Here is a 144,179-nt window from a genome sequence, read left to right as displayed (position 1 = left end):
GAAATGAATTGCCATTTGATTCCAGTGGGATGTGACAGTATCCTGCGCTCCTGACAGTCAAACTGATCCCTTGCAGGCCTACTATTTCTCTTCTCCATCTCTGAAAGGCATCTAGGAGATACTGCCATTTTATAAAAATACTGGTCTGGACTGCACAGCAACCTGAGGAAGAAGAACAGCAGTTCTTCATTTCTAACACAATGAACCTGAAATTCTTTCCAAGGAAGTGCATTTGCAGACAATCTTACAAACAAGTTGTTTTACTTCTGCCTTAAGACAAGAATGCAAGTGATGCACACCTGGCAGCTAATCTCCATTACTGGCTTCCTTGTGCTCTGTGTTTCTTCCTTGCTTCCTTGTCTTCCTCTGCTGCTGTGTCTCTTTTTGAAACCAGACACTAGATTTTGCCCCATCTGCAGTGAGCATTAGAAATTCTCCTCACCTGATACGTGTTGTCAAGGCACACTGGGGCTACTTATGGGAACTAATTGCTTTTAGACGACAAACAGATTTTCCACATAAAATCTGCAGAAGATGCTAACAGTGGGGCTTATCAATGAACTGTGTGACATGCAACATCCTCAAAAATGACAAAGATAATACTGCATACGACTTCATTTCTGGCTGGAGGTCAGAAATGGGCTCTTAAAGAAACTCTTTTTTTAATTTTTACAGGATGAAGTTATGTTTCTCAGGAGACAGAATCAGCCTGATGATACCCCCGCAAAGGGACAGCACAATGAAGACACAACACCAAAAAAATTGTCCCAAGCAAGAAAAATCAAATGGTAAGAGAACCAGATCACCCATTCTAGTGAGTGTTGTCTAGTACAGCTTTTGCTGCACAGTTATTCTAGCATATGTAATTGTCCTCAATTATGTAAATCTGGTTACTTCATTTTCCTGAATCCAAGTTTCTCTGATGAACAGCAATTGCACTGCACCATGTTGTAAATGCACAGTCTGTGGTGTTGTAATCAGAAAGCTAGGGAGCTTGGCAAGCTTAAAGAATGGGGAAAATGATACAAAATCTTTCTCCTAAGCCATAGATTTGGAGCTAGTTGAGCCTTATGGTGACACTATGGGAGACTGCTACGCTGCTATCTAGCACAAAAGCAGAGAGGTCACTGGCTGATATGAAATGCTGATGTCTTGTTGGGATGCACTTGAAGCACATGTATATCCCAGGGTCTATTCTGTTTGAAGAAATGTTAATTCTATGTTTAAAAGAAATTTTCATTGGATTAACTAAATGGCTGTTCTTAAATGGCAGAATTCTGTGCAGTTTCTCTTAATTTGGAATACATCAGGTTCAGTAAATTTACACATAAAAACTAAACATCTTTATCTGATTTTCAAATAATATAAATGTACCTCATTGGTCTTTGCACAGATTTAACTGCATTGGTTTTTTTGCATCAATTTTATTTAAATCAATACGATTTGTGCAAGTAAAAGGATCCCTCTGTTGTTTCTGTTCAGGTAATAAAGTTCTTACTTTGTCTTAACAAACGACTGAGCCAGTTTTTGCAGCATGTAATACCTCCCTCACTGTTTCTGGAACTCCCGGTGTCCTCTGGGCTCCAGTCTGCCTTTACTAATCTTGTGTATGAGAAGGCACTGACAGATCTCTGGTTCCTTCAGAAATCTGTCTGTGCTGGACTTTTGTTGGAGCTACCCCCAAATCACTGCTCTGGTAGACCTTCACTATGGAGCTATCAAACAATCAGCACTCATAAATCCATAGTCAGATAGACTGAGATTATACAGAAGTGCAACTAATCTCACCTTTGCTTTGTTAAGTAACAGGCTTTGATAGGCCGAGGAGGAAGTACACAAAAACCTCTCTGTTGCTAGAAAATAAATACCTAGTTTTTTGATGATTAAAGTGTACTTGTGTTCTGTTGAGCACAAGCTGAAGTTGTTTTTCTAACTGAAGCTTAGATTTTAAATTCAAGCTGCCTTTTTCCTGGTTTGAGAGCTGTAATGATTTTGAAAATAGAATGTAGCATTCTTATTAGGGTGCAGGTGCCAGATTAACATTTCATTCTATTCTTTATGCTTTGAACAGTGCACGGCTAACAGTAAAAAAAAAAAAAAAAAAAAAAAAGAGCAGCTTTTTGGTCAGTATTCTCAGATGTCAATTGCCTGTGGACAAAATTCCTGCACGCAAACAGTACTCATACTGTGACCTAAAAGAAATGCATTTTCAAGGTAACTTTCATAAGTTTTAGATGCTTACAAATGTGTACTATATGGATAATACATTATGAAAACAGTAACTATTAAGATCTTTCTTACCTTTGAGTTGAAATACACTTGCAATGTATTTCATTTCCAGCATACCAAGGTAAAGTACATAGTATTCCTCCCAATTAATGCAATGAAGAGTTTTCACTGGCATTCTAATGTATATTTGAATAAAGAAAAGACCATCATAGGTAAAACTACTTTCTTCTTAATTTTGGGGTGTTACACTTGCAATTGTGTATTAGTAAATCAGTTCATAAAAGCTCAGAAATTTTTCAAAATCTGTCTGTTAATAATAGAAGAGATATAAAAGATAATTTTGAATGCGTATTTTGGGAGCAGATCTCTGGCAGGAGGAAACTGCTGATATTTATCTCTTTACCTTCTTTATGTAGGGTTGTTTTTTTCTGTTCAGGAATAATCTAATCAACTGATTCTGGCTTGCTGGAGTCACTGCAGCAATTTCATATCTGCACCTTGATGTATTTTGTATTTATTGGGATGAATCTAAAATACACAACAAACCTGTGATGTGCAAAGACCATTCCCTAGCAGTAGTTTCTTTCAGGGGCAGAGCGGTGCTTTCTGTTTCCATCAATGGGTTTGTAAAACCAAGCTACCTACAGAGATAAAGAACTTAGACTACTCCAAAGCTCTCTGATTCTGCTCTTGCACTGTTTTAATTCTAATATTCTACTGTAAAAGTTAGTGGTGCTGGTCCTAGTACATTGTAGCATAAAGGAGACTCCTGGCTCATTCTCTATAACAAAACTGGTATTACAGATGCAGATATGTCTAAAATTAGAAGTCTCAGGCTTGGCTTAATGAATGCTGAAGTTTGTTTGAATTTTCAGCTCACCATTGTATGCTCCTTTGACGCTGACGAAGTCTGCATTATCCCTCCTGTCCTCAGCACTCTGACATTAGCAAGCCTTTCACCTACTTGAACCTCATTTTAAACAGCTGTTTGTGCCTGGTTGATTTTTTTTTTCTACAGATCCCAAATGAATTGGTGCAGTTCTTTGCCTTCCAACTTGATTCCTCATGTCCTGAGCAATCCTGCAAAACTCTTACCTCTTCCTGGTTGTTTCAGGAAGGGTGACTTCTCCCATCTGCTACCTCCTGGATAAGGCTGCTTCCTCTCAAGGTATAGTCCCAAGGTATAGTCACTTCTTACAGCAAGAGAGCCCTCTGGTTATCTAATGGCTCCTTCAATTAAACTATTAAACCTTGTTATCAGAGTTGCTTCACAAAAATTCTTAGCACAATTTCCTTTTTATATAAATATATAGAGATGTACAATTTTAAAGAATTTAAAAATGAAGAAACTTGTCAACATCTTTTCATGTGGCTTTCTCTGATCTAAATCCTATGCTTCCTGTGACTACTGAAGCTATGTACTGCTCTCCATTACCTAGATCACAGATACCTCCCTGCCCAGTCTACAGGATAACCCACTGAGAGGTGACTGAGTTGAGCTAAAAATAATCTCAGTCTGGCAGCTTCTGCCTCTTTTACAAGCAGAGAAAGACAGGAAAATTAACCTGTTGCTCAGTCTGTCCCCTGATCATAAACTAAACCCACTCCGGACCCTAACAAGGTATAAAGCTTGTGAAATGCATTGCTATTTGTACTTTGTTTTGCAAGCTCTACATGCCAAATGAACTAAACTGAAATGGAGATCACTCGTCCCCCTGACAGGTTCAGAGTGAATGATCAGCATTCTGCTGTTTGCTTTGGAGTGAACTGTGTTTATAAGTGAGTAGTTGAGGTTTGAGCTATGCAGGAAAACAAGGCTTATGTCTCAGGAGGTAAGCAGGGTTCCCTATCAGCAAAGCATTTAATAATGCTAGATGACATCTGGGTGTGTTTTCATACTTATATATACATAAAAATTTGTGTGAACAAAGTTTAGAAAATACAGCAGACCACAGGAGATGCTTTTTTTTTTTAGGTGTATGACTGATTTCCTTTTCAAGAAACGAAAGGCAGTTGGACAGCATTTTCTATCAGATTGAGTCCACTCAAAGTGTGACATTCTAGAAATCATAATTGTATTTTGATCAAGATAAAATGCTTTGGTTTGGGTTTTGCTGGTCAAAATTCAAACTTTACATATTTCAGACCTCCAAGCTTCCCTCTGAGCCACCAAATCTTAAAATCATGGATAATCAAAGTCAAACACTTATAGACAAAAGATGAAGAATATCAACTACCATGCTGCTATGAAGTGAAATGTTGATTAACAAACAGAACACATGCGTATAAATTGCTTTTATGATCTAAATTAAGAAATTATCTTTCAACCTTTAAATGTGATATAATTTTTTGAGGAGTGCCCGCAGCACTGGATATGGACCCAGGAGGAAAGCCTCTGGATATGTTATTTTAGAGTTTAGCAGGTAGAAGAGAGTGGAAATCTAGCCTCTCACTGTTGGAAGAAAGAGCCTGAGTGGAGGATGTGATCTGGGAAATGAACACCAAAACTAGGAAGAAAATACTTCTTGGAAACAGGGATGCCAAAGCTGTTGCCGGCCAAGTCATCAACTTATTAGACATCCAGTTCTTGCTAAGCGTCACTGAGTTGTGTTATACTGATAACAGTAAGGAGAGGAGTGGCTAGTAACATGATTCACAAAGATAAAATATATTGCTGGTATACTAAAATCATGTATCACCCCAGAAATCTAGAAGCTTCTACAGAAATAAGCAACCTTTGCATACTCAAAAAAGCAGAGCTGGGAAACACTTTTGCTAGACCCCTGCAGTGACGCCTCATTGAGAACAGATATATCTGCCACACACAATCTTCCTTCTTCCCTCCTTTCTTGTGCATAGGGAAATTGAACAATAATAATATAGTTTCCAAAGCAGATCAATAATATCAGAGTATTCTATCCTTATTTTGGGATAGTATGCCCACGTGTGTAATTGCATAGTTTTACTTATACAATCCTTTGATTCATCTGGAATTATATCAGCCAACACTCCCCAGCTGGACAGGCCCATGGCAATGCATACTAATTGCAGAACCATACAATAATTAAAGGAGGAAGGAAGCTCTGAAAGTCAACTGGTTCACACCCTGCTTAAAGTCTAAGTAACTTCAAGATTATATTAAGTTGGTCTGGGCCCTGTCCAATTACAACGGAAATACCATGACCTGTCTGGATCGATCTCTGATTCCTGTGTTTGACCATCTCCATTGTGAAGACTTTTTAAAATACAATTAGTAATATATACCCATCATGTAATGAGCTTCTCTTCATACCTGCATTCAGGAATACATGCAGAAGCACCTGGAAGTGTGCTCTAACCAGGAATAACACAAAAGAAAGTGGACAGACCTTTCTTTGATAACCAAACCAGACAAGAGAGAACATATGATTTACCTGGATTTACCTGGACATAGTGCAGCTGTGCCATGAGCAGGATTTAAAACTGTAAGTGTCAGAAATTCATGTCAGGCTTCAGAAATAATCTTGTGATGTCTTAATAATCAGAAAGCTCATATCTTGGCTTCACCTTCACTGCCCTAAGAGATCTGAGTCTCCTGGTCACTATCAGGTTATGTTTGCAGGTTTTCAAAGAAGTAGAATGCTTCTCTCCCTTGTTTGTTTTTAAGCAAAACACCGTCTGCGAGTCAAAAAATATCCACTTAACTCCACAAGTTTAGGTTTATGAAAACAATTTCCTAAGACTAGGATCAAAATGGGATACTTAGCAATGACAGAGAAACAGCTGAATAAAGCCGGGAAACAGAAACAGAGGCAATTCCTTTTGCACTGTTAATGTTGTAAGTACAGGGCTTTCAAGAGAGCCAGACCTGTAAATCTTCCCTGTAGTTTTAAATAAGCCTTCTAGAGATGGAGCGTGTGACACCCCCAAGTCCTGGCAAATTCTTTTTATTCTAGGCCTGCTATACAAGGAGTATAGCAGAGGATAATCTGTGAGAAAAGCTTTATGAAAAAAAACCCAACCCTAAATAAAATTAAGTATACTAATCAGTTAGGATTTTACTATGGAAAATAGTTCTCAGTTTATCCCACAATTCTTCTATTGCCTTAATATGTAAATTCAGAAAAGGAATAAAATGAAGAAAATAATACCATAATATACTTAAGAAAATCTTTTAAGCAACCATAGGCTGCAAAGCATTGCTCTAGGTTCTCTTTGCATACAGACAACTAGGAACAGGTTTCCAGACTGCTGTGCTCAAAGGACCAGGTGCAATAAATTATTCTAGTTGCATTCATTCATTGAAGCCACATGGGTTTGCTCCTTATTTCTGAAAATCTTTTCCAGGCTTAGGTTTGAGAGCTACTGGTTTGTTCCCATTTCCCAGGGTGGAACAGTATGAGATGACAGGACTTGGCAGAGGTCACAGAATGAAAAGGAAATCCTGCCTTTCCTTTATCTGAAATGTCTGTTCTGTGGAGTAAGGTCTTGTACCTTGGTCTTCCACATGAGTCAGCCTGTCTTTCTGGCCCAGAGGGTATTTAATTTTCCACAGAAAATGAGCAGGTCCAAAGAAGAAAAATGTGAGTGAAATGACCTGGTTAGCTCACACACTAGAACACTCATGTGACTTGTAAAACACTGAAGTTTCACAGAAGTGAAACAGTGGCAGTGATGGATGCTATGGGTACACGAGCAGATGAGCAACCTTAAGACATGAAAGTTGTCAAATTGCATTGTGTCAGCCATCTAGGAAACAAAAAACTGTGCATCAGAAAGCGCGGTGAAGGGTAAGGCTTCTCTCTGGAAGGCAGGTAGCTGAGACACTGCCAAGCTTCCCCTGGCTTTTGTAAATGCAAATATGCTTTTGATGGGATGATGGTAAATGATTTTGGGGAGTCGTCATGGTAAAACCCTGAGAGAGCCGGCCTTGTTAAAGACATTCCCCTGGGCCTGGGAGCAGGCTGAGACGTGTGCCAGAGATGCATGTAACTGAAACTGGTGGTAAGTAGGGAGTTAAGTTTTGGTACTTAAAACCTGAATGAAAAAGCAAGATGATTTGTGTTGAGCGTAACATCAGGGCACTGAGTGTGCACTAAGAGATCTTACAGGCCCTGACCAGCCTCACCTGGGGCCTCCACCCACACACCCTGCCCATGGGCCCAGCACAGAGCTGCTCTCTGACCTTGACAGGGCCTTACCCTGCCTGGTTGTGGGCCCTGCCAGCTGACATCATAGAATCATAGAATGGTTAGAGTTGGAAGGGACCTTAAAGATCATCGAGTTCCACCCCCCCTGCCATGGGCAGGGACGCCTCCACTAGAGCAGGTTGCTCAAAGCCCCATCCAGCCTGGCCTTGAACACTTCCAGGGACGGGGCATCCACAACTTCCCTAGGCAACCTGTGCCAGTGCTTCACCACCCTCACAGTAAAGAATTTCCTCCTAATATCTAATCTAAATCTCCCCTCTTCCAATTTAAAACCATTACCCCTTGTTCTGTCACTACATTTCCTGACAAAGAGTCCCTCTCCGGCTCTCCTGTAGGCATCCTGGCCTGCACCACAGCCCCAGCCATCTCGGGCTGTGCCTGAGTGTGGGCCCTGCCGGCTGACATTCTGGCCTGCCCCATAGCCCCAGCCGTCCCAGGCTATGTCTGACCCTGGGAGCCACCCTGACCCCCACAGGTAGGCTCACACCTCAGGCTGAGGTGTCAGGAACTGCCCTGGGCTGGTCAGAGCTGGTTCCAGTCGGCTCAGGAGCTGGAGCAAGTCAGGGGGCTGGTGGTGTGCTGTCCCTGCTGACAGGAAGAGACTGGTACGTGAATGGAAGCCATGGTGGGCAGGACCATAATGTCTCACACCACCAGTCTCCTCAGAGGAGGAGATTCTCCAGGTTGAGATTGTTTTACTCATTACACAGATAAGCCCCTGCTATGGGGCTTATACAATCAGGGGATCATGCAGTAGTGTCACAGCAATTTTCCATTCGTGTTGGAGTCACTCTTCAGTTTCGTTTCCTGGGTCTGGTCAGATTTTGATCTACTGTGTTAGTTCAGGTGGTAGGGACATCAGTTGTTGAGCAAGAACCATGGCAGTGATTTCTTCCTTGAGTCCAAACTCCACCTTCACCACACCTGGTGTTTAAAAAAGGGAGCTTTGACATGCACCGTGACAGCATGGCCTGGCACGTAGCTGGCTGGAGTCCAGTATCTGCTCCTGTTTGTGGACCCGCTGAATTAGCTCTTCATCGCAAGCTGTTTCGCCTTCACATTTGTGCAAAGTTGTCAAACTGCTTTGATATCTGCAGATAAAATGAGTAAAATGAGAAAAGAATTATTGTTTCAGTTATCCCTCTAGATTTAATTGTTGGTATTAGGTTTGGGTAGGCCTGAAAATCATGGGTAGTTTTCAATGGTTAAGTCAAACAGCCAGCTGTCATAACCTTTGCCTTTTAATTAATTTCTTGAGAATAGATAAGATCGCCTCCAATCTTTTGCCATTCAGACCCAGTTCAATAAGATATTATCAATAAGATAATAACTTTTGGCAGGCCTGTGTTTTGCCCTGTTGATCCCAGTGAGCCTAGCCAAGGCTGCAAGTGCTTTTGAGCTTTCTTGGACTTTTTGCAGACTCCAGCCATGGGATGCTATGAAGCTGAGGATAAATCTCTTTAATGTTTCACAAACATTTTATGTTTCTGCACTCCTGCATATCTTTAGGCACAATCCTTTCTTCTTTTCCCTCTGAACTTCAGGGCTGAATTTCACCAATAAGTTTCTCTCTTTTATAGATTGAAGCAAAACCTATGGAGTCAAACACCCTGCATCATAACTGCAGACAGTAATGGAGGAAAGTCAATAATTTCTCTAGTCTACTTGTTTGATGCTATTCCTGCTCATTTTTGTCACCTCCGCTACCTCCAAAGGTCACCAGACACTGAAGAGCCTGCCTAAAATGAAACAAGGGTAAGGTTATAGGGAAGGGGGCATCAATTAGGGCCAGTCTGCACCAATGCCTGGATAATCCCAGTGCTGCAGATAATGGCCACTGTTGAACTGTGTTATCATCCTTTAATTAAAGACTTAACGCTGTAAAAGAGATGCGTAAGGATGTATCCAAAGAGACACCCTGCTTCTCTAGGTCTGACATCTAATATTTCTTTGCATGATCATTCACACACTGTAAATACCTGAATAAACATTGCAAGTATAGATACTTTTACCTGGTCCCTGCCTGACAGCCAGTAGAGTTTGAGTCTAATGCAATCCTCTAGCAAAGCCACATTCTATGAGCTATGCTAAATGTTTTTGTAAGAACAAGTTTTAATTTTTGAGGAGTTCCTTTTCCAGCTCTATTATTTGTTAAACCCCAGTGGGTAACTATAAACAAGGGGTTATCACAGTCTGGGTGTGTAGCTTAGGCTCAGTTCTTGGGCGTATGCTGTTTAATATTCTGAGCAATAATGTAGAAGACACCATAAAATCATGACTGACAAGGTGTGCAGGTGACACAGATTTATGGATATATTAGATAAGGAAGCGTACAGAACAGCGATATAGAGATCTGCAGTGCTTGTAATACGCACAGACATTCACTCATGGCAAATACACAGTTGTACTTCCCTTATCAAAATACAGGCTATAAAGAAGGTGACAGGGCAAAAGAAGTTTTCCAAAAGATTGGGTGTTCACAGTGTACAATCAGCCAAATTCAATATCATAAACTGATCTGAATTGAGGGGAATGCTGAGGCAGCTGTTAGAGCAATAGTCAGCTAAGCATTTTTGCTCATTTGGAGTACGTTACTTTAGTCTGGAGTCAGAGGTTCAAGAAACTTGCTGAAAATAATGAATTGATAATAGAAGAGAACAGGTAGAAGAAGATTAGAATACTGAAAAACATTGTCATCTTGGATAAGTAATATGTGAAGATGTCCTTAAAAGTCATAATGCCTACAGAGAATGAGGCCAAAGCGAAGGAACTAGAAAAGGTAGTTTTAAATTCTATCACTATGAAATTACTGCGTCTTGCATCCTATACATTGTATAAAGGTGTAAGGTTTCTTTGGTTTGTTTATCTTTGTTTGTTTTTTAAAAAGCAGTTCTGCATGGGGTGGAATAATTTTCTCGTGTGTCATAATTTCTACTCCTGTTAAAGTATGCTAAAAGGAGAAGTACTGCCTCGGGTTTGTAATGATACCTTAAAGTTATCAGTGATGTGGGGCTCATTATGTCTGCTGCCTCACAGCATTAACAGTGGCTTTTGTTAGTTCTTCACAACAAGAGGCTGTTTCAGGACTTGCAGATGATATATTTGCTCTGCCATTGCTTTTGCTGCTGCTTTCTAGGAACAGAACACAGCACTTTCTTCCACCTTCTGTGTACCTGAGCCATCCTGCCCTTCCCTTCACTCTGCCCCAGGCTGCTCTTTCCTGTCATCTTACCCGTTCCAGACTCCTCTCACAGACCCTGTCCTCACTTCTTGGACTTCTACGCCCACATGCATTTTTCTTGCTCTGTCCCCAGGATCTTTCTACCTCACCTGGTTCTGTCTTTGCAGTTTCTCCACAATCATATTTTCCAACTCCTGCCGCTTGCAATTTGGTTTTCTTTCCTGCTGCCACACTGGTCTCTGTTCCAATATACCTTTCATGGGGCTCTATGTCCAGATCTGAACTGGACACTGTTTTTCTCCTACTTGTCTGTGACCACTGGTATTGAGGCTGCAGCTTGACAGCGAAGAAGAAGCAGTATGCCAGATCTGGTTCCTCATAATTTACCTGTTTAATTCCTAGCAACACTTTGGTGCTGGCTAAATGAAGCTTTGCTCACATGCAGTTGGTCTGGAGCCTTCTGCATGTGCTTAATGCAGCCAGAATAGGAAATTCAGTTACAGGAATCTGGCCAAACTGTGTTCTAGCCAGAAGTCTGATTCTTCATGAAGTTGAACAGGCACGGTTTCAAAAAGCACAGTTTTGATCAACGCGATTCCCCCCAAGCAAATTCTAAGCCCCCTCTTTTTTTTTTTTTTTTTTTTTTTAAGAGGGAGAGTATTAGGCCTGTAATGAGGAAAAGTCACTAGAATTCTAAAATACAGACCAAACAATTATTGTCTCCTTCTGAGGGAATTTCTTTTAAATGACTAGTGTTCTGCTTGGAGTACACCAGGAAAACCAAACCTCATGCTCATAATACTATGGAAAATGTTGTCCCAAACTGTTTGGTTTGGCTGTATCATTAGTAACTGAAGACAGAAGCACAGTTCTACTTTTAATTGCTCAAATTCTCAAAAGAAAGTAGTTATTCTGACTGCCTCTGTTTCAAGACATTCAAGTGCTGAGCTCCTGATGGCCTCTGAAAACCAAGCTTCTTCAGGGTAATTTTAAACTGGGCAGGAGAAGCAAAGTGGCCTGATCACCTGATACTTTAAAATGGAAGGTGTTTAATTTCTACCAGGTATCTGTTGGTCTTTTAGGCAGTCTTTGACTAGGAACTACAAAAGGGTTCCTTTTAAATGCTTGTCTGTGCATAAAAATATTTTAACTCTTCCCAGTTAGCTGATATAATCTCTGGTACTTTGAAGACACTGAAAGATCCAAACTATTGTACCAGAAGTTTCAGCTCTGGAAGCTGTTCATAATCTAATTTTTTGAAATGACTCCTGTCGGTCAGGGCAACTACCACTATGGGATGAATCAGTGGTTGACTGAAAATCTCTGCATTGCACTGCATTGTGTAGATATGTCCTGAGTCATGTTCTTTAATTGCTTCAAATTGCAGCTGTAGAAAGTACAAAAATGAAAGGAATCCTCCACAGTAGCGTGACTACTTAAATGGTGTCCTTTGACATTGCATGACTGTGAGCATAGTGTAAATGAAAGCTTAGGAGTTGTCTGGTTCTCAGGTTAATGGAACAGAGTAGGTCAGGGACCAGGGAATGGAACAGGGGTCCTGTAGTCGTTCAAATTTGAAAGTGATGGATGGTTCGGTTTAGATGGCTTAAATATATTTCAACATTTCCAGGTATGTCAAGGTAGGCTCCTTAGTGTGGGAGCATCCCAAATAATTAATGCTTCCTGAAACCTGTGGGTAAAATCTAGTCTCAGTATGAAAGAGTGATACCCTGAGGTCCATGTGGAAGAAAGATGCTGTACAAAATATTCTTTAGGAATATAAAATGAATCTATAAAAGATCATCAAGCAAATTCCCTCAAATTTCTGAAAGGATTTTAAATTTCACGGAAAATTAACTTTTTCTCCAAGTTTGTTTTGTCATCTTGTTATATGAGGATTCTTTGTTTGACTTATGTGGTGGTGGATGACGCTGAACAATGAAATCTATTTATCTAATATTATTGCAGTGATTGCTCAAGAAGCATCACAGTTTTATTGCCCAGCTATTGCGACCAGGAAACTTTAATCTCCCTCAGACTAAAACAAGTTGACAGCGAAGTGATTTCAAGTAGATACTCCCCTCTGTCAACTCTTTAACTTTGAAATACATGCCCCTTTACTGGAGGCCAACTTGAAACCTTACCTTTAGTTAGATACCAGATAGAAGACTCGGGGTTAAATCCTGGTTCTTACAGTCTATTCACATAGATGATGATGGATGCTCTGGTGTACATCCAGATATTGACTTGGCCACACTAACTTTGATCCAAAGAAATTCAGAGGAACTGGGGGGTGGAGAGCCAAACTGGCTGTGTAGTCACCACAGTGATTCAGTCTGGAAGCAATCTGGCCATACTCAGCAGAGCACAGATCTGGTAAATTGGGATGAGAGGTGCAGTAGCTCAAGGCAATGTCATAGAGTGCTGCCCTTGCCTGTCCACATGGTGATTTTTAGCAACACCAAGCATTATCTGCTGGTTCAGGCCCCAGTGAACAGTTTGGAGGTATACCTGCTCTGTTGTCTGTCTATAGCATAGAGACAAACATCCTTTCTTTCTCTCATCTTCATCTTTTAAGAATGCAAGGTCTTTTGGGCGCTGCCCATCTGTCAAAGTACTTTTGTACTACACCTTTTCTGACGTGAAGCCTGATCTCAGCAGACAGACAGTCTGTGGGCAGCAATAAAGCCTTGTCTGACAAATGGAGTTTCGCTGCAGCCTGTCATGACTCAATAAAATGCACTGTTTTCCAGTTTCCTAGTGGTTTACTCACTGACTTTGGCCTAAGAAACCTTTAGGACCTGACCTGTTCTGCCTTACAGAGCTCCTCTCTGCCAATGTGTCATCGCAGCAGAGATAAAGCAGAGTGTCTCCACTAAACCTGCCCATTGGGGAGCCAAAAGAAATGCTATGTGCCCTGCCTTTGACCATCAAATCTTCCTTTTAGCCTGCCAAGATTGTGTAGATTGACAGGACAATGAACATGAATTATAGTTTGGGTGAGGCTTCTGTCTGAGGGTGGGGAAGAGCACATGTCATGGAGTGTGAAGAGCTTATTTTTGCAGTCAAATAAATGTTAATATAAAAGTTGGTTTTATCTTGTTCTACGAACATGAAAATGTCCAACTCACAAGATGATTCAATAAACAAAGCTTCACTGCTTATCAAGAAATTATGCCAACAGGGAAGGAGGAAATGGCAAAATTCACTGCCTGAAGGCGAGGAAGCACTACTCAGTGCTAGTAGCTGAAGGTGCTGCTGCTGCCAGCTTCCACAAATTCCTCTGCCCTGGAGATGACCCAAACCAGAAAGCAGGAATGGACAGCAGAAAGAGAACTCTTTCCTAAAGGAAGTGATGCCATATGAGGCAGGCAGGAACTGGTCGCTACTGTGGGGCAGGCAGCTGCAGCTCTGGTATGGGTATTTCCATTCTGACAACAGCATGTGTGGTGGGGCAGCTCTTGGCTGCCTGTATCTTTGCTGTAAGGATTCCTTATGGATGCCTCTGTGTAGCAACTTCTGAGAGCATTCTGCTGTCTATTCAGAAACTACAAACCTTGCCATATGGCTGCTATAGAATAAATCAAGGCACATATCGATTTTATTTCTGTTGTATGATGCTCACCACCCCACAGCACTTTTGCTTTTGCTTCATCCACAATATAACAAAAAGATCTAAAAGCCTTAGATCTTTGGGCTTCATTAAGTTGGTCTCTGTTCAGACAGGCTGGACATAAGATGTATGTTAAGCAAATCAGAAGGAATGTCTGAGTGCACCCAACTGAAACAGATTTGTTTTCCAAGTATAAAAGAAGTTTTATATCACTTCTGGCACATACATTTCAAAAGTGTTATACTGCAGGAACTCGTATTCTAAGGCTTCTTTGTAGCAGTAGTTAAAGGATTAAGGGCTGCTTGTTAGACTATATTTTTCTCTCAGAGAAAGTTGTAATCATAAGAAAGTGTGGGCTGTATAAGCCTTTGGCAGAGGATGCACGTGTGTAGTCAGGAAATCTCTCTCTTGGATCCCTAGTGCGAGATGTCAGCTCTTTCAAATAACCTCTGTTCTACAGCCTTCCAATTAATGACTCTTATGTAATTATGAGATTGTAAAAGCAAGCGACTATTTAAATATGGCATGTGACCATCCCAGCTTCAGCCAGGCCTGCTGAGGCTGCAGTACAGATGTATGATGGTGGACAGGATAAAAGGCCGGAGGGATTCATTCACCCACAGCAGAGAAATGGGGATGCACTGAGCCAGCAATCTCCTCTGCATCAGTAGGTGAAGTTTTACAGTATCAATGATGTGAAAGGGATTCGTGAACTCAGCCCATTTCCAACTAGGCTGTGGTCTCCCCACATCCCCCGACTTGGGGGGAATGTCAATGGGAATATCTGTTGAAAATGCTGAGAGGGACGGAAGAAGAAAGGCGTCCAAACTGTTGCCAGCCTGTAGCAGGCCAGCACATTTTCCAACAGCTCAAATCTGCATGAATACTCAGGGACCATTTGTGGGAGTCCATTCACCAGATATATGTAGCCATCACTTCTATTTGCCTCAGACTGCAACAAAGCACATCCCTTATCCTGAAAAGCGTGTTGTCATTTCTCCTTCTGCTTGTAATTTTAGACAAATAAAAGATTTTTACTTTCCACTGGAGCTCATTTAGCCAAGCTGCTTTCAATGTTCTAGTGCAGACTTGTTTGCCTCCATTACCTATGCTTTTAATGTAAGAAGGACTGGTGAAGTCTTTCCCACAGGACTTCCAGTAGCAATCAAATCTTGCTCAGTTGCACTGGGAGGTGGCGGTGTGTAATCCCTGCTGACTGGACTGGGACTAGCCGGACAGCAATGGGCAGGGGCTATGGGACTGCCTTGAGAACCAGCCAGCCCTGGAGTTCATATCCTCTGAAAGGCCACTCCCAGAGCAACAACAAAACCACAAACGTTCTTGTTGGACTTTAACATACCTCAATTCTTTCTGGTCCATAGGACACAGAGGACAACAATTTTTTCTTGTACAGGCAACACCCTTTCCCTCTGGATATTGCTACTTGTATCAGCCGGCAGCTCTCTAATCAGCCAGTGCCGTTGCTGGCAGTGGTGTCAATGGTGTTTGTCAGGCAGGTTTCTGGTTGTTGTCTGCCCATGTTTCCATTCAGGCTAAGACCCCACCTGTAAGGATTACTTCTGCCTTCATACATTTCCAGATTTGTGATCCTACCAGTGTGATCAGTTCTTAGCTCCTCCACACATTTCCAGTTCGTTATTTTACTTGTCTGATGAGTTCTTAGTATCGTAGTCCCAGAGTGAAATAACAACTGCTTTGTCTGAGATGTTATCATTACAATTTCCTGCTACACTTCAGCATTTATATTGTAAAAGGGATTTGTCTTTGATGTGGCTTGTGATCATTTGGGACCTATGTGGAAATGCCAGGGTCAGACCAACGGCTGAAGACATGGTAAACAGACTCAGTGAAGCAGCCTTTCTTCTTTTTGCCCTCCTCCACTGGCCCTTATCTCTAACATTTCACAGTTAGCTTGTTATGTTGAGAACTTTCAAGCTTTACAAACTAAATCACAATTGTGTTTATCCAGAAGCACAGAGTTATTAGTAAGCTACTATGGAGCTTCATCTTTGTACCTGTAATAATCACAGAATCACAGAATCACAGAATCTTAGTGGTTGGAAGGGACCTTTGAGATCATCGAGTCCAACCACATTAAAAAAAAAAAAAAAACACCACACAAACAAACAAAAAAACACAACACACAAAACCAAACAAACAACAACCCCCCCCAAAAAAAGAAAAAAAAAAAAAAAAAAAAAAAGCACCCACCAACTAAACCCCACACCCACAACCTCACATACAACACCCCACCACAAACCAACAATCCCAGGCACTAGAGCATGCCCTGAAGAGCCACGTCTACACGTTTCTTAAATACCTCCAGGGATGGTGACTCCACCACCTCCCTGGGCAGGCTGTTCCAGTGCTTGACCACTCTTTCAGCAAAGTAATTCTTCCTAATATCTAATCTAAACCTCCCTTGCCGCAGCTTCATACCATTTCCTCTGGTCCTGTCGTTATTCCCTTGGGAGAAGAGGCCAACCCCCGCCTCTCTACAGTTTCCTTTCAGGTAGTTGTAGAGGGCAATGAGGTCTCCCCTCAGCCTCCTCTTCTCCAAACTAAACATGCCCAGTTCCCTCAGCCTCTCCTCATAGGACTTGTTCTCCAGACCCTTCACCAGCTTGGTGGCTCTCCTCTGGACACGCTCCAGCACTTCAATGTCTTTCCTGTAGTGAGGGGCCCAAAACTGAACACAGTACTCGAGGTGAGGCCTCACCAGTGCCGAGTACAGAGGCACGATGACTTCCCTGCTCCTGCTGGCCACGCTATTCCTGATACAAGCCAGGATGCCGTTGGCCTTCTTGGCTGCCTGGGCACACTGCTGGCTCATGTTAAGCCGGCTGTCCACTAACACTCCCAGGTCCTTTTCTGCCAGGCAGCTTTCCAGCCACTCTTCCCCAAGCCTGTAGCGTTGCTTGGGGTTGTTGTGGCCGAAATGCAGAACCCGGCACTTGGCCTTATTAAACCTCATCCCATTGGCCTTGGCCCATTGGTCCAATCTGTCCAGGTCCCTCTGTAGAGCCTGCCGACCCTCAAGCAGATCAACACTCCCACCTAGCTTGGTGTCATCCGCAAACTTACTGAGGGTGCACTCAATCCCCTTATCTAAGATCATCAATGAAGATATTGAACAAGACTGGCCCCAAAACTGAGCCCTGAGGGACACCACTGATGACCGGCCGCCAACCAGATTTTGCTCCATTAATCACAACTCGCTGGGCATGGCCATCCAGCCAGTTTTTTATCCAGCGGAGGGTACACTTGTCTATGCCATGATTCTCCAGTTTCTCCAGGAGAATGCCGTGAGGGACGGTGTCGAAGGCCTTACCAAAGTCCAGGTAGACAACATCCACAGCCTTCCCCTCATTGAGAAAGCGGTCACATGGTCATAGAAAGAGATCAAGTTGGTCAGGCAGGACCTCCCTCTCATAAACCCATGCTGGCTGGCCCTGATCCCTTGGCTGCCCTGCACGTGCCTTGAGAGCTCACTCAGGATGATCCTCTCCATGATCTTTCCCGGTACTGAGGTCAGGCTGACAGGCCTGTAGTTTCCAGGATCCTCCTTCCGGCCCTTCTTGTAGATGGGCGTCACATTGGCCACCCTCCAGTCATCTGGCACCTCTCCTGTTGACCAGGATTGTTGATAAATAATGGAGAGAGGTTTGGTGAGCTCTCTTGCCAGCTCCCTCAGAACCTTTGGGTGAATGCCATCCGGCCCCATAGACTTATGCGTGTCCAGGTGCATAAGCAAATCATTAACTACTTCCTCCTGGATTACAGGGGAGTTGTTCTGTTCTCCATTCTTATCTTCCAGCCCAAGAAGCTGAACACCCTGGGGGTAGCTGGTCTGACTATTAAAGACAGAGGTAAAGAAGGCATTAAGTATCTCAGCCTTCTCCTCATCCTTGGTTGCAAGGTTTCCCCCCGCATGCAGTAAGGGATGGACATTCTCTGTCACTCTCTTTTTGTTGATGTATTTATAGAAACTTTTTTTGTTGTCCCTTATATTAATGGCCAGGTTGAGTTCTAGCTGGGCTTTTGCCTTCCTGATTTTTTCTCTGTATGACCTAACACAATCTCTGTACTCCTCCCGAGTTGCCTGTCCCCTCTTCCAAAGGTGGTAAACCTTCCTTTTTTCCTTAAGTCCCATCAAGAGCTCTTTGTTCATCCAGGCCGGCCATTTTCCCCGCCCTTTAATTTTGCGCCTCATGGGGACAGCCTGCTCCTGGGCCTTTAGGATTTCCCTCTTGAAGAGCATCCAGCCTTCCTGGGCTCCTTTGTGTCTCAGGACTACCTCCCACGGGACTCTCCCAACCAGGGTTCTGAACAGGTTAAAGTCTGCCCACCGGAAGTCCAAGATGGAGGTTTTGTTAATCCCCTTCCTTACCTCACTATGAATGGAAAACTTAACCATTTCATGATCACTAAGCCCAAGACTGTCTCCGACCTCCACGTCCCCAACTAGCCCTGCTTTATTTGTGAACAGTAGGTCTAGCAAGGCACCTCCCCTGGTAGGCTCACCTACCATTTGTGTCAGGAAGTTATCCTGACATAAGGGAGAGTGACATTTCTACCAGCTATAAAGTAAGCCTATTCAACCACAGCTGAATTTAATTTTAAATAATAAAAAATGAAAATGCACAAAAAATTAAGGACCCTTTATTAGAGCAAAACACATCTGAGCTCAGCCCCGTGATCAAAAAGTATTTTACTGGCTTTTTGTAAATTACAGGCTCCAAGATACAGCTTCCAGTACACCCCCTGAGATGCACAGACTACTCAGATGCATTCATGAGAAACAAACAGAGCACAGAAAATCTGAATGCAAATCAGACATAGCAGAGCAGATTGAATAGTGTCTCAGTCAAGACTTGTGGTTCATGCAAGGTGGAGTCTTTGTAGAATGCTGTGAAGAATTCAGGAGTAGGTTTTAGACACCCACTGCTAAAGCTTGGGAAGTCTAGGCTTGGTTTCCCAAGTCTCATTATTTCTCAGCAACAGAAAAAGAGCACAGACCTGGAGGCGGCCCCAAAGTGACCAAACCCAGTCTCTCTGCAATCACAGCAACTAGGCAACCGTTGAGATGCACAGGCCATGTCTGTTAGGAAACAGAAGACAAGGAATCACTCTTTCATCAAAGAGAAACCCCACTTGACTGGGTCTGTCTCCTCTAACTTGGGCACCAGCTGGGCTGTTAAGGGAATGCCATGGTACTTTGTTGTTAACTTTTGCCATGGGTACTAATTGGGAGGGGGGAGGGAGAAGCAATAGGAGAGGGCTTTTTCCTTGTCAGGGGGAAGATAAAAGCTCCCACAAGTGTATTTATTCCCACAAGTGTATTTTCAGTGTATGGAAGTGCTTATCTTCTGGTGAAAAATATTCCTTTTTTCATCAAAAGTCCACAAGTGAAATCCAGCATTCTGTACTTTGGCAATAGGATAAGGAGAGACCTGGTCACAGTTCTTCAGAGGAAAGGAAGAACCTTATTCATGGGAAATCTGAAAGGAATTTCTGCAGGAAAGTGAAGTGGTCTTATTCCTCAGCTCTACCAAATCACAGTGAGGTGGTTTCCAGCATTGTACAAGAAATAGGGAAATGCATACCAGGTTTAAAGTAGATTCGTCCCCATCTGTTCCCAACAGTCTCTACACAGAATCTGCTGTCACAAGGCATGACATCATGCAGTATACATTTATTTTTTCCCAGTAATATCCGATAGGAATTTGAAGTACAAATGGCTAATAATTCTAGTCACTGCTCTGGGAAAGAAGTGTGCTCATCCCAGAAGGGCTTATGTTCATTTTTCTTTCTCATGCTGGAATTTCCTAGAGAAGTAAATGACTTTGTATCTCTTACTCAGCAGCTGCTGGACAAACTGGAACAGACCCTGCTTGTCCTTCTGGAGTTGCTAAGGCAGGAGCTGCCACACTCAGGACCAGGAGCACAGTTTTGCCACGCAGAGCAGAGCACTAGTGCCTCCCAAAGCCACTGGTGCAAATGGCACCCAGAGAGGAGCCAGCACAAACTCCTTCACAGCAGTCCTGGTGCTGGTTGTGACCACAGCAAACACTGCAGGAGACTGAATGTTGAATTCCATGGATGGTGATCTTGCTGTTTAATCAGAAGCCAACCTGAGCTTTGAACACTGGAAAGGTAGCCCCAAACGGTAGAAATTAAAGATTCAAAATACCATTTGTCAGCATCAGTATAACTAAATAATAGGGAGGAATACAGTTCTGCGGGAGATGGCTTTGGCTTTCTGCCTGTCTCCTTGCTCCAAATCCCTGGCAGCAGGCTGGCTGGGCTTCTTGAAGTGGGATTCGATTATGGCCTGCCAGCCAGAGCCTCTGCTGCTCTGTTTGACTGCACAGTGTGAGTGTGTCAGGACAAGTTCACTGCAAGGGAAACTCCACTGAAGTCAAGAAAGTTGTACTAAGAACAAATCCAGCCCATCATTAGGCTTTTTTTCAGGGTTAATTAAGTGCCGATGCAAGCAGACGTAGTCCCCACTGTGGTTGGCAGGAGTCTTTTAAGAGACTCAGGCCTGCCTATTCTGTGCTGCCCTGCTTTAGGACCAGCCAAATCGTTTGGTGCTTCTTGCTACATGACATTTCTCTGCAGAGGGAGATATCATTAAGGACAAGCATCAGAAGTGCTCATAGCTGTGGAGAAAACTTCAGAAATCTGAGAGGAATGTATGTCGCTGATAAAATACTGTTTTCCTGGTACAGCAAACAGTGTGGGAAAGTAGTTTTGAGACATCCACATGCAGTTACCACAACCAAATTACTCCTGTTACTACCATAGAGGTGCTTTTGTCAGTTCTGTTTTGCCATTGATCATATTGCAGAAGCATCCAACTAATTTATTTATCTCATCATCCCAAATTGCCTTCTTTGGCAGTCTGGCTAGCAGTCTGGCTTCCCTTCTCACTGTTCCCACTGTCTCCAGCTGGGACAGCTTCTGCAGCCCCACGCTGAACTATCAACATGGAGATCAGAACACATGAAGCTGAATGTGTGGGGTAGAGTCTAGTGAAATCTGATTTTAAATAAATAAATAAATAAATAAATAAATAGCACAGACACTTCTCTGAACATTGCATCATTTGTGGTAACCATTTATAGAGGAGAAACCTCCAGTTTTCAAAGATATCTGCTACTAAGTTTTCAGGCCTCTCCATTGATCAGATATAGACATTAAAGGGCCTGGCTGCAAAATAGTTGCTCAAAGTATTCCATGAGGTCCTCAGCAACATCTCAGGTTTTTCGAGATTGACTTCCAGGATTATTTTCTAAGATTTTTTCCCCGATTTTCTTCTCTTCTGCAAAACACAGGCTGAGGTTGAATGTTCAGAAGAACTAACCTCACTGAAGGATCTCTGTCACCTAACATACACCAGCACAACTGCATTGCCTCCCCTGAGGCAGCAGAAACCAGCTCCAGGCAAATGTCTGGACAGGCGTGGTAGAAATGGGGATACCACTGGAATGGCATTTTTTGATTCCAGCAATAAATTTGGTATTAATGTTTTTAGTGACGGTGGCCATGACATTTTGCTGAAGATTAGTAGTGCAAGGGGAGGTTTCTGTCCTTTGGTAATAATAAACCTGAAGTATGGGTCACAAAACACACGAAAAAGCCCTTCCATTACCTGCTTCACGAACCCTAAGGGTTTTCTCATGCAAACACTGACTTGAAACCGTACCCACGGGCTGTACAAGCCTCTTGTTTACAAGCAAACTCACCCCTTGATACTAGTATCTCTGGAAGACAACTTCTGCAGTTACGTAGGGCTGTCACTGCAGTCATGCTATTCTACAGTCTTACATTTTCTTAAAGGGCAGAAATATAGGTAAGTATTAATTTGTAAACAGCATCGACAGAGATGGGAAAAAATCACTGATCTCTGTGTGTGTGAGTGACTGAGATTGTACATGCTGATGTGCAGTCTCTGGCATTTGGGATTTCTGAGAGAATGTTGTTAAAAAAGGATCTTATTATTCAAACTAACTGTTCCTTCAGAGAGCAGGGCAGGAGGGGGTGGGAGTGTTCTCTGAATGCAGGGAAATTCAGATGGTAAGTAACGTGTGATGGAGAGACTGCAAGTGGAACCCAGCCAGGTTTTGATTATGCCAGTTCAGATCAACACAAAAGAATCAGTGACCTGCTGGATTTAAATGGTCAGCTTTAGTGGCCTGATTCTACCTTTTATGTTAAACCCCATCAATGCTTCTTTTACGCCACTTTACAAGCCCTTTGCCTGATTGAGGCCATAGAGAGTGAGCCAAGTACGCACTGTGGCTCAGGAGACACAACGCTGCTGATGGCAGGGAAAACCCCCATGGCAGGGGGGTTGGAACTCGATGATCTTTAAGGTCCCTTCCAACTCTAACCATTCTATGATTCTATGATTCTAAACCCTGTCCACTCCTCCCAGTGCAGGATTTGGCCCTTGATGTCCGCATCTGTAGGACAGTCCTGGGAGCTGGCAGCTTCCAAAGATGTATGGATTCATGTATAAGCATCTCTCTTACCCATCTGCGGCTTCTTTTCTATTAACTTAAATGAAACTCTTTTCCATATTTATACATATGTTGATGTAAGTGAAAACAAGAAGTCTAGTAGAATAAAATTGTCATTTAAAAGGACTGTGTATTTAAATAAAGACAAGACATCTGGTCTTAGTGCCAGGGAAACTGAGACTCAAGAGGCTTAGGCCGAGTTCCTAATTCTGCTGGGCTCTATACAGAGACTGTGTTTTAACAATTTTCCTCTTACAGTCTGGTCTTGAACAAGACAGTGTTTCTAAGGCTGCTTTTATAAAATGAGATAAATGTATTAATTCACCTACTTTACTAAGTCCAGATTGTCTTATTCTCAATGAGATAGAGGAAACAAGTTAGGTGTAAGTTGTTTTACTAGCTAAGAGGGTTAGAGTGGCATGAATTTACATGCAGATTTATACATACGCATAAATACACACATATACAACTTCTGCTCACAGCACAGAAGGGAAGGATGTGGCATATGTGTATTTCCACAAATAAGGATGATGAAATTTTTTTAAGCTTTCCATAAATAAACTACAACTGGGAGCAAAGAAAAAAGCAGATTTTCATTATACAAAAGATTAATTTTCTAAATCTCTAAGGAGAATAAATGGAGTTGTTCTAGACATGGGAATGATTTTTTTTACTATTGTGCTTGCTATATTAAGTGTAGTTGGATCAGTATGATAGGCTGACTTGTAAATATATGTAGTTCTTGTCTGTGCTTTTCCACATCTAGTTATTTAGTACTGTGTGGTATTTTGAATGCAAATATATGGTGATAGCTATTGATGTTTAGTGATTGGTCTAAAAAACACTAGAAACTGTCTCTCCTGTATCTGAGTTACGGCTGAGCAGGTTAGAAGGATCCCCAGCTTACAAATGTCCCCTAAGTCCAGCAGGTCTCCCAGCAGCCTTGCTGTTCATGAAATCTGTCTTTGTCACAAGTAGCAAATCTTGGGCTATGGAATATCACAATCTCATTATGGGATGTCATCCCACAGCACAAATACATTATTCTCAGTGGATTTACAAATAGCGTAGCCAACATTGCCACCCAGACATGACCGATGTACTGGGTCCAGATTTACACTGAAACATGATTTACACTTGTCAGGACAGTGGCAAGAACAGGCTGCAGAGAAGACTAGAAATACTGTCAAGAGACTTTCTCCTTCATGGTTCCTTAGACACCATAATCCCTGTCCTGAAGCAAGGGGAGGGGGAGGGAAGAGGTCTCCCTTGCTCTTTCGATTACAGCTGGATGTATGGAATAATATTCTGCACAGTATTTCTGTTTGCAAGGCCTGAGCTGTGCCTTCCACCTGTGGGAGCAAAGCGTATTACCCCCACCAGTAAATAAGCCTTGTAATGTCCTTGTCAGCCCAGTTCATGGATACTGGAAATGTATCTTAGAGGGCTAGAGAAAATGGCTGTACCTATCCAAGTTGCGTTGACTTCAGTGCAAGTGGAGTAAGAATTGAAGGTGCACCCTTCAATGGCTCCACAGCAGCCCTAGAAGCACGTTTGTGTCTCCCATTTAATCTACCATTCCTTGCACCCACATCCAGTGACCTTCTGTCCAAAGGGCTCAGGCCATGCACGGAGGGCAGGGAGAGAAGTTTGTGCTGGTCAGTGCTGACTCCCTGCCCCCAGGCAGTTCCACCTTCACAAGCACATGCCCTTCTCCCAGGTTTTGCAGCAGTATGCAGTTCCCATTACCCAATTTACCAGCAGCAAAGCACTTCTAGTGCATAATTAGGGTACCCTTTCAGGCAGTTGTCAGTTTACTCATGGAGGCAGGCTATCCAGCATCCTAGTGAATGAGAAGCAAAATGCTAATAATAAAAATAATACTTTAAGAACAGGTTGATTTTATTTAATCCAAGAACTAGCCTCCCTAAGTAGGGGAAACATAATCGTCTGGGAATGAAGGTAAATCAAAATGAAACAGGGAAATCGGCTCCACCAGAGCCTAAAATAAATGTGAGCAGTACTCCAGGGTTCTGTGAGATGAGACAAATGAGAGAGGAAATGATTCACTTAGAGCTAGAGGAGTCCAGATATCATATTAACATAGAGGGGACAGCAGGAAAGGCCTTAGGGGATGTCTGCAGAGCTCCGTCACCCACAGAGCCAGCAGGGCTGATGGTACTCAATATCTTAGCAGCCTGTAAGGCCAGCAGGGACTCACTGTTTCTAGGGCACAGGGAGGAGACTTTCACTGTTTCTCAGTGGAGGAGGCAATCAGAACATCCTTGCACATGCATATGGGGCAAGAATGCGAGGTGCTGCTGGGAAGAGGACATACTCTGCTTTCTGGAGGTAGAAGAAGCAGTAAAGACTGCCCTGGGGGAGAAGGAAAGGAAAGGAACTTGGCTGGGATGTCAGCAGAATTTGGAGAGAGGAGTGCGAGTCGGAGAGCTCACCCTGCCATCTCGAATGAGACCTGGTCTCCAAAATAAGGTCACTCTTCAACTTTTTGCCTAAAGTTTTGACTGCTACGCATCCCTAAGACACAGTAGCCTTTCACATGAGCAGCACCGCAGTGCAGTGCTGAAGTGAGCTCTCCATCCAAATTCAAGGCCACCCTGGGTCAATGATCCTCTAGCCCAGCAAAATGGAAGCAAAGCAGAACAGAGCTGGCTTTTCTCCAACCAACAACTTACAACCTAATTTCCATTTCTCAACTATGGGCATTTTAAGCCCAAAGCCTTTCTGAGTAAAGTGTCTGTGAAAATCAGAGCCTTTCCAATCCAGAGAGTTTGTTTATAGCTCAGGTCTGCATGAGTCTAGTGCTTGAATTTACCATCTGTGAAATTTTAATGGGTGAGCTGTAGAAAGAAGAGAGTTCTGCATGGTTTTACAGCAAAATCATAGATTTATGTTTTAAATATGAGATATCCGCTGTGCAAAATCACAGTCAAGTACAAGATGAGTAAATGAAAAAGTGAAGAGAAAATGAAAATTACATGAAAAAAAATACATGCATGGAAGTGAAAATCTGTTGGCAGATTACAGTTGTGTTCCTGTGGTCGCCAGTGCAACTAGTTTGTCTCCTTGGATAGAAGTTAGTAAGCTAGATGATCACTTACCTCTTAGTTCCTGCTGGGGATAACTTTTTTTGCAAAGTTCCTGCTAGCACTGATTCAATCTAGGCTTTAAGTATAAAAAAAGGTGGAAGTGACTTTTGAAATGCTGAAGGAAAAATTATACAGAGGAGAAATTCATAGTGTGGCCTATGCAATGGCAATGTGATATCCATTTATTATGCATATCAGAAACTGCCTCTCCCTAAAACAGAGCAGGTTTGAATTCAGTGTATAATTACATTGTTTTTCTAACCCAGGGAAATGGGAAATCACATGCCCACATGGGAAATGAGCACCTCTAATAACAAGGCAGCTCCAGAAGCAGCACACAGACACTGCTATATCTCATTAAGTCATACTTGTGGGGGAAATTCCTACAATTAAATCCCTACAGCCAGTGTTGCAGCATCATTGATATGGGTCCTGGTGCAGAGAACAAAGTGGGGCCCCTGTTCAGCCAGTCACCAGCACTCAACGCCTCATTTGCCACCTTCCTAGGCCAGCACCCGGGCTGCTGTGCTGGGGGTCCTGCTGCTGTGTGCTTCATGGCTGCATCCTCCCATACAGCTTTCAAATTTATCCAGATTTTTTCCCTGGACAGATGAATAAAATTGCTTCTGAATGCAAAGATACACAAGATATAGCTGTGAATAACTGCTATGCTTGAGCCCAGTATTTCACTTCATTGCCTAATCAGTTGGAAAGAAGAAGAAGCCTTCTTGATGGCTGGGGGACTGAAATATCGATGCTTCTTTGCTGAATTCACACTTCACCATAGCCTGTCTCTGAGCCTTGGCACTTCTGCTCACCCAAAATGTACTAACATTTACCTTCTTAAATCCATTACTCTTTGGCTGTTCATGGGAGCAGCACCTCTTGAAATTCAGGTGATTTAAGTAGGTATCCAAGTATGAACTTCCTTTGATTTGGCTTCATGAAATGGTTCAGGGTTGCCCAGAGGGAGACACCCTGCTTTTGGGTTACCAGCACTTCCACCTGGGGTGAAGGAAGAATGGCTTCTCCACTTCCACTCTGCAATTTACCATGTTGCAGACTGCCTTTCAAAATCTCACTCACTTGTAGTCTCTGAGATCATACAGTACATCGTTACCAGAACAAGGGCAAAGACCCAGAACAGGGGAAGAGTCCTGTGAAACTGCTTGGCCATGAGGCTGTAGGAAATAGCTGCAACATTGCTGAAGGCTATTGGTTAGAGCCCAGTTTTCCTCTCCAAGCAACTCCAGTCTCATCTACATCCTGCCTGCACTCCTTTGCCAGGAGCTCCATGTATCCCCTTCTACTATGCTCTCTTGGTCATAACAACACTCTGTTACTTCATCCTGGGTTCTGCTTCATGAGAACCCATCCGTACCAGAGGGAAGTCAATGAATGGATTTACTTGAGGTGTCCAGTGGGTGTTAGATCAGCTCCAAAATGTATTGGTGGCTCTTCCTAAATAACATGTGTTTTAATTTTGCTGGGTAAGCTTTCCAAGTGTCTCCGCTTAAAGTTAGTCTTCTAAACCCTCTTTTCAGCATCTGGCTGAAGCCCCAGAGCCTTCTGAGAGCTTTAGCTGACTAACATTAGTGAACTGCAGCCATGTCTCCAAGATGACAAAATATACATTTTGTTTGGAGCAGAAAAATATTAGGCTAAATTTGTTTGCATCAGGAACAGAGTTTTGCTATGAAATTTTTTGTCTGTAGTACAAGGAAAGTTATATTTTATTTATGGTTAATAGACCTGTGAATAAATACATCATTAGTGCCCATAATCCCAACACTTACTTCTACTCTACAATAAAAGCAAAGCATTTCATGACAGTTAGAAATATAGCAAAGCAAATATTGGCCTTTTGAGACTCTGGAAATCTTCGTAGGTCTTTCACTCTGTGTGTGTGGGGGGGTTTTCACTAGCTGTGGCCAAAGCCTGGCTCTGTTTCTGTAGCTTCCAGTATTTGGCTTTGAGAAGAGATCAGAAAAATGGCTGCAGAGTTATCCAGCTTGGTCAAGGGTAATCTGACTTAAATATGGCGAGACTGCAGGACAATGCCTACCATGTCCCTGATACCCTGACTCTTACAAAGAAAGGTTTAGATAGATAGTTTAGATAGGTTGACAGATGATACAAATCTGAGATTTCTACAGGCCTTCCACATGAAGGGAAAAAAATAAAATACATTTGTGATTTTCACTTCTTTGAAAGTCTCCTTTCCTACAACACCAACAGGAATGTGATGCTGGGTGAGTGGGGGTGCAGGACTCTCCATCTGTCATGCTTGCCAATATTTCCTCATTTCTGTATTTCTTCACAGACTTATGCTTGTGTGAGAGCTCTCCGAGGCAGAGATCCTCCGTTTTAGGTTGGGTTTTTTAGTACAGCTCTTGTGCTACATCCTTTCAGATCTCATTATGGGGCAGGGTTTCATGCTCTGAAGATGTGGCAAAGGCAACGATTTAGGGAATTCTTATGCCCTACATCTCTCCACCTGTTTCATCAGTGCAGCTGTTTTTAGACCCATGCTAAGAACCAGAATAGGGAACTTGTCTGGCTTTATGAAGAAAAAAATGGCTAAAGAATGAAGCTGTATATTCACTGCTGGCCCACTAAGGAAAGTCTGAGGCCCTTGTACAAGTGAGGGAGTTCATTGCAGCAAGTGAATGGAAACCAGCAGTCGTACTGGGTTGAGTGTGGGAACCAGTATGGCTGCTAAATGCTTAATTTGCTGAAATGCAGTCTGGAAGCGATGCTTGGAACTCTTGTCTTCCTTCCAGTTTCTCTTTCACCCCATTAAAGTAATAAAACCTCCTATCACTTATTAGGAGGAGATGCTGGTTAGGAGAGAATGGGAGCACTGAACTGGTGCTCATTACCTGAATTGGCAGAGGTGCAAATCTGGGTCAACAGCGACTGGTCAGATCAGGTCAGGCCAGGCCAGGCCAGGGGTGCTGCAAGACTCTGCTTCAGTGCTCCACTTCGCTGCTCTGCTTCACAAGCACTGATCTACTTGCTTTTTTTTCATCTCATGCAGAGCACAGAGTGCAAAGGGACATGTGCTCTGATTCCTGTGATGAGCTGAAGTTGATAACTCCTAGTTTGCTTATCTGTGCAGCAGAGGAATCAGTCAGTTGAGGTAACACACTGACATGCATTTTGCCCCACAGCCTCTCCAGCTAGAGCTGTGAGAATGGCTTTTGTTCTGCCACAATGGAGAGGAGAATTCTCATGTATATTTTAAACAGTGTGCTGAAAGCTAGGACTGATCTTCCTTGCTAAATCCAGAGAAATTCTATTGAACTCAGTGAAAATTGCATCTGAAATCTCTCAGGGTGATAACAGAATCAGGTCTTGCAAACTCTCTGTTATGCCTATAGGGTTAATTGCCATTAGCAAATTAATTTTCATTTGCTTCTGTCTAAATGAGCCATGAGAATCCAGCCATCATTACAAATAAGTGTACTAAGACTGGTAGCATTGTCCTTTCCTGTCTAGTGCCTCTCTGCTGTCCTCAGTTGATTTGGACACAAGTGACATCAGTCGCTTCTGGAGTCATTGCAGCCAGGGTGAGTTGATGTGGCAGAAAAAGAAAATTGCAGGAGGACCTGACCCAGCAGAGAAGCAGGGAGACACTGCCATGAATCAGTCCAGGAGAGGACTGTGCACATCTGCAAATTGAATGGAAGAAAGGATGTGATTTTATGGTAACACTTGTAATGCTGTAAATGCATCTATAATCCAACGTGGACTAAAAATTTCAGCAGACTGTTGACGGAGGATGTGTGCATTTACCGCATGCCCTTACCTCACATAGAACTACAGAACATCTGATGGCTCCTGGGTATGAATATAATTGGCAGGTGCTCTTGTGTTGTCATCGTCTGCCTCAACATTATAGCTACAGTTCCATCCTATTCTTAATTTTGGTAACTGAGCAGGTACAAATTCTTGCATCTGTGAGGATTTGCACACATAAAATTATATTTTTAATTTGGAGGCCCCTTTTCACCCTCTGCTTTCACTGGAGAGTGCATAGTTGCTGACTATGTTCCTTTCTGGGGTGGGAGACCCTCAAGTAGACAGGTAAACAACTTCAAAACTTCTTTACTCTGGCAGGCTCACACAGATCTGCTTGAGGAAGCCACACTGCAGTGGAATGCCCCAATACAATGTAGGCTGGTTAGAAAAGGCAAGCTGATGTAATTAAAGAAACCTGCCAGCAAGAAAATGAGATTTAATTTACCCCTGACGTCTTCATTGTAGGGGGCTATATGGGGAGAACTGGTAACAGCTACCCAAATTTTACAGTAAATCATACTGGTGCTAGACAGACAACTGACTGGCTGACCCACCTTTTGGCTTTAATACACAGTCATCAGTGTCAACTCCCCAACATGCTGTGAGGCACAGTTTCTATTACAGCTTTCCTGCTGGAAATTGAGTAAATATACTTAAAACAAAGCAAACTAAAATGTCACAGTCCATTAACAATAACTGAGCAGAACTGAGAAAGGAAGAACAGGATAGCTCAAGGAGTCGGGAGCTAAATTACCTGCAGAGAGCATAAACACAAAGGGATACACAGATCAGAGAGTATCACAGGCACCAGCCACTGTGTATTACAGCCAAAATGCTGGTCAGCCATCCATCTATCCATCTCCATAACACCCCTGCATTATGGATCTGCCTATCTCTGCAGAGACACCCACCCACAATGTAGCAGGTGTCAATGATTCAATAACTTTTGCTTATAATATACCTGGGCTGGCCTGGCTGATGGCATGATTTATTGCAGCTTTATCCACAACATTTTGCAAACTGTTCCTGTTTTACTCTTTCATGAGCAGCTGTTAGAGTCTTTATTCTGCATCCTTAAAGTCTTCATTTTCTTCTCCTCTAGCAGCATGTTGTTTACATGCCCTGATTAGAGTAATCAAGGGAACTTGAGAAATAGCTATTTCATTCAGTTTGATTTTCAGCAGAAAGGTAGGCTCTTTCTTTAAACCTTGGACTAAAATTATAGAGGCTTCCTCAAATCTCCCTTTTCCCACAAAATGAAGAAATCAGTTTTGCCCAGCTCATGATGCTGTTTGAAGTCAGATTGTAGCTCCATATACATCAGTGGAAAACACAATGAATTGCTATCACATGGGGCTCACAGCCACTGTCTAGTTTCATCCACCTGCTTCATCTACTTTAGTTCAGGGCTCTGTGCTAAAGCAACAGAGAACCAGGCTATGAAGGGACAAAATCACAGTGGAGAGGAGGCGGGTACAACCACGTGCAGGCAAGGGACATGGACAAGGGATCAGGCTTGGCATCTTGCATGAATGAGGTAGGAAATTTCCTCCTTCGTTGCAACTTCTGTCCTACCCTTACTGCTAGCATTGCCTGCTGCCTTACTGTGTTTCACTAGTGGACAAGGTTGTCCCCTCCCCTCCAAATCACATCATATGACTTGAGCTGCCGCTGAAGGAGGACAGACATGGGCCAAACCAGTGCAGACCTGCACGGGGTCTGTGCCAGGCAGTGGAAGGTTTTCCTGTGCTAATGCCCCATGTTGTCAGCTGAGGACTTCATCTAACAAGGGGTTCCTTATTTTCCGGTGCCAGGAAGTAATGTGAAAAACCACAATTAAACCAAATACTTCTCTGAGATATTTTGTGCAAGCCAGCCTGGAGAGGACAACACTGTAATCTTTTTGGTGTTACTGTAACATATTGCCCATAAGGAATAACAAATACCGACTTCAAATTAACTGTGATACACACACTGAAAACTAAGTGGAGTGAATGAGGAGAGACCAGAGATAAAACAGGCTGCTCTCCAGATATTATTCTGCAAATTAAAGTGAGTGGATGGAAGATATACATCACAAAAATAATCTATTATGCTCAGTGTACTAGAGCAGAACTTTCACCCTTTTAAACTCTTATTAAAATGCAGCCGTTTTTGTTTCAAAGGATTAATATGTTGGCTCTAAAGAGAGAAGAAAAATGTGATTCATGGTGTGCTTGGAATTAGATATTGTTAATTGAAAATAACTCTAGGCACTTACACAGTGCTATTCAGCTCAAAATTTTGAAACTAGGTTTTTTGGGTTTTTTTTTGTGTGTATGAAATTCATTCATGTAAAGGGGCTGCTGAAAAACTTGTGTGCAGCAAAAATCTTGCCAAAAAGTACTGTGGGAGCTCTGGTATGCTTACACTGTGCACTAAGGCAAACATCAGCTTCAGGCAGAAGGCTTTTGAACATGTGGGGACTCACTGTCACATAGGAATAAAATACCTGTCCGTAAAAATAGCAGGGAATGATTTATGATGGTTTGGCTACAGCTGAATGGATATTTGTACAGCTAGCTAAAACAAGCCCCCTGGAAACTCTGGAAAAAATGTACTGGTGCAGTCTGACTTCTGTCACTCTGAACATGGAAAAATATTTATTGTGAAATGAGGACTTTGTAGCCATGTGGAAACTCCGTATCAAAATTAACGTAGAGAAGAAATTACTATTGGTGGTTGTTGGCCACAGTGGATTTTCTGATGCTTTGAATCCTCCAGTTTAGCAGGGGGGCTCAGAGCATCAAAAAGTTCACTGTGGTCAACAGCCACAGCAAGGTTCCCCAAAGGACTTCCACAAGAGCTCAAAGGTAGGCAAACTGTTACGGCACTTGATGAATTAGGGTCAGCAACACTCAACTTGCCTGCGTAGCAAACTACGTTTCTGCCTGGCAAGTGGGGAAGCAGGCCCACACGGCGGGGTGGCTTGCTTAAGGTCACAGAACAATTTAGTCTGGAGTAAAATGAAAAACCCTTGAGTCACGTCCTTTCCCCCACCCTCCCAGTGTCAAATGAAGAAGGAGCACCATTCATGAACTATGGTAATTTCACAAAGTATCAAGCAAAAGCCATTAAAATTAATAAAAGCAGAAACAGCTAATTCAGAGAGTGCTCTGTTCTTCTTTTGTCTCTGGAGTATTACAATGACATTCTGTAGCGGTGCTGTGAGGATTTACAGTTTACTTGCTTGTATAGTACTGCCATTGACATGTTGGAGCGAAGATTTAGCTTTGTAAGCCATTTGTTTCTGAACTCATTGCGACCTACTTTTAAGTTTGCTGCTAAGTGGCTGGGATTTAGAGTGGCTGGGACAGTGATGTAATCAAAGTCACACTTTGGTACATGGAGGCAAAATAGGTCGTTGGTATCAATGCTAGGCCAGGAAATTTTGCAATGCACCACCAGATTAAATAAATCACTCTGGAATAAAGATGAAGAGGGAACCACGCACTGAGAGGAAGGATCTGTTTGAAGTGGAGAAAAAACAGGAAGATGTTTTTCGTGTGGCTAATTGAAACAATAATTCCGGCAGGAAGACTTGTTACTGATGAGTGTATCCAGCACCTTTGAAAGCCCCCTGGGAAGCAGAGGTGATGAACATCTTTGATAAGCCATTTTCTGCAGGTTTCCACAGCCCTCCTTGCCCCTAATGACCTTCTTGTACCATCAGCTGGGGTCTGCCATCTACAGCTCCTGGAAATAGGCATAGCTTCCTTTCACACTGTGTCTGGGGGGCAGATAATGAGATAGGGAAAGATAGATACAAGAACCAACAAAGACCACTAAATCCAAAGTGCTGTATTCTGTACCCAGCTTTGGCTCTGGCTTCTCTGAGGAAGAACTAGCTGTAAGCTGCATGTAAAAGGTTAGTGATATTAAAACACTGGGCTCTGAAGAGACCCAGGAATGAGAAACGCCACACACAAGAAGCTATTACTGTTGTCATTTTACTGTGGGCAGTTCCCTGTCAGCCTCAAAGAGTGGTGGAGGAGAAGGGTGGAATGGAGGAGGCTGGAGGAAAAACCTTTAGGATGGGCAGAGAGGGCACCACCTGGAGTGGGCTTATGACAGGGCTATGGACAATTCTCTCATACGAGAAACCCAGGGAAGTAAATGAAAAAGCTCTTATAGTTGTCAGCAAGATCAGGATTTCACAGAGGTCTGACCTTCAGCTTTATGTAGTCCAAAGTATAGGTCACAGCCTCACAAGGGGAGTTCCAACAATGCATGGCACAGGAGTGATTTTTGCCTTTAAGCTCTTTGATATGTCACCATGGCTTTTATGACCTGTTCTTCTCTCATATGTGTGACCTCTTCCCAATGCTCTGCGGTGAGTTCCCCGCAGAGGTCATTAGTGCCTCTCCTAGGGCAGCAAACGTGGAGACAAGGCACAAAGAAAAATTTGGGTTTCACAGGAGCTCAGCACAACATTCTAGAAACATCATCTCTGCTTCCTGGACAAGATATAGGTAGGCACAGAGCTGAGTTGGTCCTCAGATGGCTTTCCAAGCACATGATAGGAAAAACACTAGCAGTGTTTCAATTAGCACTCTGCAGATCTTCAGACATGCCACAGTCCTCAGAGTTCTGAGTTCCCCACAACACTGAGCCTCCATGTGTTAATGGAGTGGGACCTGCTGCTGCGTGCAATGCCTCCGCAAAGCACACGTTCCCTGCCAGCCCAGAGGGAAGAAGCAGCAAAATCACTCAAGTTGTTTGGCTCTAGCAGAAGGTGGAATTTGATGTTCTGTTGTAAAAATCACAAACAGGGAGCCTAATTCTTGGCTCTCATTGTCTCCCAAAATTGTCTCCAAAAAAAGTAAATTTCCCACGGAAATGAAAGGAAATTTTATCTGAATAAACCTCCAGAATTTACTGGCTTTACTTTGCTTAAGTAACCAAGGAGAATTTAAACTGATCATTCATTTTCCCGTGGAAAAATCCCATGAACTGTAATAGAGGAGACCCTGAAAAGCTTTTATCTTAATTACTGCAGAAAATTACAGAGAATTAGATCCTTTCTAATGGTTTTCTGAATCATCCTTTGGGATTTGATAGCAGGAATATAATTCGCTATTGAATTGTATAGACTAGAGGAAAAACAATGCCTATAGAAAAGTGTTCACTATCTATTAATGTCTATAGGGCTTCCCTATAAAAGGTTTCTAAAAGCCTTTTATTTACAAATACTTCCAGGGGGGCTCTATTATGCTGTACACCTCTGTTTATAGTGCACACTCATTAGAGTAAGAAAAGCAAAACCGGACAGCAGAGAGCAGTGATCTGCTTTCTGGGAAAAAGGACAGCATGAAATCACAGGAGACCATCCTCATAACCCCACGAAAATGCATCACATAGCCAAGAAAAGCAGAAAAAAGCTAAGGTTTTGATCCTTGATGGAGTTCCTGCTGGCAGACCCTTGTTCCCACCTAAACTCTGCATCTCTAGGGAGCTGCAAAGAGCTTTACTTTGGATTACAGCTTCATAGACTAACACTGTAAATTGATAATGGAGTTTGATCATACCCTGGAAGCTTGCATGCAAGAAACTGTGAGTGCATGTGTAACGTAGCAATAACTGATCAATTCCTTCTTTTCTTTCTCTAGCTGAGCAGCTTGGTCTTTCAACGATAATTGCAGACCCCTCCTGAGCAGGCTGTGCTGTACGCAGCCTGGTTCTTTCTCACCTAGTATGCGTCACACTAACAGAGTAAGACTTCCCAAGCCCTGTTCTGCACCCTCCCTCCCACCTCACAGACACCAATACTGTCACACAACTATAAGGAGAACTGGGTCTTAGTTGTGCAGTCTTTTGCTACATGTCCAGTCTCGCAGTTAACATCAAGGTTATCTGTAATGATGGCAATTGGAGTCGACTTACGGCTGTCCAGTTCCTGATGTAAATCCTTCTATTCCCTCCTGACTCTGGGGAGTCTTTCTCTATAGCTATCACTTTTTCTGCTTGCTGAGGGTGCTCATGGCACTCATGCCCTCAGGTCACATCCTACTGTTACAGTCTCCTTAATGACACTGGTGCTGCAGGGTATGGGGCTTCTGATGAAGAGATGGTTCACAATGTCATTTCTTCAGCAAAGAAGTGACAGTGTGAGGAGTGCTGTACCAAGAGCTGAGCCCTGGTGCAAAGCTATCTATCTCCAGTGGCATCTGCCTTGCTTAAGCTTCTGAGGAATTCTTGTATTCAGAGCATGGTGGGCTGCTGTCACGCACTTGGTGTATTTAGGGGTGATGCTGGACTCCTCTTCCAAACAGCCTGTCAACAGGATTTAAGTAATGGCTATGCAATATGTGCTCTGGGACTTTTCCATTTCTGATGGGCATTTTTATTGCTTTTTCTGCTTATGCTAACTGCTTTTGCTCTGTTATAGAACCTTGAAGGAAAAGACCTTGCTGAGTGTAGTTGTATATGCTTTTCAACAGATTTGTTATTCCACCACCTGATGGGGGACGTGCTGAACAGTGCCTGACACAAGCGCTCTCTGCCAGAGTTCCCCTGAGTTTAAGCAGTACAGCTAAGGCTGCCGGATGCAAGTGCTTGCAGAGCTGAGAACAACAGAAGTCATAGCAAATGTCTAGGCATATACCCTCATTCACCTCTTGCAAGTTCACAGCAGGGAAAATGGAAGAAAGATGACAGCAGCAATGACAGGATTTGCCTGTGTCTGCAATAGAGCTGAGGAGGGAAAAGGAAATAGTGACTTTATGTGACTTTATGTGACTTTCTTCCCAGGTGACAACATGCCAAGCTTTCAGAACAGGAGTCACAGAGGGATTCTAGCATGAAAGGATATTGTGGCTTTTTTTTTGAGAAAAATTGAATTAGGAAAATATAACAAAGGTCCTTCCATGGCAGGTATCCCCCCATTGCATAGCCATGCATTGAAAGTCCACATGATAAACGGTGTTTGATAATCTCAGACTAAAGGATATTTTTCATTTCCCAGGGACCCATTTATATGTCAGGTGTTTGTTTGCCAGCTGCTAGCACAAAACACTTAACAGTAAATACAGATCATTCCAGCAAGCAGAAAACAGCATGCTCAATACTGGAAGTAGAAAACAAATTATTTTAGTTATTAGATTTATAAGTTGAACGAAAGCTAGGAAAACACAATCATGCATGTTGCAGTTCTGGCAAGTTCTGGCTCACTAGTATCTTTCTTTTGTGAAAAGCACAATTCCCTTGATTTTCCATAACTTCCCTCCCCTTCCCACCCGCCTCCCATTTTTTCATTATTTTTCATTTGCAATTGTCTGTCTTGGCAGACAGACAAGTCCTGTGTTCAGGATACAAACTCCTACTCCTTATTATAGACCACTAAAATGTTTGATCTGACACATTTGCAGTCTGTCACAAGCATTACAGGAGATTTTTTTTCATTATAGATTGTTGTTGCCTTTTGTTTATCCATCTCAAGTCTTCTCTTCCTCAGATATGAACCTATCTCCCTGCCAGAGTTGTGCTGAATGCTGCTTCTCAGCAACACAAAAAACATGCTCTTAAAAATTTCTCTGCAATGGCCAGGGGATGTCCCTTTTGCCATCAGATGCAGAAAGATTTTCAGTGAAGTAGGGCAGTTAAATACAGCACAGAGCTCAGGCCTCCTGGTTTTCATTTTATGTTAATGTATTTCTATAGAAAGACACTCAGAAAGCTCTTAGGTCTTCATGCTACTGAAAGGGAAATTGACATAGAAGTCAGTGGTTTGACAATCAGTTACAGATTGGGATGTTCTAACAGAAAACGCAATGTGGGGAAAGGCAGAGAAAAGGGACTATTTGCTTTCAACCTGTGTGGGGATTTTCGTGTGTAGACACTGCTACAGGGAAATGCAGCATTTCCTGCAGTCCTCCTTTTTTCCGCTGCTTTATCACAACTTGTAAGAAGTGTGTTCTTCAGGGACATAGGAGAGTCTGGGGGCTGGAGCCTTTCCTGTTTTCAAACTTAAAAAAGTATCCATCTTTTAGAGCTATGACCACTATCCAATGGTCTGGAGAACCGAATCACCTGTGAACTCAGTGTGGGATTTTAAATAACAAATGATGCTGGAACTGGTACATTATGAGGCTCCAAAGAAGTAGCAGGTATGTCTAAATCACAAGGATGGCTGCTATTTAAGAGAGTCTGCATGAAAAATGCCTTGTCGAAATCTTCTCAAGACCTGCAGGATGAGATGTGAGGGTTGAACTGCTGCTGGTAGCCACCTTGTGAGTGGAGGGTTGGCACAGGAGAAATGGTGTAATTGGTTTTTCTCACGCTAGATCTATACATCACTGCAGGCACAGACCTGCTGGTAACTTTTCTAAGCTCCTGGGTAGGAAAAGAGCTGCTGAGTGAGGTCTCTGAGTGTACAGTGAAATGAAACAGAATTGTTAATGACCAGTTCTTCATTATGTTTATATCTGATTTCCAGTACAATAGGGCCCTGATTCTCATTTGTGGCTTTTGATATTACAGTAATACAAGTAATTAGCTACAAATGAACAACAGCAATGAGTGTGGTCAAGCCATATATAATGCACGTAGATGTGTAAGGGAGCGTGTCTTGCTGTTTGTATTCTCCAGTCTGCCCTACCAGAATTAACTTCTTTATTATATATGGAACCAACCCCAACACCAAAGCTGTATCCTCTCCGTGTAGGGGGGATTTGCACATAGATGAGGGACTTCATGTTCTGGCAATATCCCTGTACCAGAACATTAGCTGCAGTGCAGCACTGCAACGCGCAACACTGCTCAGATCTGAAACCAAATTTTACTACTTGAGATAATCCCAATTTAAAAATAAAACTAATGAGAGAATATTGACATAAGCCCAGGAAATGAGGAGCAGAAATATTTCTAAACATTGCTTACAGAGGCCCTGAGCCAACCTACTTAAAGACTCTGAAGTTTATCAGATATCAGATCAACTTCAAAGGTGTCTGTGTACAATCTAATTACACTTAACAATGAGATAACCAGATCACCAGTATCCAGTATATTTAAAAAAAAAAAAAAAAAAGGACACTGAGGCAAGAATAGCAAATGATCTGGCTGGGGTCTTTCACTAGGTAGTGTCTGAAGCTGGTTTAGAATCCAGAGTCTGCTTTTTAGAACCTTACTTCAAAAACCTTGGTGGATATAGGACCTAGATGTATTTCTAACTTGGGATGTGCACCAAGCATCTGTTATTCTTTTAGAAAATGTTTTAAGCATCCTGGGTATGGGTACTTTGAGGCTGGCTATGACAGATGCAATGCCATTGTTTCAAAAAATTTTAATGAGCACAGCTCCACTGCCATGTGGACGGCTCGATGCTGTGTTCTGCTGACAGGATGTAGGAGATCACAACTCTTCACAGGGGGAGGCATTCATTTTTTTTAATCTGGAGGAAAAGTTTAAGTCTGTCAAGGAGGCAACACATCCCTTTTTAAAACTGTCTCAAGACTGTGGTGTGTGCTGGGTGCTATTGATCTGTCATAATCCTTTGCATAAGGAAATTGTGCCTGTAAATCACCTGGATTTTTATTTACAGACACTAACTTAGACAAAGTCCCTGGTGACTGGAGGGGGAACGCTTGCAGGCAGAGCTTCTCATGGTCTCTGGGAAACATCTGGGACACACTAGGCATTTGGAGAGGGACAGAGATGAGTATAATCCATGCTGCTTTGGCTGGCAAATTTCGCAGCTGATACCACACATGTCGTCATGTGGAGACAGCTCCAGGTGGGGAAATTAATGGGGTCCATGGGCCAGAATGGGTCTAGCTTTTCTCCCTAAATGAGGAAGGCAAGGGTGATCCCTCGGTGCAGAGCAGGAGCCCAATTCCTTGCCAGTTCCAGATCTCCAGAGTCTCAGAGACCCCCCACCTCTGGTGGGGCTGTGTGACTTTATGTTCACTACAGTTCCTTCAAGTCTTGCCCCTTTAAAGCATGCAACTTGAATAGCAGAGCCAGGGAGAGATCATAAGTCCAAACTTCATTTGAAAGACTCTCCTTGCCCTGAGTCTGCACTAAACTTGGCCTTTGTTGATCCCAGCCTTGTGGAGCCTGAAGACTGCTACCGGTAACTGCTGTTTTGAACACATTTTGGGGGGGTACGTGAAACGGAGGCAAAGTTTCTGACACCAGAATGAGGTGAAGTCCTAATGCAGAGAAGCACAGGGAGTGCTTTGGTGATGCCATGGCATGCTGTGACTTTCCAATCCTGTCCAGGAGTCCCAAAATGCCTCACTCCAGAATCAGACTAGGGAATGCTAGTGAAGGGAAAGACCTGAAGAGCAGCGAAGCAGCTGAAGTACATAAGGATATCACCGGGGAAGCCTAATGAAAGTGAGTTCCTGATAAGTGTGAAACCAGGTTTGGTGGTACTCTGGGCTCCTTCCCCTTGGGACTGTCGCAGACCTAGGAATTCAGTCCACAAAGAGAAAGTGTGTAGGGAGGAGAAAAGGGAAAGGAGGGAAATCTCCACTGGGGTTCATCTATCAGTGGAGAGAGCAGAGTTGGGTGCAGAGCCAGTGAAGGAGAGAGAGGAGGATGGCACAGCAGGATCCTTGGTCTGCTGCTGCGCATCTCCCTCCCTGTGCACGGCTCACTTCCCTGCTCTGTCTCACTCTTCTTGTCTGCACAGACAGCCTGTTCCACAGGCCAAGACCAGGTTTCTGCAACACAAGGCATAAAGGACCCTTGAACAGCTTGGAAGGTACTGCGAGAATATGAAGCAGAAATTGCAGCCATCAGATTGGAAAAATAAAGCAGTTCCAGACAGTAATTTTGTTCCCAGTGAAGCCCCTTGCCACATGAAGCTTTGAGCTACAGCTGCTTCAGTGCTAAGTACAGAAAGGAAGATGTTTCTTGAATCTACTTTTAGCCTCAGAAAATCTGGGTACAATTTCTATGAAATGCGGGATGAAACTAGCTTATTCTGCGTCATACTCTAATTACCAGCTGCAGTGAGATATCCTAAGATGATGTATCTGGGGCTCCATCTTATTTCTGGACCTTGTCTCAATTAATTCCCCCTACCAGTCTGCAGAACCTAAATGAGATGCACTGAGCGTGAGGCCCTGGGTTGCCTGGTCTTTCTCCCTTGGTATCCTGGGGCAATTGCTCTTCATAGCTACTGCAGAACTGTTTTGCCAGTCTTAAGACAGTAGTATTAATACTTACTGGCTATACAGCAGTTTTTTCAAGACAGCCTATTCAAGTGTGAAAAGTATTTTGAGGTCTCAGGTCATGCTACAGAAGTGAGAACAGTTATTTCTTCTCTTTCGCTTCATTTCTCTGTGGCCTGTTCTATTTCTAAATGCTGGAAGTGGCACTGAGAAAAAAAAAAAAAAAAAGATATCTGTTCTGCAGCAGCAAAAGAAGAGGAAGTCTATTTTGCAGGAGAAAAAGAGGAAGACACTTTGAAGGAAAGAGAAAACACATGGGAGAAAGGAAGAGTGCATGTGAGAGGGAGGGCACGGAGTCCAGTGAAGATGAGAAGCAGCTTAGTAGTCAGGGTGTTCAGTCCCTATCCCAAATACGGTGAATGTCCTCACTGGTAAGTCTTGGGCCCAGTATGGCAGAGGCCATAGATTCCAAATAATGCTCACAAAAGGAGCTTTGAGGATGCTGCAATGTTTCCTCATAGAATTCCATTTCAGGAAGAACAAAGATTTGGTAGAAAAACTCATGGCCAACCGTACTTGCAATCTCATTCTCATTTATTTGCTCAAGTAATCCCCAGTGCTTGATTTACGTAAGACTTGAATTAACTGTGTATTTATTCAGAGATCTTAAATTGCACTGATGTGATGAGGTAAAATTGCAAGCTGATGCAGTTTCAAGGGTATTAACAAGCATATGACAGTGCAGCAGATCCCACTTGTCACTGAGAGACCCAAGCCCATTCAAAGGTTTCCAGACGAGGTGGTAAAAAGGCTCCTTCTTTTGCAAGTACAACTGCTTTTCACAGAGCATTTCTCTTAGCACTGAGGTAGGGCAGAGAGGTGCGGTACTTCTCAGAGACTCTTAAAGAAAAATGAAATTGTTTGTTCAATGCTGCTTTGGTAAACAGTGTTGGTTTGAGCTCAGACACTAAATGAAACACATTCTTTGGTTCTGAATAATTTCTGAATAATGTATGGTACCAGGAATAAAACAAACTCCAAACGAGCAGGAAGCATGGAGCAGTTAACACCTTGATCTAATGGAAACTTTCTGCAAATATGAAGGTGACTATAACTTCAAGAAGAGGTGCCATTAAGAAAGGCAATCAAACTGAAATCTCCATTGCTTCTGGCATTAGCTGTTTCTGAAGCAATTTATGTTTCCAATAGATGTTTAGTGAATTCAGGCAATCAAAGCTAGCTATGAAGCTGTTACTGAATGGGATTTAAACATTTTAAATGAAAAGGGTGAAAAATGACAATGTAAGTCTGTGATTGGTGTGGGTGGAGAGTCAGTGTGACCATTTGGAGACCCATTGAAAGACAGAATCCGAGGCAAAATGCTCATGAAGAAACTACTGGAAGTGCCAGTATTGACATATGATGCAGCAAATAAGGTATGGTTAGGAAAGAAAGCTACCCAGCCCATGAAGCCTGGGGAGAACATCAGCTTGAAAAAGATGAGGCAAGAGGGTTGGGGATCAAAAGTGTCATTGGTATGAAAATGTCCAGCTACTTTGCTAAGCAGTGCCAGTGATGCCTATATCATAGCTGCTAGGAGTTTGCACTACGTGAAAGGGAAACAAGGATATCCACACAGCTAGAAATGGTTATGGCAGGCACTCAGGGGACTTATGGATGTTCGGAGGTGGACAGGCCAAAACAGGTCTTGAAGTGGTTTGGGGTTCAGGAGCTGCTGTGAGTCCTGCGGGAGCGGTGCTATCACAAGAGGGAGCTGTTCGCCTGGATGAGATTGTCACCCCAGACAAAAAACCACTGCAGGTTCTTTCAGACCCTGCGAGGGACCAGGAGGTCCTGAGTGCTCAGACAGGCAGGGACCACAGCAGGCCAGCGCAGGAGGGCATGGGCTGAGCCGGGTTAGCAGAACTAATCCAACACTAAACACTACTAATTGCTCTTCTGCAAGTCAGATCCTGCATTATGTTAATGCTATCAGTTAATTGTTTTCATTTGTAGGCTTTGCTGGGGAGGGAGATGAAGGAAAGGTGCTTGGTCAAAGTCAAACATGGTGCCGGTCAGAGGTTCATGTGACAATGCAGCTGATCACGAAGGCTCAGAGGGAGAATGAAGTCGCTGTGTGTCAGTGGCTGTGAGCAGTACCTGAACACAATAGGGCCTGTGTACCCAGCAGAGGGCATGTGCATGCACACACACGCACTCCTACCGTTACCTTTGGGACATCATTTCTTAGATAATGAGCATATCAGTGCCCTCAAAAGCTGTGTAAGTAGTTACAGGACAAAGCCAGAGGCATCAGCTGTTCTCCTTTGAATAGGCTGTGGTTTCTGTTACAGGGTCCAAACCTACTCTTGATTTTCATTCTTCTTTCAGATAAGGTCCCACCGCAGGAGGTGCTGAACTCCCAATTCTGATCAAGATTAGTGGTCCAGAGGAACCAAGCCACAACCCCGAGCTCAGATCTAAACACTAGCATCTGTGTTTACTGTGCATCAGAGAAACCAGCCTGTAACCTCTTCACACTGAGCTTAGTCCCACCTTCCTGTTTTTTCTCTGAATGCCTCATGTCTAATTTTCATAGACACATTTTACCATAGTCTGGGACTGAGCTGAAAGCTTTGTTTCCTGCCAAGAATCTTGAGAGGTTAATACATATCCAAGCAGTTTGCATCACTGCCATAGCATCTGAAATGCCCTGTAGAAGGCTAACACAATATATTTGTACGTTCCCTGGGCAGGAAGACAGTTAGTTCTTCCAGCAGATGCACTGAGGTAAATAATGGATTGTGCTAGGTATGTTTAATGATGGGACAAGGCACAGAAGATCGGGGAGAAAACCACTACAGGCTGAAAAGTTAGAAGGCATTAAAAATACATACAGAAGAAAAGCATGTAGTCTTGCCGATAAGGGAATGGATGGAGATCAGAGGTCTGGGCTCCTTGCCATAGGCTGCTTGACCTCAGGCAAGTCTTCTGAGATGCCATTTCCCCTCCTATCCTTTGTCTATGTAGCTCCCAGGAGCTTCTAGGCAGGGTTGGTTTCAAGTGCAGCAGTGAGGATACTTTATCCTGGTCATTGTTTCTAAGATGTAAGATAAAATAATTCATACATACATACATACATACATATATATATATATAACAATCTTCAGGATGCCTTTGGAGCAAAAGAGGAATAAGCGCAGAATGCCTCGGGAACATGTGGGAGGAGCAGAGTTCTCAGCCGGTTATTAATCCACTTGCAGGACAAGGCTTTTGCCGAAGTTTAAAATTAAATTTAAATTGAAAAAATAAAAAAAAAAAAAAGGAATTTTACCCGGAGCCAGAGGTCTGGCTCCGGCCTCAGCCCCCGCCCGTCGTGACGCCGGCAGAGGAGCGAGCCCCCCCCCGCGCCCCCCGGCCCCGGCAGCAGGCGGCCCCGCTCCGCTCCGCTCCGGCCCGGCCCCCAGTGCGGCGGCGGGCGGGCGGTTCCGCGGTGCCGCGGGCGGGCGCGGCGCGGGGAGGCGGGGGGGGGGGGCGGCTCAGCCGGCGCGGCCGCTTGTTGATCGCGGCGCCCCGCGCCGCTCTGCGCCTCCCGGGCCCCGCTCCGCGCCCGCGCAGGCAGCCCCCGCGCCCGGGCTTGCCGCTGCGCTGCGGCGCCGCTTCCATTCTCCCATTGCAACATTGTAAACCCCTCCTTTTTCCTTTTTTTTTTTTTTTTCCCCGTCTCTCTTCCTTTCTTTCCTTTTTTCTTTTTTTTTTTTTTTTTTTTTTTTTGCATGAAGATGGCGGCGCCTCTCGCCAGCAAGGCAGGGTCCGCCGGCACTAACAGCAAGCCTCCCTTCCCGGAGCTGGATTTCCGATCGGGAGCCAGGGTGGAGGAATTGAATAAACTCATCCAGGAATTCACCAAGCACGACCAGAGGGAGTACGACGACCAGCGAGCCCTGGAGATCCACACGGCGAAGGACTTCATCTTCTCCATGCTGGGTAGGGCAGGGACCGTGCGGGGCGGGGGCAGTGGCGATGCCGGCCGGGGACCCCGGGGCAGGGCTTCCCGATGGTGCGGCACCGGCGGACCCTTTCTCCGCGCCGAGCTGAGGGCTCCCCGGCCATAGGACGGGTCTCACCCCCAGGAAACTATTTTTTCCTGTCCTTTCCACCTAGCCTTGAGCAGCGATGTTTTTATAAGCACAGAGGAAAGGCTGGGTCACAGAGCTGGCCGGTGCCCGAGTAAAACGCCGAGCCGGCACGGCTGGAGGCGAGGAGAGCCCGACCCTTTATTGTTTTTCCCTCACAACTATCAAGGCTGTAGGAAACACAGATATTTTGTTCTGGACCGCTTATTTTGATTTTGAGATCGGCTGATGCTTGTACAGGAGCATCCTCTGAACGGCGTTTCTTTGCTTAGGTTGCAAAACTTGCGAGGGGAGCAAGTCAGATTGTGGCCGGGGAGCCCTCATCTGCGTGAAACTTTGAATCGTGGGCAGGGATCCTCAAACCAGGGTGAAACGTGTTGGTCCTTGCGGAAATCACCTGGGCTTTGGCATGACTAAGGCTTCTTAAGGTTACCAGTGGAATGATTAACAACTCTGATTCTCTAGGTAGTCAGTTCCTGATAAATATTTATCTTGTTTTGACTAAGAAATCACTCACACAAATGAAAACCTTCAGGATACGAAAAGATGCTCTTTCACATGCAGGTTGGACCTTGAAATCAGTCACCCAGATTTGAATCGATATCTCAAACATTTCTGCTTGTAAAATAAGGACATGGGTAAACAGCAGGTGTGGCTGGTGAATGGTTCTTCGTAGCTCAGAGGTGCACATGCACCTTCAAAACATATTTGGCACAAACCAAGTGTATGGTCTTGTGAATAATCTGCATCACTTTTCTCATTCAGAAGCACAGAGCTGTCCTATTGCAATAATAATTATTTTCTGTATCGAGGGGTAATCACTATAATAATCGCTTCCTCTATAGCCATGAACATACTTACGTTCACTAAATGAGAATCTACCTGTCCATCTGGTTACCTGGTAAGGTACCTGGATAAGTATAAATGACTGCTGTGGGATTTGCGCAATTTTGAGTGTGTATTGCTTTTTTACCAAGGGCTGGACAGGATATAACAGACTAAATTTAGCTGGAGAACAAGGACAACAAGTTGAAAAGTCAGAAGCGTGTATATTTATAGTTGCTGTTATAAATATTTTTCCCTTCCTGTTTAAAAAAAAATAATGTGGTGAAGCTATGGCTGCATCAAAGCCTGTAGGATTTTTGTTATTGAAAACCTGATCCTGTGGAAGTCATCCACTATTATGATGTGACACATTTTTCAATCAGGGCTTTAAATAACTGGCTGAGGAAGCAGGGCTGGATGGGATGAAGCAAAGAAGAAAAGAGAGAAAACAGCCAGAGCAGCAGTTTTGGGTGTGTGGCTAGCAAGTAGAGAAAGCTTTATATGACCCTGTTTTAAGCATTACTGGTCTTTGCAGGGGACAGGGACCACAGCGTTTCTTCCTGCCTCACGCAAGAGAAGGCAAAAGAAGAAAGACAGAATAACGGGCTGGAGCGTGCCTTGCATTTCTGCAAATGCACCCTAATGCCTTGCTGTTCATGAAAACAACGAGCCTTAGGCTGTTTAGAAATAAAGTAAATTAATGTGGCCATCTTTGTTAATATAATGGCTAGGAGATGAGTGTTCTTCAGTTTAAAATATATAAATTAAAACTAGGCTTTAAACAAAAGCTGTGTTTCTGTTTAAGTTATGCCTGGCAATTTTCAGCGAGCCTTGTTTCTGAATAAAAGAAGGCACTCAAGGACCAAGCCCAGGGCAGAAATGGAGATGGGGTGTCTCATTTGTCTTCATTAGACCCAGAAGTTGTGTTTGTGGATCAGACCCTTCTTGGCCAGAGAGGCTCTTAAATCTAAAAGGATTTAACTTATTAATAAATAGCTCTTTCCCCTGTGCCTGATCCCTCCCATACGTACTGCTCTTATCTCATCGGGTGATGATAGGAAAATTAAACGTAGCTTTCCTGATTTAATTACATTGGTGCATAATTGGTGGATGAATGATAGGCGAGGAGACTTTGTACAGATTCTCAGATGTTTGTACTTGGTGTGGCTTGCCCCCTAGGTCAGTCTTTTTCTTTCTATTTATATTAACTCCTTTTTGTCTGTGTTGTCGTGCCCTGGCTATTAGTGACTGAACTCTGGGCAATTTCAAGAGTTGGGGTGTGGCAAAATTAAGAGAGAGGTACTGGTTGTCATGCCTTTGTCCAAAATCTTGTGCCCCGGGCATTAGACTAGGACTACAAATGGCCTACCTACCTGGTGGAGGAAGTGAGTATTTTCTGAATGTGGGCAGTTCCTGGGCATCCCATTCATAGTCACCAAGACCATATGGTCTTGCTAAGACCCTACACTGAAACAACAGGTGTCTTTTGGTGCCTTTCCTCGCACTTGGCTGTGCCTGATCATTACTTGTCTCTTTGACACAGGTATAACTGAGCCTCAAGGCTGTATTAATCAAGAAAACAATTGGAGAAAAGACAGTCTTGTGTTCTGGGCAGTGGGTGGCTGGGAGTGACTGAGAGACCAAGTCTCTGCCTGCCAGTCATAGGGGCTAATTACTTACTCTCTCTGTGACTAGACTTGGGATTTTTTTGTGCCTAAATAGTGATAAAGGAGTATTTTTATCAAGTGATGATATTACAGTCAGTGATATTTTGATTTTTAAAGCACTTGCCGCTGTTGTGATGAGAGGTACGGAGCACTCATATTAAAAACCTTTTAGAGGTACCTGACCTAGAGAGTATTGTTCCTGCAGTACAAGTGCTTCCAGGAAACTTCTTTAATAAACACTACCTGTCTTTTTCTGTTCATCGCCTAAGTTTAAAAGTGTTGTAATGCACAGATGTGTAGTCTTAAAAAAGCCGTATATATTATGCTCCTGGGAATGACAACATTCCGTATTAAACAGCCCCTTGAAATTTCTAGTGCTATTGCTGCCTCAACCCAGCTCTTGTCATTAGGGACATGACACTGTGTTTTACTTCTTAACAAGAGAGGAGAAAAGAGCAAGGAGATATGAATAAATACAGACTATACAGAGCTGTTTCCTCCACTCCAGGAACACATTGGTGTTCAGTCATCTAGAGCAGTTTTCAAGCTCTTCAGGTTGATGTTTTGTTTCCCTTTCCTATCATAAGACTTTCTTCTCTGTAGACCCAGGAGAGGGATGCTTAGGACATTTCATGCCATCATTCTCTTTCCTCTTACTGCCCTCTCCCCTCCTCAAACCAGGGGAAGGACTGGTTTAAATTGGTGCTAAAGTGGGCTTTTTTTTTTTTTCCCAGGCCTCTAGCGTATCTTTTTGTCCCTTTGGTGGTTGCATCTTACTTCTGAGGGAGCTGCCCACAAGGACAGGCCGCACTTTAACAATCTGACGCCAGCTCCAACTTAGAGCTGATGACAAGACCTCTAGAGCACTTGTATCAGCACCTGATACAGGAGAGGTGGTGAACTTATTCTGAGAGCATATCCCTTTTCTCTGCTGTCTGCCCAGTGCTGAGCTGGGAGTGCTAGCAAGTGTTTGTGACAGAGGCAAATCTCACAGTGGAGGCAGAACTGGCATCGGCCAAAGATTTGTGCTGCCAATACCAGCTCACCAAATGGAGTGAGTTACCCTGCTGGGCCCCTGCATCTGTAGCAAGGATTCCAGCTGTTTCTTGGATTGACGGGCCCCTAAAATATGTGCAGTGGAGGTGCAGATTGCTGCGCTGAGAACACAGGTGTCCTGACAACAGCTTGCTTTTATTAGCATCTTCTACAAGAGGAGCATTTCATGGTTCTCCCCTGTACCTGAGGTCTGTATAGCAGAACACCATCGGTAGTGTGACTCTGTTGTGTGGGTTTGTGCAGTATTTTTTCTCCCTTTCCCTGCCTGACATAACTTGCTGATGAAACTGTCTATTGTAGATTAGATTTCAGGCATTGTCGGAAGTGTTACCTATTTGTCGGTGATACATCATGGAGGTTCTCTGATATCTGTTGTGGTGTTGAGCTGATGAAATAGCAACAGGATTGGCGTGATCTCTCTAGGGTTAAGTCTTTTGTGCATGTGCGCCTTTTCTCAAGAGAGGCCAATCATGATAGGAGCACACTGTACTCTGAGGCCTATGTTAATAAAGGCTCCCTGCTGGCATTCCCTGTGCTGCTGAATGCATAATGCACAGCTGTTAAAAACAACCTTACTGTATGGCAGATTTCATTTCTGGCTTCTGTTGGGTCTCTTCTTCCTGCATGCTGCATGTTTCTATATTTGCATTTGAGGTAGTGGGGTGTTTGTGTTGCTTTTTTCTTAAGGGACAGAGTACTATGCTGGTAAAGCAACCTAGCAAGGCATTGGTAGCTTCTAATTGATTATAGCTACTAGAAGTCAACCAATTTCATGTCACTGGGGATTCTACTAGTTAGAAAGGATTGGTAGCCTCCTCTGTCTCTTTGTTCAAAGAGATTGCTGTTCCATGTATGTGTGCAGTGAAAATAGCTTGAAAATCTTTCTCTCAATTTGTTTTAAGATGCTGGTACTTCACTTGCTAAACTACTGTTTTGAAACATTAGGCTGTGATGCAAAGTATTTAGTGTAATAGCTAGGAACATGTCCTAAGGGCGCAAATTCTCATGGCAGGCTTGTCAGACTGCCCACCGCCTGTTCCTTCAGTCTGTGGAAATATTTGTAAAAGATTCGGGTGAATACTTGCCAAGCCCAATTATGCAATTATGTTTTAAGGGCAATTTTATAATTATAGTGGAGGATGGTAACCAGGATACGTGAGTTGTTGGGTTTCTGACTTTTCCTTTTTTCTTCCACATGACTTTGCATGAATGCAAAAACATTTGGAGCAATTCTAGTCAGAAACCAGTTGTTCAACTTTCTTGTAGGCAGCTGGCTATTTTTCTAGGTGAAACTAATTTAAAGGCAAGTACAACATTGCTCAGGAAGGCTGGAGGGCATGTTTTATTATAGCTTTGGTAATTTATAAGACAAATGTGTACTTGGAGACCCAGAGCAGCCCGTGGGTAGAGTCCAGTCTAGAGGAGACTCAGGATGTCATAGTCCTGGCTGGATTTCTCAAAGGGAATCTCCAAGCCGTGCAAGTCTTTTGGATAGTAGGGATTGTCTTTCTAATGTTTATTTGAGAAATGCCAAGTTCCTAAAGGCTTTAACCATCTCCCGTACAGCTAAAATTTTGGCATCTTTTCTTGGACCGTCCCAGTCCTTTTGCTGTGAAGATGGTTTTCCCATGCACATCTCTGAAACCCTTCCCTGTGTTCCTTTCTCTGTCCAGATCAGACTCTAGTGGTTTGTACTCTGCAAGGTCAGTTAAGTGACAGTGCTAGGAAGAAATGTGGTTAAGGCCAAGACATTAGCTCTCACCTGCAGTGAAGGGGGCTTCAGTTGCCAGGGCTCCTTCAGCATGACACTGTGAACAGTGATTGAGATGACAACTGCACCTGCAGGCATGTCTGTGTGAGACCCCGTGGAGGCAGCTGCAGGTAGAGGCTCTGGCATAGATCTCTGAACTCTCTTTGAGTTTAAGAAAAATGACCAGCCATTGAGTCCATTACCTACGGCTGGGTGATGCCAGTGTATGAAACTAACTTGAGAAGCAAGAGCTGTAGCTCATTTCCTATGAAAAGAGAGGATTAAGAGTTGAATGCATTATGAAGGATAACATACCTCCTGAGTCAGGTTTTCCTTTAACAACTTACAGCTGGGATGGGTTAAGCTCCATATCCTAAAAGAAAAATGTTAATTCTTCTCATCAGTAGCTTTCCCTGCTATCCTCTGAACAAGGAGATAAAATTCCCTGAGACTAACAATCCATTCATCTGCACAACATACTATATTACGTTTAGACTTTCTTTAATTTGCCTGTCTTTGGGGTATCAAAGGAGCAGTAGAGTAGATGGAGTTCTGGGGAAGCAAAGAAGGGCATCTACCCTGCTTTCTTCCCTTGGAAAAGCAGGGGGCCTATCATGGGAGCTAAAGCAGAAGGCAGCTTTGGATGTTGTACTCACAGAACATTCCTTATTGAGAAAAGAGGAGTGTGCCTGCATGGCAGCAAGAGTGAGAGAGCTGAAAAATGACCTTTAGGTGGATGTCTTAAGTTATTTGCCCTAGTCTTGTTCTGATCACTGGTAGTATGATCTGAGTTCAGGAGACTGAACTGTAGCTTTATTGGAACTTGCAACCGTACTTCATAGGTTTCCCATCCTAACTATGGATTTTATATCCAGTGAAGGTTTATGACTTCTGTTAGCACAAACCTGTCTTACTGTCTGACTAACAAAAATATGAAGGTTGGCTTCTTTTTTTGCTAATGCAACTGGAAGGCAGCTTATGGGACATTTAAAATAAATCTTTCAGCAGCAATGGATATTCCAATTGACAGATACTGCTATGGATTTTGCTCTCTTTAATAAAGAGAACTCCACTGTTTGCTTGCACTTCTACCACTCTGTTGCATTCCCTTTTACTGCAAATAGCAATTGTCCTGGACCGAGTGGATTAATCTGCGCCTTAGTACTTCAGCCAACCTGACAGGTCCCTGAATCATGTACTTCTGCATTAGATAAACTTTCTGCAGTTCTTTCAAAGCACCATTTCAGTGACTTTCTGGTTGTAAGGGAATCAACATGTGCTGTAGCGTTCAGTTTCACGAAGATAGATTCCCTTCTCCCCGACATATTTGACATTTGAGCTTTTAATAAACACTTGATGCTAAGGAATTTACAACAATCCTGTTAACACATTATATTTCACCTGTCAGACAATATGAATCTGATCTAATATAAAGCATTTAATTAGATGGTTGTTAATGCATTTTGTTATGAGAATGTTGATGTCGAAAGTACAATTTGTATAGCACTGAGTGGGGGTGATTAATTACTTTAAGGTTTATCATATCTGTGTCTTTGAAACAGCATGGTAGCTATTTCCACCCACTCATGTTTAGGGCTGTGGGCAGAAGTTTGCACAGCACTGGGTGGCTTCAACTTGTAGCACAGGAGGTGGGTGGCATCCGTTTCACCCTAAGAAAATCACTCTGTAAGTAAAACACTGAGTCAGGACACCCTAGACCTGTGTTCCATTCTGAGCTGCCCCCAAATTTACACAGGCCTGCACAAGTTTCTGAATATAATTGTACGTAGTGGGACCTCTGTACTATCAGAAGCCTTCCTCATCTCCTGTGCTTCAGCAATCTGCGAGAAGTGAGGTGGTACCAGAATAGTCAAACATCCTGGTCTTGCTGTTCTTCATGATAGGACGGTTTAACTATGCAACCCTCTGAGACTAAAGCTGGAAAAGGAAGTCTGTTTTTGAGAGTCTGGCCTCAAAAATATTTAAATCATGAATGCAATTAGTTGCTCTGTCATTGAGTGGTGTTGAGATCAAGTACAGTTCAACTTCTTAGAGACAGATTACAACCTGGCCCAGACAGGCAGTTCTAGCAAGTAGTCTTACCTTATACTGAAGGCATCCCAAAGCACAATCGGGACAAATTAGTTTAAAGAATGCATCCTGGTGACAGTCTGCATGCTGGTGTAATTTGGCAGAGTCAGGCAATGCCAAGCAGCAGAAGGCAGGGGTTTGGGACAGAAAGCAAGGGAAAAATACAAGACATGGCCAAAGCTAGAAGTCTTGCTGGGATAGCCAGAAGGAATTGGCAGAGAATCTTCTTTTTTCTTTTGTCTAATGGCACCTTTCTAGTATCACAATTTAGATGAAAAGGAAAGGTTTATGTGTGGGATGTTGTTGGTTTGCTTGGATCTTCTGTACCATGGCCTGCAGTCAGACCATGTAGAATTTCTTCCACCCACTGTCAGAGTGAGAATTCATAAAAGATTTGGTCCAGAACTGCTGAGCAGCTCAGGAACACTTGCAATTGCATCTAGAAATAACAAAGTTGGTTCTTGCTTTACTGCATAGTCTATTAGACCATGTTTTTTCTGTTCTAAAATGTCTTAAGTTTCCTGGTCATGTTGTAGGATCTTTTGACACTGCTTCACACCTCTCTCAAGCAAGGATGTTTTTATTCAATGGTGCATATATGTCCTTGTTTAGAAAATCAGGTGCTGAGGTTGTGAGGAAGAAGTTGTATTAAACAGCTATCAAAAATGCTAAGACAAACCCTGCAATTAGCTTCTGTGCTTTTTCCTTCAGCACTTCTACTCTTTGCATTTTAATGGATCACTTGAAGAGATGGTGATGCTTTCGGTCACTCCTCTTGGAAATGAATCCTGTGATAATAGCTCTGGCTGGGCCTGATCCACAGGCAGATGCTTGGAGATATTTCATGTTTGTTTCGTACCTCACTAATTAATGTATAACTTAGTGGTAGAACAGCAGAAAAGCTGCATTTGCTGACACTTCATGATATAATGATTTAATCCTTTGTGACACATTCCTGCTGAGTGTCAAAGCTGATAACTCTAATCTCTGTCCCTAGCTCAGAGTGACAGGAACCTGTTCTAGAGGGTGTTTTGCAGGAGCTTGCAAGCTCTTGTAGGTACTTTGTGACCAATTCGTGTAAACTTTTTTTGTACATTGCCACTCTTGAATGTGATTGTACAGCATTGCCTGGTGCACTGAGGAATCTGGAGTTGAGTGCAAACAAAGGAGCTAACTGATTGCATTCAAATAAAATAAGGCTTGTCCTGGGAGGAGGGGGGAAATACCCTAATCTCCTTCTAAATACACTTCTTCCTTGCCAGCATTAAGAGCGGTGTAGTTATATTGATTCAGTGGTGCTGAAACCTACTGCTCTTTGCTGTATATATGATTCTGAAGTCTGGGTATGGATGCAGGTCTGTACACAGGCATAGCTGTCCAGCTGCTCTCCAGTGCTTATTCCTTGTGATACAACAAGCAGAGCTTGCTTCTGTTCCAGTGAATTGCTGTTTATTTTAAACTTTTGGTTGAATGGTATTTGTAAAACAATTTGCAGCTCTGCAAATAGAGGAAGGAATGTCACTGTAACAACACTTCAGGGGCTCTGTTGCCTTCTGTCTCTCAAATTTGCCTTTTGAAAGTTGCATACAGCGTACTGAATGGCAGATCAGGTATTGATATTGGCCCCTTGATACTGGGCCCTCAAAGCTTGAATTGCTGAAATGTCTGTATTTCATAGACAGTAGGGAAACCATGTGCTAAGCAATCAGTAACCTGAGGAAAATAAGAGGCATGCAAGTCTCTCTGCAAGTGCAGCATGTCTCTGAGAGCAAGCTGTACCTTCTGAATTAAATACCAGGTTTTTTTTTCCAATGTGCAAGTTGTAATGGACATCTAAGTGCAGTATTGATAAAAAGGAGCTGTTACAATTTGACTGAGCATCTGTCAGAGCCTTATTTTATGTGCTAAGTTGTCTGTAAAAGCTTGACCCTGTATCCCTAGTTTTTCCCAATATCCTATGAATTTTGTGAATGTGCAAAGCATGCCATTGAGGCAGCAATGTTATACTGGAAATAACCACTTTGACACAGGCTTGTAATATCAAAGAATGACTATGTCTGTGCAGTTATTTTAGTTGGAGAGGGATTCATATGATCTAGGTAAGCACTTAGCAAAACTATTTGCACATTATCAGAGCTGCAGAGTTAAGTTACAAGTTGGTCTGGAAAATCAAAGTTGAAAAAAAAGTGCTTTTGATCTTCTTAAACCTAAATTCTGGTTCTGGAAACATAGGGCACTCTTGGGTTACTTTAAAAACTTGACAGTCCCTCTCACTCCTTCACACAAGCTGCAGACAGGAAGTTTAGAATCATCTTTTTATCTAAGCTGCGTCTTAACAATGCAGGTAAAGAAATCGGTGTCTTAAAATCTGCTCTTATGCTGAGACCAGTCTTGTAAGAAGTTGCTTCTGTATATGAATCACCCTATTGTGCCATTGTGTGCCACTGAATTCTCAACTTTTTTTAACTATCCCTTTCTTTACCATGAAATGAGTATGTGGTTTTATTTTATTCTATTTTCTGTCTTACTTCGCCCCAAACTAAGTTGGGTGATAAATATTTGCTGTTCATTAAGGGCAGTGATAACAGTGCTTTGGAGTGTAGGAGAGTGCTGTTGAGAAGTGAATAACCGGGGTTTGCAGGTGGAGGTCTCATCCTCTCTCAGCAGAACTGTTCCACTCTGACAGTGTTCCCTGGGCCAAGGCCAGCCCTGCTCGGCGAGGATTGTAGGAGCCCTGTGGAAGAGGTTTCTGTCTGAGGGAAACAGGAGTGGGGGAGACAAATGCAAAAATTCCCCAGACCCGCTGCATGTTGATGGACCTCCTGTTGTTCTTAATTTGCGTCTGTAAATGGCACTGGTTTCCGCTGTTGTGCACCAAGACAATAATAAATAACAATCCTTAGCATTTATAAACCACTTCACAATTTTCAGAGTGTTCAACACACATTAACTAATTCAGCTGAGATGCAAATATTCTGTGAGCAAAGCTACTGTTCTTGCTACCCAGGGGAACCTTTCGTTACAGCTGGGACAAAGTTTTTCTTTTTCCCCTTAACCGGAGCTGTTGGCAGGAGTGTTCTGTACAGGGACAGTTTTTAAGCCTTTGCACGTATCCCCGTTTGCACAGGAATTGACCTACTCCCAAATCATATGTGATACTAGTAAGAAAATTATGCAGGAGACTTGCCTGTATGTTCTGTGCTGCAAATACACAAACCCACAGTGAACAGATTTGTGGTCCCAGAAGCTAATACATCAGCAAAGATATTGATGCATTAAGTGCACCTTTCTGTGCTTGCATAAGACCCTGGGGGAACACCATCTCCAGTGGATGTCTAGGCTCGGAAGGGGAATAAACATCTGTCAGTTCTGACTATGCTGGATCATCAGACCATGTGCTGAAGAGAACTGAGGATGCTTTGGTCCATGTTCCACTAGATCCAACCCCTGCCAGTGCACCAATCTGTCTTTTTGGGCAGGAGAAAGCCCAACAGAAGGCCTACTGCCAGGTAAGAGATGTGTTTTGAGGGCGATTAAAGACATTATGTCCTATTGCTCATAATCCCGAATCCCAAAGGTGGAGTAATACATGCATTGGCATGAATCAAATTTGTCTGGCATTTGACTTGTTTTCTGCCTCAACATTTGTGTGTGTGTGTGTGTGGAGCTGGTGAGAGGGAATCGATGCATCTCTCTGTATCTTTGAGCTGCAGAGGATTGGTTCTACTTGTTATTTGCGAGCGTTTTAGCATTCCATTAGGGTGACTAGAAGATAAGCATATTTATTTTTTTTTTATCAGGTCACATAACCTGGGTTTAGTGGTTTACCTTGGAAATCACTATTTTATGTTCTTTGTAAACTGATGCCTGGTGCTGTAGAACTGCCCGCATGCTTTGTAGTTGTAACCCTCTTTCTGATTGGTGAGGTTTAGTTATAACTAGGTGGTCGCACTTCTTGATTGCCTCTTTGCCTAACCTTTTGGTAACTTTTATTTTTTAGAATTGTTGCCTGCAGGTTTGAACTGAAACCAATTCTGAAAAAACAGCATAGATTATAATTTTCATAGAAATGGTTGTATGAACAGGAACACCTTTAGCCTCTTAGTGACCTAATTACACAGGAAGGTAGCAGTGCATTTTGAGATCAAAACTCTCATCTTGCTACAGCTTTCCCTTCAGCTAACAGTGTATGGGAGAAGAACAGCATGTTTCTTGCAGGTGATGATTTCTTTTTCAGTGGCTTTGATATCCTCATTTTCTGTTTGAAGTTAATGTGCAGATTGCTAGGTGGTGTCACTCAAAGTGACTGACTGAGTTGCTGTTGTATGTGAAGATGTCTCCAAGACAACTAATTTCCTGATCAAACAGCACATTGGCTTCTGCCACAAGACATTTTAAGGGAGTTGGTCAGCTGAAGGAGCAGGATATTTTAACAGTTTATTATTAGCACTGTAGCTGCCAAATACGGCTCAGAGTCCAAGGCTGAAAATGTTCCTATTAAACGCTGCAAATGAATAGCTTAAAAAAACCAAAAGGATAGTGTGATTTCACTAGCAAACTGATTTGTCAGAGAACTTCTACCAAATAATAGGAGTTGAATCTCTACCTTCACAGTTCATTTTCTCTGATTGCTATAGGTGTTCCTATGCTGGAAGAATATGGAGTTTAGGGACCTTCTTTCACTCTTATATTTTGTTGTTTTATGTCCAGACTACCCTGCTACATTTTAGCTCCGCTTTTTTAGTCTGTGTGCCATATTTTTTCTAAAATATACCCAAAAATCAAATGTTTGTTTCCATTTATCTTCTGTTCTAAAACTCAGAAATGTTTAGTGATTCCTTCCTGTTCGGCAGTTAGGATAAAACAAGCTTGAAGCATTGAATTTTTTCCCCTGTTTTATCCCCTCCTCCCAGTCCCCTTTGTCTCCAGAGAAGCAGTGTTAATGGCCAGGTATAGAGCACTTACAAGTATTTTTCTTCTGCATTTCCAGTTTTTTACTTTTCTTTATAAAATACTCCTATGCTTATCCTACTTCAAGGGACTCAGCCCAAACCAAAATCAAAAATACCCACTTTTCTTCCTGCCTTCCTTGCAAGGCTTGGCTGTACTGCCGAGCTGAACAAACCCCACCTTTGTCTTTGCTTTGGAATAAGAAACAAGCAGGCTTGTTGATTCCTGCTGCATTAACACTATCCTCCTCCCTCACACTGATGTAGTGGTTATCAGGGGGGTAGGGTGGAAGCTGCTTGCTGCTGTTTTCCCGAGACCTCACAGGAGGCTGCTGCAGTGTGGATCTCCTGCACTCTGGCCGCAGGGACCTTACGGCACTTACTCAGGCCGTAATGACCAGAGGAACGCGAGCAAAAATCACTTTGTGCAATAGTGGGTGGAGAGAGGACACTGAGGGTGCTAGACTGAGAATGCTTGAAGATTTTTAAATAAAAGCCCAGGAGAGACAAGGAGCCGTATCCATGCCCTGACCTCCATCCTGTGGCACATCTAAACCTGAACTCTCAGCTAATAACCCCTGAGCCACTAAGCCGCCTTCTCTGAGCATGCCTGCTTGCGCTGGGGAATTTTAGGAATGCAGACTTCAGCATGGTGTGGGGTTGAAGCTGCTCACCCTCTGTTCAACCAAGAGCTTTAGAAGCTGCAGTGGGGTTGGTATTGCCACAATAAAGCCCCATTGTGGTTGTCTGCAGCATTCTTTAACTTAAGATTTGTTTTCCTGGATAAGGTTCCATTAGAACAGCAGGAGCCAACATCAGAGAGCTGGAGAGGGGCCTCTTGCCTTCCCCAGCACAGCACAGCTTGTCCCCTCTCCCTTCATCATCCCCTCTCCTGATCCCTTTGTTTTTAAGGAATTAAAACTTTAGTGAGTGGGATGTTGAAGAGGCTATAGGTAGTGGTGTATTGCCCCAAATTACAGGGGCAATTGATCTCAGGAGGTAAGAGGAGAGAGGCCATGGGAGGATGGAGCTGATGTCACTGATGTAAACCTCTCTCTTTTGATGTCTTCTCCGTTCTGAAGCAACCCCATCCTTAGCCTCCAGCTTCTTGAATTGTTCCTGTTGGAGGTTGTGGGAGGTTAGTTGTTGACCCACATGGGAGGAAGATAGGAACTAAGCTGGTTACACAGGCCCCACCACCTGCTTGGCTTTGTCCACAGCTCTGTCCTGTGTGTCTTTGCTGTGTGTGTCTCGCACAGCAAGGCAGCTTGAGTGTGAGGGTTTGTTTTGTAGCAAGAGGTGAAGAAATGCACTTCTTAGACTCTGTCTCTGCTTCTGGTGAATAGTAAAAGGTCCTCTTATTTACTTTGAAAGCCTGCTGAGAAAAGAAGGCAAAGCAATTTGTGTCCTCAACATGGCAGAACAACCGCGTGACCAACATCTCTGAAAGATCCCAACAGTGCATCTTGGAGTCCCATCCAAACTCTGTTAGCACAGAGTCCCTACACATGCAGGCGTTTAGTGCCATACTTGATAACTAGGCAGTGAGTCAAGCTATTTGAGATGCTGAGTGCAGTATAGGAAGCCACCTGGACCCAAATGAGAACCCAGTGTGATTCTGAAGGAAAATATAAAGTTATTTTTAGGGTTGTTGCTATTCTGTTCTGCACCAAGGAGCATAATACTCCAGTTTTGCACTACAGCTCAGCATTGTTCTGCCTTATTCCTTATTTCTTGGTCCCATCTATTTTAACTAGCAAATATTGGCTGCTTGAGTACCTCCTTTCCTGACCCTGTGTCTTCTCATCTAGGTGCTGGACAAAGCTGTGTGGTTTGAGATCCACAATCCAGGGCTTCTGTTCTCTACAAAACACACTTAAACTTGTTTCTGGTTGCCTTGCAGCAAATCTATTTCTGCCTTGCTGATGGCCTGGCTTGCAAGCTGAAAATGCCTGGATAGGATTTATTATGCTCTGACCATTAACTTTTAAACTGCTTTTAATGGTAGATGTTAAATCACTGTTGTCCCAGTTCCAAGACCTGTGCAAAATTTCTGAGTTCTTAGGAAGGCATTTCCCCTGCCAGCAACCTTTGGTTTCTGAGAAGGACAACAAGAAGTTAGACTGCTGTTCACAGGACAAGGAAGCAGTAGTTTGGCGAGGGACCTGTATGCTGGCCAATGTCCAGGCGTCTGTCTAGCTCTACGGAGCAGAGCCGGGCAGACCTGGTACGGCTGTGATGTGATGGAGAGATGTTTGTGTTGGTGTCTGGGTGCAGACACTCTGCTGGGACACAGTGATTTAGTGGCTTGGCTCTTGCCTTTGTTCCTTCCCGATTGAAGCATCTTTGAAGCAGCAAGAAAACTGAAATTCAGTGTTTCAGCACTGAGCTGCTTACAGCAAGCTATTTTATTTTTGTACATTTCTAATAAATACTGAACTGTTCAGTGTTGTCACTCAATGTGGCTTTGTCCCTTGCTGCTGGGAGCCTCTATATAGATTTCCCTTGAGACTGGCAAAACATAACCATGAAGTCCTGTGACTCAGTGTACAACGCAGGATGCTTCCTTGAGTGTGACATGAGATGTGCACTCTTCTAGCTGAGGTTGTTGTCTGTCACCTTTGTCTGGAGAGCACTAAAAGCACTAAAGCAGATTCTGATGTTTCTCAAACCACGTAATAGTCTTAAAGCCCTTTTCAGGTACTTGCAGAGGCAGCTGTGGCAGGTGGACAGGAGACGAGGAGAGGGATTCTTTGCCTTTGTCTGCGTTGCATGTGTTTGCAGGGGAAGCAGGGAGCTACCCAGGGCTTCTCCCTCTCAGACCTATGAATTTCACCCTGCTCCATCTTCCTCGCAGTAGCCTAGCACAGGACTTTCCTTTTCATCAACAGGAGTACTATTCAGTGTGTTTTGCTTTCTTTATCCCAAAGCTGGACATGGTACAATATAGTGATCCAGCACTATGCTGGTGGGAAATGTTTGAGAGCAGCATATCAGAAAAGGCTGCAAAATTTTACAGTATGATGTGGCAGAGTTTTCCAGAGCTTGTGCTTGGCCACAGCAGGATAACTCCAGTCCTCAACAAGATGTTTAAAAACACTGTTCGTAGCACTGTTCGCGGTGATGGCAGCTAGAAGCAAAGCTCTGGACCAGAGTAGCCAGAACCTTAAAACCATCTTGTATTTGATAATCTTCCTCTTCTGGAAGATCTGTGCTCTTTAACTCTGGGGTTTTTTTCACTTCACTTACGGTGGGAGAGGCAGGCTATCATCAGTACAGACTGGTGACACTGGATCAGGGGTTTAAGCAAACCCACATTCATCAAGAATGCTTTCCTCAAGTGGGTCTGCCTGTCTCAAGATAAATGGAGACTCTGACTTATTCTCTGCTTATTCTCACACCTGTAAAGTTTGAACAGACCATTTTAACAGTGCTGCCGTATGGCTTCTTCCCATATTAGAAAGGAAGGTGCTGAATACGGATATCCTAGCGTGCATGCGTCTGTCTGTCTGGACCTGTCCCATCAATTAAACAGGAGCTGACGTCATATTTGAAGGTCAGCTGTTTTATAACCTAATATTACCATTTTTTTTTTCGTCTTAGTTTATTATCTCCCTCTAACCTGCAGCTCGGCACCATCTGGTGCAGGCACACAAGGGAGAAAGATTAGAGGAAAGTAAAGCAGCTTTGTTCGCTTCCCCCATTGCTTCCGATGTACAGAGGAGTCGGCAGTCTCTTACAGTATTGAATTTTAAGTGGTGGGAAGGGCTGGATCCTGTTAGCTGTCTAAGGGAGAAAGAAATACTCTGTGCTTACCAGCTATCTGTCAGGAAGCGTCTCAGGATTCCTAAGGGACTTACTGTGGCCACAGAGTGCACTTTGCTGCATTTTATTTTATATTTAAATAGTCTTGGGTTTTTATGGCCTGTTTTTCCCAGCACCCATATTTTCCTTACCTGTAAATTGCCAGAAGCACTCCTAAAAGAGGTACCCGCACAGTGCTAACCCAGACTGCAGTCTGCTTTGATAGTGGAGTGCTGTGAACACCTGAAATGCATTTACAGCTCACGGAGCCACCAGACTGGCACAGCACAAGCATGTCCTACCACACAGGGAGAGCTTCATCTTCCCTGGTGGCATCTGTCTGCACAGACCTGGGAGAAGCGCATTTACTTGTCCAGCCTCAGCCTGCAGTGAAGTGTCCATTTCATAGGCAGGATGTGGTTTGCACTCCAGCTTCACCCTCTCACCCATCCTCCCTCCCTCTTTTTCTCCATCCATCTGGAGGTGGGATCGCACTCTGTCCAAACTGCGTGATGATTGTTTTCTGTAAAAGCAAAGCTCTTTTCTCTCCAATAATAAAATGATAATAATTCAGGAATGCTGATCTCCCAGGCCAGCGGGATTACGCGCAAACCAATATCTTGTTGTTTCGCTTCAATGTTGCAAATTTGGCATTAGGCTATTTTGAAACAAAATGTCTCCAGCCATAAATAACTTGTATTTAGCTATTTGGAAAGGATGGCTAATTGGTGCACACTGGTTGGATACAAATATACAAGATGAGTTATGAAAACATTTGGCTGACTGTGATTCATAGTATGTACATGGTGCTGTATACGTGGCATACAATGTGCGTATAGACTCTTTTTTGTCCACTTTTTCTTTGCTGCTGTGTAGCTGCCTTCAAAACTGTGATTTTGTCAGGTCAAGGACACTTTGTACAAATTCCTAATTCCTGGAGTGAAGGTAAGCTTGGAGGCTTTTGGGCAGGTTTATTTTTATTTTTACTGTTTTAATAAATATAAAGTTAGTTTCTGCCCCCTGCCCTCCCTCTACTCCCCCCATTATATACAGAATCTTGAACAAACTACAGTAGGCATTTAAAAGAGTAAGGTTTATTTGAAAACAAGGAGGGAGTTTAGGGTTTTCCAGTGCTTTAGGTTTAGCTCAGTTTGTAACAGAAAAGTGTTTTGTCTCCTTTCACACCTGTTCTGATGCAGTTCTTCCCACTGTAGTCTTTGGGGATGGGATTGGATTTATTCCTCTTCTAAATCAGTGTAATGTAGAGTGTTTCTTCAATATTTGGTTCAGCTTTTCCTGTCCCCAGCATCTTGATTTATACAAGGTTCTTCCTAGAGAAGATCCATAGTAAATGGAGCAATGGTTCCTGCATTTCTTGACAGGTTTGTAGGTTTGTAAAGTGCACTTTTCCAAGCAGTGAGACAAACCAAAGTCTCTGGACATGACAGTGAAGAGTTGAGAAGACAGATGGACACAACAGAGGGCCTGACCAAGTAACCACAGTCTTCTTAATGTGAAACTTTGCCACCTTGAACTGAGCTTGAAAATGGTACTATAGATTCTCATTTGCAGTTTAACTCTGAAACCAATTGTGTTATGTCCTGTTAATTGCCTAGAAAGGTGTTTGCTTACCCCCTCATTTTGTTTTTAAAAACATTCTTGAACTAATTTTGATCAGTCTGTCCACAGCAGTTTATAGCATATTTTGTTTCCTGTCCAGACTGGCTCAGTTTTCTCTATACCTTAGCACTATAGAAGTAAAAGAAACCCTTCTTTGTGCTAGCTTGCTATGAGGGAAGACTAGATCTAGGAGATATTGAAATGGTGGTTGAGGAGGGAGAAGAAAAGCAAATGGAAGGTTTGACTCTTTTTTTACAACTTTTCTTAGTTGTTTTTAGTGCCCAGGAGAAAAGGAAGGAGCAGTTTTTTATTATTCAGGTCATAATGTGGCCTTTGCAACCTAAAATGCTCCTAGACATATCACTTCTGTACTTCTAGTCCTCTCTCTGAAGAGATCTCTTATTTCCCTTCTCAAGGACAGCAGAAGACAGCAGTGTTTGGCTTGGATCATTGTGAAATCCCCTTATCTGCCTGTTCTCACTTTATTTTTCTTCTGACTCTTGTCTTCATTGGTATTGAAAGCATGCAACCAAGGTTGATGAGGACAAAACATGAGCTATGGTCAGTCTCTATTTAACTCTTTGCAGCTTTTCTTTATGGATGAGTGTGAGTGAGCAAAGCTATTAAATCTCTCCTTTTTTCTTTGTTTTTCTTTCTGTCCCAATGCAGCAAGGAGTTTTAATCTGCCTTTTGAAGAGCTGAGAGCTCAGTCACTGATCTGAAATGGTGTACTGTGCCTGGTGGTACTGAGCACTCTGCAAGGAGCTCGGGTTCCTTCATCTCTTAGTCTTTTCTTCTGGATGGCAGGAGATGCATACACTTTATGATTACCGCAGGCAACGTTGTACATGCCAGATTTCCAAATGTCAAGCTTCAAAAAAGAGGCAACATGGTAGCAGGCTTTGCTGCCCAAGGTTTCTGCCCCAGAAGAATATTCTGGTGACAGACATCTTCATGTAGCTCCTGGTGCTGAGGCCAGAGAGGCGCCCAAGCAATCTGGTTAGGTCTTGGCAGGGAATGAACCAGCAGTTCTATTTCATCTGATACACACTCGGCAAAGCCATCCTGTTCGCAGTTGTTTGGTTTTTTGATTGCTTCTTTTTGCATCTCAGCAAAAATCCCTGCTGATCATCTTTCAGGGTTTGTCTTATTTGTTTCTGGAAGCTCCCTTGTTGAGGAGCTTGGCAGGGCTTTGCTCACTGTCTCTAGCAATAATTGAGCTGGTTTAGTGAGTTACGGAGAATAAACTGGATTGATTTCCCTTTTGCAGTCTGGACTGGAAAAGCTGATTCCCTTGGTCTGCTGCATGCTTAAGGCCAGAAGCCAAGCTGCTATCAATTTTACCTTCTCCTCATGTGAAATTGCTAAAGAAAAGACGCTTTCCAGATCATGTGTGTGGAACAGATGTGGCTTATATTGGTAGATGATTCAGCTGAAACTGGTGCCAAAACATCTTCCATAACTTTCAGCTGGTTGTTGGGTTGAGAAAAAGAATAACTTGAAAAGGAATGCTAGGCTGGCTCTGCCATCTGTGTCTGTAACTGCATCCATGACAGGTACCATTCCCTTTGATTTAGCAAAGGTCTAGCAGAGTGATGGATGAGGGTCGCACACAGAGGTCTTGTGCCATCAGGCCAGGGAGACACCGGAGATGTGTGTCCAGAACCGGATGCTACCAGGGCAGGAGCATGGAAGGAATACAGAAATGCGATTGCAATAGGCTTGGTTAATATGTGGAGGTGCTTACACGCACAGCCTGTACACAAATTACACAGTGCTTCTCCCACTCCAAGTGTTCCTTTATTGCCAAATACCATCAGCGTAGAGATCACTGGGATCTTCTTGGCCAAATGTATTTCCTTCCACCTTCTGCTGAGATGGAGGAAATTCTGTTTTCATAAATAGGAATGTGATTAGCTCACCTATTTTTCCCTTTGCAGTCACACATGGCAGTCTCCCAGAAACCCACTGGAATAAGCTTTTTTGAGGTTAGATGTATAAACAGACTCATGCCAGAGATGGCACTGGGCAGCTGCCTGAAAGTCTAGCACTGTAAACGCACATTTGTTTGTTTAAAACTTGTTTATATGTATACTGAGAAGTGCAAAGAATGAGCAGAAGCGCTTGATCAAATTCAGTCAATATGTCCTAACAGCGTGGCTCTTTGGACTTTACTGCTGATGTTGTAAATCAGAGCGCTTTAACCCTAAATCAAGTTAAACTTTTATACATGGGTGAAGTCCAAGTGAAGTGTGTGCTGCTGGTGGTGCCTGGGGAATCCAGCCCAAAGAGCAGAAACTGGCTGTTTTGTAACCCATAATAGGGAAGTATTAATCTTGACTGATGAACAGCTGAACCAGACATGTTTTTTTACTGCACAGAGGGCATTTATGGTGAATACAGAGCAGCAAGTCTTGGCACTGGAGAATGTGCAGTCTAGGGTGTTGTGTCTATGACTGTCAGAAATCACATTTATGCAGAATGATTGCAGGGTACCAGCTGCCTCCAGCAGCCGGAACACAGGGTGCTAGTAGCTTCACTCATGGATGCATCAAAGGGAAGAAATGTCTACAGGTGGTGGTGGCGGTGGGGATTGTCTCCCCTCCCTGTTCCCAGAAAAACTTAAGCTCTGTCAGAGTCTTCTGCTGAAATCTATGCTACATTCTGCCTTAGTGAAGAGAACTAACTACAGGAAGAGCTGTGGTTTGTTTCTGTGACTGCTGAGTCAGCAGGGGGTGGAGATGGGAATTGCAGGGCTGTCATTCTGTTCCCATGGGAAACCCATTGCACCTTGGCACAACAGTTCCTCTCAGTATCTGTCCTCTGGGAGCTCTTTCTATGGTTCAGCAGCCCTACCTACCTTCCATTAGAAATCAGGACACCTCCCTGTTGTTGCTTGGCTCTGGAGTGTAGTCTATAAGCCAGATCTCCTGTGCAAACAGCCAAAACAGTAGTCTCTACTCAATGCCCCTGGTACATCTGGTAATTTGTGAGAGGTCAAGTGTGGCATGCTTGGGCTACTGCATACTGTTGGATGTAACCTCGTTGTTCCATGGGAGATGGTGGTCCTTTAAATGGTGGGTGGTGCCCCCCATGCTCTGTGCCTGTAGACTCCAGCTGCCTGGAGAGGGGGCAATGCTTGCACGGTCTGGCTTGCCTCTTCCTGTGTAATTATTAAATAAGGCAGTTGGGTCCCCGCTGTGCCTCTCTGGTTTCTTTTGTGTTTGATGTTGCGTCTTCTGTTCTCTAGGCAGCCACTGAAGATTTTTGTGCAGCTTAATGTGCAGGGGCTGGTCCTTTCAAAGCAGAAGACTTGATGTCCTTTCAGGTTAGTAAGGGCAGCCTCTGTCAGCAAAATCTTGCCAAGATGCTTGTAGTTTTTGCTAGGAAGGCTTCTTCCTACCTTTGCCTTTATCTGAGCAAAAGGCAGCACCAAGTGGCAAATGGACTGGGGTCATACTGCAGGCTTTCAATGGCAACACTTTGCTAATCATGAATTGCATCTCTTGCACTTTTTGGCAATGCTGACAGAAGAGCTTGCAGTACAGGCTGGGTTAATAGCGCTTTTGTGTTACTACCAAATTCTCTTTAATGGTAGAGTAACTTTGTGGTCCCTTGAATTTCACTCAGAATTGCAGACATGCTTTGGTGCTAAGCAGTAAAATGATGCTTATTGCACACTGAGGTGTGCCTTAGTAGGCTAAAAACCACCCAGTAAACACAAACCCAAGCCCAGGTGGGTGCAAAGATGAAATAAAAAGTATTTACCAAGCTTCTTCTATTTACTTTTACCCTAAAGATTTTTAAATAGAAGCATGGGTGCTAATCAGATAAAGAGGCTGTTTTGTGTATGCAAAGCGTAAAAGTTTTTAGTCACTTGTACTCTGAATAAGTTGCTGCAGTGTCAGAAGTTTGCAGTTCCTTCCCTAGCTCTGTGGCCATTGAATAGTGGAGAGGATACAGTAGGCTAAGAACATAATTTGGAGGAAATTAATTTCTCTCTGCTCCACCTCTTCCTGTGAGCAAAAGGAGGGGGAAGGCACAATGAAGACATCTGTTCCTTTGAACCCACTCACACACTTGCTGGGTAATAAAACTGGGGGAGAGGAGGAGAACCTATTGCTGCTGCTCAAGTGGTTGCTAATCGCTGATTGTTGGGTACTGAGGGTGTGAGCTTTTATCGCCTTGACCTTCTTAGGGGATATTGAAAAGAAGCTGGCACTGACCTCTGCCAGGATTTAAATCCAGGAGACTCAGAATCCCTTTGTGCCCCTTTCAAAGAGGAGGCAAATCTCCGTGGCAGCCACACTCTCTCCTCCGCCTCAGGGTAGGAGCCTCTGCTGAACGGACCCAGATGCTGCCCTCTCCTCTCCTGCAGGAGCCCTTCAGTGACAGTATATGACCACATCTGAACTGTAGCAAACTAAACAGGAGTCCTGCAGAAAAAGCAAAATTTTCTTGTCCCCTGGACTCAAAGCATGCCCTACGTGCCATCCACATTTTGCTCTTGTTATGTGTAGAGCTTAAAATCTTGTGACCATAAACCCAGGGCTGCAGGGTCCTCCCCATCCCCCTGCTCCTCCTGCCTAATCTCATTGTGCTGCTTAGTCACAGCCAAGACCACTCTAATGGGTTTAAGCGGCCCTGCTCCTGGCTGGGTGTGTTGTGCTTTCCGTTCAGCTGGGATGGTTGATGCAAGTAAGAGATCAGGTTGCACACATCTACTGCTTCAGAGTCCTCCTGGTGTCTCAGCAGGTGCATGCCTAAATATTAGGTTTCCCTCTAAGTATCATATCTGGAAACAAAAGCTGCGTAGTAACCAGCATGTTAAAAAATGCCAAGGGGGTGATACATTGATCTCAAACTAATAAAATGTGGCTGACAACCCTTTTATGAGCTCAGCCACAGAACCCAGGGGCAGAAGAGTTTTCCTAGATCCTTAGAAGCGTCTTAAGGGGTAAAACAATAGTTGTGGCACCCACTGGCACCAGTAATGTTGATGGAGGCGCTCTTAAGTTGTGGATTTAGAGTCTCCCGTGTATTCTTCCGTTACGTTTCCCCTTAGCTAGTGAGGAGCTGTCAGAGAAACAGCCATCTGGGAGACGGTATAAGGTCTATGAACCTGAGATGTTTGTTCAGAGTGGGACTGGTTCTGCCTTAACCAAAGGTAACAAGCAGGCAGCTGCTAGGGAGAAGAAAGATGGCTTTGTGCAATGATGTGAAAACTGTGAGCCAGGAGCCTGCTGGTAGGTATTTGCAGAGCTGACCGGGTTGGACAGGAAAAGTCTCTTAGGGGTGTGATGGACACAGAAGTATCTCTGTGTTAGTGAATGGGATGGAAACCAAGGCTGAGCTGAGCAGTGGCATTCAAGATGAGAGATAAGTTCCAGGGCACTGAGTGAAAGGGCTGATGTCTTCTTTGTGAATGCATGCCTAGTGATTATGGCTTTCAGCACAGCTGAGAGCTGCAGATACACAGTCACTGAAAAAAATCTCATACAGCCTTATAGAAACAGTTAGAAATCTCTCTGGCCTTTCAGTTTCTCTCCCAAGCTGTAAGTTTGATGAACCCACACAGTGGAGGAGAAATAGGGACTTTGTTATTGTAGGTGGCACTGGAGCGTGATGATGTGATTTAAAGTGATGGGATTCTCTAATTTGTGGCTATAAACCATAGGAACAGACATATTATGTTATAGAGCTGAGAAAGGAGTACAGGAGCCCCCAAACACCTCCCTAAACTGTAATGGGTGACATAATGTGAAGGGAAGAGATGACACCACAATATAACAGTTCGTATAGCACGGCCAATGAAGTTGAGCAAGCCAGCAGGGCTAAGCTGCTGCAGTGGCCTGGCCTGGAAAAAGAATGTGAGAGGCAAACACTGACAGAAGAGAGGCAAGGGAGGCTGGTAAAGCAATAAGCAAGAGGAGAGGCTGGTACCGAATTAATCTTATGAATTAAATACAATGTTTTCCAGATTTAAACACTTGAAATGTTAAGCACTGGAGACTGCTAAGGTGTTAAACTCAGTGTCCCTAGTAGGCATAATTGACCTCAGGGACCCTCTGAGTGCAGGATCAAAAAAAAATCACCAGAAAGAACCCTTTGTTTCTCCACCCAATGTTTTTATCCCCCTTCTCTCTCTTATGGCATGGAACATCTTGAGGGGAAGAGCTTTTGGAGACAGATTCGCCCTTAGCAAGAGGAATAGGAGGGAAATCCCAGCACTCGTACATCACTAAGCTCCAGAGGAGGCAACAAGTGCCTCTAAACAACAGAAGACAGCTTGATGCCAGCACAAAAGGTTTAATATGTGCAAGAGCTCATCAAGGGAGAGGAACACGAAGCCAAGGATGTAATTGATGGGAGGCAGTCCTCAAAAACATCATGTGTGTCTGTGGGTGAAGTGAGCAGCTGAGTGGGAGAATGATGCTGCAAGGAAACCTTGTGAGGTCAGGGATGGCGCTGTTCTGTCATTAAATACGTGATAGTATCACAAACTGATCTGATGATGCAGATGGCTACTCTAGCAGTATGTTTGCTTAGTTTCAGTGCAAAGCTATAAGCAGAGACAAGCAGGAAGGAAGGAAATGAAGGTCAAAGTAAGTTCCTTTGTAATAAGTGAATTAAGGTGGTTAAAAGGGAGTGGCAGGTCTCTCAGTAATAGGTTGCAGCACACTCCCTAGGCTGGGTTCCATTTAGTTTTAACAGAGACAGAAAATAGAGCAGAGCAAAAAACACAAGTTAGATAAAAAGGGATACTCTGTCTACCCAATGAGCAGGAATTCAGGCTGATAGGCTTTAATGGAGTGTCTGGGAAATGTTTGATCATATGCGCTAACATCAGGAGCTCTCCTTGTCCTTGAAACACATTGCTTACCTGGAGTAAATCTGAACATGAAAATCCAAAACTTAGCCAATTTTACTCATTTGTCAGGGCAGTAGGTGGGAGCAGACCTTACAACTGTATTTATAGGAGGTTACGGCACTGCCTAGCAGAGGTTTCAATACTGCCCAACCACCTTCATGGAAAAGAGGTTTTTACACTGCAAGGTAGCTTGAATGAGTTGTTTGATTTTCTTCATTAAGCAGCTTTTCTGGCAACACAAACATTGTGCAACATGACTGTACAGCATACTATATTCTATCCTAGAGGCAGAGGAAGAGCCACCATGGATTTGGTTAGCAGATCATGTGGGGGGGTCTTCTGAGTTGACAGGAACACCAGGAATGCAACCTAAACTGAGAGTTTGTCTTGGAACAAACCAGGCTTGTTCTTTCTTTTCAATCCCTAGCCAGTACCGAGTTGGTAGTTAAGATTTGTATGCAACACTAGTAAGTATGGACTCCACTGTGTGTTGAGACTTAGAGGACACTTGAAAGGAAAGGCTGGAAAACAGAACCTGTGAAGTATTGTTCTCCTTTGTCCTCTTCTTGAAGTGCTTGCCTTGGGCCTGAAATGTCCTGGATGGAAAAATTGCTTCTAATAACCCACGATGCTATTGGCTTAATCGAAATGAAATCTCTGTGCAACACTACTCTCTCTTTATACTGCCTTTCAAGACAGACTTTGGTGCAGACCCCTGTGGTGCTGCAAGGAAGAGCAGCAGTGTCCTGGGAGCCACTGCCTGGCCCTGCCATAGTCCAGCAGGCTGAAACCAGGGTCCTGAAACCTTCATAAAGTCTCGGTGTGCTCTCAGGCGTGAGTTTTGCTGTTCACACTAGCCAGGGTGTGACAGGCAGAGGGACATCTCAGCACCCTGCTTGCTACTTAGCTAGGTCTGTGCAGAGGATGGGTTATTTCTAATTTGAGAATTGCATTGAGTCTAGAGTTGCTTCTGGAATTGATTCCCTTTGTTTGACCTGAGCTGTTCAAGGAAAGTGCTACAGCGTGGATAGACATGGTTAGGAGCCAGGGAAATGGACCCTGAGAAATGAATCTTAAATCTATGACTCTGCTTCAACAAAAAAGAAAAAGAAAAAGTGCTATGAATTTCCTATTAGGGCGCAGATTATTGCCCACAAATTTCTATTTAGTTGGGAGCAGATCCCACCCTTGGGAGCCTGCACCCAGATTCCCAGTGAGACCCATCAGAGATTTCCTCAGGAAAATGTGTAGCTGCTGTCCTCAACAAAGCATAAGGTCCCAGCCACTGTGTAGGGAACCACTGAGCTGTCAGGCCCTGCTTTGGGTAATGCTGATGCTCAGTGCTGCTGTCAGGCTGCCCAGGATCCAGGACAGAGGCAGACTCTGGGGAGTGCCACCACACAGGCTGCAAAGAATAATCCTTTTCTGATGTCTTAGGGTAGTACAGTTAGAAGAAACCTCAGGGTCTTGCATCCTCTCCTGAAACAACCAGACAGCTGGTTTTACAGGCAAGGTGGTGGACCCACTAGGCAGTTGCTTCTGCTCTGAGATGGTTGTAGCTCTAGTCCGACTGATGCATAGCTATCTGCAGGGTGGGGTGGACAGAGAAAGTGTTTTTTGCTAACAAATCCCCGTATCTTCCCTTTTGTTCTGACAGCATTTTCCTATTACAGCTCTTCTTACTAATCTCCCATATATCAGCTTTAATTTAGCAGTGCACAAACCAGACAGAGTTTGTCAGTTCTTTCCCCTGGAGCAGGATTTATTAGCCAGCAGTGCTCGAAGGAATGCGTGTGCCCTGGTGCCTTCCTTCCTTTCTGTGCCCTATTCTCTGTTACTCAATGGGATTTGTCTGGACTGATAATGCTGATATAATTTACAGAAGCACTCTGTCCAGACCTGTCATTGGCTGGTAGAGAAGTTTCTTTTTTGATCATCAGGCCTGGGCCAGAATATAATCTCTCTCTTCCTTCTAAAGCGGCCCAAACTGTTGAGATAATGCCCTAGGAAAAAAGCAGCTTAAAATAATGAATTCCCGACCCATGGCATTTGCTACTGCGTTTTAAGAGGACTCTCTTCTTTGTGCTAACTTCCTTTTTCCCCTGGAATGGCAGTGACTGGGGTGGAAAGGGTGATTATGATATGAATTCTGGCTGATTTCCATGATGCAGAAGAAATACAGGCACCAATAAACTTACCAGGTGGCCATTGAAATGCAAGCATTTCCCATGACCCGTAGTTACAGCATGGAGCTTGTCGCCCCATGATGCATGAAGGCCAAAATACAAATGGATTTAAAAGGAGTTGTGCAAATTCAGAGGATTTGTCTGTCAGGGGCAATTTGGCAGTTACGAGTCTGCCTGCAGAAATCTCTAAGCCACACACTGCTGGAAGGTGTATCAGAGAAGGTATTGACATCGGCTTACTCCACCTTTTTAAACTTTCCCCTGAAGTTTCTACTCTTGTCACTGTCAGTCTGTGGTAGATGAACTGACCCTGGGTTGTTTTCCTACTGTTGTTGAACACTGACTGTTGCTTTGTCACGATCTCTCTCCCACCCCTGTCATTTTTGCCTTTTGCACAGAGACTTGTCACGCAGGCATCTCTGTCGGAGCCTGCTTGCGTGAGGCATCATCCTAATGAGTGCTGGAGCTCAGAAGTTCCCTTTTCACACAAGTAGGGCAGCTGCTCCAGTGTGGGTGAGAGAGGAAAGGCAGACGCAAGTATCATGAGCAATGAGGGTGTTTAAAAATAAATGGCACAGCAGTTCAGTTGTGCAGACAGATCAGCTTTTTTGCTTTTTTCACCTGTGTGAGCTTCTCTGATGTGCCTGCCATTGTATTTTGCAGCCTGATACCTCTTCATTTCTCCTTGGTTTGCTGAGCCGTTGTCTCTGGCACTTTGACTCCAAGGATCTCAAAGTGTGTTAAAGAGATAAATGAGATAAATGCATCAGTTTTCTGGCATCTTATACCACCCTGTCTCATAGCAGTGGAATATAAAGTATGTTATCCAATCCCCTTTTTAATCCTTCTATTTCAATGGGCTTGGATATGAAAGTCCAGAGTTTTGCTGCTGGGAAGGTGATGCTGATTATTGTTTGACTAGCAGCTGGATGGGTGGCTTGTACACCACAGGTTCTTTTCTCTGGGACCAGCTGGGGATGTGCTCTGTAGCAGACTGTGGGGCACTGGATTTCTTAAGGATTTTCAACTAAAACATGTAATTCACAAAGTTTGTCTTGCTGGGACAAATGTTATGACCAAACATGAATAGCTCTTACTTTGTGGGCCTGATTGGTTGTGTGGTTTTCTACCTTTCTCTCTTCTACTCACTATCCCCTCTGCTAATCGTTTTTCATCAAGTTTATCTGGTATTTCTTAGTAGACAGGAATATCGTCAGCTGTTCATTAGATGCTTTGGATCTCTGTTGAAATGGCTTCTTCCTAGAGGGAGTTAAGGCTTTGGTGTCCATCCTGCAAAACTTCAGCATGGACAGAGACTTCCCATGTTGAAAATGCTGGTCTGTGTCCTGCTACCTGCTGTAGTTGGACACGTTTTTGCCTGGGCTGAGGCAAAAGCATCCTGACAATGGTCAGTGCCAGTTTTTTTCCTTCTACTACAAATTCTTCACACATCACACTCACGTGGCTGGTTTTCATTTCCAGTCTTCATTCTGATGCATGCTCCTCTTTTCTCCAGCCCTTGCTCTGCTCCCTGTCACCTTATCACCCACGGTGGGGCTTTGGGTGAGAGTTTCAAACACACTCCGGGTCAGCCTCTTCCTCTCCAACAGCAGGTGAGATGGAGGCAGATGGCTGGGTTGAATTTTAAGGTCATACTTCTGTGTTAGGTTATCTTACTGTGTTTCTGTGACTTTAGGGAGCCTATGTGCTCAGAGATAATTCAATGCTATGCGCTACAAACATTTGCAACTTAAAGCTCTTTCATTAAGAAGAACTGTTGCATTCCTTTAGGACTACTTGTATGTTTCATCTAAATGCCTTCTCAAAACATCCCATGAAAATATGACTCTCTTCTCAAAAGCTGCCTGCACAGCCTTTCTGGCATATGCAAAAGAGGTGCCATTGGTTTTACTTTAGCTTTATTCCCTAAGCTAGTCATATTCATTCGTTTATTTATTCATATTTATTATTTCCAATGCCCAGCTATGTGACCCCATTGCTGACCTCTGTTCTGTAATCAGTTCATCCCATCTAGTAGGAAAGAAAATAAGCACATATTGCAGTTTGTGTTACAAATTGCTAGTGTGCTTGTGTATCTCAGCATTGACTGCGTAGCTGATCTGCACCTTCATGTCTCATGAAAGCTTGCAGAGTTAATGTTTTATAGCATCCAATCCAGTTCCCACTTAATGGAAAAAATCTTATTGGTTTCAGTGGTATACAGATCAGTCTTCTAATCCTATGAAGGAATGTAGCTGTATTCTTCTGTGGATTTTAGCACGACTGTATGCTGAATGCCATAATGACTGCTGCAATATTAGCCTGCATATTTTCCGTCAGGGTGTGAAATCATCTTGATGTTTGGAACTGCTCAGATATTTTTCTAAACCATTGCTTATCTCTGCATGGGAGCACCGTGCTGTAATAGCCTTAGGACTGATTGAATATTGCATGCTACTGGACTGTGAGTTCCCCTTAATCCAGGGGATTCCTACAGTCTTTTTGAAAACTAGGATAAGGAAAGGGGAGGACGATGTGAGAAAGATTTTAAAAGGAATATGTAATGAACCTTTGCAGACAAACAGTTAGGTATTACAGGTCTGTTAGCATGGTTTTCTGTATAAACTGACTGATGTCTTACTTTGAAGCTGTTCTGTAGGTTTCCATCATGTTTTTAATCTTTGTAGCATTTTTGAAGCATATTTAAATGCTACCAAGAAGTTTTCACTGATACGTGGGGTCTCTGACAATGTTTCAATGTAATATTTAAATACTTTTTGCAGGTTTTATGGAGTGCTGCATATACACAGAGATTTAGAAAGGAGTTTCCAAATATTTTATGTGTTACTAACATCTCCTATATCAAGACACAAAGTAGAATCCTATACAGTGGGTTTTCTTTCTTTATGCTGTCAGGCTTAAATTGCTGCACTGGATTCATCCTGAAGAGTTCATCAGAAACCAGCTACTTTCTCTGCTTCTATATTGAGCCTGTTGCTTTAACGCAGTGCCAAAATAGTGGCTGCAGGTACTAACGTCACATTTTCTGTAAAGAACAATCATCTTCTTAATAAAACCAAGACCATGCAACTTCCCCTTCCCTTTCCTCTGGATACAGCTTTTCTTTTTCTATATGTAAGAGCTGTTTAACTTTTAACCTCATTTAGTTTTCCTTCGAACTGACAGCTCCCACTACTGATGCGCCATTTCTCTGAAATAACTTTGCAAATAATTTCCTTTACGTATCAGAACTGGATCTCTTCAGGGTGGTGGAGGGTACAAGCTACAGTATTCTGGCTGCCTTGTTTTTGTTCCTGTTTGAGGGGCATTTTTTGCTGTATCATTGCATTTCTGCAGACCACTTGTCAACCTTCTTGTATCCTTTCGCATGGCAGTGGGAGAGCCAAATGCCACAGAGTCAGAGGGTTAAACAAATTGTAAGGATCAGCTGCAATGGCTGAATGGGGCAGCTGAAGCCCTTGGCTGAAAATTTGGTACCCCGAAGTCTTAGCGACCTTGTGCTGCGCTACAGCAATTGTTTTTCAGAAGGGGACCTACCTTTTTCCTGTCATGAAATAGAGCTTCTTTCATGGGCTCATCCTAGTAGGCTGATAAAATCAGGGCAAAAAGATGTGTCAATAGGGTTTTCCCAGGCCTTGCTGACAGGTGAAAGCAGACCTTTCTCATGCAATTCCTACTTTTTCTGGCTTTTGTTGCTCTGAGACCCATCTACCCAATGGCAACGAGCTGTAGAATCCTGCCATGCGTCCTGTGTGTGGATGTGGAAATAGCAGCTTCTAGGCCACTGCTGGTGACAGCTTGGGGAGAATTGTCTTGGCACAAGGAGTGCAGAAGTGCTTCACTCACATTTGATGCCAGATGTCTGTTTATTTCTGGCTGCTGGACTAATGCCAGCTCTAGGGTGGGTGTGGAAAAAGGGATTTGGGCACTGAAAAGCAGGATGGGCAAGAGAGGTCAGGCCTGGCTGCTAGTCAGTGCCTTACAGGATCTGCTTACAGCAGAAGCCTTAAGGGGCTCGTTGTCCTGCTCCAACACGCATGGGCAACCCTTTGATCTGTCCCCAGACTTACTCCTAACTACCCTTCTTTTTTACACATCCATATAAAATATGTGGGGGTCTGGCCTCACATGTGCTTGGCATGAACAGAGCCAGAAACATGCCTCTGAGCATGGGGAATATGCTCTTCCTGGAAAGTATGGCCAGGAGCACAACTGGAGCAAGTGAGATATGGATCACAGGGTCAGGATAACGATTACTCCTACCCTTCCCCCTAGTTGTAATTAGCTGTGGTGATGTCATCCTCTGTTCTGACTTCTTGCTGGCATTAATTACAGAGCTGCAAATTTCCTGCCTTTCCCTTTTAATCGCTTTCTGGGAAACTAAGCAAACTTCCTCATCACACGTTATGGGGCCTAACCTCTGGAAATAGGCTTGACTGGGGGGCTTGCTTGGGTGCCTTTCTGAAAGTGAGCACTTCCACGTTAGGAATGCTCCCTCTGCTTCTCTTAAGCTTGTGTCCTTCCATCCCATTTCATTTTGTATTCAGTTCTGAGGAGCAAGAGATGTTTAAAACCCACAATGATGGGGGAATGATGAGCCCAGTGATGAGTCCCTCCCTTTAAGGGAATTCTGTTCCTGTAGGAAATGAAATTTCTCCAGCTAAGTTGAGCTATAGCCTTAATACTAGTAACTGAGGAATTGGTGTAGGAACCACTAGATGAGCCTGTTTCTGTTGGAGATATCCTCTCTGCTTGTGGGACAGGGTTGGGAAAGTCTGAACTGGAGCAGTTCTACATAGCTTGAGGGGCCTGAGATCTGTCCTTGCCCTGCGAGGACCCCACAGACCTTTGCTTGGACTGCACTGCTGATGGACTCTGCCTCTGCAGCTTAAACCTTGTTTCTGGGGCTGTGGCTTGAACCCAACCAGTAGTGCCTTGTCACCCATGTACCCTCACGAGCCCTATGCCACCTCTAATCATTGGGGTCAAATGGGAAGGGTAGGAGAGTACTGCTAGAGGGATGTGGGAAGGAGATAACAGTGATTGCACTAAAAGTTGTCAGGGGAGATAAGGCTGTTGAGGGCAAGTGAGATCCTGGGGGCCAGGAATGTCAGCATGAGCTGGCTGGATTTATAACCAGTTCAGAGTGGGCAGTTCTGGTTAAGTGCTGATGCTCCAGATCTCGAACTGAGCCAGGCTGGTGCTTAGAGAAGGAAATGAGCCTGTCTCCTCTGTTGGGGTTCTCCTCTTAGCATGTGCGTATGCAGGGCTGCCTGTATCCCCGAGCAAGCTACCCTAGGCAGCTCCTCTGCTGACATGGGATGTAAGGAACCAAGGATCTGCACTAATACTCCTCCCTTTAGAGAAGATCATAAAAATACGGTGCAGATCGTTTTCTGAAGAAACTAAATCCAGAGCATCAGTAGTGGTATTTGAAGGGTTTGTTTTGATATTGCTGGATGATATTTGCCCCTGATCTTCATACTTGTTTTGCAGCCATTTATTTTCCTGGATGATTTCTCAGCCTTGTGCATTTTGCTCTGTACAGACCTCAGCAAGGTGGCCTCGTGGCTCCTTCAGTCAAGCATCTCCCAGTCAATCCTCCTTTTGTTTTGGGTGTCTCTCCCCTTTGAAGTGGGGTGCGTCTATGACAATGGATCCATCAGTAACATGAGGGGGAACATATCCCATAATCAGGAACGTTCTGTCTAGAGAGAAGTGTTTATTATACACAACTTGTTAGGGACTGTCAATCAACCAGCCTCCCTTTGTTACTCCATAATGCATCATTAATGATGGCTGCTGCTGTGCATTTAATTTCATTGCACACAAGGGCCCTGTCTCTGTCTCCCCATCCCCTTCCCCCTCTTTATAACCACCAGCACGGAAGAAATTAATAAATCGATCCAGGGAGGGAGAGCTACAGGCTTGCTATAGGCTGTGTTCAGTGTCCTTGCCCTCACTGAGACGCACCTTACTCTTGAAGAAATCTCTTGGATGTCAGTAGAGCTATTTTGGGATTACTGCTTGCTCCGCACCCTGAGGAAGGGGATTGGTGTCTGCCCCCTCTACACATGGGCATGGATAACTGGCCATGTAAAGAAGGGCCAGAGGTATCTCATGAAAGTGATCTGTTGAGTGCCAGGCATGCATATGCCACATCCTTTTCAGCTCTTCGTTTCTGCCCCTGCCCCTCTGGATCTTTGAGCCCTGAAAACATGCTGATGCTTTGCTGATTGTTATTTTGCTCATTCAGCCCAACTCAATTAAGTTAAAAGAAGAAGAATATTCAGCTCCTCCAGCGCTTGTGAAGGGTGGCTGGTGGAAACACACTTACTGGAGGCTATAAATTCGCTAGGAAAGTCAGTGCCTCCCCTGGAATTTTTTAGGAAACCACAATTAGTGAAAAAAAAAAAAACCCAACCCTGAAAATCCCCAGTTAAGACTGATAAGAGAAAAGGCTAGTTGTAGAGTTTTTCATTTGTTAAATAAACCTAACTATGTGGTTTGGGATTGGCCTGCTGGAAGCCCTGAAGCTGATTTTCCCCTACTGTCAAAGTTTGCATCATTCATCTGCAGCTGAAATTCAGCACACCAGTAATGGCTAGGATAATTCTGCCCTCTGGCTGGAGTCTGCTAATTGGTTTTGGTTGGTCTCCCTGTCTCACTTCTTTCTATTTGAGTATCCCTAGGGCTTTTTTTTAACAGAGAGGGCCAAGCTCTGGTGTGAGCTATGGATACCAAACTCTCTGGTTTTGTTGCACTTTCCAGGCTTAGAAATTACTCAGATTGCCTGGATTGCCTGGGTCCTTTCTTGTTGTGTGGAAAATCCAATCCTGTTTTGTGGTCCTGAACCAGCTGCTTGGTGTCTACCTCAGCACCAAATCTTGCATAAGTCCTTCTGTGGTGCTGCCTGCTCATATTATATGTTACTTTGGTGCACAAGACAACTGGCATGTTTGTTCACATGGAAACGGTTGTTTGTGTGGTCATTCCAGCGTGAAAGCAAGGAGTGGCTTGGGTTGAGGGTAAGACGCCCTCACAAATATTTCTGCTCCATTCTCCTGGGTTTTTCCAAAGGAAGTCCCCTCCTTGTCCTGATACCTGTTTCACAGAAAGACCTGTAGCTACTGAGGACAGTCCTGGGTATACTGTGTAACAATTGAAGGAGAAGGAGATTTGGTCAACTTCAGATGGATTTCTCTAATTCTCTCTCCCCACATCCTTGGCTCCAGGCCATACTCTTTTGGGATTTCCCCCTGGCAAACAACTTTGGCACAGTGCTCCAGGCTGGGCTCCAGCTTGTTCGCCTTTGTCCCGTGTGTGTTGGGGCAGCCAAGCCTGGCTGTGGGTTTCCGGTGTTGCTGGATGGGATCCCACTCCTGTCCATCTGCATGGGCATGACCTCTCCCTTGTGTAAAAGCAAGGGAAGAGGAAGCTACGCACGTGTCCTCCACTTGGTTTACAAGGGGGAAAAGCTTGCCTCTACTGCTCATGGCCAACTGTTTGGCTTTTCAGTCAAGAGAGCATCCTGTTCAGGAAGTCAAAGGCCAGGAGCAGAGCTGTTTTAAACACTTGATAAGCAGAGCTGTTCCACAAACCTTTGATCATTTTCCCTCTGAAGGGAGTAACTCACAAAACTGCTTTGCCTCAATTTTCCATTGTAAAAGAAAAATAACAAGAATTGACATTTCTTTTCTGGAGCTGAGCATTTGAGGTTTTTGAAAATATTTTGCATATTTTCTATTTGCTCTTCCTGTACCCAACTATCTGAAATATTTTTCAATTCTTCCTCTTGTGAATAATTTCAGAGTTTTTATGGCCTTTATTTCAACTCAAAAGGAAGTCAAATTTCAGAATGCTTAAATCCTGGTCATAATGGGTTTCCGTCTTCTCTACTGCTCTGTGGATTTGTTTCATATTTAACAAATACAGAATTTAGCACAGAGGAGGACAAATTTTACCTTTTGTTTCCAATTTTTTTCTAAGACCCACAATTTCACTGGAGTCACTTTTCTGGAACTGCTCTCTCCACTCTAAGGTTACTTTCTCCCTCCACTCAGTGCTAATTCTGGGGCCTCCAGTGGCCCACCAATGGAGCAAACTGTCTTTTGGTGCTGGGCTGCGAACTCGTTTTCCCAGGATAAGAATATGCCACTTGGGTTAAGGGAGTCACCGCACATTCATCGGTGCTGAGGGCATAGAGTGACTCTCAGTGTGAAAACTTTTAGAGTTTATGTAATTTGGCAGAGTTCCTAAATGCAGATTACTGGGAAGAAAGTGTGGCGATGTAGTGACCAGTCTTTCTAAAAGAAAAATAAATCGTTCGCTTAAAATTTTACTGTACTCTTTGGTTTAACCCTGTAGGCTGAATTCAGCCCTTGGATAAATGTATTTAGGGAAAAGGATTTACCAATTTACCTGCTAATATTTTCTTCTCTTTTAATGGAAGGTTCTTCAGAGAAGACCTTTCCATGTGATAAACTGGTGCTGAGTTTCATCTACAAGACAAACTACATGAGAAGCTTACCTGTCTAGGTCTTTGTGATGGTAGGAGACTGAGCAAAAAGTTGTTATGAGAATGAAATTCTCAACTTCACATTGTGAGTTCTTTGCTGAATTTTGTTCCTTTACATCCAGTGAATTTTCAGGCTTGCTTTATCTTGAGAATGGAGCTATAAACCTTGGTACTTCCCCCCCTCATTCGTGGCTAGTGTAGAGCAAATAATTAATTATGGAGTCTTAAGTCACTGCTTGAAGCTGTAACATCAGCTCATCATTCCCTTTAAATGTCTCTGGCACAGGCTCACTATCTCTGATTTTCATGTCTCACCAGTTGCTATTTTTACATGTTTTGTGTGGAATAGGCTGCACCAAATAAAGCTATGTGATGTAGTAAATGCTTGCAGACTTGAAAATGGCTACCGCTCTGTTGTCTGCCTTATAACCTGAATTCCCAGCTCAGCTTTTTCCCCATGCCAGGAAATGTCTCCTGCCTTTGAAACTCCTCTCAAGAGATGAAAGATTAGCTTTATGCTGTCAAGGAGCTGTCATTTCAGGCAATTAGAAATAGATCAGCTGACGCCTGGTAGTTTTGCAAATATCTTGCTTTCCTGCAAGTGCTTCATTTCTGGCTGGTTTTGAAGATTACATGCAGGGTAACTCTTCCTGATGGCCCACAAGCACTCTTTGTTTCTGGCTACTGTTTTCTGGCTGCTTTTTCACTGTTGGTGAAGTTTTTGGTAGCTAGTAATGCTGCTGTGGGGTACCTTTATTTGTAGTGTAAGTGGCAAATTTCTCCCTCCTAGTTAACCCATTCTCTGAAGGAGGAAACAGAGAAAATAGAAGTTGGTGTTGCTGAAGGCAGAGGCAAACAAAAAAGCAGTTTTCATTGCCCTAGAAGTCTGTCCTGTACTAGGACTGGGAGGAAAGGCATGCAGCAGGAGCGAGAGAATTGCATTGATAGAGTGGAACTCTTTGCATACCCTTCGGCTACATCTTTCATTAGGAAGCGCCTGCCAGCCCTCTGCTGAGCACTGATCCCGACCCACCTGCCTGGTCTTGTCTTCTCTCCATATAGGTGCTTCTGCTTTCATCTGTTTCTAGGTTAAATATCGCCACCTGAAATATGCAGTTCCCAGGGGAGACACAGTCCATGTTAGTGAAAGGCTAGGATCTGTTTCTTTGCATTTTAGGTTGAATTGGATTATGAAATCAGTATGGGAGAGTGAGGGGGAGGCTGAGCCACAGCACTAGTAGGAGCAAAGTCCTCTTTGGTGACCTCTGCATTGGCTCCGAAGCTTCCTGTATTGTATGTGAAATTATGAACTCTTGGGTTTGGTTATGCTGCCAACTCCATTTTGGCTTTGTCCTCTGTCTCTGAGCCTGTATTTTAACTGAAGTAGAGCTAGCAGGCAGTTAACCTGAGTGCTCTACCTTGGAGATGTGCTACCCTACATGATAACATAGTTTCTACCAAACTGTTGTTCGAAAGGGGTCTCCTTGACAACTAAGTTTCTTGGCAGGGATCTGTTATCACTGGATGGAAGCTAAACAGAGAGCCTGGAAGGTAACCAAATGCCAGGAGCTGGCCTGTCTAATATGTCAGACATCTTCAATCGCAAAGGCAGAGAAGGGTCTGCCCGTATCCAGAAATAGTGAGACAGTGAGGCTCTTGGCTCCCTGTGCGCACGTAGATGGAGGGGAAGGAAAAATGAGTGGTCTCAAGGAGCATTGTGTTCAGAACTTTGTTTTGTCACAGGCTCTGAGCCCCTGGGGGAGCCTTTTGTGAGAGGGTTTGAAGGGCAGAAGACTCTGGGCTCTGGGGCTCACTGGCTGTGCCCCTGATGCATCAGCTGTGTGCTGAAAAAGGCCAGGACTTGGACAGATGGAGTAATGGAGATTGGAGGCAGAGGAGGCTGGCCTTGAGCCAGCCTGTGGGGTGGGGTGGGCAGATCACAGAGAGGAGCTGAAGGGGGGTCAGAGGAGGATAATCCTCAAGCAGCGATGAAGGCTGCAGCTGTTGGTGTTAGAGCAAGGCATTGCAGAGCTTTTCTGCCGCTGTGTTGTGGGTATCAGCAGAAGTCTGCCAGCCCTGAGAGCTGGGTGAAGTGGGGTGCTGATGAGCTTGTCCCCTTCAGTGTCCCAGGGGATGTTCTTGGACATTCATCTGGAGGAGCCTGGAGGTGTGCAGAGCCCTGGAGAGAGCCTTGTCCGGTGTGGAGTGGGGTTGTAAGACCCATGACATCAGCTGGGAGGGAAGGCAGCGTGTTGCTGGAGCTGGCATTTGGATACAGTGGTGCGTGTTTCCTTAGAATAACTGCTGAGCTCAACTTGCATTTTTGTCCCCCTTTGCAGCCAGTCACAGCGCTGTGCCCTGTCTGAATGCTTCTTCCCAGATGCCGCAGTGGGGCATTCTGGTGGGAATGATCAACGCACACTGAGCAGGCAAGCAAGTGAGGAGCCCAGCAGTAGAGCTAGAGAGCAAGTGAGGGCTCTCCAGGACGCTGGAAGCCACTTGCTACTGTCCCTGGCAGAGACACCCGAATTGTGCTGCAGTGCAGGACCTGGCAGGCAGACAGTGGTCCCTGTAATAGAGCCTTTTGCTCCTGCTCTCTGTGGCATTTCTAACTCCTCCAGTACAAGTGTACATTGCTGCTTTTTTGCTTTGAGACTGCAGAGAATTTGGCTGGGTGGAGGATGTGTGAAGAGTTATTAGAAAATCCAGCAGCGTTCCTGGGCGTTCCAGTGAAACGCTGGCATCCACAGCATTCCAGTGAAAGTGGGCACCTAGAAGATCACAGTGAGGCAGGAACCATTAGCTTCTGGGAAAAGATTCACTGCATCCCTGCCCTCCAGAGAAGGGAGCTCTCTGCCCTGGGAAGAATCTGCCCTGCCTTTGCCATCCCTAGGGCTGCAGACAGATTCCCTTTTTGGATTGTTTTCCCAGGACATCACTGTCCCAGGGAACAATACATGGGATCCTTCTATCCCTTCCCTAGAGTCCTGCCTCTCCACCTCACAATGTGAGGTCTAGTGGGTTTTACTTTGCCATTGTTTTACCCAGTAAATTTGTGGAGAGATCTGCCATCAGCTGTCCAAGGGGAACCTCAGAGGGAAGAGAGTGAGCTGGTTTGGTAAAACTGAGGCACTCAGAAGCTACGAGTTGGACTCTAAAAATAAAAGCTCGGTATATTTTTATTTCTGTTCTGTTTTCTTCAGCTTTTTAAGTCTTTCTAAGCCTCATCTCCTTCAGGGTATTTTCAGGTTTTTGCAGCTGTGATGGATAGGAATTGCTCATTTTTTTCATAAATTTAAGCTGATACTTTTGCAGTCTTAGGAGTCCAGAAAATGGGGTCTTCAGCAGAAAGACAGATGCAGAAGACAAGTAAGAATTGGCAGTATGGCCAAATGCTATCAAAAACTTATCAAGCACCTCCAGCACATCTTGCTTAGTGCCAGGACCTGAACGCAGTACAAACACTTGTCTATGGCTCAGGATTTAAAGGCTTTGGAACGCACAGGTCTGTCTATTAGGTTGGTATGTGGAAGTGATGGATGAGAATGGATCTTTTTCTGTATCATAGCCAAAAGTGATTTGTAACAAAACATAACAGTCATTACTGTCCAGAAGGCAAGGGCTGTTGATGGCTACTGTCTCAGAAGTGCAGGCAGGTCTCTGTTTTCCTCTCCCTGTTCACTGGGAAGTCTGAGATCTGGCTCAAGCACTGCAAGCAAAAGCTGTCTAAGACTAGCCCTAGCTTTCCTTGTTCTCATTCCACAACTTGGGATGCGCTGGAGCAGGCAGATCAAATAGTTATGAAGGGTGTGAATAAGCCCTGGGAAAGAGCAAGCAGGCGGCTTGTTTTATGTTTGTTTCCCTGTGTTTGTGTGAGTCACGGAGCTGGCGGTCGTCCTGCTTTCACCTCGCAGAGAGCAGAAGTAAGTGTGTAAGAGCCCCACGCTAATTTGCTGAAAATAGCTGAAAGCCAGGCGCTTAAGATACTCGCAAGAGATTGCAACTCCCCTATCTATTGATTCTTTTTCTCCCACCTTCAATTTAACAGCTTTCAAAAGACAGTAAAACAGGAGAAGAGCACGCATGCAGCCCACAGTGTGTGGCTAACTGTCCCAGCCCTCGTCTGGATGGCGTGTGTGTGTGACCTTGCAGGGTGTGCAGGAGTGACCACAGGGCAGTCAGTGGGATGGTGTGTGGAGACAGACATTTGCAACAACAGAGAAGAGGTAAAAATGTACTTCCCTTGTTACCCTGGAGGCTGCTGGCATGCCATGCTGCTGTCACGGCAGCAGAGGGGCTGGCTCTTCACCATCATACACCAGCTCTGCCCTGAGCAGTCAGGGGCCAAGGTGGTTTACACCTGAGCTGGTGCAAGTCTCTGGCAGTTGTGGCATCCCCCTGCCGTTCTCCAGAGCAGGGGGCAAAATACCAGATAAGTGCCTTGCAGTGGTGCCAGCTCATAAATGAATTTTTTGTTTCTGTTTTTAATCAAGAGTGATGTTAAATTTTATGCCCTCATTAAAGCTCCAGCTTCTGGAACCAGTAGATGATGCTGTGAGAATCCCAGCTTTGTTTCTGAGCAGGGGAAGGAAGTGTAGAAAGGCAGTCAGGCAGCTTGTAGCCTGGGAGCAAAGGTGGCAACGAACCCTGTGTTCCTTCCATGTTTCCATGGGCCAAGTCTATACATGAGCTCCTGTTACAGGTTTTGAACACAAGGGTTGGCAGAGCAGCCTCTGATCAAGCTGGCATGTTGGGAAAAGCAGGAAGACTGCTTCGGCTTGCGAGGGATCCAGAGCTTGCATGGTGGCCATGTATTCAGGTCAGCTCAGCTGAGCAGAGGGGGAACTAAGTGAGAGAGACTGCTGTCACTTAAGCCATTGGTGTGGGGAATGCAGCTGTGGTTTGGGGGCTCACTAAACCAGGGCTGTTTACATGCTGAGCATCTCAAGCAGGCGAGAGAGCCAGCCATCTCCCAGCATTTGTCCTTCATGCAATCACGCGATTGCTCTTTAACAACACAGGCTCCCCTTAAGCCCAGTTCTTGCATTTCCTCGCTGCCTTAAGCAGTCTTTGCTTCACTTGTTTCCACATTTGTTTCTTCTGTTACACAAGCTTTGGTCTCAAGCCTCTGCGCTGAAATACTCCGGGCTTTCAAAAGCATGACTCTGAATTGCAGAGTCTCTGTCTCCTCTCTGCTGCGTGCCCAGCTCATCTTACCCTTGGTAGAGTGAGCAACAAAGTCAGGGAGCTAGTGAGTGTTGCTGTTCAATGCTTAAAACCCATATGTGTCTTCTGAACTGCCACAATTTTGCTTCAAACCCAGACCACTCTCCATTGGGTTCAGCAGTTATTCCTCAGGGAATCTTTACGGCCATGTGGGGGCTCTGTTTACCACTTAATTCACTTCTTCTGGTTCCCCTGCTATTTTGCAGATCTATGACCGTCCTCAGGACTTCTATCGTCCCTGCTACTCCACCCAGCCCTCTTGCAACAAGTGATCTGCCCCTCACACTGTCTGACTGCTGGGGCTGGGCAGACGTGCCCTGCACACCGCCCCGTTCCTTTGAACTGGGATGGAATGGGAAAATGGGTATGGAGGTTCAGAGTTACCCACCCACTTCCCTGTTTTCCAGACTCCTGACTTGGGGCAGACCAAGGACCGGACAGGACATCCTGCATTGTGCCCTGGAGCATCAGTGAACCTATGCCATATGGAGTGCTGCCCAGGGGTTGTGTTCCAATATCCAGAAACCAGTTCTGGAGCTTGAAATGTACTCTCTGGTGGGTTGCTTCTGGATATGTTTGTCTTGAGCCAGCAAGAGAGGTGTCCCAGCAGTATCTCCCATGAAAGCCTCTGAGCAGTGTTTCCAGGGTGGGGAGTGTCCTGGGGTACATCTGGTAATGAGAAATATGTGTTTGTGTCATCTACTGAGGTTTCTGCTGGCTCACACTTAAGGTGTGGGTGTGACAATAGCTATTTCAATGCCGCTTCAGAAGTGTTGGTAGGAGATACCCAGCATCCCCTGAGAGCTGGCTGCTGCTGCTTGGCACGGTGCTATAGCGCGTGCGGCGGCAGCGTTACTGACACATTGCTTGCAGCAGCCAGTTTGCTATTTCTGTCAGCTCAAACGATACTTGGTTTTGTCCCTTTGATGCTCCTCATCCCAGATGTGTTATGCGTTGCCAGATGTTCACAACTGTGTTAGAGCGCACACATCTAAGGCTGCTTTACGTGCACCCACTAACCACTCTGGACTTGTTCCATCGCTTGCCCATAGCTCTGCTGACACACAGACAGTTTGATGGATCTCAGTGCTACCGGTGGAGTCAATGTGTAACCTCCTGTAGTACATTGCTCACAGCAGAGGGTCTGTGTCTTGAATCTCTGAGGAGTCATACTGACAAAATAGGAATAAAATTTCTCTGAGCAAGAAGCTAGTTTTGGCTTCCAAATGTCTTTGCTATTTAGGTTCATTTTAAATGTATTTAGTTCAGAAATTTATAGACTTGATTAAAATATACAAATACCACTTTGCAAGAACACTGTTGGTTTTTTCTTCATCATAATGCTTTTTTCCCGTCCCTCATCTGCAGAGAGGCTCTCCTTTTATTGCCCTGAACAGCTCCAGCAGTGGGTTGCTTCTGGATATGCTTGTCTTGAGCCAGAAAGAGAGGTATTCCATCAGTATCTCCAGTCCTGCTCCTCATATTTAGCGTGGATGTATGTACATTCCTCCATGACCCCCTTTGTATTTAATTCTGAATGCTCCAAGAATACTTTTGTTGTATTCACTCTGTTCTGAGGATGAAAAATGAGTAAGGGCAACTGATTAGTTAGGCGTTGATTTTACCTTCTCTGTTCAGTCTGAATCGTTGCAGGGCTCTGTCCTTAAACTGAAGTACCTGCTTCCATTGAACACAGGAACTGTCTGCAGCTATGTGCTTGCTGTGAGTTTGCTTGCTTTTCAATGAAGTAATAGAAAATCTACATTTTGAACTAAATTTACCTGCGATGATTCATTCAGAGCACTGCTTTTTTCATAACTTATTAAAACGCATTAGCAATAAATTCTTAACAATGCTTCTATAAACAGCAATTGTTCTGCTTTGAAGCTATGATGCACACTGCTGGCTCAGTTATGCTGCTGTGTACAGTGGCATAAATACTCAAAGAGAAATGACACAAAAGGAGCCCTGTACAGATGGCTTGGACAAAATGCTGGCCTTTCCCTTCAGTCATCACAAGCTGGAAATCTGGCATTAAATAGGATTTGTAGACAGGATTGGTGCCTGTCTTCTGGCTTATTCCCTCTTAAATTTACATCTTGCTCCTACCCTGTGTGCTGCATCCTATCAGAAGACTTCTGATGTACACTAGATGAAAATTATGTACCAAATCTGGTTTTATAGAAGACAGCCTGGTACTGGAGGTATCTTTCCTCTCATAGCAATAATTGTGTCAGATCTGGCTTCCTCTTCACTGTAAACCCTAGCAGGTGGCAGGGAAAGATGTTCGCATGCCAGTATGTGGCCTCTTCCCTTGCCCATACTGCAGTGTGAAAACTCTTATCGCCTTTTGTTTTCAACGGTTCTTTTTCTCCCCGCTCACAAATCCCCCAGGCCTGCTGAGCGCGGCAGCCCAGGCACACTGGTGCGTTCGTGCCATCTGCTGGCAGAAGAGATGATTGCATGTGCCAGTTTTGCTGGAGTTTTTCACAACTTCTGTGGGGATCTCATACACAGGAGGACAATGAACATGCCCATAGCAAGGGAGAATGTTTCCTGTCTTCTTGTTAAGATGACTGAGTATCTGTCAGTCAAGTTTGAAATAAGATTTGAAGCTCAATATTAGGATCGTAGAATAGAATCTTAGAATTATCTAGGTTGGAAGGGACTTTTAAGATCATCTAGTCCAACCATCAACCTAACCCTGATAAAAAACGATCACTAAACCATGTCACTAAGCACTATGTCAACCCTTCTTTTAAATACCTCCAGGGATGGTGCCTCAACCACATCCCTGGGCAGCCCATTCCAATGCTTAATAACCCTTTCAGTGTAAAAATTTTTCCTAATATCCAACCTGAACCTCCCCTGGCACAACTTGAAGCCATTTCCTCTTGTCCTGTTGCCTGTGACTTGGGAGAAGAGACCGACCCCCGCCTCTCTGTGACCTCCTTTCAGGTGATCTAAAGATCAGCAGCAAAGTGGAATGTCCTAAGCTTGGGAAAGCAAAGACATGTTTTAGTAGCATCGTGATTTCACAAGCCATCTTTCTGGGAAGGGGTAAAATGGTTCTTTTTCTGCAAACCCAAAGTTCTGTTGAATATTGCTTGCTTATTTTCTGAGTGTTCAGGATATAATTCAGGCCAGGGAGTTATAGTTCAGCAACAATTCTACTTTACAGGGTCCTCCTAGTAGTGCCCCTGTCTATAGGCAGAGAATGCCAGTGATGTGTCTGAGCACAAGGAAATGTTGCCTCTTTGGGAATCAGCACACTTTCACCCTCCCCTGGGCAGTGCCTGTGTATAAGGGCTGGCTGATGTCTGAGCATAGCTTGGAATGCCTCAAACCCCATTCAGCATGACACCTTCCATCTCTGGCAGGGAAGTAAATCTGAGAAGTCTTTTTGCCTGATGGTGACACTCCTTCTGGTGGGTTGTTTTGTGAGCCAGGGAGAGGCGCAGTAGTATGTATTTGGGTAGAATAGCCTCAGTCTCGGGCCCAGCCAGTCATACAAGGTAGTTCTGCATGGGCACAAGCAGGACAACCCCAGCCAGAAAGGCAGTACAGCTCAGTATACAACTTGTGTTCTGTTGCTTATCGGTTTCAGCTACAAATCAGCATTTCTCTGTCTCTGCTTCTGCCAGTCCCTTCCCCACGTGCACCCAGGAACAAATAAGGAGGATTGTGCTCAGATGTCTTCTGGGTATGGGCTGTACATGAGTTTTGTCTGACTTTAGGCACAAATGTCTTGGTTAAAGGGCCAGCTCACACCCTCATATTCCCAATTCTTCCTTGTGCAATTAATTCTATAGACTGTTAGCCCATTTAGGAGGTCTGTAATCTTCTTTGTTTGTCCATTAATCACAGGTCAGGGGCCCAGCTGTCAGTGGGAAACTAGTGAGGACAGTGTTGGTTGTTGCTTTCTGTGTAGCAGGACTGTATGCAGACAATATCCATTCCCGTTGTGCTGGGAAGTGTTTTCATGCAAGGGATAGCAAGCCCTGCAGGAGCTGAGCATCCACAGGGAAATTTTACAAAGTGTTTTCACAGCAACATCTATAAAATATAGGTGAGATTTCTAAAAATATAGGTGATATTTCTAATTACTGAATTCTTTTGAAGGGTCTGTATTCTCCATCTACCTGCCTCTTCTAAGCCTAACTTCTTTATCAGCACTTGTAAACAAATCTTTTTAGCATTTTTTGTTATTGCTCCTGGAATTTCTCCTGAGAGAGCAGAGCAGGCAAAATGGGATGAGAGTCCTATGCAAAGGGCCATGAGTGCTTCATGCCTGAACTGTTACTAACATTTCAGATCCTGTTCCTGGTAATGCAGAACTGCTCAGAAAATACAGCCCTCATCTCACTGCAAATGCCTACAGGACATCAGCTAGCTGTGAGCACTTCCAGCCCCTGCCCCAGAGCTCCACCAGCTCCTCCTGCCCACCAGCCAGTTCATGCCTTACACGGGAAGGAGGGCAGTTGCAATACCTGGATCTTGCAGGACCACCTGGCTATGAGACTTCTTACTGTTGCTTTCTTAAGATCACAGTGCATTTCACCTTTGGAGTCCTATGCCAATGCCAATGACAGTGACATTTCACTGTGTGCCTTCACACAACGTGGCCCAGGTTCTACTCTGCTGTAGCAGTGGTTGCTTTTCCCTTTCTCTTTTACTCCAGTTGTTCCAGCTCCTGTGCTTCCTGGCCACTTCCTATGCTGCAGGGATAAGAGATCCTTGACAGCTGCTGGGGCCGTGAGCTTGGTGCTCAATGGAGATCGAATCCGCTTCCTGCTACCCTCTTTAACAGATAACAGTGCTCAGCTGCACATAAATGACTCTAAAATCTGAGAATTTAGGGACTGACAGTCCCTCTTAGAAACTTCCACTGGCTTTTGTGTGCTCTCAAATATGACCTCTGCAGGAGGAAGCTTGGGCAGGAGAGTAGGAGCAGTGGGACATGGACAGGCAGGTTTGGAGGGCTTAGGTTTTCCTCTGTTTGTGTGCCGTAGAAAAGGAGAAGGAGTGCCCTTGAAATTTCTGCCAAGTGTTCCCATTCACTTCAGGGGAGCTGCTCTGTTTTCTGCTAGCAGAAAATCTGGCGTATAACTTCTTCCCCTGGCAATGTGGACAAAGAGGAATTCTGCATGAATGTCAAAGCCAACCAGCACTTTTCATACAGTTGATGCTGTACATAGGGACTTAACAAATATATTTCATACAGGGGACTTGATCTGGCTCCACATGGCTTTGGAAGTGTTCTCAGTGGTGGGTGGGAAATTGGTTAGTATTGCAGGAAAGCTTGCTCTTATCTTCATGAACTCAGACACAGCTGTATTGTTCAAGCCTTTCTGATTTCAGCACTTTTCTGACCAAGGATCTGCATTCCCTGCCTCATCTTGCTAGTTCAATCCATGCTCATCTGCAAGGTCAGAGAAAAATTATATTATGGTTCTGGCATTGGGAGTCTCGGCCATATTTGGCCTATCTGTCTTGGCTCCCTCCAGTGTTTGATTATAAGATCTATCAAAGGGGCCAGGCCAGGCATGTATGGATGGAGTCCAATGAATTCTGGGGGCTGGAGAGAGGATTCGCTTCACGTCTTCTTCTCCACCAGGTGCCTCAGAAAGGCTTCTGAAGACACCTGCTTTCCTTCTGCACTCAGAGAACATCTTTCCCCTGTGTCCAGTGCTCTTTTGGGGTTTGGCTGGTTTCCTGAAATCTTCTTTATTCCCTCTTTTTCTGAACTATCCCATGTTATAAAGCTAAATAGATTTAGTCATTGGCAGATGATGAGAATGAAAGTGATTGAAGGGGATGCCATTCTGATCATGTCATTGACCCCAGGGGCCAAGTTTGACGAATTTAAGGGAAAATCGAGAACATGGCATTGAATTACAGCTGTGGTTATCCATCAGCTTGTTTGTTGCCATGTGTACTCCACATGCAAGTTTTAGCTTTGCTGGATCATTTAGTGAAGAATTTTTGAGTCAAGGACAAATCTCTTGCCGTTCTGCAATGACGTAGAGCTGTTAATACAGAATAGGCAGGCACTGAGAATGGGCAGTGTTGGTTCAGGCCTATTTCATAAGGAATAGTGCTGTGATTTGCTCTGGCTGTGACTTGTCTTTGTAGAAAACAACTCTGCTACGGGAACAGAAAACAAACTGGTGGTAAAGCAGCTGGGGAGAGAATTTCCAGTGTGTTGGATAAATCACAGAAAACCACCCCAGAGGAGCCCAAAGTGGTTTTGCAACCTTGGAGTCAAGTTCTGCCCGACATGTACACGTGCCCCTCTGGCTGACTTGGAGCAAGAGGAGAACGTGTTCCCAGGCCTGGAAGGGAACGGCTTTGCTCATCGCTGGAGAGCTGCCACATGTCTTCTGCAAGAGGCACCTGGCGCTGACTAGTCACATTGGGATGAGAGCTTGAGGGAGGCTGCAGACTTTTTTCTCCTGTGACAGCCTCTAAAACCTTCGCCTGTCCTATTTCTACTGTTCTTTTCCAGTGTTATCAATACCCTTTGTAAAGTGGTGGGATTGGTGTTCGCTTCTTCAGGGAGAAGATCCTGAAGGTGAAATTAAATTTGGGGGAGGAGGACTCCATTACATTGAGCGAACCAGCAGTGTAGTCAGGCTAATTTAGCAGGTAGGGCTGCTAAGGTATTTCCCAGAGGACTCTGAAGACATCCACACAGAAGTCACCTTTTCATGTGACATGCAGTGGTGACCACCTCATTTCACCTAGGGTGTAGCAATGCTAGGGCCCACACAAGCACGGAGAAGGACTATCAAGTATACAAGGTTTAAATAAGTTGTTCTTTTCAACATGGAAGAAAGATGACTGATTAAGCCATGTAAATTCTTTTGTGGTCTCTGGAAGATGCCATGGTTAGGTGAGTTTCTTCATTTCCTAGCGAGCCAGCAAAAGGAAATACTTTTTGACACAACATATACTTTGAGAAACATGGTGCTGCAAGGCACTGACTCTACCAAAAGTATAAATTATTTAGAAAACAATGAGAGACATTCCCAGCAGATAAGTCCATCAGTGCCGTTAAAAGACAAAGCTGTAATTACTGCCTCTGGTTTGGGAGATCCCAAAGCCAGAGACTGCTTGGAGGTTGCAAAGGGAAAGTTATTATGCTGTGCAGCGTAATAAGCAGTGAGCAGCCAGCCTGCTAGGATGGGTGGACATGTTATGTACCTCACTGAGGTTGTTATGAACTTGTAAAGAGCACGTAACAGTGAAGGTACTAGGAAAACAAGGGCAGAACAGCCTCTCCTGCAAGGAGCTGCATGTTTGCACTCAAGAAGCTCGACCTGGTTTGTGCCCACTGTTGGTACCTTGTGAGCAGATCTGAGAGGAGTCCTGGTGAGTCTTCCTCAGTGTAACATCTTGCTGAATGCTCAGCAGTGCTCTGTAAGGGTGTGAGCAGAAGTGGCCCATCTAGATCCTGTGTAGCCCTTGCCAAATGCGTGCTCTCAGCCCCAGAGGGTGGAACTGATAAAGCAATCTGTCCCCTGGCAGATTTTATGTCTGGGATTGCAGTTCCAGGATAAATGGCATCTTGTGCCATTTCCGAAAGGAATTTTGTTATGGACACTTAAAAATATGGACACAGTGTACAGTGTTAAGCAGGGTGTAGCAGCAAGCTGTTCTTATAAGCACACTTTCTGCCCCTTCTTCCTTCTGTTCTGCTTGTCAGCTGCTCTCAGACCTCATCACAAGTATTCTTCAGAACCTAAAGGCACCTCCTTGACTTGCACTTCATATTCTTTGTAGGCTTTCAGCTTTCAGACACTCTTATCTTAGTTTGGCTAATATGACTCTGGAGTAAGTCCATTGGATAAGCAGACTGGCAGGGTGGGAACTCAACATTAATTTGGAGGGTGACTTTTTGACTCTTCACTATCCAAAGTAGAGTTGCACAGTGATGTAGGGCTTCCCTCTGAAGGTGCTGGTTCCAGCTCGGGAAGCAGCCTAGCTTTGCTATTGCGGTCTCTGAGAACTGAGTATTTTAGCCAAGCAGGTCACTTCAGTAACATCACTGCTGGTTTTGGTGCCAGGGTGGGTTTGGGTGTTGTGACAGCACTGCCTTTTGCTGTACAGGCCCACCCTTTGAATCTGGGCTTCTTCTTTCCTTTTTTTGTTTTCTTTTTTTTTCCCCTTGAACCATGAAATACCCCTCTGCATTGGCATCCAGGATTTCAGTTAGCTGAGTGCCTTCCACCAGGGCACATGGGAACTGGAAAAAAACTGGGACAATACTCTTAAGATTGTTTTTAAAGAAGACTTTGGAGAAAGAAGCTGATTTCTTTTACGAGGGGGTGCTGGGTCCCTGCAGTGTGTTCTGTCACCATATCACAAGATTTCTAAAAGGAGCAGAATCAGTAGGACACTGGTGTTATCAGTCTGCAAAGAGCAGCTTCTTTCGCTCGCCTCGCATATTTGACTAAACTGGTATCACACGGTTCAGTCTCCCCACTCCCCTCCCACCCCCTGCCTGCTTCCGCCAACAGTCCTCTCAAAATGTGCTTTGTAACTAAAGACTCTCCTAAAGAGCTGACTCCTTCAGTTCTTCTGCGTAACAAAAACTTGTGCTGCTCATAAATAGATTTGCAATTACCAAGGGAAGCAGAAGAATCAGTGCAATCCAGCTGCATCAGAGCCGGCCTCCCATCCTGTCTTAAAGAAGCCCCTGAAATTCAACACACATCACTCGGGCATAGCTGGGAGACCTCTGTGGGGATATTTTCTTTGAACAACATTCTTTTTCCGCAGGATCTGCTGCTTGCAGCAGAATTGTCAAGGAACTGCAGAGTCCCGGTCTGGTGTCTTTACGAAAAAAGACAAAAGCTTTTTTGTTTTTTGACTAGCCTGGGATTTCATGTATTTCTTTTAGCAGTCAAGGGTAAGAATTGCCTGCCCAAAGCAGAGGATCCTGAGATTTATCATGAGCTTACAAATTGGTTCTCCACTAATAATATCTGGTCTGTGGTTAGTGCCATCTGAGTAATTCCAAGTACTTTCTGAGCATCCAAGAGGTCAAATTTCCTTAGCTTTTGGGGCTTAAAGGAGGGTAATGATTTTATACAGAAGAAAAAAGGACATGCTCAAGGTTATGCATCAAACTGGGTAGAATTGGGAGGAAAGCTCAAGATCTCTGACTATGCTGCGTCCTGTGGAAGGATTAAGCAGTAGAAAGGAGGGAAACAGTGGTGTATGTGGGTGATCCCTAGCCTTCCCTAAGGAAGAGACCACCTATACAAGGAAGATTCCTTCCATATGTCTTCTCCCTAGGCTGCCAGGGGCATGAGGGGGGATACACCCAGCATAGTGTGTTTTGACCGCCTTGGTGGGGTGAATGGGCTCTGGCCCTGCCTTTGACAGCAGGTATGTCAGATCCTTGCAAACCTGGCTGGGCTCAGCTTGTCTTAAAGCCTGGGCACAGGCTCCACATCCCCACAAAGTGCAGTTAGTTTCCCAGTGACGCATTTCTGCATATCTCAGAAAACAGTCGTGGAGCTGGGGCATGCAGTGCCACAGGGCAGCTTCTCTATAAAGCCTCTGTGCTGCTTCTTGCTGGAAGTGCTGAATGAATAAGGGGAAATCAGATCTGCTGAATCAAAAGCATTTCTGGTCTCCTCAGAGACACAACTGATTCCTGGAAGCCCTCTGGAGAGCTTTCCTGAGTGGGAATTCACTTGCCCCAGGGCCTCAGGTGGGTCTATGGAGGAATTTAAATGTATACCCCTATTGATATCAGTGGGGACTTAGTGATTTGTTTTATGAGGGGTATGTACCTATGTTTCTTACAAAGTGCTGGGGGTGCAGTAGCAGCAGCACGATGCTCACTTTCTTTCAATATGTTTACTAAAAAACGTTGCTTAAGACAATAGTCAGGTCTGTGCAAGACTGGCTGCAAGTAAGAGGAGACTTCTGCTAGAGCACAAGCTAATGGTTTGAAGAGGGCACACTTTAAATGCAAGGTCAGCTGATGATCAGTGCCAGAACACCACATCATTGCTATTGATTGAGGAAATGAACATCCAAACCTCTTGTTTTGTGGAGATTAAGTTACCTACAAAGTAAGAAGGGACGGGGGGAAGAAGATATCAATGATAATGCCAGCTCAGGTGTTGGACTTATCTAGAGAAAATCTCAATTTTAATTCTGTAGGCTTTCTCCTGGTGTGTAAGGGAGAGAGAAGAGCAGGGAGAAAGACACTTCTAATTTTGTCCAGTTCTCCTTTCCCTCCCTTCTGTCTGTGTGCATGTGTTGAAGTGTGTAAAGCATCCAAGTGCCTCAGTTCTTCTAATCATTCACAGCCAACACTCTGTCTGTTTAGCTCTATGCTGAACCCACAGTGCTTTGGGTCTTTGAGCAGTGTTGGAGAGGGTACTGTGGCATCTTCTGAACTCCAGTGTGGGGCTGAAGGGCAGGTACCGGGCATGATTATTCTGTGCTGCAGCTATTTTTAACAGCTGATGTTACACAGACTTGTGCTGCTTCTCAAATCAGATTAGATGGCAAAGTCAAGAGGTGAGCAGGGAAGCTCGGTGATGAGGAGCAGCAGCTAACATCACTTTTACTTGCTGAATTTGGCTGCACAGCTGCCCACGGACTGCAGCCAGCCCCTTGCCATTAACCTGAGGTTTTTTCCTTCTGGAGAGAAAGGACAAGCTCCTGGTTATATACCCCACAGTTAAGCTTGTGTGCATTGTTTACGTGTGTATGGGGATTACCATGCCTGTAAAAGTCTTCAGCAGCCTGGCCATGGTATCATTGTGGTTTAGTAACCTCTTGCTTGCCTCCTGTGCTAGTGATGTATAGAATAGATTTGTGATGTTAAGAAGTTGAAGATGATCTGTGAGGGAGCACATTAGGTTTCTGAGCCAGCTTGCAACCCTTCCCTGGTACAGAAAGTCTGCAAGGACAGGAGTGTTGCAGTAACTCATGGTCTCAGCAGCTTACAGGGAGCCTTGCAAGCTGTGCAGGAGGAGTGGGTGATGTAGGGGTCAAGGAAGAAAATCAAGGCTGTGTACTGTGTGGACCATCTTCTCCCTAGCAGGCTGGTGTGGAATGTGAGCAAGACGTTTGCTACTACAGATGCTGGGGTCTATGTTGGAGAACAGGAGCAGTGCAGAGCTAGTGCCTGGGTCTGTCTTGGTGCCCAGAAGCACTCCCATGACATGCTTCTGCGTGCTGCAAGTCCTCCTTTATGGAGCCTTTATGAGCACCCTACTGCTCTTTGGACCCGTCTCTATTTCCCATGCAGCAGAAGTGTCCCTTAATTCAGTGACTGCCTGAACTTCACCCCATTCAATTTGATGAGACCAGGTTAGACTAACAGAATGGCACCTTTCTTTGTTCCCATTTTCTTTTGGTGACAGTGATTGCATATTTAAGGCATCAGGAAGGAAGACTTCAAGAAGGAACCCCTTATTAGGAAATGCGTATGTTAGAAATAAGTTTTTGTGTAATATTTCTTGTGGTCAGTTTCTTCAAAGACAGGTCTGTACTTTCCTCCTTATTTACACAAAGCTGGTTGTGAAATAGGAGCAGATCCCAGTACACACTGCAATGGTCATGAAATCATTTAATCTGAAATTCTGTAATGGATGGAGAGCATCTTTGCATTGCCTTTTTTTTTTTTTTTGATGGGAAGAATAGTCTTTGTGCATGTGCATCAGAGCCCCAGTTCATTCAAGGATGTATCCCAAATGTAGATGTTACGTAAAAGTGAAATCTCTTTTCTCTGTCTTTATTCTCCTTGTATAACTGTGCTTGGAGTAGAAATAAATCCTATTCTCCTGCCACTGAAGGAATAACAATAGAATGAAATTCTGTCTGTAGAAGTCATTTGCTCACCTGTGTTATTCTGAACTGACTGTTCAGTAAACTAACCAGCAAGCTTGGCCTACGGGTGCTGCTCCTAATTCTCACATTCCCTGCTTTTCTCATGCTTGTAAGCATACTTGTCTGTTATGATGTCAAGTTGTATAGCTTGAAAATGTCTTAAACTAGTTTCACAGCTAGTAAAACAGAACTTACTTTAACGTGCATTAGACAGAAGTGGTAACTGGACACCAATCTTTTACTTAGCAGAATACCAGCTTTGCCAAACAACCTTTTCAAAAGAGCGTGTCACACAAGATATAACTACAAATTATGTGTTTTTCCTGGTAGCAGCAAGAAACTTCTTAAATATCAATGAGCCTACTTTGATGCCATGAGAGCTGGTCCTTCAGCTAAAATAAAATTTTTCATGTTTGACCCTATAAGTTCTGCGTTCAGTTTTCACAGACAACTCCACAGGGCTTCTACAAATTTCATAAGGTAATTTGTGACCACTATTCCCTCCTCCTCCCAGATGGTCTTGGTACTGAGGTGGAAAGAAGAGAACTCAAATGTCCCACTGGTGCTATTATTTTAAGTACTTGGGTCAAGTAACCAACCTTGATATTTTTCTTCTTTGCATTCACAGTTACATGCTTGCTGAGCTGGAGTGCTCGCTTCTGTTGTAGGTCACGGTTGTCTCAGCTTGTGTTTGTGCTATGGAAATTTGGGATGAAAGCTTTGTGCGAGGGCAATGTATGCCATACAGTGTTGGCTAATGGGATTCCTTGAAACCCCTTCACATTTCAAATAGATTTATGAATAAGGGGGGCAGTTTGAACACATTGCAAACCCCTAAAGCCTTAGTGAATCCTGAATTTGGCCATCTCAACTATTTATAGAACATTCTATGCCTATTCTAAATATATTTTCCTCAAGGGGACCTCATCTAAACCCCCTGCTCCACAGCTTAAATTGGATCAGCAATGCTGCTATGATCTGTTAACAAAAATTCCTTCTCTAGCTCTGTGGCAGAGCTGAAGTTGTTGGTCCAGGCCTTGAAGGGGAAATTCTGTGCCAGGCAGAGCTCAGGGGTTTGGGTTTAAATTCTGCAGCCAGCCAGGTAGAGAGATATTGATGACATTGGATCATTTCCTGTAGACATTACCTGTTTTTTGTTTTGGGTTTGTGGGGGGGGTTGGGGTTTTTTTTGTTGTTGGTTTTTGTTTGGTTTTTTTTTATGTTCCTTCTCTGCTGGTAGGTCTAGAGTTCTAGGGGGGAGGGGAAAGTGACTTATTGGCAGTGCATGGCACCTTTCCCTTTCAGGAGTCTTCAGCCTTGCAAACTAGGCTTAATGGTGAGCATACAAAACATTTTCTTTCCAGAGGAAGTGTAAAGAGGGTTCTGTGGGCAGAAATCATTTCCTATTGCAAGGATGCTTGACACTGGTGTTCTCTTTTCTTTCTCTGCTATAAGGAAGAGAAGTGTCTCTTCTGTGGGAGTACCTACGTGACAGTGCTTGAAGAGCTGTGCCTCTGACCATATGGGGTGGTTCTTCCTGAAATGTTTTCCACGCAGAAGCCTCCTCTGTGCTAGCTGACGTTTTGTAGGGCAGGCTGTACAGTCTTTGTCCAGTGCAAGCTTCACTTTGTGCTAGTAAAGGCAGGAGCGCTGTAAGATGGTGCAGAACTAACATTGCAGGAGTGGCTCCTGCTCTCCTCTGGCTTTGGAGGTTGATCATACATGTTGACTGTTATTTTCTGGGCAGATGGGCATGGGGTGTTTAGAAAGCATAGGTTGAATGGTGTCAGACTGTCAATTCTATTGCTCCCATATAAGGACAGAGGAACTCTTCAGGCCAAGGAGAGCAACTCATGCCACAATAGATTCCATAGTGGAGAATCTCTACCTTTTAGAAAAATCATACGATTTTCTTTTTCAGTCAAAGTCTCTGGCTGTACTATAGTATAGAATTTTTAGTGCAAACAGCATGCTGCAGAACTTCGCAGGACATTTTTCATCCTTCAAGTTTAAAAATATTTAGAAAAATACATCCTTTATTCAATTATATAGGTTTGAACAGTTTCTTCTGTAGGACAGTTACATTCGGTCTGCCTCTCTCAGGAACATCTGCAGATCACAGTCCTGAGTGGAAAATTTTGGGCCAGTGTAGAGGCAGGATGGGCTATCAGGACCCTACATATCCTGAATAGCTGTGCTGCACCACAGTAAGGGTCGGTACTGATTTGTATGCTTGAAAAAAGGCAACTGCTCCCTGTCCCTGATGGGAATGACCCAGACTTTACTCCATGGGTCTTGGACTCAACTTACAACTGGGGTGTAAAGCACCAAGGCTGCTCACACTGGTTCCAGGACAGGATTTGGAAGCAGCGTGTCAGTACTGTCTCCAGAAGTCACATCAAGTTAGTTACCCATTAGAAATCCCCTTCTTCTAGGTAGAACAAAGGAGTGACTGCCACTTACTTGGCCTCAGGGGTAGAGAAGCCTGCGCAAGGCTTTGTTACTCCATAGATCAGGGTGACATAGCTCACTGTGTATCTAAGCCTCAGAAAATGTCTTTGAGTTTGACAGACGCTTTTCTGTATGGGGCAGCATGTGGCAAGATCGCAGAATGGGATTAGCTAGGGACTTAGCAGGAAGAGTTTTTAGCACTCCTCCAGAGCTATTTCCTTCTCTTGCAGCCTCTGGAGCTGCATGAAATGGAAAGGGTTATGTCCTTGCCCACCGGGCAGGATAATCATCCCAGCTCGTTGCAGCAAAACAGACTGGGTCCAATGCTCTTGGAAACAATGAAACAGGTAAAGTGCATCTAACAAGGAATTTCACATGGGGGATTGGACAGTTACCCTGAATATTGCCCCAAGACGCATTCCCCTTCACACACAGGCCTCTTCCTACAGTCTCCTTGGCTCTTCCAAGGAATCGGTGTCAGTATAGCTTTAAATTTTGCTCTGGTTATGGCTTATTTATGTGTATGCAGGTATAGTTTCATTGCCCCTGCCCTAGCATGCAGGAAAGGACAGGTGAGTCTCCCCAGCAGCACTGCAGTGCCACTGCTAGTGCAGCCTTGGGGTGCTGCTGCTGCTGCACTCTGCTAGAGAGACCTGCTCCATTCAGGCAATATCTGTGATCCCGTGGGAATGCATTAACTCAGGAAAGGCTCTGCAGTACCTGGGGCTGTGCCACAATGGGTGCTTGGACTCTGGTGCTGATCATTTGTGTTAATATTTCAGTAAAGAAACACTCCTAATGGGTCTCTCTGTGGTTCCTGGTCTGACAGTGTGATCGGCAGGTCTCTGGCTCTCCTCATCATGCCTCTGGCTACTTATTCCCACTGATGTCTCTTTAAGACTGGATTCCTTGTAATGGAAGGCCTCCACTCTTGATATAAACAAACTATAGTGCCATTTGGAAGGCAGACTAAGTAATGCATGCTAACAAAAACTAGTACATTTGTGCTTTTAAGAAATAGTGATATGTCCCTTTCGCATAAAAGATTCAGCTTCTCCATTCAGAGTCCTTGGCCTTGGCTCCCTGGTGGCCTGGGTGTGTTGTCTGAACTGAGGCTGGGAAGGAATCAAGAGCATTTAACCACACCAGGAGGGAAACCGCCCAGATAGCAGAAGCAGACTACAGAGCACTCAAAGTGCAGAACTCGATTTTAAACCTAATTTGAACATTGAATGAGGTGCTAATATCTCAGCTACGGTGTGGAGTCTCTTCTCAGTCTGCTGTTCTCATGCTGTGAACAGAGTATAGTGGTATATATAGAATACACAGTCAAAGACTGGCTTTGCGCAAGTGGTGCGGGCAGTGCAGGGTGAAGGGAAGAGTCTGGTTTTGGTGATGAAAATAGAAATCTGTCTTCATGTCTGTGCTCTGGAGAGCTGATCAGATATTTTATGGCATGATACCATCATTGTAGGTTGAAGAACCAATTTCAGAGCTGGCTTCTGTAATTGCCTAATAGTTTAACCTGTCTCCATTCCTTCATAAGAGGAGGACGTATTGCCTTTGTTCATGTTGCCTTGTTCATCAGTAAATGTAAAGCAAATTGTAAAATCAGACCTGCTTGAACTAACATTTGTAGGTATTCATTCACTCGCGCACAAATGAACTTCCAGCTTTTTTCTTATACTGGAGAGAAAATAAGAACAGTGAGTCAGTTAATATTCTCTTTTCTTCTGGCCGTGTCAGGGAAGCATTTGGATACCATGGAAATAAGCGACAATATTGGGAAAAATTGGTTTAGAAGGTGCTTAAGAAGTTACATTTAGTCCTGGAAGTAGCTTTGCTGTGTTTTACCAGAGGCTTCTTCTTTTTTCCATTGCTCCCAGTATAATATTTAGGATGGACTTCGCCCATTCCCAGGAGTGCAGGAAAGGCCCTGCCTTGAGTCAGGTGGGACTAAAGGTTGGCTGAGTGCTGGGCGTGATGTATGTTTGTGTTACACAAACAGTAATGGATACCTCTGGTTGCTTTTTTTTTCCAGCTGGGCATGGGGTGGGTTTAAATCCTAGTTAAATCGTGTATCCCAGATCTGTTTGCTTTCTCTTAAAAGGACTTCTCTTTCTCTCTTTTGCAGGCATGGTTCAGAAACTTGACCAGAAGCTGCCTGTAGCCAATGAGTACCTGCTGCTTTCAGGTGGTGTGCGGGAAGGTGTGGTGGACATTGATCTTGATGAGCTGAATGTTTATGCACGAGGCACAGACTATGACATGGACTTCACCCTGCTTGTGCCTGCACTGAAGCTGCACGACCGCAACCAACCAGTCACTCTGGACATGCGCCACTCAGCTTTGTGCCACTCCTGGCTGAGCCTGCGTCTGTTTGATGAAGGAACTATCAGCAAATGGAAGGACTGCTGCACGATCGTGGACCATATCAATGGAGCTACCAATTATTTCTTCTCTCCAACAAAAGTTGCAGACTGGTTCTATGACTCCATTAGCATCGTCCTCTCTGAGATCCAGAAAAAGCCTCAGCGAGGGATGCCAAAGGTGGAGAAGGTAGAAAAGAATGGGACTATCATATCTATCATTTTGGGAGTGGGCAGCAGCCGCATGCTGTACGACATTGTCCCTGTGGTGTCCTTCAAAGGTTGGCCAGCTGTGGCCCAGAGCTGGCTGATGGAGAACCACTTCTGGGATGGGAAGATCACAGAGGAGGAAGTCATAAGTGGGTTTTACTTAGTGCCTGCATGTTCCTACAAGGGGAAGAAGGACAATGAATGGAGGCTGTCATTTGCCAGAAGTGAAGTGCAGCTGAAAAAGTGTATCTCCAGCAGCCTCATGCAAGCCTATCAGGCCTGCAAAGCTATCATCATCAAATTGCTGTCCCGCCCCAAAGCCATTAGTCCATATCACTTGCGCAGCATGATGCTGTGGGCTTGTGACAGGCTACCAGCCAGCTACTTGGCCCAGGAGGACTATGCAGCCCATTTCCTCCTGGGTCTCATTGATGATCTCCAGCACTGCTTGGTCAACAAGATGTGCCCTAACTATTTCATCCCCCAGTGCAACATGCTGGAGCATCTCTCTGAAGAAACTGTCATGCTGCATGCACGGAAGCTGTCCTCAGTCCGCTCAGACCCTGCCGAACACCTTCGAACTGCCATCGAACATGTCAAAGCAGCCAACCGGCTAACGCTAGAGCTCCAACGGCGGGGCAGCACCACCAGCATCCCCTCACCGCAGTCAGATGGAGGGGACACCAACCAGCCTGATGACCGATTAGCCAAAAAGTTGCAACAGCTAGTGACTGAGAACCCCGGGAAATCCATCTCCGTCTTCATTAACCCAGATGATGTCACAAGGCCCCACTTCAGAATTGATGATAAATTTTTCTGAGCTTTCCTCAATGTTTCCTGGGATATTTTTCTTTTGTTTCATTTTAAAATACTCTTGCAGTGTGCAGGTTTTTTTGTTTGGTTTTCCTTGATGACTTAGTCTCTTGTTTTTTACATATCCAGCGTAGATTGGATCTGTTAAGAACAATCTGAATAAATTATAATTCCTGGTTCTGCAGGACGGTGCAGATTTTGAAACAGTATATTACTATTTCATATGCTGCTTTGATTTTTTTTTGCCCACCCAGCCCCATTGTCTGTGAGTAGTTTCTAAAGGAGAACATAAACCGTAAACACACACGCCACAGTCTAACATAGACTTTTTTTTTTTTTCAAGCTTCCATAATTTATGTACATTGTTGGGCCTGGGGAAGGCAGAACTCACCTTCCATTGCTTCAGAAATTCACTTCCTTTTCCATGAGCTTCCATCACCCTAAAGAAATGAGAAGGTACTCTGGGTTGGAAAGCACTACTAGTAATTTGACAAGGCCAAATCTACTGGGCTGAAGCCCAGTTCATCTGTTCTTCACGCTTCTCACACTAGGAGAAAAAGTTGACTTCAAAGATGATGATGCAGCTTTTGGGGGAAAGAGTTGTTTCTGTTTTGATCTACTTTTTGAATGTAATTGTTCACAATTGGACCTTGTACAGTCCAGAGGGTTGTTTCTGCTGCTTTTCCATGCGGAATAAGGTTATGGAATGTTAGTTTTAGTGTGTGTAATTATTCAAAGCCTTATTTAAATTCTATTAAAGAACATACCATTATAAATGTTAATTGCACTAATGAAATCTCTGCCATTACCTCAGTCCCACTGTTTGTGTTTCTTTCATGAATTAGCATCTGTTATTAGGTCTCAGTATTGCAGATTGCTTGAGGCCCCTTGGGTCTCATGGTTTCAGGTGATTTCTTGATTGTCTTTTGTAAAAGGCTCTTCCTTGTTAGCCCTGCAATGTGTGAGAAGTCAGATTTTTGCATTGGCATATTTCTTTGGATGCGTATTGTGTGTTGCAGTGCATATTGCATTAATATGTATTGCATGTTGTTGAAACAGGTCTACCATTAGATAAGGATGTAATGCTAAAGCAGTGGTATGTGCAAAGTGAATCAGCCAGACCTCGAGCAAAGGAGCTACCTTGCTTCTGTAATGCATGTATTAGGCCTGATCCTTTATGGCAGTTACCATTCCCTTGACTCCTCTGGACTTTCTGACTTACCCTGGGACATGTGAGATCTTACTTTGGTCTCATGTTTGCAGAAGTTGTGTTTGTATGTAAACTTGTGGTGCAACAGTAGCCTTGAACAACACATACGCTTTCCTTTTGTGTGTAGGGTAAGATGTATGGTAACAAGGGTTAGTCTGAGCCAAAAATAATTCCGAGAGTCCAAGGATAGAGTAACTTTTTGTGGCTGGCTGGCCAGTGACTGATATTTAGGCCTTAAATCAGCAATTTGGGCTTACTGATTATCCCAGAGAAGCTGTTCTGATCCAAACTTGATGCATGTTTTAAAATGTGATTATTAGAGCAGTTTGAAGTATTTTTTAAATATTTGACAGACAAATGAGGTGCATATCTAGTAAATTCTAACAGATAAAAATTGTGTATGAAAAATGTGTCACTTTTTCAGCCCAGCCTTTCTAGTAAAGAAACCAGGCTGGTGGAGCAACACACCAGCAGCTTTGGAAACTGCTTGATTGGATGGCAGGGAGGTTTCAATATCTGATCTAATGCCCAGGTCATGTCTTAAAACAAAACTTTGGCTCCTTCATTTCTTGGGCATATTTGAAAACTTCACCCCATTGCTGTAGCCAAGATGTTCACATTTACCTGAATTTACTGGTACACACTTACATGAGCCTGAAGAAGCTCCTAGAAGTTGCTGGCTAGGTGGAGTGAATGAGGATTTAATTTTAAAGCACAATTGGCTAGTGATTGTGAGCCCCGGTGCAGCTGCGGTTATGGTCTGGGAAAGGACATGTATTGACTTCAGCAGAAGCAGAACTGGGTCCTACCAGTGTGGCTGTTGCCAAAGATGAGTCTCCATTTAAATCTGTGTAACCTGCTGGGGGATGCAGGAGAACCAGCTGGGAATCCTCTCCAGAAGTGCTTGGATAATGCAGATTCATTGAAATGGTCTTTTACTCAGTTTCCAGGACTTCTATCTGTTGGAAAAAGAGTCTGGGCTGCAAGATGAATCTTCCCATCGCCACATGAGAGAGATCTGCTCAGCACAAAGCAGCAGTAGCCTGGCAGGCAGAGTACTTCCCCGAGAGTCCCAGTGTCTGTCCCGGTGCTCCTGAGTTAAGCAGAAACACAACCTTCCTCATGCCAGTTCAAGTCCCGATGACCAGCAGTTTGGCTAGCCCACATCAAGCTCTGGTGTGTGCTCCTTTTTTTTTGGTTTTAATTAAAAAACATTTTGAAAAGTATCCATCTTGTTCTTCCTGCATTGTGAGGAAAATGTGTGTGTGTTGGGTTTTTTTGTGGGGGAGAGGAGGCTTGGATTTTTACTGGACTGGAAAGCAATTTCCCAGGTAAGTCTGAGAGAACGTATCCTCTGACTGGACTATCTGTCTTACAGGGAGGCAGAATCCTAACCTCCAGGTGGTTTTGAACATCAGTCTATTTGCTTCTTTCCACATACTATAGCTCAATTTCATGAAGCAGGCTGCCAGCCTGGAAAGGTGATGTGGGCTTTCTGTATCAGAGAACACCGAAGGCTCTGTTTTCTCCCTCTCCTACTGTCCCCTCTTGCCTTTGAGCATATGCTGGGGCTTGCAAAATTTGAAAGTAGTGAGTTGCTTCAGATACAAATGATCTATTCTTCGCTACTCCCTGCAAGTTTCAAGAGGACCACAGTGCTTTTCCTATTGGGGAGTTCTTGGAAAGTCCTTCATGCAAGCATTTTAGAGCACCTAACCCTGTGGGGTTAAAGACTTGGCCAATCTGACAAACACTGGAGTAAGAGGGGGTTTGCTTTAAACTAGCCGTGTTTCAAGCATCATCTTTCCTAGTCAGCAGGGAAGTCATCTTCCCTAGTGACGTCAAGAGGAGACAAATCAGAGCTGTGAGCCCATGTCTCAATGGGAGCTTCAGTTCTGCACCCACTGCCATGGGAATAATGTGAATAAAGAAGAAAGTTGGTTGGCTTTTTTGTTTGTTTGGGGGGTTTTTTTGTGGTTTTGTTTTGTTTTGTTTTTTTCTTCTGCCCATTAGCTACCTCTCTTTTGGCAGATGATGTTGCAAAAGGACTGGGACAATTAGTGGGGGCCTGGTGGCATATGAAAGAACGTAGGAGTTTCCATGTATTTGTCTGCGTAGCACTGCCCTCCTACAGTGCTTAAAGGAGAGGGGGGTCCCAGCCAAGAAGGTCTGGCTTTGAGGCAGCAGAAAGGTGAGGAGGAAGAAAAAATGCTCTTCAGAGGCTCCACTTCCATATCTCAGTGTGAGCCTCCTTGGGGATCCTGGCTGTGGTCCTGCTCTTGGGACAAGCTTTTGCCTTTGCTCTCTCCATGGGGCTTCTGGCCACTAGCACAATAGGAGATGCAGCTCATTTCACTGGTTCTAGTTGTCACTTCTTCTAGGAGACCCTGAAGAACCTGTCACTTCAGGGGGACACCTGAGCTGCTGCAGAACTGACAGAAACACCAGCCAGTGGGGGTGGTACTCTGTGCTGTGTTGGGGGGAGTACTCAAATTGGAGCAGAATGGAACAACAAATAGCCCAAGAGGTTTGTGAAAGCCTGCAGTCTGCTCCTTCAAGCATGTTGTGTGAACATGTCACTTCTGGCTGGCTGTGATAAATCGGTTTCTCCACATTGTCCAATACTGTAGCCTGGAGAAATGGTGCAGTAACCAGAAAACTACAACTGAGCATCAGAGTCATTCTTTGCACGAGATTCAGCAAAATTCTGGCAGGAGTTTAACCATCCACTGCCCAAAATAGAGGCCAGTCCTCAAAAGCTGTTTTTTAACAATCTGTCTTTTCTATTGTCCTTCTGTCACTGTGAGAAATAGCTCTAATTTTGATCTACGTTCTTGGACTTTCTGTCATTGCCTTGTTCCAGCGTGGAGCAACCTTGCTTTGGCAGCAGCGGTGGTGGCTCTGGGCTCAACAGAGGCATCCAAGCTCTGTGCCCTTCCACTTCTTGGCCTCCTATGGAGGCTGATCGTACACGTGAGACAGGCTTGCGTCTGCAACAAATTGACAGATCAGTGCCTGAAATGGGCACTGGCAGACAGCAGTCACTCTTGACACAAGATACGCCCTCAGCTTTTGTTGGCCAGTGTCGTGGGCCATATGAAATGATCCCCAGGCTCTCTCTGCGGGCAGTGGGCTCTAAAACAAGCACAGGGTGTCTGGCTTCACGCAAGATGCTGCGCTGGTGCTGTTTGCCAAGCTGTCGAGCAGGCACCAGTGGCTAGCAGCCTCCAATCAGTTGGTTAAATTTTCTGTTGAATCTGCAGATGCAGGGAAAAATGACTACTTCAAAGTCTCAGAAGGCCAGATATTCCTGAAGGTCACATTGCTCTGCTCTCCAGAGCCTGTGACGGGTGCTTGGACCCGGCTCCACGCAGCTGCAGCTTCTGAAAATGTTTCTGTAAAGAAGGTTTATTTAGGTGTCTCTCCAATCTGCTTGCTGTAGAGTGATGAATACGCACGTGGCAGCTGGTTAATAGGACCAAAAGTGTCCAGGAGGTGGTGGCTGGGGCTGGCAGGTCATAGGACGGGGCCCATATCCCATTAAAGTCCATTGGCACTTGAAAACGTGCTTGAAACAAAGTTTGTGTGCTTTGCTGGATCAAGCTGATTGTGATCAGACCAGAAGTAAGCAGACGTCTGTCATATTTGATTAACCCCTACATAATACAAGCAACCATGCATAATGCGAGTGGATATGGCAGAGGGAAAGGGGAAGATAGACTTTGCTAATGAGTATTTCACGATTGTTTTTTAAAGGTGTGCGTAGCTGGTGCCTATAATTGCTTAAAAAACGTCCATCTGTCCCTTTTTGCAGGTTCAGCGCTGGATATGTTTTTGCCGCTTGGTTTTGTATTAAAGCCAGCGTGTTGGAAAGGTCACTGGGCACCTGAGTGCAATGATGCTCAGCTTCTCCTGGCATTGCTCAGTGATTACAAATATTCAGCATGCAAATAGCTTGCTCAACTTCAGCAAGTACATCATCTCCCTCCTGCCAGCCTTGTTTGGTGTTAGCTAATGGACTTTTAACATTATACAGCTTCAGAGAGCAACTGTCTCTAATAGCTCCTGATTAAGCTCTCCAGAAAGGCAAATAACCATCATGGAGCAAAGGCTAAACAAGGGGAGGGGGGCAAAAAAGCACGGATGTTGAAAAGTTGCTGGCCACGGGACTCTTGCTGACGTGTTTTGTATTTAGGGAAATTCAGCATTATATTTAGCATATTTTGGCTTTTGAGAACTGTCTATCAAATGGAGCCCAATTTATTTCCTCTGAATGCTTTTAGAATAGTGATAAAATAGCCCTCCATCCCTTCTCCTCCCCCTTTGCCCATTTATAATCTATTATTTTAGGGCTGTTCCGAGGAACTATTGTGTTTTCCTATTATCTTTGTCCCTGGCTCAGCACTGTGCTTCCAAGCTGAATGTAGGCTTTTGGGTGTTATTTTTATCTTACTGACCTTCTGTGGCAGAGGAATACACTCTCATTCAGACTCCAGACAGCCTGATCTGCTGAGCAGAGAGATGTGGGTGCATATAGGGAGCGTCAGGCTCCCTTTAAGGTGACTCGGCCCTCTCAGTTTTTGTGTGTTTGGAATATCAATGTGGAAGACATGACTGAGGTCTTGTTATGGACAGGGAAGACATGATACGTGATTCTGAAGTCAAGCAAGCCTTAGAGCACAGTGGAAGTTGAGCCCAAACAGCCACTTTTCTCCCTGATTCTCTCAGCCCCTTTGACCCATTAGTTTTAGCTTTCATTCTGGGAGGTGGAGAGAGATGAGCTGCTTTTGAACACTTCGGTGGGTACAAATCATAGCTTTGGCTTAGGGTGTTAAAGACTTCAGTCATTAATGGCTTTGTCTCCAGGGCTCCCTGTTGCTTTATGCCCTATCGTGACATTGGTGGGACGGGGAGAGGCTTTTATGGTCTGTTCAACCAGATCTGTGAGAAGAAAAGAATGGCCTTTTTTCATGAATCATGGAATCATTTTGGTTGGAAAAGACCCTTAAGATCATCAAGTCCAATAGTAAATCTAACACTGCTAAGTCCACCACTAAACCATGTCCCTAAGTGCAACGTCTACACATCTTTTAAATACCTCCAGGGATCATGACTCAACCACTTTCCTGGGCAGCCTGTTCCAATGCTTAATAACCCTTTGGTGAAGAAATTTTTCCTGATATCCAATCACGGGGGCTAGTGACCTTGTGTCCTTCTGCCTTCGGTGGGCCAAGGCTCACGCACACAGTATGTTAATAGCCACTTCTAAGGTTTCAACTGATCAGACAATAAAGGCCAAGGTGCTTCTGTGAAAACCAGCCAGCTCCCCTCCCTGGCTGTAGCAAGAAAAAACCCAAAGCTGCTACCTTCATTTAGCTTCCCTTAGAGGCTCCCTCTATTTGCTAGTGGTTCTGGCTAGTCTTGGTTGATGTACAAGTTCTGCATTCATTACATTACTTTGTTAACCACTGGTGACAGAACTGGGATTGGCAAGTGGTGTCTTTAATCCCTGGACGGCTGTGAGTACATATAGATGTTATCTTGCTGGATACTTGAACTGGCTGCACTAATGTCATCTCTCCTGCTAATGAAAATGGAGGGAACGATGGTGGGAAGTTGCTACAGAAAGCCTCCAGAAAAAACACGAGCCCATCAGTTAAAGGAAACACTAGAAACTGAACCCAACCGCCAGAATCCCACCAGCAAGTTGTGACTAAGGACTGATAAATCCACCAAGGGATATGTTACCAGATTAGTAGTACAAAGCTAGTTCCTCACTTGTTCTTTCCCCAGGGCATGGCTCTATTCAGTTTCAAGACCCCCCTGTAGGTAGAATGTGAAACCCAGCCCACCAGGAGGCATGGAGAGCAAATGCTGCTCAACTGGTTCCTCCAGTCTCTTTCTCCATTGCACTCAGCCTGCCCCATGCCCCTCTCCAAAGCATCTTTAAATAAACTCTCCAGAGGTGTTCTGCTACACAGTAATGAACTAAAATGAAATAACATGCTGCTGAATGGAGCTGGATAAATGCCTTCTCATATTTTGTTATAATCACCTAGAGCAACCTCATTGTCTGTGTCATCTGTCTCTCCAGTTTACTTGTGGAGCAGCACGCATCATGGTGACTGTGCAAAAAAGGAAGAGAAATGCAAGTTCATGTGAGTTGGAGTAAATAATTCAGAGGCACTGGCTTGTTCTGATACAGAGTGCTACCCAGGGCTGCCAGGGCACACTGGTCCAGCACGCACAAAAATCACGCTCTCCCAAGCAAAAGCAAGCAACGGAGAAAACTGAGTGAATCCTCCAGCCTGTTAACTTTCCAGCTTATTGAGCAGGTGGAAACTCAGCAGTGTGACTGTGTGGAGGGCTAGAGTGAGGCTGCAGGGGGAGAGCAGTGTCAGGACTCTCGGGCTGGTGGGCTCTTCAGCTGGTGCTTGTGTTACTGTACACCATTGTGCAACTGACCGAATACAGTCAGTGCTTGAGTTTGAAAGCCATTTCTGAGTAACAGCTCAAGAAAGAAACATTGAAAAGAAGAAAAGACATCCACCTAAAAAGCAGTACATCGTGCACAGCCCTTCCACAGAGCAGAGCTGAGAGTGACAAGGAACTTCATGGGATCAGTTTTAATGTTGTGGTAGACTTCGATTTCCTGCCCAGCTGCCAACTCATAAGGAACCTTACTGTGTTGTGCTCTGGCTGGAAGGGGATTTGTTCTAGCTGTACAGCTGTGATAATTTTGGACAGATGCAGTCTTGGAGGCAAATGCAAACCTGTGTCTCGCCACTCCAGCTCAATACTGAGCATGAGGCACAGTGGTGTTTTGTGTGCAGCTGCATACATCAGATACTCAAGCTTTAATCTTCCAGTTTCTTGCTATATTAGTGTCTTAGAAGTTCTCCTAAGCAGTAACGATCTCCAGGAGATGTTTCCCACCTTGATACTTCTGTCTAAAAATACAAGGAAGACAGTACAGTGCAACAGTGCAAGGACGAGGCAAGTTAAGTAATTCCAATGCAATGTGCAAGGGTATCTTCATGGTGTTTGTAGATCAGGGTCCTGCCTAGTTTGCCTTTCCTGCCCCTCTGTGTCTTCAACCTGTGCATACACAGGAGAGGTCTCTAGCATGGGCTGGAGGTGTTGGGGACAGCCACAGCTCACTTTCCTGGCTGATCACCTAGATTCAGCCCAGCAGAGCAGTCGGTAGGTCTGAGTGATCGTGTCTGTTTGGAGTCCAGCTGTCCCACTGACCAAATCCTGTTAACTGCTCACCTTTTATTTCATAGAATCATAGAATGGTTTGGGTTGGAAGGGACCTTAAAGATCATCGAGTTCCAACCCCCCTGCCATGGGCAGGGACGCCTCCCACTAGACCAGGTTGCTCAAAGTCCCATCCAGCCTGGCCTTGAACACCTCCAGGGATGGGGCATCCACAACTTCCCTGGGCAACCTGTTCCAGTGTCTCACCACCCTGACAACAAAGAATTTCTTCCTAATATCTAATTTAAATGTCCCCTCTTTCAGTTTAAAACTGTTACCCCTCGTTCTATCGCTACACTCCCTCATAAAAGAGTCCCTCCCCATGTCTCCTGTAGGCCCTTTAGGTACTGCAAGGCCACTATAAGGTCTTGGCAGAGCCTTCTCTTCTCCAGGCTGAACAACCCCAACTGTCTCAGCCTGTCTTCGTAGCCTTCATATTTGAGGCATGAGTAACTCTGGCTATACAGCTGCACGTGCCTTGAAGAACTAAGCTACCCTTGCACAAAGCTGGGGGTTATGGGTTGCTGCAGTTTATGACTGGGGGTGGGATTTATTTATCACAAAGAACTGAGTTAATTTGATCATTTGTGCAACCAGATCTCATGTCTGAGGGACCCGCAAGGTATTTTGAGTTCTCAGTCATGCCCCTCATGCATCGCAGGCGCTTGCTGGCACAGACCTGGTCCCTCAAATGCTTGTTAAGTGGCATGATGCCATCATCATGTCATAACTCGCCCCAGGGGCTGGCTGGGTCCATACGTAACCACATGTGCTCCTCTGACCTGACTGCAAAAAGGTCCTTCAGATCCAAATGCCATTTCTCTTTCAATAGTTACCATTTTCTCATTGAGCACTTCCCGCAACAAGTGCATCAGCAAGGCACTCTGCGAACGTGAAGGGCTGTGACTGGCTGTAATACAGCCAAGGGCCATCACCAACTGGGGGGAGCCAGGGTGCATCTCACCTCCCCTTCCCTGTGCTTGGCTTGGAAATAAGATCCAGGTCCTTAATGGTGACATCCAGCAAGCAGAGCTGATGTGCCTGTACAGCCCAGCTCTGTGTGGGACCAGCCCAGCGCTCACAGGCGAGGCAGCTCTGCACACAGGCTGATTTGCTTCTTCCTTCAGTGGCGCTAATTAGACCACATGCAGTTTCTGCTTCTGGGAAGAGCTCTTTTAAAGCCAGCTCAGGCCTCTGTCAACTGCACAGCATTCAGCAGTTTGGAAATACCCACTCTGGTTAGAAAGCTAAACAATGTCTCACAGCAGTATTACAGCCTCCCAGTTCTTACTGGAAATAACCTTCCGGGGGTGTTTGCCTGTGGCCTTGTCCCTTCATGCCTCTGGCAAGATAAAATGCTAGTTTGAGGGTTAAGGTGAATGATGGGGAAGATCTCTGCTGTTCTCAATTTTACACACAGTACTTCAGTAAATGTCCATGTTTACCAGCCTGAATTTAAAAAACGAAGGGAGGGGCGAGGGGATAGTCATGAATGTGTTTGTAAAATTATCTCTTATATGCATAACTCACTTTTAGTACCTGATTTCCAGCCTAGTCACAGAGAGATTATGTTGATTTGTACTTCTGCAACCACTGAAATTCCTTTGCAGTCAGCGAGAGCCAGGAATTTCTGTTAAATATATACATAGTATTTCTCCAGGTTCATTTGAAGAGAGTGATAATATATCATTGCTCCCAGCGGGGACATAGCTGCCTCCCAGGTTATGTCTGCTGACATGCATTAGAGCGGGGCTTGAACGGCAGCAATCAATAGTGGGAAACGCAGCGGCTGAAACTGCGAAGTGCAGCTCTAACATTCCTTATGCAAATGTTAGCACTCACCAGAGAGCACGCCTGCTCAAATCTGCAAAGAAACAAGATTGACTGCTCTATTTGCTAAATGATTCCCAATATTTCTTGTTGGTTTTTTTTTTTTCCACCGTGTTGTTTGTATATCTTAAAAAAAAAAATAAATTAAAAAAGTTGCTGAAACTGGAGAGGGTAACACCAGCCAAAATTAAGAAAAGAGCACCTCTCTTTTTGGGACAAGTGTGGGTTGCCCACACAGTTGAAGGCAGGTGGGTTATCCTGGGCTATCTCCAAGCACATCAGGACACAGCTAACTGGGTTCTGCCCCCCTCATCTGCTTAGTGTCCACCAACTCCCATCCTCCTGATGCAGACCAAAGTGGGCACACTTGTCCTTAACTCAGATCTCAAGCAGAACTAGTACATGGGTGTCACATCCTTCTGGAAGCTTCTGGGCACCCCCATGCCCTCTCCAACATTGTCATTCACTAATCAACAGCTCAGCCTGAAGCTGGACCCGACTGCCCAAGTAGCTGAGCACCCGCTGCTCGCACCAGATTAACAGGAGCTGCATGTCCTTAGGGTTGCTGGTGGCTGGACCTGGAGTTTGCTCATGTTAAAAGCCAATTCATTTGCTCTGAACACACAGCTGATACATGGAGGGAGACCACAGTTATGACAGGCAATCTCTGAGGGTCTGGGATCAGTTTCTCACTCCCTCTGCAAGCTGGAGCAATTCATAGCAGTACTGACCTCCTTCCCCCTCTGTAGCACACAGAAAAGTGGAATAGAAGGGGAAAAAGAACTTAATTTTTTTATTTCTTTCTGCACAGTAACCCTGACCTTTGTGGCACACCTGGCCTTATCTGTGCCTGGGATTCTCACCAGCTGGCCCCAGCACAGCTAATTGACTGCTCAGCACAGCTGGGTAGGGCAGCAGCCCAGGTGAGGGGAGGCTCGTTAGCAACCATTTGGCAGAGCAAGGTTATAAAGGAGGAATAGGAGGGCACTAAGAAGATCATGCTGAGGGGTTTCTGTGCTCTGAGGGGTGGCTGGAAGGGGACTGCAATCAGAGGAAGGTCAGCGATGGACAGAAAAGTAAGTGAGCCTTTATGTGGGGATTGTATGAATGTGTGCATAAAGTAGGAAGCAGCTGTGCGTCCTGAGTCCAGCCCCCTGAGGAACTTTGGGCAGACCCTGTGGTCAAGAAGAAAGTTCAACCCTGGGCTGTGAAATGGTGGAAGAGCTGATCCCTTGTTTCAGATAATGTGTGCACTCACCATTCTCACCTTTCCGTTTCTTCGTATCATCTAGAGATAACAACAAAGCTGCAAGCAAACTAGGGAGCTGAGTAAGATGAAAAGCCTGGATTTGCTTCTGTATGCCAGGAGCTTGGGAGCCTAGAGAGCCAGAGGCGATGTTATGGGCATTTGAAACAGCAAGTGTCCTGCTGCCTGCTCTTTTCCCAGGAAAGGATCAAAGTAACACAACAAGGAGAAGTTGTTAGTGCGACTGCCTTGCAGATCTGCTGTCTGGGGAAGCTTGGTTTGGGAAGAGCTGAGCAGGAGAGATCTGCTTGATCTTGAAGGCAATGAGCCTTGGAAATGTTACTGGGCTTGAGTTGTCTGAAGCTGTTGTTCCTTGGGTGATAACACTGTCTCAGCCGGCAGCGCCTGCACACATTCATCTGAGGGAAATATGTGGTCAGACTGTAAAGAAAGGACGTGTCCTGGCACACAGTCAGCTGTGTTTACCACTATCACTAGTAAGCTGGACACCAGCAGGTATTTATCAGTGGTTGTAAACCCTTGTGAGGCGTCATGGAGGGAAGGCAAAATATTTCCTTGGCTTATATGACAAATTGCTAGGAAGGGTGCATTCTTTTACACTGTGAGTTGAAGGAGCATAAGCCTGCTAAGCCTGGATGTCAGGGTGCTTTGTACCTGTCTTATGGGGTGCTCACCTGAACACAATTTGGGTGCAGGTACGTGGGAAGAGTCCTGTTTCTGCTGTCACTGGGTGTGTTGGGCTGCAGCGCTGTTAGCCTTGCAGGGGGGGCTGCTGTGAAGCCAGGAGGTTGCCTCAGCTGGGAAGGCACCTGAACTCTCTCGATCAAGCAAATTCAGTAGCTTGGTTAGATCCTTACCTGAGGAGTGAGTGTGCTGTCTGCATGTTGACTTTGGGCTGTCCCTGCCCGAAATGCTTGCAGTAGAGACTTCACTGACCCAAGCAGCATGAGAGGCATCAGCAGAGCATAGGTGTACTTTGTTTAATGCTCATGCATGAGCGTCCCAGGCTGTGTTCTCAAAGTCCTTATTGCCTCCACAAGCTTTCCAGCTTGTTGAAAGCGGAACTTGCAGCAATATATTCTCCAGTGCACCACAACCAGTGAGTGCTTACCCACTGCAGCCTGATTTTGGCCTACTGTGTTTTATGGGTTGTAATTCCTACATGCTACACCACCTCATTTCTCTACTTTTCTAAAGCAAGAAATATAGTCTTGAAAAGCAATGTCCTGCTCTTGAGGAGGAGTATTGTTTAGATCACACTTTCTATCCCATAGTTACTTTGTTACAGCTCTGCTAGTCTATGAGCATAGCTAAGGGGTACGATTGTACTATCTATGTCTGCTGACCCTAGACATGGAGATGAGAGCAGTCGCTGCCTGATTTTTTTAGTGAAGCCTTTATGTGAGCTGTCTTGAGGGTGTGGACCCAAGGGAGAGCTTCCCTATGGGTATGCGACTTGTTAAAAATGCAAACAAAAGCTCAGAGAAGTAAATCCACTGAGTGCTGGAGAGGCTACTTCTGTTGGTCCTGAAATAAGAAATTCAGGTAGGTATTTAAGCCACAAGTGGTAATTGTATTTTCATTGCTCTCTGCGTAGCCTGATTAGCACATCAGTGGAAATAGCAGAAGTTGGAGTTTTCAACTTCAGAGTTTTAATGATAGAGTATGAAAAGAAAAGCCACCATCTTCTTTCTCGTGTACCCTCCCTCCTATGAGGCTCTAGCAGCTGCCTCTAGAAATTTTTGGTGAATTTTTAATCTTCCTTATAGGTAATTCTCTTATCTACTAGTTTCCATTACAGGTGGGAGAATGGGAGTTTTTCTTTTCTGGATTTCAACCTCTGGATGAATCTGAAAACCTAATGGCAAGAGTGTTTCTTTTGTCCGCTTTTGTTTTAAGCGATGTGTATAAATGCATGATGAACAGTCTCACTATAAATGTGAATGGCTCACTTCTCAGTGTCTGACTCCAGCCAGCTGCTGTTCCTGTTTCCCATCCCTAATGCTTAGTGAACGAGGGCTGTTGACTTCCATATGGAGATGAGTTAAAACAGCAGTAATGCTCTAGATCTTGTAGATTTTGATAATTGCTGAAGGATTTGGTTGAGTAACACATCATCTCTGCTGGGAAATAAGAATGTTTCATTCAGCCATCTATATTCTTGAAACCATACTGCCCTTTTATGTTTGAGATTTTTAGCAATGCAGAATGATAGTATTGCATGACCTTGTTTTTGGCAGTGAGTATGAACTGATGGCAGCCAGCAACATTTTCATCTCTTCTCAGCTCAACTTCTGCCTTCCCAGTCCTCTTCTCCCTGTTTGCCCTTGTAATTGGAGATAAGCTGGACCCACATAGTTATCCAGCATCAGAAATGTAATCTAGACATCTCTTCTCTGCATTGCATTTCTAACATGCCCTTCAAACAGAAGGCAGATGCCTACAGTCTATTTTCTGTGAGCTGCTTGGAAAAAATCTGAGCTGCAACTATTGATAGATACATGTTTGAGGGACACCTGGAGGTGTCTGATGTTCTCACAAAAACAGCACAATACTTCACTGAAAAGCAGCTTTGCTCAAGGACAGCTTTATCCTCTTCCTAAAAGGAGATCAAACTCTTCATGGGAGGGCAGGCAGGGGCCACCAGGGACTTTGATAAGGCGATGAAAGCCTCAAAGTGATTCATTTTTTGAGTGGAACAGGAGTTCAGGCTGTGCAGGTCTGCACAAGAGATTTTAAAATACCCCCTCATGCTGACTGGGAACAATGGAGGACTTGGTGAAAGATCAGGTACGTTTTCTGTCTTTGTGCCCCATCCAGGCCATTTTGTTGCTGAACAAAGCCCTGCTTGCTGTGTGGTGCTGCAGCTAGCCAAGGTTCAGATGCCCAAAGCAGGACCTGCTTTTCAGAGCATCACTGAGCTCCTACCTTCTGTTCCAGAATGACAAACTTGTAAAAATATGAGGGAAGTCTCAGTTGAGGGTAAGCAAGAGTGGGGGTGAGCAATTACATGCAGGTGATAGGCAAGAAATTTTGACAGTTCTTTTGTTAAGGTATCGAAGCTCTCCAAGTGCAAGTTAATCCTTACTTCCAGACCTTGTCCCTGTTGAGGGTCTCCTCAGGATCTCCCTCTCAGGAAGCCTCATGGCCATCTACAAGCAAAAAGACTGTTTGGCAAGGCTAAGGCCAAGGAAATGGAAAGCTTGGAGCAGGATCAAGAGAGGTATCCAGACCAAAAGGAGCTATTTGGACAATGCCATTGCTTTGAGACAGATAAAGCTGCACCTACCTGCTCCTTACAGATGGGTTGATCTTGAGGCTTTATTAAAAAAAAAAAAAAAACTAACAAAAAAAAAACCCAAACAAAGGTGTAGATTCTGGACACTCTAAATACACAATGAGATGCTCAGGTGACTGATTGCTCTGAAATCCTGGTTTTGCTGGATCTGGGGGCTCTCAGAACCACAGCAGTTAAACAAACTATTGCACTTGACTGAAATTGCAAATATGCTCCTTAGCCTTCCCCTCTGCACAAGTTTCTTGGATGTCTGAATCCTTTAAGTGGTGGAAACGAGATGTAATGCTCTGGAATGCCCTGGCTGGGTGGTCAGTGAAATCCTGTGTTTTGGGGCCCAGTAATGCTGGGTTATCCAGATTAGACACTGCATCTGATTATCTTGCTGCTAATCCTACCCTCAGTAATTTAATCAGGATGGGGATTGCGAGGCCAGGATCGGGCAGAAATAATGGGCGATTGCCCCCTTGTGCATCTGTAGCACTTGAAATTCCTTGTTTGTGGCAATATCCGCAATGCATTTAAATAAATGTGAATTAGTGCTGTGCTGCCATTGCAACTGGACTCTCCTGTTACTTCTCACAGTTTGTAGGTGAGAAGTCAGTTATTGAGTGACTTGGGGTGACACGGATTCCTGCATTTGTTTTCATTGGGCTCTCACAAAGTGTGTGAGGGAACTGATATGTGATGCCAGCTGAAACAAACTGGGATGGCAAAGAGTGATCCAGTCCAGTAAGAAGAACAGATGGTGTTAACCTGCCTGTCAGGGGTAGGACCTCTTGCCTACTGCTCTGGGAGAGCTGGGTGAAGTGATCCATGTCCTGATCCCATCTCTGGCAAAGGCTCCCCCAGTGTGGGTTGTATATGAAGCTGCTTGGGCATGTGTTTGTAGAAGTGCCTAAAGGGGCACACAGCTTGTGTTCATGTTATTTAATTTGGTCCAAAAGGCAGGGATTTACACTGCCTGACACCTGGAGCACCAGATCCTACAGAAAAACTGGTACTTAATGTATCCATCTTCCCCAAACCTCAAATGAATTAAAGCCTTATTGTGAGATCCACCTGAATATGTGCACAGGGGAATAAGGACTGCTAAAGGGAATATTAAAAGGCAACTTTCTCCATGTACTCTATGAACCTCACCCTAGTAGTCAAGCAGAATCTTATTCAAGGATGATTGGTGGTGCCACAGGGTTTGGGATGTGTGCTGCAAGACACAGGCTATAGAGGATAATGGGTGCCCTTGGAGCTGCTCCATGCACAGCCGAGTTCACAATTTATGTAGGGCTTTTACCACAGTGCCTATGTGATCTATTGGAAAGGCATTTGGGCAATGCTAATATGCTTAGAGCTATAAAATATGTATCCTGTGAAGACTTACAACTTTGCAAAGACTGTTAAAATAAGGTTAGAGGGTAAATATTAACTTTCAAGAAGTGCTTGCCCTGTCTACAGCACAGGGGATGGGGAAAAAACCGAGCTCGACATTTCTGGTTCCAGCCAGGAGAGGGCAGAGGTTCATGCACAACCACGTGTGGCCTCGGGAGGCTGCTGATACTTAATGATGGCATTTAATGGTCACTGCCGAGGGGATGAGCACTTACAGCTGAGGTCATGCTTCCTTTCCTAGGTCATGACATTGGAGGATGTACGGGGCAGCTGTGAGTCAGAGTAAGTGCTCTGCTGTGTCTGGGGAGAGGCTTGTCCTAGTGCTGGGATGAGCAGAAGTGAGAAGAGGCTGAAAGGAGAGGAAGGAGGAACGAAAAAGCCAAGGGAGAGAATGGGTGCTGCAGGAAGGGGAGGAATAGCAGGTGGCTATGGTGAGCCAGGGAGATGAGAGCTTTCCTCCATGTGGCAGATGTGGCTTGTGTCTGTGTGCAGATGCCAGAATTGCAATGCTGTGTGTGTGTATAAGGGCTGCAGTGGGGAACGGGGGAGATTGTTTACCTGGAGCTCACAGACTGGAGGACTGCCTTGGGAAGGAGTCTGCAAGCACTGGTCCAGGATGTTTCAGTTCAACGTGGCTCCTGCCTGGTGCTGTCCCCTTAGAGGTGGCACCCTGAACACTGCACTGAGGATGCACTTTTCTTGCTTAGCTATTCACAACATAGGGAAGTTTCAGGATCAAGCTGTAGGTGTTTCCAGCAAATGCTTTTATTTTAGAGCTGTTTGCCAGTTGGTGCTTTCTTGGTGCTGGCAAGAAAACATCTTCCCACTGGAAAACAACCCCATTGCTTTTCCCACTTGCTGTTGTTAGTGGCTTTTTTTTTGCTGCTGCCAGTTGGCTGCACATCCCATCACTTGGTGCTTCTGCTGCTCTCAGCCTTGATGTTGCTGTTTCCTTGCTGTCTGTCCTCTTGATTGCTACAGCTGATCTTCTGTTACTCTGAACCTCTTGCCTTCTCATCCCACTGCAATGTGGAGCTGGTTGATTCCTGGTCCTGTTTCACTCCAGCTTGGATTCCTCTGCTCCTGTTACTTGAAGGATCTCAAACCTTATTGCCATGCTGATTCTGCTGAACTTTTCCAGTTTTGCCACCTTGCTGACTAAATAGTTTTAGTTCCCTAGCTTGGTTGCTGGCATGGGAGTCAGTCACAACTGGCTTCCTGCCATCTTGAGTCAGTCCAAATCTTCCTCCTCTGCCTTTATTTCTTTTTCTGACTGAAATCTCTTCTAATTATTACTTTTAAGTTTAAAAAAATGCAAGATTATATGCTCTCCTTTCTTGTCCTTATCTCCTGGATGTGAGTATAAGCACCTTCTCCTATCTCCAAGACTCTCTGTATCTATTCCTATTCATGCTGTTATTCTTCCCCTTCAGTCCACCCTCTCTTCTGGCAGCTCTTCCTTACAACACAAACTTGCTATTCAAGCCCCCACATATTTTTCTAAATACAGCCCATCTCTGCACCTTGACTTGCAAAGTGCCTTCCTCAAAGTCAGCCCTCCTTTCCCCTGATGTCCTTACTCTTGTCACCTGGGATGTTCCTCCTCTGGTCTTCCCTTCCCTCCCTAGACTGTTTTCCACAAAGTCATTTGAAGGATGCTGTTCTTCCCTTTGCCCTTTTCCAGTCTAAATTTGTGCAAGTGTCCCATATCACTCCATCCTTGGGCCCTTTCTCTCCTCCCTTTACATGTTGTTTGATCTCATCCAAGTGGCAAATTGCTTTTGTGGATGCCTTGTCACCTTTTCTCAGTCTGAGAATGGGAGACAGACGTATCCTGAATATTTCTGTGCAGATCCAGCTATCTGCTCAGTCAGTCTAGAGCAAAGCTCTTCACTTTCCTCTTATCTCTAGTCCATTTGTGCTTTTCCAGTGACAACAGACATTGCCATAAAGTGCTCAACCTGCATGTCACTTGCCTTGGACATGCAACTGGATTCCCAGGTCACAGCAATTTTGATGCATGATACTGTGTAAGGTTCCCTCCCACACACCACACAAACCCTCCCCAAGCCATCTTTTCTGTTACTGACACGGTTTTTCCTCCCTAGATGGGTGTAATCTCAGGCTCCTCCTGTCTATCCAGAATGTTGCTTCCAAGCTGGTCTTTTCCCTAGCTCAGGAAAATATCTCTTGGAGTTGGTGTTTCTACAAAACCAACCACTAATGCAGCAAACACTGTAAAACTGCCCAAGGAGTGGTTTTGTTTCCTTTTTTTTCCTTCCCACCATTCATTCTCCACACAGCTGCTCCTCTGACGAGAGGAATGTCCTCTTAGCACTGCTTGCTGAAGTTACTGCTCAGTTCTAGTATTTTAGTTTTGAAAGATAACCACTTTGGCTAAAAAACAGAAATACCTTTTTGCTTCATCAGTCAGCTAAGAAGAAGGTTCTAGAAATGCAGGGGAGGAAGGACTAATTTTATATGCAGTATAAAATGAGAACCTGGGAAAGGGCTTTGAAAGGAAAGGGCAATGGTGATTCTTTTCTGACCCTCCTGAAGCATATGGAGGTCAGCTTTGGGCATGGCTGGGGTCGGTAGTAGCAGGACTGTGTTCCTTGACATGTCTTCTTAGAGGGCTGTCATGGCCAGCTCTGGTCTGCATGGAAGATGTGTTCAGCACTGATGCAGATAAAAAGCTCTGCTATTCTGGGGCTTCTGGGCCACAGCAGGATCTTAAAGGGCAAGGCTGGAAGATGGGCAGAGAAACATGAGTCTTTCTGACACCATTTAGGTGGTGAGTGCTTTCTGGACTTTGTTCTTGAAAAGACCTCTGAAACCCAACCTGGGCAGCTCTCTATGATGGGAAACCACCCTTTTATACTTAAGTGTTGGACTGTGTGGAATAAAGGAAGAATCTGTACAAGAGCATGTAGTTCTCCCAAGGTAAAGTGCTACTGTTTCTGCAGTTCATTTGAACATCTAGCTGGCAGCAGGTTACAAATGTTGCCCGTGATCTCAAAATCTTGCCTCATCCTTTGCTGAAAGCTCTGCATCAAGAGCAGAGGTGAACTGCTGGAGATGGAACAGGATTAAAGTAATTTGCTGGCTACATTGAGTGTAATCCCATATTCTTCCTTGAATATCCACTATTTTCTATGTTTATCTTTAACTGTCACTTGGAAGATGCCACTGCAATATTCAGAAAAATACTATAGATAGCTATGTCTGCTCCACCTACTCACCAGGTAGAGTTGAGATCCTTCTAAGCAGTCATGCTTTGCAAGTCCTGGGTTAAAGGTGTGTGGTTTGGTTGTGCAGATGGATGATGCAGCTGAAGTCCCCTGCACCTCCTGGCTGTGCTGTGGCCACAGCTGGCAAGCGGGGAGCAAACAAGAGCCTCCAAATGGTGGCCATCCTTTCATGGTCAGGCATGCTGATTTTCATACTGTTTGGACTGGTTGCAACCCAAACTTTTGGGATGGTTACAATGAGATCCCATAATCAAAGAAAGCAAGGCTTAAAGAAACTGCTATTTATGTACATGAGCTAAGCAAACAAACCAACCAAGCTTTTCTATAAGCAAAACCTTACCAGAGAAGAGCAGAGCCAGGCAGTATCTTGGCAGGCTTATTAAATAAGCTGTTGAAGACTGCCTGTGCCTAGCGCCCAACAGATTTGGGGACAGGTGGCACGTCCATTTCTGGTTACTGAGCTGGTTGGAATCTAGGATTCCCTGAGTTTTAAATTGCAGCCATCACACTTATTCTGGGCCTGAATGGTGCTTTCCTGTTGGTGCCAGACCCCTCTGCCTCCAAGGGAAGTGGTGTCCTTGTAGCTTAGTCTAGGTTGCCACAAGGATTAGTATTCTCACCACATAGTTTATACCCCATTTAAAAGACACTGGAGCAGAAAGCAGCAGCATCTCTTTGTACCAGAGAGCTGCTGGAAGCTGGTGTGGGTTAAAATGGCTTTAGGGGTCAGGCTTCATCCAGGCAAGCTACAACTTAGAATATTCACTTCAGGGATCAAGTTTCTCCTACAAGCCTGAAGAGCTGTCTTCTTAGCTTGCAGCCTTTTCATGTCAGGGATGAAGGTGATCTATAGATGCTGTCTGTTCTTGTGGGTTGGATTTTTGTGGGAGAACTGAGATTATTTTTTCTTCCCTTCAATTTCTCCCAGAAAAATGCATGAGTTTGTACTTCAGTTTAAGCACATGAATATTTTTGTTTTGCCTTTACCATGGCTGTTCAAGTACTTAAGGTTTGTGTCACTGCTTGGTGTAACCATCTAATGTGGAGAAAAATGACTTCACGTGTAAGGGTTGGTCTTCCCATCTTTGGAGATGAGTGTGAGCTAGTTCAGTTAGGATTTCCCTCTGCTTTTGCTATTCTTCCTTCTTCACTCCTCTTCCCTTTGTTTTCTACTACATATCTCACTTTTATTTGAATTTCACTTAGTTCTCAATGTTTTTCGTGTCATCTGCCAAGAGGAACTCGGGCATTGAACTGGTCCAGTCAAATAACTGTCAGTGGTGCTGGTATCAAGCAGCACTTGTCTGCCTCTTGTATTTGGACAAATTCTGAGGTTTCAGCTTGAATTATCACAGCTCCAGTTCCCTGAGGCATGGGAAAGCTACACTACAAATACACTGATGCTAATGGTCATGGCTCTGCAGGTTTTATTGCATTTGTTATTTTCTAACATTCTGGAAAACATGATTAAAATGAAGAGGGTACACATAGGCAAGTAGAAAAAATGTTGAAGCTGGATAGGAGATGATTCTTTGCCCAAGCCTTTGCTTCTCCTCTTCCTTGGGGACACTGGAGTGGTCTGACATGTGCTTAGGATTTTGATGGGTGTCAGTTGGTACGGAATAGTTGCCTTAGTGAGCATCTCACAGAACTGTGGGTTCTGAGGGCAGAGTTCAGTGATCTAGAAATGGCTCTTACATGATAGGGATCAGGCAAAGATATTGCCTCCTGGGATATGGGCCTCAGCAGAGGTCAGTCTGTTGTGACTTCTTGTAATAGCAGAGAAAGAATATGGAAGTTGTTCAGCCCGGATGGCTGCAGAGTAATGATGAGCTAATAGTTTATTATAGGAAATAGGTGTAGGCAAATAGGATTTTAAGATAAATAGTCCATTCTCTGTAAGCATTTGAGCACCTGGCTTTTAGGAGGGCTGAGCTGCCAGCAGGAATCTTCTTCCTGCCTCTGCCCTGTAAAGTGTTTTTTCTTGTGTAAAGCATTCTGAATGCATGTAATTACCTTCTTTAATCAAGTCAAAAAGCGGCTAGTGCTTAAGCAGCTCTAGCTTATTTTCATATTTTCTCTTTTTACGTGAAAGCCTTAACCTTTTATAATGGTATGACAACCTGACTTCAGATACATTCTTCCCTGCTCCCTTTTGGCAAAGGAAGTGACAAAGTTTTTTACTAAACTGAATAACTAGAAGTCTGTGGTGGGGCTCAGAGGGGCTGAGAGCTACCCCTGAAAATGCAAAGCATTTTGCTGTAAGGACTGAGTACAGCCTCCAACTTTCCTGAACTTTGAGGAGCTCAGGTTGCTTGGTACCTCACAGCAGACCAAAATTTGGAGTTGAGCTGTTTGTGTCAGATCCAACTACCATTAAATTCAATAGCAAGACTCTTGTTAATGTTAATGGGCGTATATGGATGTTTATGAAGAATAGCAGCAGAAGAAAGCTGGTGGCGATCTACCAGCCCAGTGCTGGTGCTCAGAAGGGCCTTCCTCTGAGACAATCTAGGGATGGTTACCTCCCTTCCTGATTTTCTTCCATAGTAATTTTTGATGACTTAGTTGCAAGTAATTGTAAAACTAGTCCCTTGTTACTTTTGTGACTGTTAGTCCTTTGTTTTCCTTTATTAATATAATGCTGGGTGATTAATCTCAACATTCGATCAATAATTTTATGTAATTAGACTGTGCTTAATCAAAGGTCATGGCTTGTTTTGGTCTTTATTCCACTCACCAGCTCCTAATGCACTTAAGCTATGCTTCTAGCAACTACTTGGATGATGTAAGGAAGTGACATCAGCTGATGATGTTGTAGTGATTATTTTTCTTGTTCATAATCAGAAGCTATGTATGTCATACTCAAGGTGATGACTACGGCATGCAGAATGTTATTTGTTTTTTACCCTACCTATATTATTAAAAACTTCTAGTCTCTGTTTACTCCCCTTTCCCCCACTGCATTCTTTCCTTTTGTAGTAGTGTTAGAGGTCCTTCCTGCTGCTGCTGCTGTCATGGCCTACTTTCTTGGAACCTGCTGCTTTGGTTTGTGCTTATCTGAGCACAGCTCATGGCATGTGAACATCTTCTGATCCTGGTGTGGTACAGAGGTTTTTTTTTTTTTTCTGTCCTAAAGGAATCTGTTCTGCTGCCTAATGATGGCAGTTAGCTAATGATGATCATTGGTCTTCAGGAATAGATGCTTCAGAGTCCAAAAAAAGGACTTCCACAAGCACTTGGCTGAGTCCTGCTCATGATTGCAGCTGGTTTCAAGGGGTGTCCTGATTTCAAGGTTAGACCCACACTGAACATTCAGTTCAGTAGTTATCCCTCCTCCTTGGTCAGGACTCACTACAGCTCCTTTTTGATCGAGCTGTTTGTCTTTAAGGAATGTTGTCTTTAAGCCCTGGACAGGTGCCTTTGTGTGACCTGCAGTGAGAGCAGCTCTGTCTCTAGCCAGAAATTCTTCTGATCTGAGCACTAAAGCTGGCTTCTGGGCAGTTTGGGAATAGGCTGAGACGTTGGCAGCTAGATTCATGCTCCCTGGGAATCACAGTGAAGAACTGAAGCTGTCTTGCGGACAGTTTTGTGTAGAGCTTGGTACGGAAGCTATGTCCCCTGGCCCTTGAGACAGTGCTTCTGTGACCAGGTTTGTTGCTGTTTTGGATGGTCATCACCAGAAACTGGCACTGAGCAGAAGAAATCCCAGCACTGGTGGAATTGTTCCCTCCTGGCACATCTAGCCTCACTCAGAAGTGTCCCATGTGGACATGACAGCATGTGTGTTGCTACATGCATGACCTTGCAGGCTGGCTGGTGCCTCTGCCCTCGTGAATGGAGGTTCCCTCTAGAGAAGGAGGCACAGTGCCAGGGTAGCAGATGGGCAGGAGAAGCAGCAGCTGGGAGACCATGTATGATCATCACGTGGGCTTACTGTCTGCAGCAATGCTGAAATGGCCACTTGGCTTTTTCATGTCTCTGCTCGGGGTTGCTCCTGAGCCAGGTGCTTCCAGAGGCTGGGTGCAGAAAGGAAACAGGGAGCATTGACTGCAGCAGGCAGTGGGCTCTGCCCAGTGTCCCCGTCAATGGGGGGAAGCAGCAGGTTCCTCAGGGACTGGAGACCTGTGTAATACTTCTGTCTTTGGCTGGAGCACCATGTGAGAGCAGCCAAGCTGGGCACTTGCTGTGCCCCCTCTCACTTGTCCAGGCTGAGTTTTCCTCTGCCAAGTAGAAGCTTTACTTCCATGCACCTTCTTCCCTTCCTGCTGGGGAGGAGGAGTAGCTCTAGGACTGTTGTTAAAACAGGCTGGTCTGGTGCATGTCTCCAGTAGTGCATGCTGGGCAGGGGCATGGTACAGGAGAATGGTGCTTCAGAAGCTCTCCTTCCACTTCGGCCCAAAAGGCGTGGATGGGAAGGAGTCCAGGCTCAGCACATCTGCATCTCCGGAGTGCTGCAATGCTTTGGGGCAATGGTTTGGAGAACAACTTGATGCATTACTGAGATGCCATTAATGTGTGCATCTTCATTTGATGCTTGTTACTTGCAAAGCTATGGTAGTCACAGATCTGGCTTTCCTGAGGGTCTAGAGGAGAAACAGTGATCTAACTTGAAATGGTCCAGCTTGCTTAATACTTCAATGCAGGATGCACAGTTGAAAGCTAGAGTAGAGCACAGGCAGTATTACATTCCTTTCTACTGATAAGGAGTTTGAAAGGTGACCTGTAAATGGTAAGGGAGGGAAAACATCCACTGGATTTGTTGCCTTGAATTTGCTTCTTTGTATTGAGGAGAGAAGCCTTGAAGGGGCTTCATCTGTGTTCTGCACAGGGAGAGTCTTCTCTTTAAGCTGGCTTTTTATTTTAAGAATGTGTGAAAGGGAAATTGTGATGTCCCAGATGTGACCCAGAAAGAGATCTGATAAACTGTGATTGAAAACGAATGCATGGATTGGTGGGTTTGGGTGTTTTTCTTGAACTGTTTTCCTACCTACTGTCAACTCAAAGGAAGAAATGCTTTAGAGCTCAAAAACAAAACAAAAATTAACAGAAATGTTTCTTTTGCCTTGTTCCTGAAGTGTCAGCACTCTGAAGTCCTGATTCACGTCCTCCTCCATTGAGAGGACCTCCACAAAGAAAACAGACCTTCCTTTGCTAATGGGGAGCATCTTATGGTTGTCCCTTTGATACTGGAAAAATACATTTCTTATGTTTGGGAAACTTGGTCTTCAGGTATTCCTATAGCAGTGGGGCTCAGCCTGATACCTGCAGCTAGGAACTGTTCCCCAGCTTTTCCCATGAAGCTGAATTATTGATGGTTCTTAGCTTTCCAATGAGTGCACAGCTTTGAAAGGAAAAGCTCTTGGTTCCTTGGTCCTGTGCCTGGTATTAGGAATGGTGCCCCAGATTGTTCTTGGTAAATAGCCCATCTGTACCTTAAAAGTTAGGGTGTTTCTTTGCTCTCACTTCTTCCTGTTGAAAAATGTTTTTGAAATTGGATGCCAGGAATCTTAATGGCCTCTGAGAGTTTGCCTGGTTTTAATCTGTAGCAGCTGATAACTTGAATCCAAAAGTTTTAAAAGAGCTGGCTGAGGAGTTATTGAGCACTCTGGTGTATATTCTGATTGCATTTTGGAACATTAGTAAGGACCAGTAGACCTTGAAAAGAGTTATTGTTTCATGTGCTCTTTCTGAAAAGCAAACAGGTTGACCCTGGAAGTGTAGTCTGGTCAGTTGGGCATTGATGGTGGGTAAAACTGTAACAACAGGGAAATAGAATCCCACCATTTGATGAAAGAAACTGAAGACACAATAGAAATTTAATTCAACACTCTAGTCCAATTATAAAGTCTATGTCTTTTGTCAATTCTCGATAGTGCATTTTGACTTGAAGCTCACCTACAATACCTGGATATTGAGTCCTGAAATAAAATAAAACTGTTATTCTTCACAATAATGTAGGACTTAGTAAATGGATAGGAGCCAGTTAATATGTGAATTTTATATGGTGGGTCTTTGTCCAGATGGGCTATTTCTAATTGGTTTTCAGGGGTACTGATATGCCATCTCTAACTTATGTGCCCTTCCACCTTGTGGGGTGGGAGCTGAGGTTGGAGCAGGTGTTGTCCAGAACTGCCTGGACCATGTACTAAGGTGGGGATCATGTCTGCAATTTTCACTTTCATAATGAAATTCAGGGTTGTGCTTTGGGACGGGGAAGCCCGCAGGCAGTGCCTGCAGGATGGGGTACAGTAGCTTGCATGAGGAGCATGAGAAGGCCTTTGTAACCATTGACTGGTTTGCCATTTCTGGGCTGCAGGTGAGAAGGGGAAGATGAACACCAGGATGCATAAAGAGACAGTAGGAGAGAGCAATTATTGTTCCTGTACTTAGAAACTCAGGTAGTGCTGGAGCCATCTATCCTCTACATGTGCAGCTCCCAGCACAGTGGATGCCTTGAGATGCTTTTTCAGGAACACAAATCATAAAAATAAGCACAGGACTTGGTTTTACATCTCCATAGTACCAAAGTTGAAAAATCTGCAAAAACTTAAGAGCTGCAGGAATAATACCAGTGTGGAGAAACTTCCTTACGGAGACAGACTTAAGGAGCTCAATCTGTGTTCCCTGAAGAAGTGACTTGAGCCTGGTATGAATGTTTTATCAACTTCTCATTAGCAGGTGACTGCTTATTTTATTGAGCAGTCAAAGAGAGACCAAGTCCAGTGCCTGGATGCAAAAGCAGAAAAGCACAAACTTAGCCATGAGGTGGATGTTTTATGAATCAGCATAATTAATCTTGAAACAACACATCCAGAGAAGGCCTGAACCTGAGAGTGGGCATCTCCTAAGACATCCTCTCCATGTTGGCAGGTGGTGTGGGCTCCGTTTGGCTCTTATGGTAGGGGGGACGCTGGGGTGAATGGAGAGATCCCTCTGACCTGACCAATCTGAGTGCTGTGGTCTGGGGGCTTGCCTCAGACCATCCGTGATGCACACCCACTTCACCTGCAGAAACCAGCCAGTGCCTATGCAGCAGCCGGGATGTGTTTTGTGTTGTGCCACACGGATGCCACCTCCGTGAGCCCAGGAGGCGATTTCCGTGCCCAGATGGGGAAGGGGGGACCCCGGCAGGACTCCCACCATAAACCAGCGGGGGGCTTTGCGCCTGTCTTGTGTAACCCAGCGCTCCCCGGGCTGCGGGGCCGGTGGGGAGGGGGGGCAGCCCAGCCGAGCGGCCGCTCCTCCTCCTCCGCGCCCCGCGGATCCCGCATCCCGGGGGCCCGGCGCTGCCGCGGTGCGGGCGGCGGAGGCGGGGCGCGGGCGGGGCGCGCATGCGGGCGGCGCCAGGCAGCGCGGCGGGCCGCGGAGCCACTCGCCCCCGCAGCACCGCTCGGCCAGGGACAGCTCCCGCCGGCGCACAGGTAACGCGCTCCCCCCCCGCGGCCGCGCTGCGCTCCGCTCCCCCCTCCCGCGCCGCGGGGCTGGGGACGCGGGGCTCGGGGGGTCGGGGGGCGCTCGGCGGCTTACGCCTTCACACACACACACCCCACACCCCCCACCCCGGTGGTTGCTTGCTTGCAGCTCCCAGGCTGTGTCGGCGCCGTCCCCACCGCGGAGCCGGCTCTGCCCGCCGGGCTTTCGGCTGAGGAGGGAGCGCATCTTCCGGCAACTTCCCGGCAACTTCCCGGCGCTCGCAAGGCTCCGCGATGGAAGGGAAAGGTGAGGCGGAGGAGGGGGGGGGGGGGGGGTGCGGCGGCGGCGAAAGGACCGCAGTGGCCGGGCTGGGTGCGCGGCGGCGGGCCGGGAGCAGGCGAGCCGTGCCGCCGTGGTGGGGACATTGCAGCACCGGCGGGGAAGCGGGCTCGGGAGGCGCTTCCTTTCCCGCTCCAGCGGGTGGTATGCCGGCAGTTGCGTCGTGGAGCGTGGTGAAGGGTGGTTTGGTTGTTGTGGGGTTTTTTTGTGTGTTTGTTTATTTTAAAATTTATTTATTTTCCTTTAGGGTGAGACAGATGTTAGTTGGTGATTTGTTTTCTTAATGCTAAGGATTTGCATAATAAATATGAGGTCTGTCCCATGTTTTTTAGTCAGTCAGCAATGGGGAGGTTTTTAAGAGATGAAAAGCATTTCATAATTAGATTGGTTTTTAAAAAAAACTTTTTTTTTTTTCTGAAATGGGAGGAACAGGGCTATACAGCTCTGCCCTCATTACGTTGCATATTTAACACATCAGAACATCCTGATAGATTGGGAGAAATGCAATGAGTATTGTGCTATTGAACTATCCACCCTAGAAAGAGGAAATCGTTAAATATTGCCTGCTTAGCTTGTGTGTTTGCATACAGAGAGACATATATCTCACCCAAATATATCCCTTCATGTTGGGAATATATATTTTGGTTCTATACATAGCTATGTAGTCCTACATGTTTATTTACCTGTCTATCTCTACAATTGCATCAGACATCACACATTCAACTGGTACATGAACTCAAAATCTGTACATGTTAATTGCCAATGAAATATTGATGGTAGGTCAGTCCATGCAGCGGAAGGCTAGTTACCATTCCCACCTAACCCGAGCTGCCAGCTCTCCTGTATAACACAAATCTGGTAGCTGTTTAATTGATAGAGATCAAGGCAGTGGGAGAATATGGACTATATTAATTCAAGGAAAATGATGGTAGACTTGTATAACACAATACTACATACCTTCCAGGGAGCCGAGCAAGCTATATTTAAACCTCAGGTTTATTTTTGTAACTATCTTGTCAATCAGGGCTATAGTTCTCCTGTGTGGGAATATCTGATTATATGCTGATTAAGGAAGGAAGCTATTTCAATCATATGGAGGCAGTATGTCCTATAAAGTACAGTTTCTTGTGGGCAGTGATCAATAGAATTACTGGAGCTTGAGGACAGGTAAGTACCTTTTTTAAAAAAGTATATCTGTGAAGACTTGACTTAGACTAAAAGCTCACAGCAGTCATGTTAGCCTTAATATTTTTTTATTTTTTTTTTGGCTATCCACACTGTTTTCACAGTTAACCTGAGATGGGCCACCTTTACCTTTTTGAATGTCCTACATGTCTTGATGCAAAACAAATAGACTGTGACTTTAGTATGGCACACTATGTGCCTTGTCATGCACTACACAAGCAGGCAGAAGGCTCTCCATGGAACTTCTGATGGAGCTCATGTCGCTGGAGGAGTTGTGCAGGGGGTAGAAAGGTAACAGTTGCAATAAAAGACAAGAAAAAAGGTCCAGCTAGTGGGTGGCGAAAGCAGCACCTGAGAGAGGGTCACCCGATTTCTGATCTTGTGCAAACAGTGACTGTTACGATGCAGTCGCTGCCCAAGTTGGCAATGAGCAGCCGAACAAGGAAGCCTTTGGGGCCGCTGGTACTTGTGTTTATTAGCTGCAAGACTTGACAGCAGTCCATGTTTCCAGGCTCTTGGCTTTGGTGGAAGGGTTATCAGGGAGTGAGACAACCCCAAGAGACACTACTTTTATCTTTTGCAAAAAACTCTCAGCAGTTTGCTCTTGCTAGAGATTTGCATCGATGGGGTAGAGGTGGGGAAGAAATACTCTCTGGGTTTTCGCTATCTAAGCAGAAAATGGGGCTGTTCAGAGAAAACCAGCAGAAATGATGGCACCAGAATGGGACAGGTCCAAAGTAAGGATGATCTTAAAGGAATACGCAAACAACTTCGGCATCTCAATGGGAAAATGAAAAGGCAGATGAAGTCTGCTCATGGCAGGAATCCAGTTGTGTTGGCACTGAAGTAATTCTAGAAACTCACTTGATGTTAGAATACTGTGAAAAGGCCTATGGTGCACAGATCTAACAGACTAACTTTGTGTACATGTACACAATGCAGGATGTCTCCCCAGAGGGAGGGCATGAGCCAGCCCAAGAGCTTCACATCTACAGCTTTTGTGATTAATCCTCGACGCACTTGCGGCTGCATTGCCATGCTAGGATCTTGTTTACCTTTTATTTTCATTACTAACCAGGCCTCTGCATTGCGAGTCCTGTGTTAAGAGATCGCTGCTTGTATATGGTGTTTCTCTGAAGTCATTCCTTGCTGTTTAAATGCTTTCTCCTGCAGCCTTCTCCCACCCCTCCAGTCTTCCTCAGTGCAAATCTTAGAACATTTCAAACTCAGCGTTATGCAGATACTGGGGAAGAGTGTGTGCTATATTAAGCAACATAGTCTGTTTAAGAAAACCTACCTTCTGGTCCCTGAATTCAGCTGTCCCTGGTGACTGCTGTGGATGTTTCTGCCTAGGATTTGCCATCTCAAGACAGCTTGATTGTCTGAATGTAGCTGGTGCTGATGCTTTGCAAAGCCTGCAGTCCTCTAAGAAAAGGGCTAAAGGCTCATCTCTGGTGCTGCTCAGAGCAGCTGTAACTGATTGCACTGCTTGGACTCATTCAGGAGAATGAGGGGAGAAGGACATATTCTATTTTTTGTACAGGGGGATGCAGAACTAAGGGCTTGTTGTTAGAACTGCTGCAGTAAAAGTGCAAGCAAGAGAGGGTCCTGGTGTGGGCTGAGGAGGTGATGGTGCAGCCTGTGCCTCCCTCCAACAGTCAAACCTGGCTAGAGACAAACATCTTTCTCCTCGACTCCTAAAAGATAAATAATTGTAGCACTCTAGGGATCTGCAGTGTTACCAATGCATCTTGGTGGTCTAAAAGTAACATTTGGCCTCATCATTTGGCTTCTTTGACTTAATTCTGTACTGCACATTCACTGACTCCAAACATTTTTCCAGCAGTGAGAAGCTTAAAAGTTGTAGCTGCTCCCAAAGCTCATTAGGCAACAGGGGAAGGGAGGGCATTGTGGGTGAGGACTCTGTTTTGCATCTGCTACCTGATCCCCGTTCTCTGAATCTCGCCACTACAGCAGTTCCTGTAGGCTGCAGCAGTAAGCGATACCACTCCAGGCATCCCAGGAGCTGGGCTTTGCCAAAGCTAACAATAGTTAATGTGGAGGTTAAAGAATATTTGGTCATTTGCCAGATTCTTCAGTCACAGTCAGAAAGACGCTTAGCAGGGGAAGGAATGTCACACAGTGATGTTCAGACTCGGAGGCTGGGAATGAAATCAGCCGTGCAAGAGTCAAGCTGCACAGTGTGGAACATATCCCTGAGCTTCTGTATGGAGCGGAGAGGGACTGCAGGCTGGCCTTGCTGCAGGGAGGGCTCCCTTCCTCCAAAGGTGCTATATCCTTTTCTTTAGTTCTGAAGACACAGGGAAATTCCTTTTTGGCACTGAGGGAGAAAAGATCTATTACTATTTTCACTTGTTTGAGGTGGGGAGTGGGGACTTGATGTGTCGGAGTTGCATGGGGGGAAGGGGCATACTACCTGCAAGGGGCCAGACAGTTCTTGGTGCTCTCTGTGCTCCATGGAGGTCAGTGCTGGGCGCTGGTGGGGTTTTACCGCGTCGGTGTGGGACAGGCTGCTGACAGCACAGGATACGTGCTGTCAGCTGGGAAATGCAGGACTTGTTCTTGCCGGCTGGTCTACTGGGACAGCAAAGCTAAAACATGTTGTTGGCTACCCCGCTGAGACCTGGAAGTGCTGTTGTCAGTCCTCTGAGCCATGCCCTGTTGGATAGTAGTGTCAGGCTGGAGAGAGTTCCTCCATGCAGTTGGTCTTCCCTCAGGAACACTATTCTCGTGCTCAGAAGGCTGTGCTGTAGAAGCCAGGGGATCTGGTCTTACAGCTCCCTTCTGCTGGAGAGTCCCAAAGAAGCCAGGCTTTGAGGAGATGTCTGCAGAGGACATCTCTGCAGAATGACTGTCCCAGGAAGTTGCTGCCACAGTAGTACAATCTGAGTCACGTTCTCTTTCCAGTCACAAAGGCTGGGAGCAGGCTTTTTGCAGGAAAACCACAATGCTGCTGTTCATAGACATGCAATGTTCAGTCCTTTAAATGGGGTCCTCTACAACAGCAGTAACATCCAAATTGCCTAGGGCACAGAGTTTCCCTTCTTGAGACTGGCAAACAGTCTGAGCAGTTTGCATCCTGCTGTCTTGTGTATATGTGAACGGGCAGGGTGATTTCATCCACCTCTCCCCACTGGAGCTGCTCTGAAGCCTCCTTGGCCAGCCTTCTCTGCTCAGCTGTCTGCGTGCTATGCCTGTAAAGGACAGAATCTTCACCTTGAAAAACTTGTGATCAAAACCCAACAAGAGCCGATGAACGTTAGGATTGCAGATGGGCTTTGTGGACAAGGTGAGAGAGGGTGGCAAGTGAGAACATGCAGTTCTGGAGATTGCTGTGCACTGTTCCCACCTTCATGGATTTCTTCAATGATCAAAGAAAAGATCTTAGTGCTCCCAGCTGTCGTTCATGTCCTGAAGCTTTCTGGGATGCTCAAGTCAAAACCTACCTCCTCATGCATGACACGTTGTGTATTTGTTGGAGGTGAGTCTGCAGCACATACTTTTGAACACGTGTTATAGTAATGCCGATTTGCTTTGGTCACACAAGTCATCTTGGTTACTTCTTTGGAATGGAAACCCAGTAGTGGTATGGTCTCTTTTGTTATGAAACTGTTCCTTTTCTTGGGAAACGCTTCCACCTCTGTCAAGATGGCCAGAGGCTTCTCTGAGCAGCTCACTTTCCATAGAAAATGTAGCTGCATGCTCTCTGCCTTTCTCAGTATTGCACTGTGTGAGATCCAGGACATGTTACTGAGGTCAACAGTTCTCAAACTGGCTGTTTGAGGTTTGACACAGAGAAGCATGTTTGAGAATGTAAACAAATGGCCCAATTTATTTATATTTTTTTTTTAGTATCTTTCCTGTGCCTCAAGCTGTGCATTTCTGTATGGATACCAGCTTTCTGTATTGCAAGGGAACACTTTGGTTGCCTGACCTTAACACCTTATCCCTGAGGCTGGAGTTGAGGTGCTGTGAAGGTTGTTGTGAAATGTCTGTTCCTCTTGCATTAGAAATCACATTAAACGCAACACAAATATGACTGTGTCCTGAGAGGGCTGAAATATGGTAAGAGCTCAGGTTGCTGTGTGGGACTGGCAAATAAGCAAACTGTGGCTACATGTTGCCACCAAGAAGAGCAGATAAGTCTAATACCTTTAACTGTCAATTGGTAGCTGCTGAAATACTGTGGGCAGGTATCTGCAGCAGCTGGATGAGAGGATGACCTGACCCTATCTGATGCTGGGGGAAGTAGGCATTGTACCCCAGAAAGCATCTGTGCTCTAATGGATCTTGTAATGATGAGGGAAAGGTGGCCATGCTCATATTCCTGCATACCTACAAACCCACCACGTAACTAAAACAGGAAAGAGGACCCTAGTAATAGGCTTAAATGTTATAAAAATGGGAGGAGGACTTAGTCATCTGGCTATTATTAAAATACCCAAGAAGCAGACAAATTCCTCCACCCCACTTCCACAATTTACGTGGGAGCTGTGGAAGTTGCATTTAGCCTGAATGAAACGCTGGAGTAATTTAAAATTATTTTTTTTAATGCATTAAGTTGTTCTGACGTACCATTTATACATATAGTGGCAAGAAGCGTAATCTGTGGATACTTTGAGTAATGACCTGCAAACAACTGTTTCATCCTTGGTTCATTTAGGGTGCAGAAATTTAAAAAAAATAAACTTGATTTTTAAGCAGGTTTTTTCAAAAGGCTTAGCTTACCGCAAGATTTTTCTTATCTTCTCTTATCTTTCCTTCTCTATCTACTCAGCTATTCAAATCCTGTCTGAATTGCATTCATTTCTAATGTGCCATAAAAGTTGATATGCAAAAGCCAGTTATTTAGGGAGAATTGCAGAAACTATTTTAGTCTGTGTCTTTTGACCTATAAATGAGATAACATGATTAACTTTTACATGCAAAGCTTGGTGTTTATTAGCATGCTAAAAGGCAATTTTACAATGAAAAATATTCCTGATGGGCATAATAATTAATGCTTTCATTCAAAGTATAAAGATTTTAATAATGCTGTTATCCTAAAATGATTGAAGAAAGTTTACTATTTTCCTGCCAGTGATACAAGGCTGTTTCCTTTTTTTATAGCTCCTATATCCCTGCTTTTTCTAAGTGTGTTTTATACTCAATAAGAGTACAAATATTACGCTAATTCACTGAGTTTCTTCTCCCAGGTCCCAGGTTTGGATGAACCTTATGATTTGATATTTATGCAGGATACACATTGAAAGCTAGGGTTTTTTTTCTTCAGATTGAATTAAACTATTTATGGTGTCGTCATGTTTCAGTAGAGATCTTGTGGCTTGAGATGATGGCTGCTCAATAGAGTGCAGGAGCATCACTGCGGCGCCTTGAGCCAGGCGGCTGAGGGAGGGCTGTGTATGCATCAGGACGTGTACTTTCAGAAGTAAGGCGTTTTACTTGCTATTTTTAATAGCATGTGCAAAGTGAGAAATCAGGAAAGTATGGAATAGCATTTCTAATTTGGAAAACTGTTTTTCTTGAGCTGTGCTGCTTCCTTTTGTTTCATCCTTCTGTTGGAAGCTGTTTTAGACTGGCTTTATCCACCATTGGCCTTCAATAGGTAAGGGTAATTTACGGAATGTAGCTGCTTGGAGGATTTAGGAAGAAAAGCCAGAAGTACTGAATGCTTTATTGGTATAATGAGGGAAAGATGCCTTGCTTTTTAGTCACTGAGAATGTATTATTAATGCAAAAAACACTTTCCTTGAATTTAATGCTATCTCCAAAAGAGGCTGACAAGCAAGAAGGACTCTTCAGGAAGACTGAAGCGTAGCTGGTCACTAAATATCTTATGCCGTGTTTACTTCAACATAGTGCTATCACTGATTTTCATGTTTCTCTCCAAATCCAGCCAGCCAAGGGTTATTGGTAGGATGGGTGTGCTCTAGTGTTGTGATAGTCCCTACTCAAGCAAATGTTGGATTTGAGGTCTCTTCCAGCTGATATTGGTCTCTGGCATGACTGTACTGAAGGCCTTGAACTCTAAATCTGGTTCTGAATTCTGTATCCTGCCTTTTCCTCCTTCTATTCACATACTGGTCTGTACCCACTTCTCATATCTTGAGTGTTGACTTGGGGCATTGAAGAGCTGGTCCCAGATGTTGTGGCTGGAATTTGGCTGTGACTTATACAGTGTGTGGGGATGGAATTACAGGTGGCTGTGCACTTTGAAAGATCAAACTTGTATGAAATTCATCAGTGGAAATACACTCCTGCCTTGAAGGACAGCCCTCAGAGCTTCATCCTTTATTAATGTGCAGTCCTGAATGTGTATTTTGGGGGAGAGCTTTAGTGAATATAAAACTTGTCTGACCTTCAGGTAAGAATATCTTGCAGCAATGGCTTTAGAATGCAAAGAAGCAAATACAAAACACCAAGATATTCCAGATGTCCAAAATTACTCAATTTCATCATAGTTGATATTGGTTTGAGATTCATCTTAGTTTTTTGAAACTTTGTCTAGAAAAAGATGTACAGTATGAGTTCATTCCTTACTTGAGGATCCTTGCACATGCTGTGCTTGCTACAACGCAAAAGTATCCATTTCACTGCTGATTTAGAGTAACCCCAAATTCACTCTTATAAAAGCTACTGGCATCAGCATACTGTAAGTGAGAGGGAGACAGCAATAATGCCAATGAAATGAGGAAAAATATAGGATCCAGCACCTTCTAGTATATGGAGAAAAAAGAAATTACTTGTACATGAAGGAAAACTTGGATTTCATAATTTGATACTAACAAGCCATTGCAGCATAACTAGGTTGACAGTAGAATAAGCTTCCTCAGCAAGACCTGCTTTCTGTGATGTTTCCAGCATATTTGATCTCTTTGAAGGCTGAATTTGAGTTTTTGAGATATTTTCTAGTCTTAAATTCATATTCCCTTTTAGTATTGACCAGTGTTCCTGGTATTCTGAGATTGCCTGTTAAGCAGTACCATACATTATCAAATAATTGCATTGATGAAGTCAGCTGTTAATTTTTAAACTTTTTGTTCCTATCAGTATGTCCCAGTGGAGAAATTACGTACTGAAAATTGTAGCCATATGAGAAGTGAGGGAGAAATCAGCAGAGAAGTTTAAAAATTACTGTTCTGAGTCTCTGCTTCCAGTCAAGATTTTAAATAAAGCCTGTGGAGCTACTCTGGATTTGCACTTGGGGAGGTAAATGCATCATTTGGTCAGTAGGCAAAGGCCAGGTCTTTAATGCTTTACCTAATTGAAAACACAATGGAAATAATACTGATTATATGGTGTAAGAGCTATTTAAATGCCTTTAGACCTTAATGATTAACTACTAAAGAAGTTGTAAAGGTTTGAAGAACTCATTTCATATTGGCTTGAGGAAGTGTTAAAATAACAAACAGTTGTAGCTTATTTACCTTTGACTTTCTTCCTGCTGCTTTGAAGGCAGTTTACTTTATTGGTACAAATTATATAACTTTGAGGCTTTGGTGTTAGCGACTGCTATTCAAAGTCAGAATATCCACCCCATCTTCAAAATTGCTATTAAGTACACTTATAACCAGTGTCTCTGTGCTGAGACATGTCTCTGACATTACTACTAAACATAGTACCAGATATCTAGATTACCTGTCAATTTTATTTGCATGATTCATCTCTCAGTAACACGTGTTTCAGGCTTTCCTACCTAAACTGTATTTATCATGCATTGCCCTCCCAAAAAATCAACATCTAAGACCAGCTAGCTTTTGGTGTGTGGTTTTGGTTTTTTTTAAAAAAGCTAGGGTTGAATTTTCCATCTCCTTTGATTAGAAGGTTCCCAGAAATAGTGAGGACAAGCTTGACATGCTGAAGCAATGCAAGCATGCAGCCGTGGGCAGTATACAGAGACAAAGAACAGAATGTGTTTAAAATCTTAATTATTTATAGTAAGAAAATACTGGTTTTGATTAAATTATCCTTTCTGTGGTACCATCCTAAAGTTGACGACAGCAGAACTGAGTGCAGAATTTAGCCTCATGTTCTGCTGTCTGTGAAATTGAGAAGAAGGTATTGGGACTGATACTGAGCTTCGCATGCACAGGGATCTTCTGGTGCAAGTAATTCTCTGTGCTGCGCGAGTCAGTCAAATGGTAGGAATTTTTTGATTGATGGCCTGTTATAGGCATACTGCTATACATATGAAAACACAGACAGTTCCTTTTTTATTTAAAGGTTTTCAGGAACAGTGAGTCCAGAAGAGTCTCGTTGAATCTCAGTACCATTAAAACTGAATCTCAGTACTGTTAAAGCTGGCATCACCACCACTGACAGGACTTCATGCTCATGTGGAGCATGCGTTTATATTTGGTTAACTCGAGGGCAAGGCTGATGCTCAGCTACTTTACTGCTCTTGTCTTACTGAAGTCATCTTTATTACCCAGAAGCTGCACAGCAACTTGGTCATCCAAACCAAATAGAGCATGTCCTGAATGAAGCTTTTGATCTTATCTTGAAGGTGGCTGTGGTGGGCTGTTGGCTTGGAGAATCTTGGGAAGGGCCATGTAGGTTAAAAAGTCACACTTCTGTCTCTCCCTTGTAGCTTCATATAAATTCTGTGAGTTGGACTTGGGCTTGAAGCCTGGCTGGGGCACCCAAGAGGTGTTTAGTGCTTTGCTCTTCCCCCTGGCTCCTCAGATGTGTGAAGGCTCTGTCTCCTGCAGAATACCTGCTTGTGGACAGTCCTTCTTAGTGTCAGGATTTCTGTTCAGCCTTAGGGGTAGTAGTCAATGGTCTAGCAAAGGATAATATATGACATTTCTGGGCTGTCCACTGCCTGTCAGGAACACTGGTGCAAGCAACTGCTGCCTCTTCCTCCTGTTTGCAAAGAAGCTGCCTAAAAATCAGGTTTTCTATTTTGCAGAAAATCCCATTTCCTGAAGTATTTGTGCTGAATTGGGTTGAACTCTTTTTTTTTTTTTTTTTTTTCTTCTTACTGCTTGGGCTACTCAGGGGCTTCCTGGACTCCACACTTGCTGATGGAATAGCATATTTGTAGTTGGAAGGGACTTACCATGATGATCGAGTCCAACTGGCTGACCACTTCAGTGCTGACAAAAAGTTAAAGCACACTATTAAGACTGTTGTCCAGATGGGTCCTCCCTTGGATCCCTGGGAGTTTGTCAACACCTGAGGTATTATGAACAACAGCTGAGACTAGAGACTTGTTTTTCAGGTAAACAATTTAATTTTGTGCTGTTTTTGTAAGGAGGTATCACAGTACTCTTACTGATCTCTGAGGCACTGTGGATTTTGTGATGCTTTTAAGGCCTTTCCAGGTGGAGGTACATATGGTCCATAAAGCTTTATCATTGTTTTTAGTTCTTGCATTATTTCCCTAATCAACTTTATAGCTCTTCCATTTGTTGAAGTATGGAGGTTAAGTTGATGTTGGAAATGGCTGTTTCCAGCTTTCCATTTTAGCTCCCTTTGTAAAAAAGAAACAATGCTGTTGGCTGGGAAAGGAGAGCCACATATTCAGGAAAGCATGCATATTTTTCACTTTAAAAATATTGTATTTCAATCTTAAGTAACATGGTTTTTAGTTTGAATTTGTTTTGAAATTATTTCCTTAAAAATAATTAAAGAAAAAAACCTAACATTTTAAACAGAACAAAGCGTAATCCTTCATTTAAAAACTCTAAAATGTATATTTTTCCATGGATTTTCCCAGGACAGTCAACAGAATTGGTCATGAAATTATGTTACAATTAACTATATCAAATGTCTGTGCAGAAGATGTCAGCTGCAAATTTTCTGCCCATGCTTTGCCAACAGTTACTGGCTCAAATGACCTTGCCAAGGCCATGAGAAATTTAGTTCCATGAAGATGGCTGATCTAGCCTCACCTGGATGAATGTCCTTGTAGTTTTACCAAAAAAGCGTCACTCAAACCAGATTATGTTGTTTTGTTTTGTGAACTACATGGTTTTCACACCATGTCCCAGAATAGCCCCAGCTGGCACCACTAGCTGTGAACTATGTGTATTTATAGTGATGCTGCAGGGTACTGGAAATAGTGACCAAGGTGGCTATTGGCCAATGGCTGCTGAATGCCCTGAGTCTAATGATTTGAAAAGCTCATGTAGCTCCTTGAGGGGGAAAATGTAATTAGATTGTCTCTAGTTATGACCCCAGATGATAATAGTGTGATCCAGAAACAGCAAAGCATGGGCAGTGAACTCCCTTGATACAAAACTGCATGGATCTGGTATTGGATCCTTCCTTTTCACTGGAAGACCTGCTAGACTGTCAGTTCTGTTCCTAGAGTGGCTAGTTACAGCTACAGGAGGCAATAAATCAGCTCCTACTCCTCTGGAAAAGAAAACCCTTGGCTCTCGGTTCAACCCCTGCTGGCAAAAAAGTGTGGGGATGGAGAGCCAGAGTTTCACACAGTGGTGCCAAGTCTAAGACAGCAGCTTGTACATCACCTGGGTTCAGCCCCTTATGTCTGTGCTGTATGGTGGGAGAATGGCTACTGGATCCTCTGGTTAATGGAGTTACTGTGAGTGGAGTCCATATATCAGTATCGTTCTAATTTATGTTAAATGGGAGGTTGGCTGGTGCCTGGGCAGCATGTGTTTTTGTGTGCACTCTGGGGTTGAGGCAGATCTTAATCACCTTAGGTAGGAATTGTATTAGGAACCCAGTGTGGTTTTAGTATCTTACCCTGCTGATCTGAGACCTTGCTGGGGGTAGCATTTGCAATTTGGGAGTGGTTGGATCCCGATATTGATGTTGTGTTGTTGGCCAGAGAGCTTAAGAGGCTTTGGAAAGAAGCCTTGTTGGTGATAAGGAAATGGATGGTACAGAGCAGCAGGACTCCTGGGTTAAATCCTATCTCTGAATTTTCATGTGTTGAAATAGCTTTTGAGCCCTCTCTGTGCTGCTGAATGGTAAGAAGATCGGTAAGATAACACAGCCCTGGAACAAGGGCACTGACGTTTTGTTTTCTCCTGCTAATCCAGAAGGTTTTGAGCCATTTTAGTTGTAAAGTAACTGTTTACATCCATTTTAGTTGGGGTGCTCTTAGCTTCCCTCTCTTCCCTTTTCTAAAGTTCATAGCTCAAAGGTGCTCTCTGAAACATCTGAGTTTAACTGGTGAGATGCATCCCATGCCAGCTACCGTTATGACTAGTGAAGTTAAAATTTACGAGTTTTTTGGATGATGGATCCTAACTGTTTTTACAACAGCAATGTTTAAAAACAGAAGGTAATAGCGTAGTGTCAGGCCTGGAGTGTTGCAGCATCCTAAATGATGGTCAAACATTGTAAAGGATGAAAGCACATCTGATCTGTTTGGCAGGATAGGCAAGGACATTAGGAAACCTCTGTTCTTTTTTTTTTTTTTTCCTCCTCTTCCAGGTGATTGCTGTTGTAAATGTTGTTTTGTTCTGTGTTGTGTTTTTTTTTTTTTTCCTCCTAGCTGTTCTTAGGTCTCTGTGTTTAGGCAGTAGTTTGATGCGGGTATGATATGGTAATGTCTCTCCTGTGCCTCAAAGGCTCTACTCTTGTCCCTAGTAAAGATGGTGATGCAAAAAACAGTGGGAAAAAATAGAGGTCTGAGTACTGTTTCTAATAGTGTGCTGTATCCTATAGACTGATATGTATGCAGTATCCCAGAGGGACACCCTTATAGAAACAAAGATGAAGGGACTGAAGTAGCAGTCCACATAATTGTCACTTTTTTGTTACAACTGCTAATCATTCGGTATTTCTTAACATCTTTTTCTCCTTCTGTGCTGTCAACTCTAATACCTGCTTTACAATCGTACATTCATTGGGATGGCAGAAGGTTGGGATCACACAATGGCTTCATAGTTGGTTTACTGAGATGCAGTGGCTGGAGATTACCTTGAATGGTAAATGAAGTTACAAGTGCATGTGATTGTATGTCAGTGTGCATCACTGCCCTCTTCATGTTTTATACTGCATGTGTAATGTTTCTGTTAGCTATAACTGAAGGTCTTGTTCATTTGCTTGCACCATTTTGCAGGATACACTAGATTTCTATCTAAAAGATAATCCTACTATTTTTTCCTACTGATAAGGTGTGATTGATATGCACTTTCTGGTGGGATCTGAATCCTTCAGTATGTGAGACATTTCACTTACATAAAACACTTCATACTCTTAAATATCAGAGAATCTTTATAGAGCTGTGAAAATGTTATTGATCGCACATAATCTGACTCTTAATTTTAAAAACTACAGATGTTTTATAAATTTACTATAGTAACCTTATTTTATTAAGTTTAAAATAGTGTAGTTGGTTTGGAGTGATAGCCTGTAAAGATTCCATGCACAGTAAATCTCATTTTTCATGCAGAAAAAGATATTCAAAGACAAATATTTGCAGTAATTGAAAAGGCAACATGGAGAAACGGTGTCAAAGAACATTATACTTTGTATA

At 44.3% G+C, this 144,179-nt stretch overlaps 1 protein-coding gene across 1 annotated transcript; it reads left to right on the top strand.

The window, feature by feature from the left end:
- Window positions 1-44,607: 44,607 nt before the first annotated feature.
- Window positions 44,608-103,263, top strand: MB21D2 (Mab-21 domain containing 2). The gene is made up of 2 exons (XM_074153876.1): window positions 44,608-44,818; window positions 101,999-103,263. Exons 1-2 carry the CDS (start codon window positions 44,608-44,610, stop codon window positions 103,261-103,263), a joined length of 1,476 nt encoding a protein of 491 aa, XP_074009977.1.
- The last annotated feature ends 40,916 nt before the right edge of the window (window positions 103,264-144,179 follow it).

The sequence above is a fragment of the Numenius arquata genome, chromosome 9 (genome assembly GCF_964106895.1).
Source record: "Numenius arquata chromosome 9, bNumArq3.hap1.1, whole genome shotgun sequence".
Lineage (NCBI taxonomy): Eukaryota > Metazoa > Chordata > Aves > Charadriiformes > Scolopacidae > Numenius > Numenius arquata.
Note: the sequence above shows the minus strand (reverse complement) of the source record. Positions and strands in the feature narration are given on the sequence as shown.

Coding starts and splice junctions, on each gene's coding strand:
- MB21D2 (XM_074153876.1), top strand. CDS start 44,608: ATGAAGATGGCGGCGCCTCTCGCCAGCAAGGCAGGGTCCGCCGGCACT. Junction 44,819..101,998: donor CTTCATCTTCTCCATGCTGG/GTAGGGCAGGGA, acceptor TCTCTTTTGCAG/GCATGGTTCAGAAACTTGAC.